This window comes from Anas platyrhynchos, chromosome 1 (assembly GCF_047663525.1).
Source record: "Anas platyrhynchos isolate ZD024472 breed Pekin duck chromosome 1, IASCAAS_PekinDuck_T2T, whole genome shotgun sequence".
Lineage (NCBI taxonomy): Eukaryota > Metazoa > Chordata > Aves > Anseriformes > Anatidae > Anas > Anas platyrhynchos.
Window position 1 is genome coordinate 175,308,338 of NC_092587.1, and position 114,475 is coordinate 175,422,812.

General features: G+C 40.4%; 3 protein-coding genes across 10 annotated transcripts; 2 read left to right on the top strand and 1 right to left on the bottom strand.

Annotated features, from left to right (window-relative positions):
- Positions 1–3,279: 3,279 nt before the first annotated feature.
- On the bottom strand, positions 3,280–21,280 carry MTRF1 (mitochondrial translation release factor 1). 6 transcript variants are annotated; one of them, XM_027472399.3, is made up of 10 exons: positions 21,129–21,280; positions 13,151–13,609; positions 10,419–10,510; positions 9,612–9,693; positions 9,290–9,397; positions 9,026–9,198; positions 7,869–7,986; positions 6,564–6,700; positions 4,836–4,934; positions 3,280–3,496 (listed from the first exon to the last, which is right to left on the bottom strand). In XM_027472399.3, the coding sequence occupies exons 2-10, from the start codon at positions 13,584–13,586 to the stop codon at positions 3,374–3,376; spliced, it is 1,368 nt and encodes a 455-aa protein (XP_027328200.2). In that variant the 5' UTR covers positions 13,587–13,609; positions 21,129–21,280; the 3' UTR covers positions 3,280–3,373. The 6 variants fall into 6 exon arrangements, with proteins under 6 accessions (XP_027328200.2, XP_005018867.3, XP_071888620.1 ...); XM_005018810.5 differs by lacking the exon at positions 21,129–21,280 and adding an exon at positions 20,530–20,752; XM_072032519.1 differs by lacking the exon at positions 21,129–21,280 and adding an exon at positions 16,222–17,161.
- On the top strand, positions 20,878–83,299 carry NAA16 (N-alpha-acetyltransferase 16, NatA auxiliary subunit). 3 transcript variants are annotated; one of them, XM_038173020.2, is made up of 20 exons: positions 20,878–21,183; positions 31,307–31,391; positions 33,533–33,637; positions 37,624–37,781; positions 39,205–39,339; positions 45,381–45,534; positions 46,667–46,786; positions 48,896–48,991; positions 51,958–52,064; positions 71,046–71,118; positions 71,349–71,518; positions 71,897–72,049; positions 73,162–73,290; positions 73,843–74,056; positions 75,809–76,002; positions 76,721–76,829; positions 77,342–77,440; positions 78,469–78,612; positions 81,197–81,294; positions 81,552–83,299. In XM_038173020.2, exons 1-20 carry the CDS (start codon positions 21,130–21,132, stop codon positions 81,750–81,752), a joined length of 2,598 nt encoding a protein of 865 aa, XP_038028948.2. In that variant the 5' UTR covers positions 20,878–21,129; the 3' UTR covers positions 81,753–83,299. The 3 variants fall into 3 exon arrangements, with proteins under 3 accessions (XP_038028948.2, XP_027328163.2, XP_038028954.2); XM_027472362.3 differs by lacking the exon at positions 20,878–21,183 and adding an exon at positions 21,768–21,884; XM_038173026.2 differs by lacking the exons at positions 20,878–21,183; positions 48,896–48,991 and adding an exon at positions 21,768–21,884.
- Positions 83,300–96,030: 12,731 nt separating this feature from the next.
- RGCC (regulator of cell cycle) lies at positions 96,031–109,327 on the top strand. Its single transcript, XM_027472340.3, has 5 exons — positions 96,031–96,190; positions 96,317–96,508; positions 105,813–105,920; positions 107,348–107,410; positions 108,957–109,327. Exons 1-5 carry the CDS (start codon positions 96,154–96,156, stop codon positions 108,962–108,964), a joined length of 408 nt encoding a protein of 135 aa, XP_027328141.1. The 5' UTR covers positions 96,031–96,153; the 3' UTR covers positions 108,965–109,327.
- Positions 109,328–114,475: the final 5,148 nt, after the last annotated feature.

The following is a 114,475-nucleotide window of genomic DNA, read 5'->3' on the forward strand; positions in this document are numbered from 1 at the left end:
AATAAACAGCCCTCTCTGTCAAAGGAATAAATTCATTTCTAGTGCCAGGATTTCTGAGGCGTTCCCTGGTGCATTCCATGGATGATTAATTAGAAGTAATCAAGATAAGACACCGGTGCTGTTCTGCTTAAATAGCGGGTAAAAATCCATTTTTCCACTGTCATAAAGCCACATGTGTTTCTTTGTATAATGTTTTATTTATTCTACAAATATGATTAATAGCATATATATACATAGTATTATGTTTTAATAGCCCTGCCTTTCATCTGGTTTAGAAACATGCTACAAAGGAAGAGTTGTCCTAGGACCAAGAGGAAAATCATAAAGATAGGAGGTAGGGGTACCAGGGAGAGGCAGGATCGGAGCGATAAAATACATGTTTTACTGAGACACAGCCCCTAAGTATGAGCTCTTTGGTTAAAGGAAGCATTTCTGGCTGATCCATCTCCCCCCACACCTCCTATGGGGTCCTCCAGCCCCGGCAGTGGACACGCTCTGCTTGCAAACGCAATAACTTGCATTTCATGGCCAGAGCAAAGAGGTGATGCTATTTACGTAGCTGGTGCTGGAGGTCTCAGGTGCCTGAATTGCAGCTGGTTTTGGAAAGGGATGTCTGAAACGGAACCCCAGGCATGGGGCAGCAAGTGGCAACTATCGTCATTTTCATTTGAAAACTTCTACTTTTTTCCTTATCATTTTGACAGCTGCTATGTTTAAAGGTAAAGATGTTTTCCAGATATCCAAGTGGAACCTACATTAGCAATGCCAAATCAAGCTGAAAAGGTAAAAAACAAACCCAAACGGATCTTCAGCTGATGCCGTTTATTTGTGAATTGTTCGTACCCATCTGCCACGAAGAGTTTCTAAGCAGCAGTCAGTTCTTAACGGCTCCTGATTTAAGGTAAGGCTGTAGGAAAAGGTAGTAAAGCCTGATGTATAAATCCACGCTTAGGGACTAGGGGAATTACAGAAGATGCCTTTGCTGCTTTGGCATTGCCCCTTCATGTTTTGTCTAACAGAGACAGGTGAATTGTGCTAGAGCCTGACTGGAACCAACCTCGTTTCTTAACCTAATGAGAATATGTAATCATATAACAAAAAGTAATGGTAGCACAGCCGTTGTTCCCGTGCGGCATTATTTTTGGGAGTAAAACTGAAATATTTCCTGCTCCAGAAAAGGTAATTTATTTATATTATGCTAGCAGCCAAAAGCAAACAGGCAGGAAAATGAAGGCCTTGCCTTAAAAATCTTACACTGACAAAATGCCAAAACAACAGCAAAAATAGCACCTAGGCTGCAGAGGGGAGGATGACCTTCGGAGAGGAACAGTCCTATGAGGTAGAGCCTATAGAACCGATATGACTTATGCTTCCTTGTAGGCGAGGGGTGGATCAAGGCCCATATACATGGTTCAGTACAGCTCACAGGCTTGTAAGTGCAGAAATACCTTATTAATCGCTCATCTTTGGGTGTGTAAGCAATGCAGGTGAGGTACTTCTGCCGTTTATCTCAGCAGCTTTTACATCCTGCAGAAAAGACCAGGGTGCAAGACGTTGTAGAGTAATGTATGGTTTCAGATATCCTATAAGCTCATCCTATAAACCTGTCCTACTGGAACAGCCTAGGAGAAAAAGTTTAACCGCTGAATTTCAATGCCTCTACTGGGGACATCAAAACTGATTTTAGAGGGGGAACTCCCTTCTGCTTTCCCCTTCCTCTGAGCACAAACCCACCACCACCAAAGAGAGGCTGCAGAAAATGAAGGAGTTTCTAAGATCGTTCAACATATATAATAAAACAAATCGTTTTGCACCATGAAAGTGAGCTAAAGGGGCATGTTAATTGGCTTACCACGTAAACTCTCCTCCTGCAGCTAATCCCATCAGTTAGCACCGGTCTGTCAGCACTGCATAGGTGCCAGCTGAGCTGCCTGCCTTCCTGGGGGTATTTTTCACTCAGCTGCTCACCGCAATGCCAGCATTCAAATGTGCAGATGACTCTAAATCATGGGACACTAGGCTTCTTGATTGATTTACACCGCTATCAATTAAAAAATAAAAAATAAACCTTTTGTAATCGAGTGTTGGAAGCAAGTCAAGAATTCTCAAACCCCCAAGAATTGAATAATAGTTCCATAACTGAGAAACCCAGTACTTTTCCTGCTTTCTTCCTGTCTGAATAAAGTTAAATTTATATATTTTAATATATATATATATATTTATATAGTTTCTATTCTGTCCGAATAAAGTTTAAACTGATGTTTAACTACACAGTTTAGGATTCAGTATTGAAATAATTTATTTTCTTAAAACAACTGCTATTTTCTCAGTCCTGTATCATTCATGATTAGGAAATAAACGTGCAGACAAAAACCAACCACGATGTGCAATTTAAATCATGGCAATTCATGGACTCTTCACATTCACAAGAAAGTGTAGAGCAGTTTCATAGCACAGTTTGGGAAGAGAAGGATAAAGAGCAAATGCATCGATCTAGCAAGTCAGCCCAGCCCAGCAGTGCCCTTGCCTATTTCTGTGTAATGTTAAACATCCGAGTGCTCCTCAGTCTCTGCTTCTGACTGCTGCCTGCCTACGCACAAGTGCGTGTAAGTATATTGCACAATATGTGCTTAGGGGAAAACATGAACACGAGTCCTATTAAAGCTGCGTGCTCTGCAGCTATCTGGCTTGCCCTCAGAGACAGGCACACATTCCCAAAGAAGACATCAAGGCAGAAGCTGAATTCCAGACCTACCTCATTTGCTAAAATCCATCTACACTGTCAGCTCATTTTCTGTCAAGAAGGATGCTGCCTGTTATCGGTGCTAAACTCCTTCCAGAACCTTGTCAACTCAATGTGAAACTGGAACAGGTACTTTTACACTCCACCACAGCACGTGGTCCAGACCCAGCCTCAGCTGACCCAGGAAGGCTGACAGGTACAGCTCTCAGGATCCTGGCCTCTCGTCTAAGATTGCTCCCTTTCCTTTTCTATATTCACCGTAAATAAATAATGTATCATAATAAAGAGTTGTTTAGAAAGGACTACATTTAGGAAGTTCACTCTGTCAGTAGATAAAAACAATAAAAATAAGTATTACTCCGATTCTAGACTATGAGAGGAGCTTTGGATCTTTCACCTAGACAGGAACATCTCCCGTCCCCAGAACAAACAGTGCTCAAAGCCTGTTCTTTTCTGCTAGGGAACCTGTAGTAAATTCAACCCATTAAGTTCATTTATGCCAATATATATATTAAAAAAAGAGTAATAGCACACACTGAAAAAAAGGCATAGATTTTAATCAGTCATCTAACACGTGTCCATTTTATTGTGCTACTGAATGCATTTCAGCTTTAACTCTATACAGTGTCTTCAGCAGCCTCCTCCTTCCACAGACTGCAAATTTTCTAGATACTCAGCGAGAGCCTCCATCTCTGCAAACTCCAGTAGCCTGTTTATCAGCTTATCCAGTTCCTCTTTCCCACTTAGAATTTCCTATGAAAAAACAACAGCAGACAAAAGCATTACTGAGCATACAGCAGTGTTATTCCAAAATAGTGACTACGCAGAAGAGGAGCTCTGGGAATGCCCTCTGCCTGGCGTCTTATCGTAGCACTTCCACTTGCCCAGCTTCATGACTCCCCTGTGTGAGAGCACCATGGTGCACTGGGACTTCGTGTGAAGGCACACTGGCAACAACAGAAGAGGTATTGGTGCCTTCTTGCTGTGCTTTCACATAACCTAAGCATTTACATTAAAAAATCATCCAGCAAGAACAATTAGGAGTAGAAGGACCCAATTTAAATATTTTTTTCATGCCAAGAACGAATTCTTTTTTTTTTTTTTACAAGCAAAGCTTAACTCACTTTTGTTAGACGATTATAGTTCCAATTTTACTAAAAAAAAAAAAAAAAGTAACTATGTGAAAAGCTAGACTAACAAAACTAATATTTATACAGTTGTGGAACTTCTTACCATTCTCTTCAATCTGGATACCTCTATAGCTCTTCCCTACCCCATTAAATATGAACTTAAGAAGGGTTCATATGTCCTGTGTTCTCATTCAGCATGTCCTCTGTTCTCTGAAGTAACCCTGGACATCTGTGGGTACAGGTTAAAAGTGTTGCTCCTTAGGCAACAGCAATTACAGTAAACTGGATGCCTAAGACAACTTAATACAGGGTCATCCTAAATTTTGTCCTAAAGTTCAGAGCATTGCCCATAAATTTATTAGACACAAATGCACTATTAGGTATTTGTTTAAATACCTGTTAACAAAGCAATAAGATTGAAACGTTATGTAGAAATTTATTCAGAAGTAAACCATCAGGTAATCTTGCAATAGAAGTATTCAGCTTCAGTTGCTATTATCTGTGGCTTTCAAGGTAAACAAAGTTGTTGTTTTTTCTTTATTCACTCTAACATTAAAAGGAGGATTAAACTGATTGGCTGACTTAACTTAAAAAAAGTCTGTCTTGTCAGGTTTTTATTTTGGCTACAGTAAGCTTCCAGAATCTCAAGTTTTACTTGCCCAGTTTGGTGGAGGGACTCACAACGTTCGCTAAGGAGCACTCCATACTTGATCTTTTTTTGTTCATATAGTAGGAGAAAAAGGCACAGAGAACTAGGTCAGCTACTTATTTCCTGTGTAAGTCATCTTTAACACTACCCTACACCACTGAGGCAGAAGAGTGTGAGCTTCTATCACATTCCATCAGAGAACAACAGGCCACGTGATTTCCACATATATTCTAAATTGTTTTCACAAGGTTACATTTTTCCTCACAAGATACAGATAAGTCTAAGTTTTAAAACCCCGATGAGCAACCATCACCTTGATATTGCGGGCATCATGAGCGATCCTGTGGTCGGTGACTCTGTCCTGGGTGAAGTTGTAAGTACGAATTCTCTCTGACTGGGCTCTTGTTCCCAACTGTAGCAATAAAATACATAGGTATTGTGGTTTTTAAAAATGAAAAGTCACTCTACAAAAGCATAGCCAGAATAAACATAAATTGATCAGCTTGTTCCACCTACCAGCCTGGTAGTCACTGATTTAGGATATATATTTAAAACATTGTGGAATTACTAAACTGTATTATTTGCTATTCTGTATCAGACCAAGTTTTAACATCCTGCAGTACACCACTTCTGTCCTAGCTGTGTAGCTGTAAGAATGACACCAGTCACGTAAAGCAAAAGGTGTGCCTACACATGGCAGCAGTTCAAAAATGTAATGTGGTATTTTGGGTTTTGAGGGGGTTGTATTCCCACAAAAGATATCGAGTAGGCACCATTAATAACAGTCAACGTTTACTACACAGGGGGGTGGCAAAGCAGTTCCACTAACATCTGGCTGTCAGAAATCAACACCCAGAGAGTAAATTGAGAGTACAGAGAGGAGTCCTCTAGTGGTAACGTGCAGGAGCACAAACAATTCTAAAAGCTTTAAAACTGAACTCAACGTAGCTTTGTTGCATGGTTAAATGCTTTATTGAAATGGAGAATTACACAATAAAAACTGCTCAGGGAGATGAGTACCTGCTTAGGTTTTGTTTGGAAAATTCTACTCGCACCCACATTTATATTTCAAACCAAGAAATTTGTTTGATATATTCTGAATTATTAGGAAAGGTAATTTACTTTCACCTGATTTTCTATAGCATGTAAATATATAATAAACGTAAATCTACAGTCCTACATACAGCTTTGAAAACTCTCAAGCTGAAGTTATTAACAAAAGATAAATGGCTCACTGATTACAATGACTGAGTTAATAATCTGCAGGAACAATACATTTAAATGCAATCAGAAATTAGTGATTAAGTAGCTGGAAACTTTGGAGCACCGAAGAATTCTGTTATTGTGAAGTATTTTCATTCTTTTTGATCGCTGTTGAAGTTTGCACCGCAAACAGCAAAATACTCAAGGAATGGGAAAAGAATGTTAGCACACTTAAGTGAAAAGTACACTTTGCAGCTTAATTTGAGGTAAGTCTTTTACGGAAATCATTTCTTCTTTTAAAGGCTATCTGAAAAATAGCTAATAAACTTTTATGTAACTGCGAATTGGTTGGCCTGTTTATATACTCATTTCTCTCAAAAGCTCTGTATGATCTGCTCAAATATGTTTTAGGAACAGGTTAAAATACAACTCCAAGAACTCCAAGAACTTCTGATCCCCATTTTCACAGAGAATAACTCTGTACTACTGCTCTGATTGTGTAACTGTAGCCTTAAGAGGGGAATTCAGTTCACAGTGTTGAGCGAGTTCGGATCATTCAGATAGTTCCAGCTGCAGTCTTATGATTCCTTTCTCTCCAGCTACAGTCTATGGCTCTTTTTCATTACCTGAGAAGTCTACATTAGGGTTGAACCGGGAGAAGATAAAATCAGAGTTCCAGTTTTAAAGCACTTACCACTTTAACACACAAGATTCTCCTTTGTAAGCACACCCAGCCAGACACACACACACACGTGCTCTGTCACTGCCACTCAAAGAGATCGGAAACAAATCTACAACACGGCACCTTTTCCAAGTTCCATCTATCACATTTCCTCACCTGCAGTTTTCTGGCACTCTGCTCTTGACTTAGTTGTTTTTCAATGATCTGCTGGTACAGCTTAGCTCTCAGCATCTGCAGAGCTATTTCCTTGTTCTTCAGCTGTGATCGCTCCTGCTGGCACTCTACTACCAGTCCTTTACAGAAGAATTCAAGAGAGCACAGATCAAAAGCCCATTATAACAAAGAACAAGCAACCTAAATTAATTCTAACACATTTGGCGATTGAAACCTTCTGCAGTGCTGGTTGTAGGGCCTTTCAGCTGTAGGGTAAAAAGTCATTTTAACACACTGCCCAAAACCTTAAGTAACTTTTTAAATTCTTCACAATTGCACCACGAGCTTCTTTGTTTGGTGCTATAGAAAGGGTAGGGATATTGTAAAATTTCACGAAGCAAACAAGTTTCTGACATTGCCTCCAGAAAACAGATTTTCTCCAGCTAGCTATCCCATGTTAAAAATGTAATTTGCGGAGTCCACAGAAGCACGCTGAGAAAAAATGAAATGCAGGATTTGAAAGTCTTAGTCTGCATAAGCTCTTGGAGGCTGGAAAGTTCATTGTTCTAGCAGCACAGGGTGTCAAAGTCGTACTGGAAAGTCATGAACTGAATTATGAGTAACAAATAAAGATCTTCACAAGAAAACTAGTATTTATTTTTACTTTACATTAGATTTCTGAAGTAAAAAGGCATACACAAAACAGCTGTTTTCAGGTTGCTCCTGGAATTTCTTGTGCATTAAGAGATTCTGCATCTGGATGGATACAAACCCACTGAATTTCAATACAAACAAATCCTAACAAAGACAGAGTGGTTCAGTATATACAGTAACTTCCCATCAGTGTGTGCTTTCTTTCCTATTCAACATCTAACAGCATTAACTAGTATTCAATGAAAATCTTCAACCCTCCTTTTTCTCTCAGTCTTGTAATTACACAGTTTGCAGCAAGGCTGCCAATGACCATTACTCCCGAAGCAGTCAGCACGAATTATTTACATCTCCCATCCCATCCCTGTCACCCTCCATTTGTTCTTTCATCCTTCAAAGACAGTGTATTCATTAAGCAATCCATCTGAAGACAAAACTGGCGTAACAGCAACACGTCGACCATTGTTCCACTAACACACATTCCTTTTCTTACTTGTTTCCTCACTAAAAGGTGGGCAGAACAAGAAAGGGATACTGTATTTTTTGATACAAGGCCCAACCTGGCAAACTCACTGTAAGAAATGATTTGCAGGATCATGAGCTTTCAGTTCAGGATAAAGCTTTAGGGTGATTAGAAGGAAAAGCAGCCAGACTCACCTGTGGGAAGGTGCACGATTCTCACGGCGCTGTCAGTTTTGTTAACGTGTTGCCCTCCTGCTCCTTTGGACCTGAACGTGTCTACACGAAGATCTCTGGGATCCACTTTAACGTCAACCTAGAATCAAAGAAAATTACTACTTTCTGCTCCTGCTAAAATATTTTGAAGATCTTTTCAAGGATACACAGTATTAAAAAAAAAAAAAACACTTCTCCAAAACCTGTTCTTTTATAACTGTTCCTAGGTAACAGCTATAATTATTATACTTAAAACACCCTAACAGCAAGTATCTCTGCAAAGCAACTCTTTAAGTACTCCACTTATTTTTTCCTTCTCTTACTCCAGGTCCTTCAGAAAACCAGGTATGTCTGTGTGGGAAACAAACTACAATCAGCAACTTTTTGTAAAACCACCAGCTTTGGCAGGGAGACCAAGAAACAAGCAAATCATCCAAATTATTTCTAAGTAGCAGCTCAAGGATCTCGTTCACTGAGTCAAGCCTGAATGATTTTTGCAAGGGTGTTTAAAAACATCTAACTGAGGAAAAGGTGGGTGGGTGTACCCAGATCCAGGCAAGGACTGCAGCACTGGAAGTACGAGCCCATGACCTGGACTGAGTTAGAGCTCAGTGGATAGGAAAGGAACATTCCGACCTAATCAACGTTGCGAGGAAAGCGTTACAGGGAAGCAGAACTTGCAGGGAAAGCCTTCAAGATTTGTTTTTGATTATCTTCAGCGTAAATTGCTGGTTTAAGTGAGAACGGCTGGTATAGGTGAAAACTCAAAGACTTACCAACACGCTCATTCAAATTCAGAACATACGGCCCTGGATTTAACAGGGAACGACACCAATAATTTAAATGAACCAAAAAAGAATTAAGGGACTTGCTGAAACTTATTACTATGCAACACTGAATATTTTCTTGGACATATTCCCTGTCTTAATATAAGACATAATTTAAAATTGGCTTACTGCTAAAGAGCCAGATCTGTGAGCACTGGGGCCGGAACAGTCACCGAACTGATCAGCGATCTACTTGCCACTTTAGGCAATAGCAAATATCTGGGAAGTTGCTTCTAGTGAGCTGTTTAAACATGTAAGGTACACAGGAGGAGCAGGGATACCTCTTGCTGCCCTGATCTGCAGTTAGTTTACCTCCTCTGGCTGCGGGAGGACGATGACTGACATCGTCCCGGTGTGAATGCGCTGCATTCTCGACGACAGGCCCGTCTCGGGGATTCGCTGGACCCGATGCGTCCCTCCTTCGTATTTCAGATGCCTGTAGACATCATCTCCCGAAATATGAGCGGCCGCGTGATGCAGCCCACCTGGAGAGGCAAGCACCGTGTGACAAACAGCGCAGAGAAACCCAGCTTTTAATTTAGTTGTCTTGGTGGAGTGCCTGAAGAGCTTCGGTACCTATCTCAGCTGGAGTGTAGTTGAGAACGTCAAAGGTCCAACGTTTATAGTCTGCATAGTTCTGGTACATCTCAAACATCTCCTTGGTGAACTGCTGGCAGATGTCACCTAAAAAAATAAAGGCAGTTCGTTATATGGCAGCCACCAGTTTTTAGATTGAGCTGCCACCGTAATCGTGGTCATTAGACAGATTTAATGCTCCTCTTTAGAGAGTATTACTTTATACCATTAAAGTATAAAAGTGCATTCAGAATAACCCATAAGAGCCTTAAAAATTTGGAGGGAGGTTTGGAGTAATCTTTACTGCGGAGATTTTGCTGACCTCCAGTTGTTCTGCCAGCTGTCACTTCCAATATAACATGACTTTTATCATATTTTTCCTTTGGCACTAGGAGCTGGAAAAGCTGAAAAGAGAAGAAAGAAAAAAAAGAGAGAAAATAAAAAAGAATGTCACTGTCTCTTTCATGACTCTGTATCTCCTTTTAATCCAGTTTACAGCCAGCCTTCACAAAGGCCATGGCTTGAGCCCACCTGACAGGAAAAATAGCTGATCCCACTCGTCCCAGCCCCAGCTACCCACAAACACACAGTTACTAGCTGTAACTCAGCTGGTTTTCACACAAACATTGATCTTATTTTTCAGAAGGTCCCATTTCCCGTTTTCTCAATGTGAACACAGAAGTGAGACCAAACACAGAACCTTCCCCCCAATCTATTCAGCTTCTCTGCTTATAATTAACGTCCCCGCTGACGGGGTGCTGTCAGCTGAAGAGGAAATGAAAGATTGAAAGTTGCAATCAGAAACCTTTTCAAGAATGTAGGCTCTGCTGTCACAAACAGTTATGAGGACGCCACGCCACGTCTCAATAGCACAGCCAGAGCTTTATATCCCCTTCAGCACCTCCAGACAGACAAGCAAGCAAGCAAAACTGACTAAAATAATAAGCTTCTGAGATGCATTTGCCAGAAGCTTACTAATTAATGTTGCCTGTTGTGTTTTCAGGGAAAAGTAAGGAGCTGGACTTCTGTTTCATTACATGCAAGTGTCATAGTTGATGGGTAAGATCACAAAGGAAGATTTTTCGGGTACCTTTATTTACAAAGCTGTATAATTTTACCTTGGGCTCACCTTTCTGCACAGCATGTGGATTTTTTTATCGAGGGTTTCCTTCTCTTCCAAGGCAAGCTCCAGAAGTTGTTTCTCATCCCTGCTGTCTAGCTCTAAATTCCAACGATAGGAACAGATATTAGCCAGTCTCCCTTACCTTAGAGCAAACTGTAGCACAGCTGACAACAGACACACATTACAGCACATAAAAGCTCACAATACAAGCAGTTCCACTTTGCCAGCATGAAATATCAAAAAAGGGCAGCCCAACCCCGGATGCATATTGCTAACTCAACGATTGTATTTTTCAGGGGTGTTGGAAGGAGTAGCAGATATTTTACCTCTGAAGCTCTGGGTTATGGCTCAAAGTCTGCATCAAACAGATGCTAGTCCCAGCTGATGCTTATGTGGCACAGACTGACAGTCCAGGTGTAAATCCACGCACAGATTTGACAAAATACATCAAAAGCATGCCTGGAGACAAAAAGTGCCTCAGTTTCCCGTATTACAATTCCTCATGAAGTAAAAATGTCGGTTTCTAGACTTGCCCAGAAACAGACCTATACTCAGTGATCTGCAGACAACTCATTAAGGTGAGCATAAAACATGTAAGTATGATGATAATAACGAGGTTTCTAACCCTCTGTCTCCTGCTAATCAAGCGATCAGTGAGATGTGAGAGTTGTGGATTCAGGCCACAAGGATGTGGATGACCTCACTTCAATTCCTGGCTTTGCTTAAGGAGATTCCCTTCCCCTCTGCTCAGCAAGTGTGAGTCAAGGGAAAAAAATGACAACGCCAAAACAGGGAGCACCCTCTCCTTTCCATTTTAATTCTCTCTGTTCTACCAGCTGAGAGGTGGCTCTGTCACCTCATCAGAAGGTAAACGTAGAGGTTTCATCAGTATTTTAGTATTAGTATTTTATTTATAGAGGTTTACACACCTCAAGAAAAGAGCAGACAGATGTAGGAGTTGGGGCTCTTCCTCTCTGCATGTCTGGAGCCTTGTTCTTGTTCTTGTTCTCCTGTTCACAGCAGCAGCATTAAGAACTAAATGAGCTGGGAAGTTGGGCCAGCTGGACAAGGACAGCAGCAGCTCCTCTATATCGTGGTTTCTAATTTATATTCCATGTGGGTATTTTTTCTTTAAATAAATGATGGCAGATCAACAGCTGAGCCAGACATCGTTGGCACTTAAGGCAAGAACTACGTAAATTTCTTTACCAGTTTATCACAACTCCAACCAAAAGATGGTACTGAATGAAAAGCTTCTAGCTGGCTCAAAAAATATCCTCGTGGATTAGTTGGATAAACAGGGTCAGCCTAAATATTGTCAGCAGAGATGGAAGCAGGGTCTGGGGGTGACCTACCAGCCTGAGGTTGAAATGATCGGCAACCCATCCCTACCTCCCTGCAAAGCTGGCCTTTAAAAAGTCACTTCATCTGCCCTCTGATGTGCCTCACCAGGGACAGACTGGGCAATAATATTTTCCTGCTTCATTGAGTGTTGCAAAGATACAATCCTACACTAATTGTGAGGAATTTAGGTATGACAGAGCAGAGGATCAGTTATGGAGCTAAAAACAACACAAAGCACAGTCAGCCGAAGGGGCCATCTGTGTTTTAGCTCAGCCACACGACACAGACTGCGTACAGAGTAATTGGGCTCCATTTAAGTAACTTCTTGGCTGTAATTTTCTTTCATTCATTTGGTTTTTCTTCCTTTCAACTCTAACTCACTCCATTCATCCATATCATAATTTATGGAATTAGCAAAATTCTTCATTACATTTATTTGATGCAAAAACAGCCTTGCTAAGTCGGAGTTTTCCACTTTTTTAAATACTCTGTCATTCTGCCAAGTATATTTCTTTTTCAGGTATCAATTTTTGTCCCTCATCTTCACTCCTTTTCCTCTTTATCCACTGAAGAGGAGTGAAAGGGGTTGGGATTAAAATACTGTCTCTTATCTTAGTGTCTCTGGGGGTAGCAGAATGGTCCACATTTTTCTTTTCTACTGAACACACTGCTTCACATTTCCAACTTTTTTTTTTTTTTGTCAAAATTTGTACCACTGCTTATTTTGTAAATTCTCCCCATACTTTCTTTCTCCTGAATGGCATCAAAACCAGTGTCAATATTTTTTTTCCTGTTTTTTACCCCAACCTTTACTGTAGAATAGTTTTGAGAAGCAGCAGCTTCTTAGATAATCATCAATTTTTATTCTTTGTAGGACTCCTCAAATATCTTCAAAGACATTAACTCCTGCTGCTTATGTTGGAAGCTGAATTCAGGGCCTGAAGATGAAATTTCACAGAATTTGCTTAATAAGCATCAATGCACTGGCTGGTTGGAATCCCATTTTAAATGACACAGGTGAAGTCTGTGTCTATCAAATATGCTTGACGTGAAGGTTTTTTCCCCTTCAGTTCATACTGTCTGTTCTATCAAAAAAAGAACTTCAAAAAAAATATTTCCAAACTATTTCTGCTAGACAAAGCCCTCAGAGTTCAGATGGTTCCTACTTTCCCAGGTTGGCTGTATTAAGACTTCCGACCAAAGAGAGATGAGATAAAAATAAAAGGAAATGGATGAAAGCCGTAGAAACAAGAAAGCTTCCAGGAACAGACATGACCAGAGTGTTCCAGGGCTGCCTTAACTTATGTAAATGCTTTCCTTGAAGGCCAGGCAATTAAGTTCATCACAAGCAAAGCCACTCTTTTGAAATGACTAAGAGGATGTCTTCTCCTTACCTCTGCACATGGTTTCTAACTCCTGCACTTCTCTTTCAGCCTCTTTGATTTCCTGAAACGCAGTTACAACACGGGACAGATCGGCACGTCTTCTCCTCAGGGTTCGTTGCTCAAAGTCATTCTTTGAGTCAGCATCGAGCAGGTGACTGACCTCCTGGTATTCTTTGCTTAGAGTCTCCAGGTACTTCTGCACAGCCTCGTGCTTCCATAACGCTCGGGAATCCTGATGCTTTTTCCTAAGCCGACCATTGCACGACAGAGTCAATCTAGCTGGGTCCAACAAAGATTTTGGCCTCCCAAATCCCCAGCTGTGCAGCCCCATCACATAACCTATCTTCTTTGCAACAGAAGGAAGAGGGGAACTGTGAAGCTGACCATGACAGTAGCAACTGGAAAGCAAGCTCTTGAAAAGCCAGACACTTTGGAGAGGTTTCATCTTGTTCCTTATTCTTCCACTGCCTGAAATGAGAAGTAGACGATATACGGGTGTCAATATACAATACACAATTGTCTAGAAAGTGTTTTCTTAAAAAAAATAAATAAAAATAAAAAATCCAACCTGTATCAGGCCCAAATCCTGTTCTGGATTACACCAACACAAATTTAGTCACCCTGGACAAAACTATTCCTGTTTCAATCCCAGTGTAAGCTAGAAATTCTTACCAGCACCATTCTACTAGCTGAGAGTTGGCAAAAGTATCTTCTGTCACCTCCTCAAACAGTTTGTTTCTGCTGTGAGGATCTGCTCTAGGTGCTGCTTTACAGACAACAGCTTTGTTTGCTACACATCTCACTGGAAAAATCCAACTATTTCATGCCTTACTGGCAAAACAAAAATGTTGCTGTGACAAGACAAAGCTATACTGAAAGTACACAACTGTATAGAGAGAACAGAACATATAAAATGTGCAGAATTTTGTGCAAAACCATAGCTACTGCCATTACAGGATATACCTGGAAGGGTGGGAATTAGTAATATTGGGGTGACCTTGCAAAAGGTCAGTCAGTGGGACTGCAATATGTAAAAATCCATATGAAGAAATTATTCATCTCTTTATGTATTATGTCAAAGATGGGAGCAGTGCTTAATGTTCCCCGTGTACTCCTTCCCGTGCTACTCTCACATGTAAGTGACACAAATATCCTCTATCAAAAAAAGCGAGTAGGAAGCTGGTACTCTGAAATCCCATCCCTCTATTTTTCATAGACTTGGTGTTGTTTTATAGGACACGGGATCACTGCTGCTCCAGGAAAGATCTTTTTTCTTCACTGTACATCATCACATCACAAACCAGGAATTGAATTATTATTGTGTTCTAAAAATTGGTGTGCAAGGGTCTACCAAGAGGACTGCATTTAAATCTTTATTGTCCTAGGACTACACACACAGAAAAAGTTTAACAAATATTTCCTTAATATTTCTGCCACAACCACAGCCCTCTATGTCTACCAACTTCTACAAAACAAGTTGATTCTGAGAATCCAGCCCATGAAACTTTTACAACAGGATCTCCTTGAAAGAGCACGCTGCAGTTTCCCTAATCCAATCATTTTTTACTTATTACTGACAAGAGCTTCTGTACGCCTTCAGGGGTTTTATGAACAAATTACCCCAACATTAAGTACTCAGCTCACCACTTTTCCTTACCTGCTTACCCATTTGTCCTATAACAAAGGAACAGCAACACACAGTAAAAACAGAGGCATTGTTTTTCCAATAAAAAACCCAGATGTCTGTTTTATTGCCTGGGGGAACTGGAAGAGCTGGAGAGGGAGGGAAGAGCCTTTATTCTACTTCTGCACCTTCCCCAGGCTGGCAGGCACTACCAAACTCACTGCAGCTATTTTAAGGACTGCTTTAATTTATAGAAAGCCAACAATAGCCCTCGTGGATTGTTCCAGTGACTAAAAACAGCTGTAGCAGAGGCATCAGGAACAAGGCAGAAGGCCCGAGGTCCGCACTCCTGGACTTAATTCCTCGAGGGCATGTGCTGGAATTAATTCCCAAAGGCCTGATTTTGCTGATGTCAGTGGAGTTGTTCCTCCTTATTCCAAGACACCATGCTCATCATCACCCAGCCAGGTGGTAAATGTCATTAATAGAGTTAACTGGTGAAGTCAAAAATCAATATAATCAAATCATTAATTCATAATATAGCTCTGCCTCAGCTGTCAGAAGTAAAATCCTTGTTTTTAAATGCCTGAACACCTAAAAAACTGCACGACTCCAACCTTTGAGAAAGAAATTTCAGAATAATTTTGTTTTGTTGTTGAAAGAATAAAGCTATCTCCTCCTCCGAGAGATGTCGTCGCACTGCTTTTGTGCAGAAATAAGCCCACATAAAACTTTTTCAGAGCACCGTGCAGTACCTACCAGCTGCTTCTCGAACTAGTTTTTAGTAACTTCTTCTAATGGGACAAAATTATCCTGTGGGCAGCACAAACACATCAGAAATCAGAACCGGCATGCCAAAACGACAAGTGTAATTGTCTCATTACAAGCACAAAAAGCCCAGCTCAGCCCCAGCCGAGCAGCAGCTATCAACATGACTGTTTTGGGAGCTTTAAGAAGCCACTTTTAATAATCAAAGCGCCCTCAGCTCCATGCAAATGCATTTGTAGAGCTGAGTATGAATATTGATGGGTACAGGAGCAGCACAAGAGCCTCAGAGACACGTTTCCAAGGCCTCAGGGGCCCACGGTGGCATTGAGGACCCCTCTGCCCCCCCAAAGCCAGGCACAAGCCCCCCTTGCCCAGCGCAGGATTTGTGTGCTCCCCAACTCACCGTCCGCAAGGACAAGCAGCAGGCAGACCCGGCCTCAGCGCACGAGGGCATTGCGGAGGGGAAGGAAAGCGGAAAAAACTCTCGCTCCCAGCATGCCTGCTCCGAAACACAGCTCCCAGAGGGCAGCAGCCTGCCTTGGCCGCCTCTCCTCCGGCCCACGGCATCGCGGGATTTGGGAGCGCAGGTTTGGCAGCATCGCTTTAGCAACTCGGCGAGGGCATGCTGGCGGCTCTTTGCCTCGTGAAATACCAGCCCCCAGATTAAAGAAAGAAAAAAAAAACAGACCTTAAAAACACGTCTGTATTTTCATTTTCGGTATCTTCTTCACAGTCGCGTGGTAACGCGCTCTGATTTGAGCAAACGCTGGCTGGAACGGCGAGCACGAGGAACGGGGAGGGCTCTGCTCCCCGGCTCTGGGCTCTTACATAAAGTGGGCTTTTCCGTGCCTTTTCCCAAAACACGGCTTCCAATCTGGTTTATTCAAAGAGCGATTTCAGAAAAGTCTGCATAAAACAACGTGAAGTCCCACTTTCTGGCGGAGCTTGCTGTTAATTGCACTGAAAATGAATTATTGCTGCTCTACAGGAGACAAACATCGGTCCCGAAATGTTCATAAACATAAAACCACCCCGGTTTGTGTCCAGCTAACAGGCTGCAGCTTCCTAATACGGCAAGTTTCCAAACACAGTATGCATATGCACATCTTCACAGTTGCATAATCTGTTTAATATTATCTATATCCCTAATTATAGTCAAAAGTGTTTACATAACCTGTTTTTTTTGTTTTTTTTTATACCTATAATCACCCAAAAGGCCAATTTACCTACCTGCTGCTACACACGGTACAGGAGAAAAACATACTCAAGCCTCAGAGGAAGAATTCTGCTGCCTGATCCTTTTAGGTTTTCCTTAGGTGTACAGCTTGCACTGAGAAGTTTGCTTTTTTTCAGTAACTTTCCCCATCTTTTTTAGATTTCAGCAAACCTAGCTCTGCTGTAAATGCTTTAAGGAACGCTATGTTCTAAGTTTCTTTCTTTCCAGCTACTGTCATTCAACAAGATTTAAAAAAAAAAAAAATAAAATCTGGTATTTGGCACATATAACATCAACAAGGTTTGGCAAGGTAAGCGCTCCAAAAGACTGAAAATGAGCTGATCGGGGGATTTGGAGCAAATCTCATCAGCACTCGAATGACAACTAACCTCTTGTTTAGGTCTGAGGGCTGCTTCTGGCTCTGCTCGATCCCCTGGGACTGGAGGCAAAGCAGACATGAAAAGGCTGCCCCAGAAAACAGGAGCCATCCCCAGCTGACCAAGTTACCAAAGAGCCTCAGCAAACAGCACCCTGCAATCTCCAAGGAGCTCCCCCAGGCCTGGGGGACACAGCACAGGTCTCTGTTCCCACTCCTCAGCTATACCTTAGGCCTCAGTGAAGATAAATAATAAAATTATCCTTGCGTTGGGACTCCAAATATCCAATCTGATGCTTAAAAACCTTGGAAAGGTGGTCCATGGGAGAGCAACCAAGAAGCTAATAAGAACATGCAAGTTATAAGCAGAGCATGCACTCAGAATTACAAAACAGATTTAAAAAGGAAAGGGATAGGCCAAGAAAAATCACATCAGCCTCTACTGCAGCCAGGAATGGCTATTATATTAAGCCCTCTGATTAAAAGCGATCACGATTCAGTTTTTATTGCACTTGCTGGGCAAGTTTCACACTCTGAGTGTGAAAGTACAGACTAACAAAATCTCAGCACCCCCACCAGCCAGCAGCTAAGACACAGGTTGGTCTCATCCATCATTTTAAATGAAATATAGGAATTGAGCACAAAGGATGGGAAATCCCACTGCTGCCTGTGCATCCACCTCCCTTACGGTTTGCTTGGATGCCCCAAAGCCTGCATGGCCACAGCAGCTGCCCACAGAGCTGGTGAGGACTGTAGCTTATGGGGTGGAAAGTGCTTGGGGCGAGGTGCTGCTGCCCTCAGACACCATGGCAGAAGGGAGGAGGACAGCAGTAGGGCAGCAGGGAACGGGACACGGGGGTCCTGTACTTTTAAATCTAAAATCTGGCAACCCCGAGCTGCCAATTGCTTTAGAAACGAGAGGCAAAGAAATGGTTCATCAGACAAAACAGGCTCCAGGCCTTACAACGTGCTTGGCTTGAAGGCAGGTCTATGTCCATGCGGAGGCCCCTTTTTTTTGCTCAGGGGCCCTAACTGGGTTTAGCAATCTGCCAGCACTGTGCCACGACTTCTACAGACACCGTGCCATGGGGTAGAGAGAGAGATGCAGAAAAATCCCAAGCTTGCTATCATGTACATATCGCTTTAATACTGCTCCCCCCTTTCGACCCAAATAATTTGTCGACAGACTCCTGAATTCTTTCTGTTTGTAGGAAAAACTGGTGACAGAATCATACGCGTCTTGAATACAGTCCTGTTTATTAACAAAGCCCGTCGAAAGAGCTTTGTTTGGCCCAGCACAGTAGGATTAAATGACAAGAAGTTTTCTTGACTGCACTCCCAAACCTCACTTTCAACCAGCACTGTGCCCCCCCCCCAAGCTCATTTCTGTGTTTATGCTCTCTCAGCTAGTCTAAAAATGTTTCTTTCCTTTTCTTTTTTCTTTTCTTTCTCATTTGCTTTCCTTTTCTTGCTGCTTTTAACACAGATTTTTAATACAGACGCGTGTCTAAACGCAAATCAAGCCCTTGCCTCTTATTTGCAGTTTGTCCTTTTGCAGACAGCATTCTTTCTAGTTCTTGGATGAGCAGAAAACAGAGACATTTAGCTCCTAAGAACAGCCTTACTGCTTCAGACCAAAGGTTCACCCAGCCCTGTATTTGCCTGACCATCTCGGAGATGGATCTGTTTATCACCGAACCCAGCAGAAGGCGTAACATACCTTTTGGTAAGACAGGAAACCAGAGGTCGTAACGCCAAGGCTAGCATTAACAAGAGCTAACTACGTGCTGTGGTGCAGACTCTGAAAATGAGGCAGAAGGGCTGACTTTGTCAGTATTACTAATGTTTTGAAAAAAAAATCAGATACTGAGTAACAGCAGTACTGCATCATATGCCAAAAAGACCAGTGAATGGAGTACAGCATGTGGAAAATACTACATAGTTGCACACATTGGTTACCATTGATCCAGGTGACTGACATCCTTAGAAACATGCCAGAACGAAACCAGCGAGAAATAAACACAGTAAAGATAACCTTTCTACAAATAAGCTTAACTACAGACAGCATAACTACAGACCACACAACAGATAACCAAAACAAAACCTAAAACAACCACCATCCACAAAAAGTGGCCATAAATTGACACTCAACAGGAAGTACGAAAACATACGCTGTACTTCTCTAATACCTCCTCACATTTACTATCTTCTCAGGAAACTACCTAAGCCTTTAGACATGTAAATATATATTTTTTCTATCTTGTAGTTCGCAAGTTAGATTGCCTTCCAGGTTACCCTCTTTCAAGAAGTCGTTCCACTCTCCTGTTGCCTCCTTTAGCCTGAAAGGAAGGCAGCTATGATGTCCATCAACTTCAGCAAGGCTTGTGACAGGTCAAAGACACATTGACTATTTTCTGTCACAGTCAGCTACCCACTTTACATGTAACCAAAGAAAACTTGTTCAGCAGACAGCTTTTCTAATTGCTTTTAATTGTTTTTTCCACACGCTTGCTTTACTGTGCCTGTCTACTACGTTCGCCACCTGGGACAGTAGGTGGATAACCATATTATGACGGAATTAATATCCTTTTATAACATACCTTTTAAAATATAACTACTGTTTTTAAAGAGTAATTACACAAACAGATGCTAATTGAAGCTGCCTAATTTCCCCCCTCATAAAATGCTCTTTTTAATTGGTTGCAACTTTTGACAGTTCAACCAGTTTTCCTTCTAAGTAAATCCCCTAGGCCACGTGGCCTCAGCGTTGCTGCTTTGTTTTCCCTTTCTGCAAAGACCCATTTACGAACTATTTCTGGGAATAACAAGGAGGAGAATTTCTTTTCAAGAGACCTTAAAACCTCCCCTCAGCGAAGGAGCCAAGCCACGAATAAACACTTGGTGCTCTAAGCGTGCACGGATGGTGCATGGGGAAACTTTACATAATCAACTGCTGCAAAAAAAAAAAAAAAAAAAAAAAGAAGAAAGAAAGAAAGAAAAAACAAACAGGAATTAATGCAGGAGATGACATCCCTGCCCGCCCGGAGCAAGCTGCCAGCTTGCTGCTGTTTCCCTCAATGCCAGCCAGCGCACAGCGAGCGCTTGGCCCCTCGCAGCTCCGCTCTGATGGAGACTTTCCAGCAAAAACAGGAGCTGGACTTGATGATCCTGAGGGGTCCCCTCCAGCTCGGGATGCTGTACGATCCCCTAACACCTCCCAGGTTTTTGGGGCAGCGGTTTAATCTGCTCCTCCACAGAGCTGCCACGCCAAGCGGGCTGCGAGGGCCCGAGCGGCAGGGGAGGGAGGGCGGCGCGGCGCGCAGACAAAGGAGGTTTTTCTGCCTTATCCCCGCACAGCCAAACGCTGAAAGAAAATAAAATAAAAATTAAGAATGAAAAATCACCCAAGTTTCGACGGCTTGGGGACAGCCGTGACGCAGGAGCGGGGCCAGCCGGAGTTATTTTTACCCCCGCGGAGGGCGGCAGCCCCCTTCCCCCTCCTCCCCTCGGGGCGGCTCCGAGCAGCTCCTCGCCTCAGGTAGCCAAGCACCGAGCGCACCCCCTTTCCTTCCACTTCCTCAGGACGGAGAAAAGAGGATTACAAAAAAAATAAAAACAAAATGAAATAAAATGAGCCCCCCAGCACGGCGGGGAGCCGCACGGGGGGGGGGAATCCAGCGGGGGGCCCCTCAGCCGCCTCCCCCGCTGCGGGGCGCGCAGGCGCGGCGGGCCGGCGGCCGCCATTTTGCAGCGTCAGGCAGCTGCGCACGGGGGCCGCGCTCCGCGCCCGAGGGGAGCCGGCGGGGCGGGCGGTGCAAGGCCAATGAGTTGAGGAGCAGCCGCCGCTATCGCTGCTGCTGCCGCCGCCGCCCGGGTTGGGGCTACGCCGAGCTGGGGCTCTCCTCTTGCTAGATAGACAGACAGACAGACGGGGCTTTCTCTCTATTAGCGACAGCCGCCCGGCCGCCTCCCCCCCCCCCCCTCCGCCGCGCCGTGCCCGCACCATGCCGTCCGTGCCGCTGCCGCCCAAGGAGAGCAACCTCTTCAAGCGCATCCTGGTGAGCCCCCCGTCCTCACCGCCTCCTCCTCCTCCTTGCCCTGCTTCCTTCCTTTGTCTGGGGCCCTGCGGGATGGGAAGGGGCTGGCTCGGAGGAGGGAGCCCCGGGGGGTTGCGGCCACCCCCCTGCGGGAGGCTCTGGGGGGGGACCCCCTCCTGGTGTCGCCTTCACCCTGAGGGGGGTTTTGGGGAGCCTCGGGGCCGGCCGGCAGCGGTGTGGTGAATTTGGGGGGTAACTGGGGAAATTTGGAGGCGGCTCGGTGGCTCGGAGCATCCTGGCTCGTCCTCGGGAAGAGCCCGAAGTTTGAGGCGCGGTGGCGCAGGGGACGCGCGGTGTCCCTGAGGCAGCCGTGGGGAAAGAAACGCCGCGGCTGAGCCCCGGCCGTCTCCTCAGCCCCTCCTGTGGAAGGAGAGGAGCAAGGAGCCCGCTCCCTTGCTCCTGAGCTTCTCGGGGTGGTCACAGGAGACTTCCAGCCCCGCCAAAGTTGGGGATTCAGTGCCGCCCGGCCTGCCTGCGGGCAGAGACCCACACACCGCAGCTCTAACCCGCTGGAGCCCCCCGTTTATTTCGCTATAACGCAATTTGTTAGGCTGGTTTCAATGGTTCTGCAGGTGAGGAATGAACGCTTTATCCCCCAGGAAGCTGGGCTCACAGCAAGCACCGTGTGTAAGCCCCTGCGTGCAGCCAGCGCCTTTCAGCAGGTATTTCCCAGCTGCCTTTCCCCTCCTTTGGGGGGGGTAGCATGGGATTTTTTTTAAAAAAAAGACTTAATGGTTCTTAATGGTGATTTGTTGCTTACTGCATGCTCATGGCATGCATCTTAGTAAGTCATTCTAGCACTCCTCTCTGCTAAAAATAAGCGACTAATATTAGAACAGTTAAGTGATTATTCTTACTAGTAGCAAACAAGTTCACGGTAGCAGTCGCTTCTCAACTTTTTAAAATGAAATACGAAAAAGCTCTATGGTCACCTGCCTTTTGTGTATTAAGCAGCAAAACAGAACGTGGGTTCTTAGGCAAGGAAATCACAAACTTTCACTTGTTAGCCTATCAGTTTGTATATTGATACTTCTTGAAACTTAATTTCTTACTGTTTTTTGTAGGTAGCTTGGACTTTTTCTTGGTGTTTTCTTCTTGGAGCAGTAATACCTATGTAATCAAAGTTGAACCTTTTGGTTTCTTGACATATTCTGGACTATTTTAGTACAGTTATACTACAGCTTTCAGTGCTAAATGTAAATGCTCTTCTGTAATTCAAGTAGCTTCTGCCTACTTCAGCACTGCTAGAGTTCTTGAAATCACTAGGGCTGCTGTGGACATCTTAGAAATCAAAAAAGACTTATATATTGCTGATGTGGGAGGCTGTATAATAAGACCATACAAGCGTGTTGCAATTTAACCACTTGGAACAGATTTGTGGTAACTGTAGTCATACATTAAGACTAATTTTACAAAGGCTACAGAGAATTATCAGCTATGAAACGGGAAATTCATCTGGAGAGCCTGATAATTACTGAAGAGTCAGTCACTTTGTGTATGTAACGTGTGAGACAGGTTATCAGCAATGTGAACGAGGTGCCCCTAAGAGCAAACCTAGCTGACACAGAGCTGCCCAAACTAGCCTGGCCTCAGGGAGTTCAACGTAAGGTGTGAAATCTCCTCAAGAAGCTGAGTAAGTAGTCTTTAAGGCACATGGCTTTGTATGCCAGCGTGCTTGATGGTACTTGAACAAGCTCACTTTTAAAACTAGATATGATGTGATTCTGTAACTGATAGCAATTGCAGCGTAGGTAAAATCCTAGCGGGTAGGTAATTGCTCTAATTTCTCGGTGTTACTGTAAGAGGTAGTGCTAGAGTTCATTTCTCCTGCTATCCTGACTTCCAGTTCTGCTTGGTTTCTTAAGCCTTGCATCTGCCTCTTCTGCAGAGGCTTTTCCTCAGACTCCGTCTGCTGGAAGCCACACTCGTGCTTACAGGTGTGACATTGCTTGGGAGGGAGGGGCTGTGCTGCTGGAAACTCCTCGGGCTGGCTTCTCAGCCTCACAGAAGGCGTGGAGGGCACGTTCGAAAGCTTCCTGGCTCTCCCTTTTATGGGAAGAGAGAGGCGTCCATAAAGAAGACTTAATGCGGGAGTGCTGGTGTGTTTCTTGCCACTTAAAAATCAGCCTTCAGCTCCTGTGACATGTAAATAGGGCAGATGCGACCTAAAATAAACACTATGTGTGGTAACTTGAAAGTGCTTCTTGTTAACATCGCCGTTTAGTCATGTGCATTTGAAGTTTATTTCTAGTAAGCTTAGGAAACTTTTTTGTATCATCTATTTAAAACCAAGTTTTAAGCTCGCTTTCCAAGTGCGTTTTAGTGTAAGCAACTTGGAGTCCCGCACCCCAATGCACAATTTAGTACCAGATTATAAATTAAAGAACCCAGATTATAAACTAAATCTGAAAACTAGGATTAAGGTTTGCCGTTATGGGATTGAATCAGCTCTGTCTGGGCAGAGCACTGGTCCTTAGCAGTAGTTTAGAGGAAAGCAGAGGGGTCGTGATACCTTCATGGCTTACTTGCTAAACTGGTAAGTGTTCCATAATAATTGTTGGTGTCCACCTGTATTGGACAACATAAGATACTGCCTGCTGTTTGTCTCATGCCTCATGTAACTGTGTAAAGTGTCATGCATTTAAGTAATCCTTTGATTTCCTATTGACTGCAACATTTTGTTACATGAAATAAGGCTTGCTGCTTGAATTGCAAATATGTTTCCCTTGGAGAAGGGCTCACCTGTTAATACCTGATCCTGTAAGGATGGGGCTAACCCTCTTATTAGGAACAGATTCGCCACCTACTTGTTTGATTTCAAGTAATTAAATAGAAGAAGTTTAATTTTAACTTGATGGCAGTGACTTGTTACTGCTTAGTTCATTCCTGTACACACTTTCCTTTCTCCTTTTTTGTGAACAAATCTTAGAAACTATCTAACGCGCCAGCGTCTGAGGAATTGCTCAACTATGAGTTGTCTTTTGTTCCCCGAGCTCTACAGTGGTCTTAGGACATTCCTTCTGTGATAAAAGATAAATATTAGAGTGTTTGTAGGTGTTAAATTAATTCTTATTCATTAAACTCGAAGACTTCTTTTCTGTTTGTGTAGTAGTAATGGGTTATAGACATGCAAATAGTCAGTTTCTTAGTAGCGATGTGGGGGAGTTGCCACAAACTAATTCAATAATTAGGAGGCTATGGTGGTATGTTAATTAATGCCTCCTAAACTGGCTAACAGTGTAGCTGAGGTGGCCGTTGTCATCCCCTTATGGAGCAGGGGATGCTTGGGGTGGCTGCTGGAGGCTGGTTCCTTGGTTCCTTTACAGAGGAGAGCATGGAGCTGCCAGCAAAAGCCCCCTGGTGTGACTGGGATGCCTGGTTTGTGGCGCAGCTCTGGGGAGACAGCGTAGAAAGAAGGCTGCTCCCTTGCTCTTAACTTTCCAGACAGGTGGTGAGGATCCCTGGTCTCAGCAGGCTGCTGAAACGCTAGGATTGCAGAGGACGGCTGGTAAGTGTCAGTGGGGCTTCTGTGAGGGAAAACCGTGCTTCACGCTTGTTAGGGACTCGAGGCGGAATAAATCAGAGAAGCCTGGATCCCAAATGCATATTCCTGTTTTAATTTTCCGGAGGAGTTTATGAGTGCTGTCGTGATAAGGCTCATAAACTAGGCTTCTGAGGAATGGTGCTGGCTGTTTCTTCACCATGGGATTTCTTGAAGGGTTCCTGTATGGATAAGGAAGTGTTCAGAGTCGAGTCCCACTGTGTTTTGTGCTGCGACTTCCTTAACTGTTCTTCACTGCATTGAGCAGAGCAGCTGATGAGCAGTGGCAGCAGTTGTATGAAGCTACACCTGGCAGAAAACCTGAGGGCTGTCTGAAAGCACACAGGAGTAAATCGGGTCATAGCAGGTAAAGCTGCTCGTGTGGATGAACACGTTATGCTCGGAAACCCTAATTTAACGTGGACATAGTGCTGGCTGTGAGCTGGCTTACCCTAAGAGCTGAGATTTTTAGGAATTTGGGGGGTCTGATAAAAACAGTTTCCTTGTACAGCAGCAGGAAGCCAGTGAGTCCTGAGTTGTGCCTTCCACTCTGGGCTGAATGCAAATTGTTATGCCACCACTGAGGGCTGCATCTTCAACTCTGCTATCGGCCTCCTCCAAAGAAAGCAGGTATTAAAACCGAGCTTTGCACCTTTTCCAGCTTATGTCTATTTCACATTTTAGTAGAAACGGCAGCTACAAAGTAGCAGTTGCCAAACACAAAGTTCCTAGCAAAAAAGTAGTTCAGCTGCTGCAAAGATGTTTGTGCTGCTGGAGGTCTTGAGGCTCTGGGTAGGTTCATGGGGAGCAAGTCCTTTACATAACTTCTTATTTTTTAAAGCCTGACATTTGTGTGTGTATCAGGTCCCGCAAAACACCCTGTGGTTTTAATCCCAGGAGACGTGGCAGGTTGGTCTCCTCAGTGCTTCTGCCCAAAGTGCAGATGAAAAATGAGCATAAAATGTGTGGCTGGGCTGGCGCTCATCTCATTCCTAGCGTGTAGTTGTGGTTCCTGTTCTGCAGAGGCATACCCGTGCTCGTAAACTAAAGAAGCTCTAGCAACTCAAATTGTGGTGAAGTTACAGGTGCTGAGTGCCTCTAAAGAAGAGCTCTTCCTACTGAATGTTCTCTTGTTTCTGTATTTTATTTATTCATTTATTGCAGCAAAGGGAGTCCCAGTGGTTCAAGCTGTACTGAGCATTTGTGCACAGCACTGACTGAGACTTGATCTTACTTTAATTTTTTTTTAATCTATATTTTTTGCCATCTGTAGATCTGAGCTCCTAGTGGGAAAAGCTGGTTTAAGGATAAAACACTGCTGCTTGTGGAGAATCGTGGTAGTAAAAACTTAAATATTACGGTGACTTGAGCACCTTGGTGTTAGTGCTGGATCTGATGCTGGCCGCTCATTCCACTGGGGCCTGACTGTGTTGGTGCCAGAGAGGGCTTGTCCCAGGACTAGAGACTAGGAGGCTGTGAGGATGGGAGTTGTACTGAACCTTCTCCTTGCCCTCTGTGAGCTGAAGCCTCCTCATGTGTGACCCCACTTTCCCAGTTCAATTTTTTTCCTGTTTTTTTTTGTCAACATTGCAAAGAAGTCGAGCTTTGCATGATACAAGGGGAATTTCCAACTCAAATGCTGAACTCTTTCACGGCTTAGCCGGATATCATTCGAACGAGATAGTGTGGGACTGGTCAATAACTTAGTAATTAGTTGGTAGCAGAGGAGCAGTGTATGCAGAGTGCTGCCCCACATCCCAGTAAGGTGCTTAGGTGACTTCATCAGCTGCAGTGGGAAGCATCAGATGGCCCCTCAGATGCTGAGGACACTTTTATAGAGGTATGATAAAACAGTAAAGGCTTCAGAAGGTCCAAGTATTAAGTCTTATGTCAATTAAGAAGAGCACTGGCAGTGAGCCGATCGTGCTGTGTTTGGGTCAGAAATGGGAACTGGTAACTTGAGCAGCCACTAAATACCTGTCAGCTCCCCAGAAAGGGTGCTGCTGTAATCAGTCAGTGCTAACTTTGTGTTTTCTATTGCTGAATTTAATTCCCATTGTGGCAGGGGCAGGAGGCTGCCAGTGCAACTGGCCTCCAGCATCCTCTCCATAGGTTTGGATGTCCACGCCTCATCCTTTTCTCTTGCCTCTGCTGTTGCATGTTTAGCTCTTGGGTTCCTTCCTTCTGCATTCCTCCCCCATCCATGTAACACAGCGGGCATGGACTGTTTAAAAAGCTGGGGATGTAGACACTGAAGCATTAAGAATATAAGATTCAAATGTTGCTTGAGTGAATCCTCGAGTTTTGTAGCAAAACCCTAGCAACAAGAGAAGATTCTGCCTGGCAAGAAGAAGGCCGAAACTTTCTTCAGATTGTGAAGGGGTTTGCAAGTGGGATGTACGGATCTGCTGGAGAGCACTTCATCAGTACTAGGGAAGGCTAATTAACTTAAAAGGTGCTCTTCTAAGTGCGAGGCTGTCCGGATTCAGCTACTTACGAAGAGATAAACCGTGCTTAAAGAAAACTTCAAATGCTCGCCATGGGACTGGTTCATTGGGATTGAGCAGAAACTTGCAGCTTGATTACAGCCACAGTCCGTCTTAAACAACTTCAGACTTAAAACATTTATATCGACCAAAGAGGTATGGTTGCTGTGCTTAACACTTTACCACCCTCTGAGTGAAGAATTTCTTCCTTATGTCTAGTGTAAATCTCCTCTCTTATGGTTTAAAGCCATTCCCCCTCATCCTGTCATTGTCTGCCTGAGCAAAATGTTGCTATCCATCTTTTTCATAAGCCCCCTTTAGGTATTGAAAAAGGAGCTCTCCTCAGAGCCTTCTGTTCCCCAGGCCACACACCCCCAGCCCCCTCAGCCTTCCCAGGAGAGGTGCTCCAGCCCCTGCCCACCCTCATGGCCCTCCTCTGGCCTTGCTCTCCCAGCACCACACCCTCCCTGGACGCAGGACTTCAGGTGGGGCCTCACAAGGGCAGAGCAGAGGGGCACAATCCCCTCCCTGCCCTGCTGCCCACCCCTCTGGGGGTGCAGCCCGGGACGCAGTTGACCTGCTGGGCTGCAGGCACACACTGCTGGCTGCTGCCCGGCTTTTTGGCCACCACAACCCCAAATTCGTCTCTGCAGGGCTGCTCTCAGTGAGCTCTTCTCCCAGTCTGTGCTCATGGCTGGGATTGCCCCAACCCAATTCCTTACCCACTGAATGGCCCATCATCACATCCCTCTCTCTCCAATTTGGAGACCAGGATGTCACATGGGACCATGCTGAAGGCCTTACAGAAGTCCAGGTAGATGACATCAGTCGGTCTTCCCTTGTCAGCTGCTGCAGCCACCCCATCACAGACAGCCACCAGGCTGGTCAGGCATGATTCACCCTTGGTGATATTTTGCCCTTTATTTGGTTGTCACTTGAAAACGGCATCTGAAATAATACCACATCTCTTCGGGGTGTTTGGGGCCCTTGGGACACAGAGTAAGGAGGGGAATCAGAGCAACTGCAGTCTCTCTTTGATTATCCAGTTGAGGTTTTATTTCTGATAGATGGCTCTCAGGAGCATGTGCTAGTGTCTGAGGAGCAGAACGAGATGTTCTTCAGCTGTGAAATTGCTGATCTGTGTATTAAACTCCAGGATGTTAAAAACCGATCTGTTTTCCCAATACAAGACTGTTTTTTTTTCTTTTTCCCAATACTTTTTTTTTTAATTGTGGTTACCTCCAGGGTGCTGTGCCATTTGACCTGCTGTCAGAGGCACCCGTACGTAGCTGGAAGCATCTGGAGCGATGTCTGGTGTGGTTGTGTAGCAAACCCTGCAAGTGGATTACATCTCTGAGGTAGTGTTGAAGAAGAGAATAATCCAGGATGAGATGTTCTTGGAAGGATGTTACCTTCTCTGGCAAACATCTGGTAGCAGAAGCTCTGGATAGTGTTTTGGCCTTGCCAGAACCTCCCTTTGAGGTTTCAGGGGATCACACATTTGTGATCTGGCTTTAGTTTTTAGCAGGAAATAATGGCTGTGGAAGGGTGATGGGAAGCCTCACGTTAAGCGCAGCAGATCAGGCTCTTTCTAAAAACAAGTGAAAAAACAAACCCACAGCATATTCACTTGAGCTTTTGATGTACTGAAGGACTTAATTCAGTGGGAGGGATCCTAATGAACACAGCTGTATTTGTCCTGACAAGCACAGAACTAGAATCCTCATGGAGACATCAGGTTTCTCACCTATGGACCCCACCAGGTGAGACGGCACCAAACAGCATCGCCCTCAGGTCCTGCCTCCTGTAAGTGAGCTGCAGGTGGAGCCCCGTGTGATCGCTTGTGCTGTGAGAGGAGGGGGTTCAAAAGCAATCCTTGGGGTGCTGCAACACCCTGGGCTTGTCGATGTGACCAAGCCTCCAAGCGTTTTGGTGATGAGTGCTAATAACCTGCATTGCTGAGTGAGGTCCTTTCTGTTATTGGCATGAATCTACACATAGCCATCTATAGCCATCAATTTATAGCTTATTTACAAACACATACGTGTATTTATTTAGGGGTGAGGGTGCTGGGAAGTCACTGTCTGGCTAACCAGCAAGGCCCATACCATAAGCAGGCTGGGATTATGTAGCTTCAGCTCTTGTTCTAGACCCAAGACTGAACTTGAGGGAAAAAAATATCAGAACAAGGATAGTTGATATGATTTCTTCAGGCAGTTCATCTGTCTTAAGAGCACCCTTGACTCAAATGTGTATTGGTCATTATGATATATTTGAAGTTTTACTCAGTGTTTTACAAGTTGTAGAGTCGTGGATGAGCGCTCACTGTTCTGTTACTTCTTCAGGAACATGTGAATAAACCTAGAAAGCATACCTAAAGCATTGTTAGTATTTTCTTATGGCTCTTTAAAAATGATACTAAACATATTATGTTGAGAAAAGAAAACAGATTAATGGGGGGATTCCCCAGTCCCTGAGATGGGACTCCAAGGCTTGTTGCAACCTGGGTGATTTCAGATAAGGGCATGGAAACTAGTTCTTTGTTGAGAAAAATCTCCAAGCCTTTTTGCTCTTGGTGTTTAAGTGTTAATTGCCCCATTATAATTACTTGCCCCTGACGGAACCCCTTGACCATCCTGCCAGCAGTCAGCCAGGCAGAGCAGCCTGATCCAATGTCAAGGCTGGCCCTTTTTGTCTTGAGGGGTGATTTAGGTGACCTCCAAAGGTTCCTGCCAACCAAAATTATTCTGTGATTTAGTCTCCAGTTAATCATGGTTAACTACACATGTCCTGAGTTTCAGACAAGTAACTAAAAGCCGTCTGCAGCTAAGCCTTTTCCCATGGGCTTGGGGAGGACTTGTGCTTTGCCACCGTAGCTAATAACCCCGAAGTGAGCACGGGCATGTTTCCATGTTGCCTGTGCCCTGAGTAGCAACGTGATGCATTGCAGCTGTAAAGGAGTCACCACACACCACGTTTCCTTAATAGAGATTTTTACCCCTGTCCTCAAAGATTGATGGAGTGGAAGAGATCTGTTAGAGACAGTCTAAGATCAAAGTATATGACCGGAACTGCATCGTTTCTCCTTGAAATAACCATCTGAATTGGAGCAGGACAACACACCTTGTGAGCTGAATGGTGCCAAGTTAAGCTGTTTCCTTAATTAAAAAAAAAAAAAAGGAACATATTTAGCTGACCATAAATCACTTTCATGCTTACAGATAAAAGCGTGCCTTAACTGGCTTATGTACTTTGTTTTAAAGTGATCAGCTGTAATGATCCAGATGACTACAATCTAACTGGCTTATTAGCATGAACTAATGTCTTGCAAAGAAGAGGAGGGAATAAAGTTCACTTGTACTTTTTTTTTTTTTCTTAATTTTTCCCCAGTGGAGCAGCATTATTTGTCAATTCACATGATCATTAGGTAAATGGTATCTGAAATAAATTTAAAAGTAGCTTTTAGCTGTACTGTTCCAGCTACTGGTTAGTTTTTTAATGCCCACGTAAATTATCTGTATATGTATTTCTTTTGAGGCTACAACAGGTCTATCCTACTTGAAGGTTTCTCTTTCTCTCCCCAAAGCCTACATCCGTGACAACCAAAGTCTTCTCTTCAAGTTGTTAATCTGGAGGCTGCTAGCGAAAATGGGATGTTGAAAGAAGCATTTGTTGTTTTTTTTTCATGGTGACTCTTCTCAGAAGTTCTGTGGAGTCAAGTTATCTAACTTGGCTTGCCTTTTTTATACTTCAGTGCAAAAGTTCTGAAAACATTGCTACCTGCCTTTCCTGTTTCTGTTGAAAAGGAGTGGCCAACTTGGTCCCAACAGTTCAGCTTCAGTGGAGACCATGAGGCAAAGCACCGGCTGCATGTGAATGAAGGCAGATACTGAGCTGAATGCTGGAGGAAAAGGCAATGTAATGTGAACAGTCATATTCAGCTGCAGCTTGCTACTGACCTGATTACGGAAATTACTACTGCGTTTCTACTACCATGTTAAGATACTGTTTTAAAATGCATTTTGGTAATTGAAATTCTTTTTTTTTTCTTTTTCAGAAATGCTATGAACAGAAACAGTACAAAAATGGACTCAAGTTCTGCAAGATGATACTCTCTAATCCCAAATTTGCTGAACATGGAGGTAACTGTGGAGCTCAACATTTTCTTTTTTGTCATGAGTTTAAATGGATTGTCAGTCTATTCTATACTATTGAGAAAGAATGGAGCCTGTCAGTGAGCATAATTCTGTCCTTGTGGCTGAATAACACTCTGCATCTTCAGTTGTAGTGCATTCACACCAAATGTCCCCACTAGCTCTTAGTCAGAAACACTTTTTGTGGTGGGAAGATCAAATGGTATAGTAGAAGCACGCTTCATTGAAGTTTCCAATTAAAGTTTCCTTTCTAGTTTTCCAGGTCAGAGTGCTAGCGTGGTTTTTAATAGCAAGCCATCCCTTCTTTTGAACATTACATGAAGGTATTCTGCCAGAGAATTAAAAATCTTGCCTTTTTTTGTCAAATGGATATCTTATACATTGCTACTTGGTGCTAGGACTGGCCTGTTCTGATAAATATCCCAGGAAACTTGGCAGGAAAATGTTGGTTGTATTTACATCTCTCAGAACTGAACCATCAATAGGACACCCTAGTCCCAGTGCGTTACAGCATTTCTGTTGCACGGCTCAGGGAATACTTCTTTTGATTCAGTGCATTTTTTTTGGTCTGCTCGTCAGGCAGCCTAACGTTCTGAGTGTGCATGTACTGTGTCAAAACTATTTTGCTTTCTGACTTCATCAAATCTTGGCAAAATGTTTGACTAATCTTCCTTTCATCAGTGCCTGCTCCTTCTTGGTTGTCTTCATTACTTTCCTAGATCTAGAAGTACAGTTTTTTTTTTTTAATTGCTTCAAAATTACAGAGTGGCCTGTGCCATAATCACTTACCTCTACTAACACTTGTGTTTTTATAACCTCTCACTACACGTTTCCATGTCTTTTCTGCTCTAGCTGTCTTAAACTTTTCCAGGACAGCTAGCTGCCTTGGCAGTCCGCATACTACTTGGGCTCTGAGCCACTAGTGGCTTTGAAGCTTGGGAGCAGAGCCTGGAATGAACAGCTGAAGCAGAACTAAGCCAGTGAAATGATCTGATGGGAAGCTGCACTGTTGTCACACTTAGCTTCAGAGATAAAGAATTAGAAAAATTTAGTGAGAAGGTGACAAACAGATGGATCGCTAGGGCTGGACGGTTACGTCCCTGGTGTGGGAAGGTAAGAGTAGCTTGCCCTCCTTCACGCAGTGGGGATATTCTCTTTCAAGCTTCTTGGTGTGCTGTGAGGGTATCATTCTGGCTTTGTGTTCTCACAGTGTGGATGTAGGGTGGCTTAAAAACAAAACGAAAGGGCTTATTTGGGGTTGTCATTCACTTTAGGTGTACTCTTAAAGAAAACTGTTAGAGACAGGTCTACCAATTAAAGTTCAAGCAGGCATTGTAACAGACCTTGAGGTCATGGGCCCTTTCCATTAACACAGGGGGAAAAGGTTGTAGTTAGAGGACAAACTGAATACAATGTTGAAAATGAGACTAATAATCTTCTGGCAGTGGGTAAAAATAAACAGTCTCTTATTCAGCAGGCAAAACAACAACAAAAAAGAACCCACCCATGAATCTGGATGAGCTTTCAGGCACAGTGCATGCTTACATGCAGCTTGTTTCCCACAGTGTTACTTGAATTCAGGAAGAACAGAAGCAATAGTCATGCAAGCACATTATTTGGAATCTTCTGCCTCTCAAAATCCTACTACTTTGAGGTCTTTTACCCCCAAAGTACTGTAGCAGGAAATATGGTCCTCTTAACTAACGTTTTGAAAGCAACCCTCAATAAAGGAACTGACTGTGACAGATTTTTTTTCTTATGGTGTGATACAACCTAATAAATTTCTTTCATGTTCTGCCTACCTGGAACTTTAATACATAAAGCTGAGCCCTCTAAAATTGTTTCAGCTTATTGAGAACTCACTTATGAACGAAAAAATAGATTTAACCAAAGCTTGTGTTGTCCATGTTCATCCCATCTGTATGATGCTCTGCGAAGGTCTTTTAAGACCAGTTTCAAGAAAGGAAATGCCTCCGTATAACAATCTTCAGCTGTGTTAGGCAGCTATTCTGATCTAAATTTATCATTTAATGGGGAACTTTTACTATGTAACAACTTCAAAGGATATCTGCATTGTGAAAACTGGCATATGGGAAGTGAGAAACATAAGTATATGATATTTCTTACAGAAACGCTCGCTATGAAAGGACTGACCTTGAACTGTTTAGGGAAGAAGGAAGAAGCATATGAGTTTGTTCGTAAAGGACTTCGTAATGATGTAAAGAGTCACGTCTGTATCCTTTGTAATATAAAACCTGATCTTTTTTTGATGTGTTCTCATTTGTGTGTATGTGTATCATCTTATTGCTGCATCAACCCATACTTTTGAAATACATAACGTGGTCTGTATATAGAAATCTGAAAGGAAGCGCGTATCATGAATATTAATTTGTAATCACATACTTGAAAAAAAATACTTTTTTTACTTTCTACAGTTTTATAGAATCTTTAAGAAAAGTAAAATGCTTTTCACATTTAAGTCTCTTACAAAAAGACCATTTGTGATGCTTACTTTCCGCAGAAAATAAGCACAGCGTGTGAAATCTGGCCCTTTCCTAAAGTTTTCCTTTTTGTTACTTGGGTATAAGAAATGCTGCCTGGAGGTGCTATGAAAATATCTATTTTGCTACTAAATTTTAAATAGTTGTTTAGGTCATTGGTGATTACCATTGTCTTCTAAGCTTGTCTCCCAAAAGTCTATACCTGTGAAATATGTCAGCTACCCAAGAGCTTTTGTTTGTTGTGCCACAGGTAGGAACCTACTTTAAATTTGCCTTATGTGTTCTATGTGCACGTCAAGTCTATTCAGGGGCAAGTTTCCCATTAAATCTTGTTTTGTTTTATTTTTTTTACCATCCAAAAAAAAATCTTCCAGGGTATCATGGTTGAAAGAAACACTTTTTGATTGCTATCTGGCTAACACAAAGGGATTTCTGTTTATGCCTATGGTAAACCTCCAGGGAGCTTGTGGTTGCAGATCAAAAAACCCCCCATCACAAAAAATAAAAAAGGCAAACAAAAAGACAACAAACAAAAAGACTCTAAGCATATGGAGGACATTAGAGTTTCTAGTGAGATAGTGTTGAAGAATCAAATGTAACTTGCTCCTTCCTGATCTAAAGGCTAAATAGGTAAGAAATACCAAAGCAATTTTGATTTGTGTAAGAAGTCTTACAGCTTAAATAGAGGAGTGAAAGAATCTGGGCAAGTTTGGATAGACTAATCTCTACCCTTAAATCCCACTCCGGAATGATATATTTATCAGCAACCCTAATTCTTGTTTGTGGGACTCTTAAAATTGTCTAGAATCCTTCCTCTCCAATGCTGGAGGGCTCACTAGAAGAGTTGGTATTTTTTCCAGTCTAGTTTGGGTTGCATGGGGTGGTCAAAGAGATGCTTCCCAGATAAGTTTAAAAAAATGTTTGTTTTGTAGTGAATTTTACTGGATTTCTCACTGTTTAACTGACTCATCTTACTGTAAGGCGACTACAAGGATTATTTTTTGTATTCTGCATTCAGATAAAAGTGTAAACTTACCTGAGTCCTCCTAGGCACAGAAGTCCTTTTCTTTTTTTTGCTGCATCCCTAAAACCAGCACTGACAAAGCAAGAAGTTGCCACTTCTTGCATTTAAGTGTGTTGTTGTAGCTCTCGGTGAATCCTCTCATAAGCCTCGAGCAAGTCATCTGTCTGCAGAATTACTTTTCTACTGAGCAGAGGTTTGCTGCATAATGAATTCAGACCAGGCATCGAAGGTTTGTCATGGTATTTTGGTTGTCATCTTTTGATGTTCTTAAGGAATAGCAAACATCTTTTTATTACCACGCTGTGAGAGCAGCTGACGATCACAATGTCACTGCCCAAATAGCTGATTCTCCTGCTGGTGGGGCTCTGGTGTGTGTGGGGAGTGTCAGGAGAAAAAGATGTACTCTTGCCCTTGGGGAACTTGGATCTGAGGCTGAGTTCCTTAACAAAGGTTTCTTTTACCCAAGGAAGTGGTTGAGTCACCACCCCTGGAGGTCTTTAAAAGACGTTTGGATGTAGAGCTTAGGGATGTGGTTTAGTGGTGGACTTGTTAGAGCTAGGTCAGAGGTTGGACGAGGTGATCTTGGAGGTCTCTACCAACCTAGATGAGTTGCAATACATCTGTGTATTGTTTTCTTGCAGTAAGGGGTAAAAGTTGTCTGTGCCTTTAAAATAGCATGCAATAGAGGATGATTGAAGTACAGCCGGTCACCTTAATGTCCTCGTTTGTTTAAGGATGAAGAGAAGAAAACTTTAATTCTTCTGCAGGTTCAAGTAGTTTCTCCACTGAGGTTTGGGGAAAAATGGCAACTAAAACTACTCAGAAATGTAGATGTTTTCTTGTTGATGTACACATAAGCTCTGAGCCTTTTAAAATGTAATTTAAATCAAGGCTCTGCACTTATTTCAGTGTGCAGTTTCAGTAGGTGGCACGTTAGGCTTTCAGGACACTTCAGGAACACGTTCAAGACCGGCCAGAGCTGTGTGCTGTATAATGAAGTGGTAGTGTTGTGCTTTATTGGCTTGTACCAGCTGTCATACTGTGTTTGGAGTCTGCTGTTGTACAGACTTGGTTCCCAAGGAGCTGTGCCTTGCTTTCTGTGATTGCTTGATGAAGAACGTGATTTATGAGGGATTAAAACAGATTACCAGTTGGATCTGGGAACAGTAACGATGCACAATAAATTGCTCGAAGCATCGTATCTTAGTCCAAGTAAGAACAAATTATTTTGGACTCAACAGTCTTGCTGTAGGCAGGGATCAAAATTATCAGCGCTTCATGAGGCTACGATTTGAAGGTGCTGCATTTAACTCTGATTCATGTCCCCAGTACTTGAACACAAATAGGCAAAGCAGGATTTACAGAAAGCAGCAGCCGAGTCAGACCGACTTCAGGAACTGTTTCCAAATCCCATCCCCCTCGGTGGAGTCTGACATCCTTATGGCAGCAGCAGCAGCTCTGCTAGCAGTCTCAGAGCGGTATGGGAAGTTCTTGTACCATTCATCTGAAGTGACTGGTGTTCCAGAAGAAACATAAACCAGGGGCTCTTGTGTAATCGAAGCTTCCCTCAGACTCTGAATTCTTACCATATTTTTCTTTCAGTTGAAGTCTTCCCCTTTGTTCTTCCAACCTGCTTTGTGTCTTGTTGTCTAGAACCCACACCAGCACTTGAGGCTTTCTAAGAAAGGAGGAAGTTCTCTTTCAATTTCTTTTATTAATTTGAGCAGGTTAAAGCACCTTTTTTTTTTTTTTTTTTTCCTATGCCTTCTCCACTTAGCTGTTTCAAAATGCTTGTAACTTTGGAGGGAACATTTGCTTCTGTTTCAATTCAGCAGAATAAGAACTGATAATTTTTTTTTTGCTGTTGGCACAGATAGCTCACAAGGCCGGAACTGCAAGCGGGGGAAGGATGCATATACCTTTTCCCAGGATTTGTTGGGCTTAGCTGCTTCAGAGGCACACGGGAGAGCCTCAGGACAGAACTTTTGAGTCACCTTTGATTTGAAAATCAAGTAGTGCAGAATTACTGCTGTGGAAGATACTGCCTCAGCGAGCTGCTGGTAACCTGAAGTAGCAAATAGAAATATGACTTGACACAATATACTTTTAATATAGCTCCAGGAGACAGATGTAAACACACAGTGTGATGTGTTGCTATGACACCTGTTGGTTTCATGCTTTGAATTCAAAATCTTTTCACAGTTCAGAAAAAAAAAAAAAGATGCTTGGCAGAGAAATCTATTGAAATGTGCACACACTATGATGGGAGTCTGAGATGCTGAGAATCCAACAAAGGCATTTAGTGCCCAGAAATGTTAAGATTTCCTTTTATCAATAAATGAAAAGTAGCTCTATTTGTCCCTTCCTGTAAAATCTGGAGACTACTTGAGGTTGCAGATAGGCAGGTGGGGTAAAGTAGAACTCATACACCAATTGTATTGTTTAGAATGAGTCACTTCTAGGGATAAAAATTCTTATTGTAGTCACAGCAGTGTACTTTAAGCAATGCATCTCTAGGAATAACTCTACTGCATCATTCAGTCTTTAAATCATTTATTTTGTAAAGTTTTTAGTCTGGGAAGGGTGATGGTCTTCAAGGACACCATCAAATTATTTGGTCTGTAACACAAATGCCCTGCAACACAAAAAATTACTCTGTGAAAATCGTGGATGTGTCTTCCTTAACTTGTATTAGGTTGGCACGTCTATGGTCTCTTGCAGCGTTCTGATAAGAAGTATGATGAAGCCATCAAGTGTTACCGGAATGCGCTCAAGCTAGATAAGGATAATCTACAGATCTTGAGAGATCTCTCTCTGTTGCAGATCCAGATGAGGGATTTAGAAGGATATAGAGTAAGTATTCTATTTAAACTCCTCTTTACTACTGTTAGTATTCTCTTGTTACGTTCTGCTATTATTTCTTTTATTGGTAGTAATTTGGTTACTACTTGGTTTTGACATTTCAAACTAGAAAGTGTTTTGGACCATTGTTTTGGAAAGTATGAAAATGAATTGCAGCAGAGCTCCATATAATATTGGGAGCAGATCCCAGAAGTAAGATTATTCTATTAAAATTTGATTAGTGAATCACCTTTTTAAAATTCTAGCTGTGAATTGATTTTTCATTAAAATACTGAATATAAAAAGGATAAGGCTTAAAGCTTAGCAAGTGAGAGTACTTGCGTTATTGTGTAGTATTGCAAACAAGGTTTTGGTTGCATGTACTGAGGGCGTTCTTTGTTAGAAATACATTCTCATAAAACTGAGCGTTGTTAGATTGTGTCGTAAAAGCGAGCAAAGAAACAAAATAGCTCTTCTGGTTTTGTGAGGAATTTCTTCTTTGTTATGACTTGCAGGGGTTTAGTAGGGCTTATTGTATTAGAGATGTCTATCCTATAAGAAGTGCTTTTGCAACCACCAAAAAAAATAATCCAAGTTTCCTCTGAAAGTCTATAGAAATTAGTACTACTTACATTGTCTCAAGAACAATTTCAAATATGGATAATGGCGTGTTATATGACATGTTTTTATGGAAATTTGTGAGATGCGTCACTGCTGGAAGTGCTTTGAATATATCCTGAGGGCTTTATTAAATAGTGATTGCTCCCTCCACCAAAAGTAACAAAAACAACCAACCAAAAAAAAAAAGCCCAAACCCAAAACATCTCCACACCCTAGGTTTTACTGAGGATATGGGAAACTTTTGCCCCATGCAGATTGCTTTCTTGAGTCCCAGTAGAGATTTTATCACAAATAAAAACTTCAAATTTGTGTAAGAACTGAGTCAGTGGTTTCGAAATAGCAGAACTGATTTGGCTGCCAAAGGGAGAAGTGTTGCTTTTTTTCGTCCTCTTCCATCTGAAGGAGAGGGCTGGGTTGTGGGTTTCCACATCAGTTGATCTACTTGACCGAACGTGTAGAATTTGCTCAGGGAAGAGAAACAGATAACCGAGATGTGGTTTGGCTGAGGAAGGGAGGTCAGAGAAGCACTGCAGCAGTGTAAGTATCCAGACCTTGTGCCTGGGCATGAGTGGAGTAGCACTGCTCTTTTAGATTTTTGTGCATTGTACCATAACTCCTATATTTAGACTCTAAACTTCTATGACAGAAACATGCTTCTTTTCCATATGCTGCTAGAATTTAAAAAATAGTCTAGTTCAGAGCTTTTCAAAGATCTTTTAAATTGTTAGCTGTAGTGGTGATAGACCATGGTAATGATGTAGTAACTCTTAACATCCTTTTTTTTTTTTTTTAAATGGCTTTCCTTTTACTCAAGGAGACAAGATACCAGCTACTTCAGCTGCGCCCCACACAACGGGCTTCCTGGATTGGATATGCAATTGCATACCATTTACTTAAAGATTATGATATGGCCTTAAAACTACTTGAAGAGTTTAGGAAAACCCAACAGGTAAGACATCCTATTCTAAAAAAAACACTTTAGGTATAAGAGACAGTCTGAAGAATTAGTTCTTCATAATTAGGAAGAACTAATGAGGAAGACATTTCTGTTATTTGTGGAGTTTTCTTCTATGAACATTTAGCTCCTGGAAATCTCTTCCAGGAGCTAGCAGCTGATGCAAATCATGCAGGATCACTTGTTCCCTGGCAATAAGGTGTTAGGGTTGAAGAAGTAAGGGTAGACCGATGTGGAATAACTGAGTAACTTGAAGTCTGTGAGACTTTTAGCTAAGAGAAAACCGGTGATGATGCTTTCCCTTTACAGTAGTTAAAACTTCAGAAAATACTGTTTAATATTGGATTTGTGCATATATGCCCTCTTACCATCTCCTACCATAATATGGGTATCATTACACCTCTACAAAGAACATGAAAATAAACTTAGTTTTGTATGCATCTATATATTATTCACTTAAAATCAGTGCTTGGTGTCAGAGCTGCATGAAAGCAGAGTTAGAAATTCTTACATTTGAGAAGATCTGGAGTTACTGAAACTTGGTGGAATAAATCAAATGATACCATACTAAAATCCCCAAGTATAACATTTTTTAAAAGAGATACCATTCACTTCTGTTATTGGTAACTTGGAGTTATGAAGTCTGAATTAACATAACGGTGGATGAATTAAATATTCTCTAACATAGGAAGAAAAAACATGTTTACAGGGGTCTTCAACTCGGTAGATGTGCTGGAAATATCATGCGCAGGTACTAAAATATTGCCTGATCTACAGATTGTGATTATTTTTGTGTTTTTTTTTTTTGAACAAAGATGTTGCATCTTGTCTAAGATAATTGCATTTGAGATTGTATCATGCTGCCAGAAGTGGAATAACTTGGGAAAAGCAAGTTAGTAGTTGCTAAGAGTGTTTGTCTTGATTGTGTATAACGCGGTCAAATATAAGACAATATAAGACATTGTAAGCCAGGGATGTGTAGCTTGAAAGCCAAAACCAATAAACTGGGTCATCTCTTATGAGTCTTTGATAGCCAAAGTTATGGTTCTTGCATGAATCAGCAGAGCCCTATCTGAGTTTGATGGTGTAATTAAAAATTATATATAATAGATGGGATGCTGCAAATGATGGACTGTAAGAAAATGAGGCTCTCTTAAGGACCTGGAGGGCTTAACAGTTGTGTTGGCTCGTTGGAGAGAACGGAAGCGATACTGCTCTTGTTGTTGTCTTCTCTAAAAGATTGTGTGTGAATATGCTTGTCTGGGGGCAGTCATGGTGATACACTCTTCAGTCTAGTGAGACGGATTCAAATACCATCTGCTGTAGATAAATGTTAAATCAGTTGAGTCTGTTGAAGTTACCACAGTCTTTAAAAATAAATAAATAAATTCTGAGAAGTTCTCTGGCTCTGATGCCATTTTTTAGTAAGACTGGAAACATTTGGGAAATTTCCGTAAGACAAGGGTTTGTACTTGAATGATACAAACAAGGTGAACTGTTCAGCTGTTGCTCAGCATTATACTGATCACAGGGAAACAACAGAAAAGCTGTTTAAGCACTTGAGGAGAGAAATATACCATGAGTGTTGAACAACATGAATGTGTAGAAAAACAGGTCAAGCCTTTCCTATTTTCTGAAATTGGTAGGTGAAGTTATGTAAGGTATTGTGACTTCCCCCAAAAAACATTAAAAATAAAGGTGACCACATGAGTTTCCACTTCTCTTTCAAATAAAGTTGTGTGCCTTGTGCTTTTGTGCTTTGCTCTACGAGCTCACTGAGGTGTGCGGGCTCACACAGAGTGCAGCTGCTGGAAGTGAAAATTGTTTTGGGTCCAGAACAGTCGGGATAGCATGAGGAAAATCACAGTTCAATTTTGCCGTGTTTTGACTCTTCCACAGTAGTTCCTAAACGTGCTGTTTGTGCAGTCCCTGGATGTTTAACAGTCTCGTGCTTAAAACGGTTGAGCCCAGTCTATTCCTGAATCTGAGGAGCTGTACTTCTTGCTTGCTTTACTTGCTGGATCTCCCTTCTTGACCTGTAGTTTGTATTCACTCAAACTTAATAGATGAACTCTTATGACTTGATGGAATATTGCACGTCACTTTGATAAAAATGGTGTTGGTATTCAGTGTTTAAAAGGAAGGGCTGAAAAACTCAAGGGTTTCCAAGTCACTAGTAAACGGGAATCCTGAGCAAGCTGATGCTTTGGGGGAGTTTTATGGTAACTTGTATTAGGCTTCAAAGCGTTTACCCTTTTTGATTAATGAACAAAGAAGTATAAAATGTTACGTAAAATGCTGCTGTCATAATAAGTGGTAAATAATGGCACTGTAGGGTGATCACTCTCATTCACTTGGATTACTCAGGCAGCTCTGTCCATTCAGATGTGAATTAACACAGCCAAAACCAAGCGGTAAAAACTAAGAAAAAGATCAAGGAGCTGACATTTTAGTGATTGTAGGTGAGTATGTTAAGGTGCAGTATTACACAATAACCGAGCTAACCCAACTAGAGCTGTTGCCAGAAGCAGCAATGTGATGTTCTGTGGGCTCCCGGAGGGCTGGCTCAGGAAGCCCAAGTGACAGAAATATAATCACTATTTTGGAGGATTGATTGGCTGAACTGAACAACTGTGAGGTGAGAGGGGAAAGGAAGGGGAATAATAGAGGGAAGTGAGCTGCCTCTGATCCAGGCTGTGGTTAGATGGGTTTAGCTTACTGTGAAATTGTCCCTCGGGGCAGGCTTCTGGGTGAAAAGCAGAAAAGACCCCTATTTCTGAGAAGAAACGGGCAATTTTCTCTATAGAGCACTGATTACTGAGAGATGAAGATTTTCTGATTATCCTTTTTAAAAAAAAAATAGAAAAAAACAACATGGAAAGAATACAGGACTGGAGAAAATGCTGTTTAGTGAAAGGTGGAGATTCCATTTGTTTCCTGCAAGCAGGAAAAGAAAAAGTGATTCTAGTACAGTTTAAATACTTATTTTGGGGAAGAATGATAGCTAAGAAGATTGCTTAGAAAGGAGAAACAAGGACAAGTAATAGCTGGAAACTGAACAACAAATTGAAATGCTACATCACTTTTTGCCACTGACAGTTTTATTCTAATGGTTGAGTTATCGTTGGGAATGGTGAATTTTCTGTCTCCTAGTCTTTCAAGATCTAGATCAATGCTGCCTGCCATCTGGAAGCTGTAAATTAGCCAGATGCACAATATTTCAGTCAGAAACAGGTTATGAGGTTGAATGCAGAAATCACTGCAGGAAATATGACAGCCTGTGCTGTACAAATTAAATCAGATGATTTAAGAGTCAGCTCAGAATCGGAGTTTTAGGAACCGAGGTGTAAAACAATTACGCAATTTGTTTTACTGTTGCATGTCCCATTTTTCCTTTCTTCTTTTCCAGAGCAAAATTTTTATTCTTAATTTTTATTTTATTCCTAATTTCTGCATCAGGCCCACAATTACAGATATGGACAGAAAGCCTCTGGAGTTTTGGGGTTCTGCTCTTAGGTATGTTTTGGCTGCATCTTGTCACATTCTTCCAGTGACAATTATGCCAGGGCATCTACACTTGTAAAATTGATTCTTCTTCTGGTCCAGGAAAAGAAATTTCTTCTGAAACAGCTGTACTGAGTTGAAGAGAAAGTTGGACATCTCGTGTACAAGACATAAAAACGCTTCTGGGGGGAGGGAAGAGTAAAGATGTGCAGCAATTACAATGGTGTGTGGGGAGGCTTTTTATGGAGTCTGTTATTTTTAAGACAACCTAATTATTCCGATCAGGTACTGTTTGAACACAAGCTGTTTGTCTTCTGATGAATTGCATGTGTAAGTGATCATTAACCTGATTAGATTTCTAAATTCTCTCTAGAAAGGAGCTTTTCCAAAAGTACTTTTAAAATTGCTCCAAGAGTGACAGCAAGCACAGCATCTTGGATTTGCCCTATATGCAAGAGAGAGTTCGTATGACTCTTTGGCATTTCACCATTTCTTTTATGTCAGTCCTGCCAGGCCAAAAAAGGTTAACTGGCATCTGCTTCTTGTCCTCAGTTATTTTTTAAGGTTGTTGGGGTAATTTCTGTGTATTTTGAAGGCCTACAAATAATTCATGAGATGTCAAAAAGCTGTCCTACTTGAGAAACTTAAGCATAAGTGCATTGCATAGAAAGGGATAATATTTATAGAAAGAAAATGAAGGAAAAAGAGGAATTGAAATGGTGCTCAGCAGCTTCGGTTCTGTGGTGTTGCAGTAATGCGAAGCAGGAAGGCACGCTTGAGGGCTTAACTCCTGTTGCATGTGTCAGGTCTGTGAAGCAGTTAATGCTTTCCAGGGAACAACATTTTTGTTAGCAATTTCCGATGTTTAATATGGATAAAATTGAGCCAAGGTAGCAACAGAAATGGAAATGCAGATGGAGGAAATACCCTACTCTTCTCTTAATCGAGTATATCTTGCTAGCTGCTGACTTGAGGATGTACATGGTCTGATCTTGTTTGTTCCATTAGCCATCATTTGCTTCTTCAACAATAATAAATAAATAAATAAATAAAACAGCATTTGAGTGCTGTTACTTTCAGCCCCCAAACTGATGTTTGTTGTCAAATATACACTTCTTTACGTGTTATTTACTTACGGTGTGTTTCAGAGTATTTCTTTCAACAAGGGAATCTTCCTTCTTAAAAATATACAATACTGTAAAAGCTGCCTCTGAAAATTCAAGTAGTATGTAAACAGGAATGTCAAACCTCAAAATGGATCTGTACTTAGAGAAGAGCTGGACATAGTAATTTAGGACAATATTCTTTTAATATGAATGTTAATTTTAACTAGTTAAATGTCTTTGTTATTGTTTTTTATGCGACTTGGTTCTTTCAAGAAGACAGTGGAAGAGCTTTACCCAGGGAACAGCAAAGTAATAGTCAACCATTTGGTGACCAGTGTGACTTACAAGTGTTGCTTGCTCAGGAAGAAACAGAGTATGTAGTGTCATGGGAAAGAAAATCAGTAACCATTTATCAAGCTCAGCTGCCTCTTTTCTATTTTTATTACAGAAAAAAAAACACACATTTAGACTGTAACTGTCCTGTCTTCTACAATTTCATTATCGTCAACTGTTGTATAGATCTACTGGGCCTTGTCCATAGCTCCTGTATTTGGTCTCTGCAATTTTTGCAGTTTATTTGTGATTCAAGTGGCTTCTGTGTATAGTAGTGAAGAGCCCTTGCAATGAAATGATCGTGATGACTCTGGGAAGACTTTTCACTGCCTGAGTACGCTTGAAGGAGTTTTCCCTAGAAGGGAACGCGTTTCAATATGTCATCCTATTTCAGTGGCCGATGTATCAGTGGAAAGTTGGATGGCATACTAGTTCTACCATAGCCTGCTGATAATTTTCCATGCTACTGGCAGCAGACCTCAAGAATTATCTGTTGTTTGAAAACACTCTTTGCATTGCTTGTGCACTGTACTTTCAAGGGGATTGGAGTCTAGTACAGAGAGTATTTGGTTAGAGAGAAATAGTGCAGATTTTCTGGCTGGAAAAATCCCAGTTGTCAAGCTGTGGCCAGTGTTTAGGCAGTTTGTTGCTCTTTGGAAAGAGTTTGATCCTGAATTTTTGGTGTATTGAAATGCAGTATTGTGATATCCCAGCAGCCTGCTACCACAATTAGGTCAAAATGATTGTGGAATACCTGAGTCCTTCAGAAAGAATGAGATTACGGACATCTCTGCAAACCTAATTGAATTGTACGAGGGAAGGCAAGGATTCTGTTTTTAATTACCTGGCCACAGTGATAGAGAAAAGTGAAATACAGGAATTTCTGAAACTGTTCTCTAACATTGGATATCCTGAGTGAATTCAATTTGATTGGGAATATTGGGAGCTTTACAATTTTGGATGCTTGGGTGGGTATGTGAATAGACTTGCTACTTTCCATTTACTCAATCCTGTATTCTATAATGTTGTATAAAGCTGAAGTATAGGTAGATGGCATAAGTTCACTAATCTATTGCTTTTTTTCCCCCCTAGATTCCTCCAAATAAAATAGATTATGAATATAGTGAACTGATTCTATATCAAAATCAAGTGATGAGAGAGGCAGATCTATTTCAAGAGTCTTTAGAACATATAGAAACATATGAAAAGCAAATATGTGATAAATTAATAGTAGAAGAAATCAAAGGTAAGTCATCCTTCTTTCCTCAGCCAATTTTGTTCTAAACTTTTGCTACAGGCTCTCAGATGTGGTAAAGTGCTAAAAGAAGAAATGTGAAATCTTTAAATGATTTGAGACAATGAATGTAGGGGAATTGGTAACACAATATTTACGATTTTGGGCTCAATAACTTGTGCCGCTAAAGTGGATAGTGGATGTGGGTAGCTTAACTTGGGTTGACAGAGGAACAGAGGAGATCTCAGAGGTGATTATGTTAGTGTATACAACATTAGCTTTTCATAAATAAAAACTAATATAACCCAGTTTTAATCTAATGAAGAACATGGTGTTTGTAGTACAAACACTGATTCCAGGTATCAAATTGTTGTTTCCTTCTTAAGCTTTCTAGTCCATTTATCTGTATTACCTGCCCTCAGTGAGTACTGAAGTTGACTTTTTTCATTAAAAACAACCCACAGTGCTCTCTGGGTTTGAAGGACTGAGTTCTGAATACACAGTCATGTAGTGTAACATAGCATGTATTCTTCAGCTGCTCTTTGCTTGTGCAGTTGCGCTGGGTTGACCCTGCTCAGCAGCTCAGTACCATACAGCTGCTCGTTCACCCCCTTGCCTTGCAGCCCCCCATATCAGGCAGGAGAGAATATATATAGGTAGAGAAAAAGTGGAAAAACTTATGGGTTGAGATAAAGACAACTTAAGGGAAGAGGAAGAAATAATAATACAAAAGGCAAACACTCACTGCTTCCCAGAAACAGACTGATACCCAGCAAGTCTCCAAGCAATGACCATTTGCCCCCAAAGCCTTCCCCACAGTTTTTATTGCTGAGCACAATATTACACAGCTCTGGAAGGAAGTGTTCGTTGTTTCTTTGCAATAATCCCAATAGCTGGTTTAAATATGCATGCAAAGACGTACAAATAATACTATTTTTCCCAGGTACTGAGTGCTCCAAATTGTGTTGAGCTATGGTAACTTCAAGTAGCAATTATAATATACAGTAAATGCCTTTGTAAAAAGTCTCTTTTTCAATAATCTGTGTATGACTGAACCCAATTTTATATATCTTTTCTGTGAACTTCACTGCCCAGTTACGTGTTTTCTCATATAATTCATAGTTCTTCATTACATTGTTTTTAGGCGAAATGTTGTTGAAGTTGGGAAGACTAAAAGAAGCTGGTGAAGTATACAAAGAGTTAATTGAGCGCAATGCAGAAAACTGGTATTATTATGAAGGCTTGGAAAAGTCCCTACAACCTAGTAAGTTAAGATATGCATTGGAAATAAGTATGATACAGGATATGCTTAAAACCACTGTTTGGTATATTACAGTTTTAGATGAAAATTTACTCAGCATAAAATTACGTACTGTCCAATCTTGAATACAATATAGATATAGTTGTGTTTATCCATTTTTAAATTGTCCACTGAAAAACTTGTATGTGTGAAGCATCAGCAGCAAGTGTTTTTATTATTGGAGCTAAAGCTGGTATTTGTTGGTGTGTGTGCTTGCTTGAAGAACCTTTCCTTTCAATGCATGAACTTGGAAACCAAACTGCAATTTGTTCCTATCAACCTGATTGACAGAGTATTATTATACACCAGAAAACAGAATTGTCATTCTGAAACTTGTTTAGGCGGCACCTCTTTCCATGGTCATGTAGGGAAATAAACGTCTAATTCAGACTTACTTGTAAAGATATGTAACTTTTTTTAGAAGCTGACTGTTCTTTGGAGGAAAGGCTGATAAATGTGATGAAACGTTTGTTTTTTTTTCCGATGCTAGGTCATGTTACTGCTGTTCTATCTTTCCAGAAAAATACCACAATTGGATTTAAAACAAACAAACAAAAAAAACCCACAAACAGCCCTACAACATTGCAAACATGTTTATTATACCAAATACTTTGCAATAGCAACTTCACTAAGTGTCTACTTGAACACTGGAATACATTCCTTGTATTTCACAGTTCGCTAATTAGTGGAAGCTTTATTGGAGTAATTCTGATGACATCATAAATCATAAGCCCACCAGGATATTATTTGTAGATACAGATCTGAATTATATTTCTCAACCAGCTTCTAGAAAGTTTTACAGTTTGGGTTTAATGTCTGGAAATACGCCTTGTGATTGGGGAATTAAGATGATTCTGTTTGCATTTATACAGAGACTAACGTTGCCATTTGAATGTTTTTCTTGGTATATCTGTAGAGTTAAAGATCATGATTAGTATCTCAACATAAATTGTCCAAGATTTTGATTATTCTGCTTGAAAAAATGTGTTCATATAAATGTATATTTCTTAACAAGGAACCAATACAGTAGATTATTTGACATATTAAAATTCTGTGAAGAGAAAACTGTACTAATTTATAAAACTAATAATGCTACTTTATTTTTTAGGTGTTCTTAGGACTATTTCCTCCCCCATGGTAAGTTCTGGAGCTCCAACTTGTGACTTCAATTAGGCTTTTTATATGCTTTAGTTCCAATCAAACATTATTTTAGTGTAACTATTAGAACTGCACATCTCTTGGAGCCACTGGGTAACATTTCCCCCCCCTTCCCCAATATCAGAGCTCAGAGACAAGATAAATTATTTTTCTTAGAAAAGAAACTAGAAATATTTATTGAAAATATGTTGTGCTGTAGGCTTGATCTGTACATTCAGTTTGATTTAAATTGCTTGATGAATTTGAAAATACATAAGCAAAATCAATCCTAGTTACATGAAAATGGCATTTCAAAACAACAGATTACTTCTATTTAAATTCTAACCACATTGGAGCTCCAAAGCATATTATGGGGGAAAGGGGAGGAGTGGGAAGAAAATCTTTAACAAAAATAAAGCTATTTAAATGTTAAGGTATCAACAACTCTTGTGCCACTGGCAGTGTTGTGCCCTAAGTTTGCTGTCACCAAGGACTTAAAATAAAGGCATACTTGTATAGTTTGCCATTTGTATACCTACAATTTAGAAATACTTTTTTTCTGATTTATAGATGTCTGAAACAGTTGCATAGCGAAAAACAGTTATTTGAAGCTATCAGTGTCAAACTACTGTATGAATGGGTCTGCACAGAATTAAATTAAAAGAAAACAAATGCTAGTACTTTTCCATTGAACTTGAAAGATAATTTTCTTTTAGAAGTTCACCTTTACAGTGATTAATATTGGTACTTACATCTTAGTGTTTTCAATACACTGTTTCACAATGTTTGTGATGAATTGGAAAAAATTAACTTGAAATGTTAAAATTGTTCGAAGTCCAAACTGTGTAAGAAATTTAACAATTCTCAACATTTTAAAACCTTTAGAAGAATAGATTTTTATCTGTTACTTATATCTATTATATTTACTGATAATAGGCACTTTAGAAGAGAGGCTTCAGATTTATGAAGAAGTTAGTAAAAGGCATCCCAGAGCAGTTTCACCTAGAAGATTACCTTTAAACTTTGTTTCAGGTAACAAGTTGCATATCTGTTCCATAATAGCTCTTTTTTTCTCAATTTTTTATCAGGCTGCTAAATGTGCTTTTAATAGCTATTTGTACATGTACACAAATTAGACAAATCTATTTTTCCTGGAATAGATGAAATTATTGATGTTTTAGGATTTGATAGACAAGTTCATGCACTCTAATATGGTGGTACCAACTGTATAATGGTGTCTTCATTGATAAAACTACACTACAGAATGGTGTCCAAACTTGGGGGGAAATTATTGTCCATGTTTCTTTGTCATCATGCTGGTTAAAAGTCATCAGTTTTAAGGGAGGGAATATAGTACACTGAAGGTAGGCGGGGTATATGTCCATGTATACATGCATATACATATGAAATATCCTATACTCTAATTTATAACCACTAAAACCAGTTGTAAAATGTGCTTATAACAATTGGATAGCATAGGGCCGAAGAATTTCCTAACAGTTTGTATACTGGTGATGTATCAGAAAAGACCATTTTTTTATGAATCTGTTTATAAACTGGTGTGCAGCATTTTTATCTAGAACTGTTAAAGCCAAAATCCATGGATTTAGCACTGAAAATTTAATAATAGAAACAAAAAGCAGGTGTGCAGCATGAGTTGTTTTATTTCTAATTTTATGACTAAGTTCTTTTCAGCGACTTTGTCCTTTTAACAAGTTGTACTGAAGTACAGTGCACAAACATCCTCAAATATGGAGGGAATATACGTATTTTTAAAACAGAAAACTGCTTTTCCAAAATACAAGAGACGAAAGTTTACAAAATAGTAAAAGCCTTAAAAATGTACGCTCACAATATAGCTATTTAAGTGCCATAACTCCAGTAGAAAACTACACTACTTGGGTTTTAGCTGCCATGATATTTGTAAATTCAGCTGTAAATTACCATGGTATCTGCTGATGTTTTCAATTTCTTAAGGTTAGCTTTTAGTTTGGTTCATTTACTGAGCATCGCCTATGTCATACCTTCTAAATACTACAGAACATGACTAGTACACTTGTACTTGTCTGTTGCTGCTCAGGGGTCTGAATGTGCATACACTTCTGTGTACCATCACAAGACTAATGACTTCATAAGAAATTTAGCCTTTAAATTAGCATTTGTGCCTTACTTAATCCCAGGTATTTTATTTTTTTGAAGACACAGACAAATTTTTAAGACCATTAAGCTAGGTTTAAAAAGCTACGTGACAAGTAATTGTTTTTCTTCTGTTATAAAGTAATAGCACTAATACATAGCAAACAAGTCCCCTGCAAAATGATTTTGCATATCTTTATTAATAGTGTTCTGTTGTTGACCTTTTTTATTGTATGTTTTGCTCTGAGTTATCTTCACATCTGACAGTGTAGTCTTACAGCTAATGGTCATTTAAATAGAAATAACTTTGGTAGTAAGGATTAGTTGTTCCTGCAATACCGAACTTTAAATGAAAGCAAAATAATTCATTTTTAAATCAGTTGAGTAAAATCTCCCTGTAAATTACCTTCAGCAGGTTTCATAAATAAGAATTTCCTTGATTTAAAACTTATGTTTCTGTTAATCCAGTAAGCTTGTATCAGTCAGGATGAATAAGACATCCTGTGGAAAATCATCTGATAGATTGGTTTCCCAAATGACTCATGTTTATAAATTGAGCAGGTGAGAAATCTCGTTGGCTAAAGTTAATAATGAGAATGTTGAGATGTAGAAACAAACTGTTGTAGAATTACATTTGCAAATTTCAAGAGGGTAGAATTTTTGGTTAAATGAGGTTGCTGTCCCTGAGTGGCCAGTGACCAGTTGCTTGCAGCCAGCACTTGTTCATCCAGAATTGGTGTGGAGTGCTCAAAACTGCAGGCTCTCATTAATTGGACAGTCCTTTCCAGACCTTGCCAGGCACTCCAACGCAGTAACCCTTTAATTGATACAGACCAGGTCCTTCATCTTCCTGGAAACCACCTTTTTGGAGGCTGGGTAGGATAGTTAATTTTCAGTCTGATCAGGGAATAAAGTCTGGCAATCAAGTTTCAGATTTGTTGACGTTGCTATAGATTCACTGCTCATGTGGCCAAAACTCTGGCACATCTGTTAGAGGACCCTGAGCTTGGCTTTGTCATAGGTGGGTGCTTCATTGTTTTGTGTGTTTCTAAGGCTTTTTCAAAGCTGTTCTGCTTTCTGTAAATAAGCACATACTTAATAGAAATTGAACCTTCATTGTCTAAGCTTAAAGTTACAATTTTTCCACCAAGAATATAAATTAGAATAATGCAACAGAAGAAACAGATTTTTTTTGTTGGAGGGCAGTTTCCTGTAGTGTGAGAAAACAAGTTTTAATTAAATCACCTGTAATAAAGCATGTGCTTCTAGTTAACTTGTGGACCCCCATGTACACAGGTTGTAGAAGTTGCTGTACAGAGACTAAAAAAAGACTCCAGGAGAGGAAGAGGGTTCAGTTAATCCATCCTTCTTCTTCAAAGCATGGATAACTTTTACATGCACTATTCCTGGCACACATTTATCTAACTATATCATAAAAACTTCCATGATGGAGCTTTTGAAAGATCTCCAAGGTAATCCACTCCTTGGTTAGACTTAACAGTATAATTCTCAGTATAATTTTCTTCAGTGGTTATTTAAATACCCCTTGCTACATCCTGGGTAGCCACCAGATAATCCTTTCCCTCTTTTTGAAGCTTTTGCAGGTTTGAAGACTGTTACCATGTCTTCTAGACAGCAGTCTCCTAAACACTAGAAAGTCAAGCATTTTATTTTCTGATCTTTTTTTTTTTTTTTTAATCCAGGGCATATTTGCAACCTACTCTTAAATAACAGGCAAGATGAAAACCCTTAACTGCAGTTTTTCAGTTACTCTGTTATCCAGAATTGTACACCAATTAGTGCTTATATTTATATGACACTTGCAATCACTGACATATAACCAAATACACTTTTGTTTCTAGGTGAAAAATTTAGAGAACTAATGGATAAGTTCCTGAGGGTTAACTTCAGTAAAGGCTGCCCACCCTTGTTTACCACTTTGAAATCTTTATATTACAATCCAGAAAAGGTAAAATTTAGTACTTGTTTGGTTTTAATGAAATCTTCTGTATTGAATTTTTAAAAGATTACCTAAATGTTTATTTATAGTTTTCACTGTAACTTTCAAATAACTGTTGCATAACATTTTTCTTTGGTATGCTATTTTGTCATATGCATATTCACCATTTGATGATAATTAATCTGTGAAATGAAACTTCTGTAGACAGTTGACGTCAAAATGCTTGAAATCTGATTGATGCAGGATGCACTGATTTATCTAGTTTTTTTTTTTTTTTTTTTGAAAAATCAGAGATAACCAGCAAATGTATTTATGTACTCCAAATGCAATTGTGTCGAGATTCTTTCAACTTATGGTTTATGATGTCACCAGAAGTCATGATTTTAAAGTAGCACACACGTGGCTATTCTACATGTATTTCTGAATTGCATCAACACATTAGTATTTACCACGAAGGCTTGTTTCCTGTTTCAGTGTCTGGATAAATCTTAGTGTTGAATTTTTGCTCTTCCAAGTTCTCCCAGTTTTGGCAAAATTGTATCATAACAGTTATTTCAGTTTTAGTTCTTTGTTCCAAGCTCTTGTAATGTACAGTAAAATACTAATCTTCAAACTAAAGCAAGCTAATAAACTGTGCAGCAAATAAAAGTAAAGGTCAGTCTATTCAGATGTTCCATTTTTGCTACAAGCAATACAAACGCTTGGTATTCTAATCAGTTCGTGACTGGTTAAGCGCAGCTTTTGCAGCTGGAAGAAAAACCTTAATACATGATCCAGCTTTTCAACCAGCAGTGGCTATTCCTTTAATTGAACTTAAATTCATGAGATGATCAGAGTGAATAATACTTTTTTCAAAACACTTTTGGGATTTGTAATCTGTACTCTGTGTGTCTCCTGGGTTGACATAATTCTAATAAATTCTGGTATCGTGTATAGCACAAGCCTTTCTACAGTGCATATTGCTAATGCATATTTTTCCATGTAAACTTCTGAAACTGCATCAAGATTTTCTTAAATAAAAAGCACTGAATAGCTAGACAGAAGGAGAAACATTGCTGCAAAACTTTTCTCTCTGATATTTGAAGTATGAAAATGTAGAAGTAAAAGACAAACTCATTTGGCTTGGAAGAATATTTTAGCACCTGTTTTAGACATGATGAGTGAAAAGATTACCAACATGTTTTGGGACAGATTTGCCAGGAAAGGCGCGTTGCTGCTAGTCATCTTCAGTGTATCAAATCAGTACTTCCCAAACTAGTACATTGATTCTAAAAAACTAACTAATAAGCAAAATCAAAAGCCTCAGTTGCCAAATTTATTTGGATTTGTCTGCAGTGCTGACTTCTGCAAAAGAGTTTTCTCTACTTTCTCTTCCTTCTCTTCCCCAAAAGGGGTCTGTTTGCATTTCACTTAGTTCACTATGGTTCATGTAACCATAACACAATAGGAATCTCTTTTTTTTTGTCTGACTAATTTTTGCCTCTAACAGTTTTAGCAATTCTGAAATTTAGTGACTAGGAGAAAGAAAAGTGTGACAAGCAATGCATGCTGCACCTTCTAGGAAAACCTTCTAACACAAATACTGTTATGTTTTGACTGAAAACCGAAAGAATTGTAGTCTGGATTATGTTGTGCCTGTTAGAAAATATCTAGGAAATGAATACATTTCCTGCAAGTGTTGGGGATGAACAGTTTTGACTTTTGGAAGCAGTTTTAATCGGTGTAGTCAACTGCAGTTGCATTTTGAAATGGTATAGATACGAGGATTTTATCAAAGAGTTGGCATGTAAGACTAGAAAGCTTTTTTTCTAGAACTACAGGGGTGTCCAGGATCTTCTATAAAGCGTGCTTTCAGGGAAAAGGTACAATAAGTAATACTTATACTAATAGAAGCTTCTATTAGTATATACTTAACTCAGACAAAATTAAGTGCTATAATGTTACATGAGAGAAAGGGAAATGTAAATTGCTTAATTCAGTGCCTGCAAGAATATAGAAGAATAATGGGGAAAATGTAACTTCATTTGCTCAACCAAGATGAGGATTAGGTTTCTCAGTAAGTATCTTTTAACATTTTGGAGTTAAGTTTTGGAGTTAACATCTTAGTCTCCTCACTCAGGTATGAAACTCCAAAATGTAAATTATAGTCAGTTCTAGAGGAAAAATACTGATGTCTGTGTCCTTCTGTTTGGAGGGGGTTAGAGAAAAAAGACATTATGTGGAAAGTAAATGTTTGCTAAGCTGTTGAGAAAACTGTTTGGTATCTAATTGCTCTAAGCTGGTACTTAACACTAAATGTTTTTACATAAAAACTACTGGTATATCTTGATTTCAAAACATTATGTTCTGCTAGCTCTGGTTAGAAGATTAGGGTGAAACAGCTTCAGTTTGGGGTGAAATCTACCTTCAGCTACACTGAGCTGCAAATCTGTAGGATTTGTCAGGCTCAACGTGAAGCCTAATCAGGGAGGTTTTAGAAACTATTCAGTACTTACTCTGCTTGGACTCCAAATAGTGATGTTACAGGTTGGAAGATACGCTTTAGATTCCAGCAGACATGACATGGTTGTGATAGAGATCTAAGACAGACTTGCTGTACTTGGGGCAGTTGTGGAAGAAACCACAGAAATAAAGTGGGAAAAATTGTTTTTTATCTACTTAGAGAACTAAAGTTCAACTGTTCTTTTATGATTGTCTGATCAGCGAGCAATGTTTGGTATATTAGTATTGACTTGATCAAAAATCCTTTAAATAATTAAAGAGTTAAAGGTAAATTGCTCAATAAATGTGTAATAAAATCCACTAGAGTAATTTTTAATTTACGAGTTCACCAGAGACTAGAAGCATATCCAATTCGAGGATGCTTACTCTGTTGGAAGAGTGGGTAGTATGAGGTTAAGAACTAAATCTTGAGTTAGCGCTCAGCAGATTGCTCAAAGCACAGGTGCTAAATGCTGCTCTTTCTTCAAGCTGTAACAATTTAAGGGATGTAGTGTGGAAGGCAGCCTGGAGGATGCAGGTTAAAATGCATAGTAAGCCAGGCCTTATTCTGTTATATACAGAACAATTTCTTTAAAAGAAGGAAAAAAAATGTTTAGCTTTTTTTTTGTTCATTTTTGTTTTCTTTCTGAGGGATCAAGGTGGGGTGGGCTGTCATGACACTTTGTTCCAACATAGAAACTTGCGTCAAATTTGGCACACATCAAAAATGTGTCCCAGTTCACATGCTTCAGAAATGTAAAATCTTGGTGTCTGTGTGCAGTAAAGGGTTCTTGACTTCATTTGCCAGTTATCTTAAAATAAAAAATTACGGATATATCACTATAAGATATTAAGATATTAGATATAAGATATTAAAGATGGAAAAAGCATAGCCAAGCTGTGTTTTTTTTTTTTTTTTGTGAAGTAATGGTACCTTGCATACCTTCATGGTTGTTAACAACCATATCTGAATAATAAACGTCATTTTACAGCTGCTTGCTAGACTTCCCCTTCTGTCATTCAATTTCTCTTCTTTTCACCTCAGCACAAACTCTCATGCAGCTGCTCGCTGAGCTGCTTTAGGGTTAATCCATCTGCAATCAAATCCCTTCCATCAGTCTTCAGCCGGATCATTTTTCTGGATCTTATCACTAGCTTCATGGAATACTGTGAATACTGCAAATGAGTTCAGAAGTAGTATGCCAGAGATGTTGAATCAAGATGGAGGGATCACAGCAACTCAGACTTGAACTGGTTTAAATTGACAAAGCCACCAGGTCTTTGTATGCTTAATGCCAGCTAAGATAACCATACTACCATTTATACCAGGAAAGTGAGGAGGCAACTCAGGTTACTGCCAATTGTATAGCCATAGTCGTTGCAATGGTATAGGTCACACTATTTCAAAGATTTGGTGTAAGAGAAGTACGTGAGACCCATGTAGAAAATTTAGGCTGAGATATTTTTTATCTCAAGGGATGGTAAGTTGCTGCCTTTGATTTTTTTCTTTTCCAACTCTTACGGACTTTGAAATCTGCTTCTTGATGACACTGGAATCTTGACCATATAACTCAATTTAAAAAAAATAATCAATAGGGTAAGTATGTACATGGCTTAAGAGTATTTTAGGATCATGCTTTATGTGTCTAAATCAAGATCATTTGATTTGCATACTAAGATTCAGAAACATTAATTTTCACACTTACACTTGTAAATTGTCCAAAGATCACTTACAGAAGATCTATAAAGCAGTAACTTTATAGCTTTCAGTGGACAATAGATAATAGTAATGTAAGTGTGATCGGATGAAATTGGCAAAGCTAACTAATAATTTTAAGTTTTCCTTTTTCTCCAGTTGTAGCTTTCTCAGCTTGCTGACACTATCTTTTTTTTCTTTTTTATCTTATTTTATCGTATTACAGGATTTTGCTCTCTTTTTGAACAGACTGTGACAGTGTTGGGGATTTAGCTTTAAGTTCTTTGCTTTGGTGGAAATTGGAGATGCAGTCAAATTTCAGTCTAACTAAACAAAGTAGTTTGGACTTTTCTTTTCAAGTAGTTTCTGGCTTAGCACTGGCTGTCTGATGTTGACTTAATCTCTATGTGGAGATGAATGAAATGCTTTCTAATGCATTTGAGTCAATAAATGCAAATACTTTAAAAATGTTTCACTATCATAGAGCAGCAATAAGAAAAATCTAGATTATTTTTTATGGTTTTGCTATTCAGTTGTCTTTTCAGGAAGACTGATAAGGATGCAGTGCTTATGTTTATGTTCAACTTAGGCAGGCTAATGCCGCATAGTTTTGTCCTCATTCAGATATTTAATTTAATTTCTTGTTTGAACTGCTGTTGGAAATGCTACAGTCCGATCGGGGATCAACAAGCTGCATCTAAACAAAGGATCATAGAGGCACAGATTTAAATGTTAAAGTCTTTTTTGCTACTTTAACGTTTCCAAGAATACAAAACAAACAAAAACAAACATAAATTATCTTTGCACAGGTTATAGTAAAGGATATATTGCATTCCTTTATTTAAGTAGTCTATTTCTAAGTATTTGATTAAATTAAAAAAAAAAAAAAGTATAGTTCTCGTGTGCTTGACATGCAATAAAGATAACTGACATTGTTTTTCCACAGCTCTTTTCTTGTCCCTCCCCACCTGCCCACACTGGTGAATTGTTTTTAGGCAGGTGTGATTGTGAATGTTCACACTTCTAAAACTTCCAGTTTGTGGTTGGTCTTCGTCTTCCAAATTCAATGCAGTTTCAACAGTCAAGGAATGAAATTAAGTTCTGGATTCAGGCATTTGGTTTTAGGTCAGTGTACGTAAAACTGCTCAGCTCCACTTGGAAGGGTTTCCACTGGAACAGTTATCTAGATACCTGGGAGAAGTGGCTGCTGCTTGTGTTGCCATTCATTCAGAGGGCTGGAGAAATGTGCAGAAAGTGATCTTATGAAGTTCAACAAAGGGAAACGCCAGGTCCTGTACCCGAGGAGAAATAATCCCATGTGCCAATATGGGCCAGCGGCTCACCAGCTGGAAAGCAGCTGATGGGGGTGGTTCAGATAACACAGCAAAAGGAACACTGAGCCATCAGTATGCCCTTGTGACAAAGGACGCCAAAGAAGGCCTTAGGTAGCATATGGGGCTACCTGAGGAAAAGCCCCACCAGGAGGTGAGGTGGAGGGAGGCCATCTTCTCTCCTCAGCCCCATGGTGGGACACATCTGGAGTGCTGGCTCTAGCTCTGGGCTCACCAGTACATGGCACTTGTCAAAGGTGGGAACAGGTTGAGAGAGGTGGCAGAGACTTACCTCTTGGTGACTGACAGAACATGACTGGATGTGGCCTAGAGCAGCCTGCTTCGGCTGACCTGCTTCTGGAAAGGGAGGGCTTGGACTCAGCAGGCTGCAGATCCCTTCTAGCTGTAACAGTTCTGTGACAGTAGGTACTGTGCTTTGGGATTTTTGTTGTTTTACACCTTTTTGGTAGCAAAGCCCCCAGTCAGTTCCTATAATTTCTTGCTTTTGCTTTCTCAGACCTTTCACAACAGGGGAAAGATTTACTTGCCCCAGAACCTGCTTTGTAGAAATGGATTCACTTCAAACAGAGGTGAATAACTGTAGATTTGCGTTCATATTAGGTTAAATGTGAGGACATCGTGGTTCACCACTTGAAGCTGAGCACCTGTAATTGCTGCTTCAGGGTAGCCACTTTCCAAAAGAATAGGTTGTTTGTTCAGGAGTGTAATGGGGTTAGGCTGAGGATGCTGTCTAGATGGAGAGGGATCTAAGCATTGTTTACACACAGTCCTGCATCCATCATGCTGGATTTTGGAGCCCTCAAAGTGGTGTATATGACAACCTTCTTTATTTTTGTGATGTTCCAAAGTGCAAATTCTAGCAGATAATGTAACAGTTGTGCATTTGGTGTTTTGTCAGTGATCTGCTTGTTCTTTCCAATGAAGAGAGAGCTATCTCAAGATTTTATTGTGCTTCTTAGAAATCAGCAGTCACTTAGCCAAGCTGTTGATGTCGATGTTCACTGATACTGAATTTGCCCTCGCTGTGTTGGTGAAGGAAAAGTGGGAGGAGAGATGTCAATAACATTCTAGCAAAGCCAGAACTGTCTGGGTTTATTTTGCGGGTCAGATAGCTCACGCTCACCTTGAATTGCGTGCAGATGGAGACAATTTGGTCTGGCAGACCTGCGGTTTATAATCTTATACAGCAGGGATGGTTGGCACAATGCTATGGGGGGATCAGTGAGTGCTGTGCTACCATTGGCTTCGTGTGTTAACACACAGCAACTGTTGAGGTGCTCAGTGGAGCAACTTTCTTTAATGCTTGACAACTCCAATATGCCAGGCTTTCATCAGTTAAAGGAGGTGCTGTGCTATGGAAATCAGTACTTCAGTCTTCGAAGACTATTGCTAGTACTATCCCAAGCACGTGTTGCCTTCCTGTTCTGCAGTGACTATGGCACACACTTACAGTATGCAATATTTTACGGTACAGTATGCAATGGCATACACTTAAAAAGTAAATAGCCATTTCCCCTGAAACAGCTTGTCCTTTGAGAGGTGGTAACATTAGTCCCATGGTCTGACATCTGAATCCTGGAGTTCTAATTTGTATAAAACCTACAACAAAAGATCACAGTCTCTGTGTGCTCTGTATGCTGACAGTGAAAATTGCAAGCACAGAATTGGTGTGACTCTAGCAGATGCTGCTGCTGAGGGATTTGATTCATGAGTGCATCAAACAGTCCAAAATCCCTAGTGTAAGGGCCTGGACTTTGGGGCAGTTGTCCATACAGAGACAGAGTTGTCCATACCACCCTTGCCCTTCAGTTGGCACTTTTGCTGAAGGAACAACTCAGATGTTTGGGGTACAGCAGCAGCTTTCAATTTGCACTCATTTTTGGTTTTCTGAATGCATTGTGCTGTTCTGCTATAAGCATCTGTGCAACAGAATCGTTTCTGCAGTGGCAGTCTCTAACAGACGGGTGGATTGAAGATGTGAAAATAAACATTAGCCATCCCACTACATGATTTAAAAAAATTCACATGCTATGAGGGAGGCGCTTCTCTGTAGCGGGGCCAGTGTTGTTAGTGTGTTTTGAAGAACTGTAATCATTCCTAGAAAAAATACTTCTACTTTAGAAGAGTATCACTGCAAAGATGTGCTTCTGGAGATTGCCTATTCACTTGGTTTTCTTGAGGTTGCCACAAAATGCTAAATTTCTGCATCATCAGTTCATAAATACATTGTAGAGGTAATTTGCATTTCAACGTGAATTTGTCTTTAATACTTAGTGCATGGTTAAAAGTGAATAGGGATTGTAGGTGACTAACGAAAAAAAAGTCAGTTTTATGCATGGCAGACAGAAGGCTATAATCAAAAAGTAGCTTCATCCTCCATAATGAAACTTATGGTTTTGTGTTTTTTCCTCTAACAAGATATTCTGTTTTCCAGTGCAACTTTGAAATGTATAAACAAAACATGGCTTTAAACATGAGCATCATGGAATTCTTACCTATGGCTCATGTTTCTGAAATAGCATCAAGTTTCATTTCCATGATTTGTGGAGCCTTTTAGAATAACCATCTAAAGCACTGCTATGCGAGTGAGACGTTCTGAAGTGAATGCTTTGTATGCACGGAGCATTTACTAGGAAAATGTTTCAGTAGAACAGTAAGTGTATATACAAAATCATTTGATATCGATATCTTGTCCTGTTCTCTGATATAGCACATTTACTGCCCAATTACTAGGCTCCTTGTTTTATGCCAGAAGCAGTTTTAGTATTTTTGTTTGTTTTGCCTGGTGCTTTAATTTCTGCAGTTTATTAAAAAGAAATTACCAGCACAGTGGCCAATTTTCAAGTTTTCTAAAAACGCTAGGTCTCTAATCTCAGAAGCCTGCTATTTGGTGTGGAGTCGTATTAAACCTGCTGCTATCAGGCTTTTGGTTTTTAAACAACAAATATATTTGGCTACTTCAAGTACATCTATAATGTTGATATCTGAGTACCTGAGTAAAACATACACAGCTGGCAGTGTGTGTGTGTTCTGTCGAGGAAAAAGCTCTAGTTTCTCGTTGGCACACTCGAGAAGCAAAAATTTGTGTTTAGCAGTGCCACTGCATAATTATGAGTTCTGCTGTTCACAGAAAGTTACTGGCTGTGGTGAATGTAGCTGTGGCTCTTGATGGAATGGTTCTGCTGGAAGCTAATAACCCGGTGTGTGTGCAAGACATGGGATGTAGCAACTCCCACATTCTTTAAATTGCTGTCCGGATGGGTTACAAGCAACTATGAACAACTCTATTTTTTACTTACTGTTCCTCACAAGAGATTTTGAAATGCTAACACCCACTGTCCAAACCCACAACAATCATTCTCTTTGTACTGGAGCAATACTCAGAAATACTCTTTAGATCCCCATAGACATTGATTTCTATATCCATGAGGTAAAAGTCCCAAGAGTGAAGATCTTCAATTAGTCAACATCAAGGTTTGCATCGATTGTGTTGCAGGTGCGTTGATTCCATTGAAGGTCGACATTAGTGCACATGTGCCCTTTTTCTGGGTAGCTTTAAACAAGGAGACTGCGAGGAAATACTGGATGAGAGAAAATGCTTGTCTGGAAGAAACGTCAGAAACAAAAGTCTCAAAAAATAAAAGTGTAAGACTCTATGCAGGAAGGTAGGCTGTCTCCAGTGAAGACCTTTCTTTATCCCTTGCAAGACAGATGACGTTTTCCCTCCTTGATATAAAAAGCTAAAGGAATTTAAAGCAAATTAAAACCATTTTCAAAGTTAGATGCCCTCTGTGATTTATTGGTGGCTTATGTAAGAAAGTGAAAAATGTTTCATCTTAAAATGTAGAGAAACTGGAACTAACAACTCTGCAAGATCAACCAAAGAGCTCAGTCTTTTATGTATGCTGACACTGTCAGTTTAGTTTAGAGAAATTAGCCTCTCTGGGATAAAACTCCAGGAGAGGAAATCTGGTAACTGGACTTGTTCAGGATCTGGTTAACATTTGATGCGTTCATAGCAAAAGGTGGTGTTCCTGCTATATAAGTATATATAAAGTAAGGAAATTTTACAGTAAGCAGAGGAAGGAGGAAAGTGGACTGTTTCAGGTACTGCCAGGATAGCATGCTTCCACTCAGTAGCAAGCATGGACAGTGTCAAACATGTTGGTGTTTGATAATTTGGGCCCCAGAGTTGATACGTAAGGTAAGAGTTGACTGACAAGTGTAGCAGCTGATCTATGAACTACTCTATCACTGAGTTTCTTTTAGCCTGAGTGATCTACATTGTGAATAACTGCCCCAAATACCTACTGAAAGGTCCACAAGAAGTAGACACAACATCTTTGCTCACCGCTGCTGCTACTGGTGCTCTGCCCTTTTGAAATGGTTTGATCTTTGGTTTCTGAAGTCCCCAAACTTGTCCAAAAACTTTCAAAAACCAGTTGCTGATGGATTGAGTTGTGTGCTGACTATAGTGACATTTCAAAGCACTGGTTTGTTCTAAGGTTTTATTTCTGAGTGTCTTAACATTTTCAGTGCAAACTTTAATGCTGTTGTTTGTTAAATCCCATTATATAAATGATTTTGTCACTATCATTCAAGGAACATTTGTAAAATTAGGAAGTTAAGTGCTACATAGACCTAAGAATACTAATTTTCTGAAAGTTTTCATATACTGTCCAGATCTTTTGGTGGTTTTCTCGCATGCTGTAGCTTATGTCACATCTCCCAAGTTGTTAATCTTCATACAACGCAATAAAGAAGGGAAGCATTATCCCCATTTTGCACATCTAAAACAGTGAAATGTCAGGACTAACTTTTGTAGGCATTGATCCAGGAGGTCTGGTTCCGGAGATGTTTATCTTCAGAAGCGTTCATTGATCTCAATTGATGTGGAATGCCCAGCACATCAGAAAATCTGGTTCTAGGCAGCATGAAAATGGACATAAATACCCGTTTTGTGCGTGCCACTACCTTCATACGACATTATCCCACCTGGTGGGGTATTACTCGCTCCCTGGTGTGCATTAAATGAGGCAAATGCTTTTCAGGAGGAATGCACAACCAAATACATCATGGTACTTGATAGCTGTGTTTCTGTCACTTGAGATCAGCTCCTTGATACCTTACAACCTGCTGCCTCTAGTGTAATTCAGACAAGTAGCTACTGTTAGGGCTAATAACTCTGAGCCACCCAGTCATCTCTGGCTGATGGTGTTGGCTTTTATTCCTTGCTACTCTCATTGTATCAAGAAAATACAGCAGTCATTTTAACTTACTAGGTCTTTGCGGTTTGCTCTTAAGGGTAGATTAATTTGGAGTGAAGTTGAGTAAATTAAAAAGATGGGTGAACTTCTGCTCCTCAGTCTTCCATATGAAGTGCTCTTAGCAAAGCTTTCCAGTCCATGATTATACAACTGTATGAGTGTTTTATAAGTTTCTTTCACATCTGTAACAGTATGTCTGGGGAGAAATAGCATTCTGTTTATAGTATACTTTTCCTTTTAGACTAATTCCTAGATGAAGCATGTCTAATACATTTAAGTAACGTGGCTTTTTATGAACTCTCTGTTTTAGTACTCGGAAATAGCAGATGAATGGACAGTCTCTCTAAATTACATGTAGCTTTCAGTATTGGACTGGCGTGTTACATTTGTGTAGCTTTGGAAAATCATAGGATGGTTTCGGTTGGAAGGGACCTCAAAGGTATCTAGTTCCAACCTCTCTGCATAGGCAGGGAAAATGCAATGAAAGATCAGTGTTTGGAAGTGTAGAATCAGAAAAGAAACTCAAGAATCAACTTTAAATAGCCTTTATGGCATATGGGGTAGTGTTTCCAGTGCAGGCCTTCAAGATTAGATTAAAAAAAAAAAAGTGGTTAATTCTGTCTTAGATGACTAAAAATGTTGTGTGGGTCAGTCAAAATTGCAAAGCAACTGCAGCGTTTATGGAGTACTAATTATACTATAAATCTTCCAATTTATTTTCCTTGGAAGTGGCATGCCCTATTAAAGAAATAATGCTGTTTCAGCAGAGCAGGTATGCAAAATGCATGAAGTCCACCATGTTACAAGTTAGGCGTTTATCTAAATGAGTTTTAGTTTGTAATTATCAGTGGAGGAAACTTTCTTCAGTGTCTTTATTCTGCTATTTCAAATCAATTGTATTTACAGTGAAGGTATTGATACTAGAAAAAAGTAGCACTTGTTTTTTTTGGTTTTGATTTTTTGTTTCAGGATTAGCTGATATCAGTGCTAGCTGCAGTGGACAGCAACAGAAATCTTTGCTTATGCAACAACCTAACAGTGTTTTCAGAAGTTGTGCAGAATAGGATTTGGTGGTATCAAGCCATGTGTGAAAACGTTATTCCCAAACATACTGTGTTTGCAACTGTTTAAGGAGATACCATGCAGTGTCTCAGCCATGATGCGTGTTGTAAGGCACAGATCCGACCCTAATCCAGGGTAAAGAGGAGCTCTCACCATGCTTTATTTTTAGCAAAGTTGAAATTCTACATGTATCTGACACTTTACTTGGTATGTTTTGTATTTAGAAGTGATAAGTTATTAATGGAGGATTTTGGTTGTAACTAAGAAAAATCTAAAAGCTAGTAAAGCTTTTATATAAAAAAAATATAATTGTATATATATTTTTTCTATGAAAACATACAAAAAAAGTTCTTAAACTTCCTTACAGCGTAGATCAACTCTAAACAAATCAGGAAGGCTACTTCTCTACCACATACAAAACACAGAACTGATTTCTTACATGGATAAGGAACAAGGAACATTGAATTTTCCAGGGCTTCAGGGTGTGTTGTTTCTTCTGTTTTGTTTTGACTTTGCTTGTTTTGTTTTTGCTTTAAATGGAGTACTGCAGAGTTAATGCTGTGTGGCTGGCCAGTCCTAAACTGGTGAAATGCCCGAGTACAGTGTCTGCTTACTCACCAAGCAGTGAGAAATGCTTAAGTTAGTGACTAAACGTGACACTTTGGGATTCGCTTGCTAGAAAGGTAAACAATGAATTTTTATGGAAGCTGGGTCACGATGTCCATTTGCAAGCTGTCTGGAAAGGTGTACGTACAGTTTTTATGACCATGGCTGCAGAGTAGGTAGGTTTCCACTGAAAGCAGCGTGCAAGTTTTTGTGCAGCTGATAGGCAAACAAATGTTAACAGACAAGGGAAAAAAAAAAATCATTCAGATCTGCTTCTTGATCCTAAGTTGACTTAAAGGAAACGTGGAATTTCCCTTGTAGATATGTATTTTTATGCCAGTTAAAGATACTTTTTTTTTGCCCTCTGTGTGTGCGAACATACACATTTAACAATGCTTTCCCTAGGGAAGCAGAAGGGAGTATTGATGGCTTGACTGATTCAATTTACACAACCAAGACACATCTCCATTTGAACTGCTGTTAGTTTAAAACCAACATTTTCACTGGGTTTGATATGAAACTGTAAAGCTGTTTACAGAAACAAGCTTTGAATTAGAATAGGTCCAAGATAAATAAGAAAATTAAAGAAATGTGTTAACTAGTACAATAGATTTGTGTTAAGACTGCTTTTCCTGTGTTTTCCTGTTTTTTACTTTGATGGTGTAGAGAAATAATTTTTAATTGATTGTGATTTTTATTTCCTTCAAACGTTAGTCATGCACTAAAATATTACGTGTGGAGGTCCTACATGTGAGAGGCTGAAAAGCCTTTCATAATTGGAGTAATTTCTTTAAATAGTCCATGTTTATGGACTTACTCTGTGGTTCGTACCTCATCTGGTAGGGTAGATTTGTATCAGTCTTACAACAAGGTGTGGAACAGAAACTTTCCAAGTGAGAGTGTAAGGTAGTTTGTTGGAAGTTAGTGTGTAGGCAGCTGGAAAAAAATTGGAAATCCTTGTTTATTTGCATAACCCCTGCCTTTCTTTTTAGAACGATAAACCTGGAGTGTCCTAATTTTTTATAATATTTCCTTCTAAAGAAATAAAACCAACCAGTGTGAGCTGTGCTGAGGAGGTTTTTTGGGTCTGTGAGCTTATAAATGTTTCTATCTTTGACTTTGATGCTCTTTTAGTTAAATGTAAAGTATAAAGCCGTAGGAAATGGGATTTCTTATTCAGGTGGCTACCTAAATACACCTTCCTGTGTGGATGTGTCGGAAGAGCCTGAACTCGGACCTTTTGTACGGTGCAAGTGTGCCAGCTGGCTCATGTCTGGCATGCTCTGTTCCTCGCTGCCTCAATGAAAAGCACATCTCAGCTCCTGCCAGTCACTTCTTGGCTGTGGATGAAGATTCTTCTTGTCTTTGTTAGCCTTCAGTCAAACCCTTTCTCTGGTGGTAGCTGCCTTTTTTTTTTTTTTTTTCATCCTGGTTTAGTTAATTGAATTTGTGAGCTTTTTTTTTCTTTTAGAGTTGGTTGGTGGCTTCTTTATATGAAACTTCCTTCCCCTCAGTGTGTCCGTCCAGAAAGGTATGTTCAGAGTCTCTGGGGTGGAAATACATTGCTCACGTGACGGGGCTGTGCTAGGTACATTAGGTCCTCAGAAGTGTGCCTGTGTTACCTTGAAATACATCAATTCTTAAATATTTTGGGGGCCCGATTGTTCAGATTTAGGTCTCCACATTTGTAGAGGTGGGACTCCAGGTTGCAAACTTCATGGGCAGAGCCCTTACTGTCTCTGAACCCAGGAGCCTCTTTCTAACAAAGGTTCTGTTTAAAATGCTATGGACAGCATAGCATCTAAAGAAAAGCTAGAAACCAATCTCTCTAGTATTCCCCATCGCTATTTTGTGGGTTCAGCTCCCTGGTTTTCAGCTTTTAGTTTTGTGTGCACATGTAAATAATTACCACCATCCCAAAGAGGGACCAACAATGGGGACAGCTCAAGCAAGGGGTGGTTTAGTTCTGGTCTTATTTGTGGGCCACCACAAGGCCTGTTCAAAGTGTCGTCATCAAAAGCATTCTCCAGAAATATGGTCCAGCAGCTGCTTTCTGCTTTTCTGTCTTAACGTCTTTGGTACTAAGTCATGAAATATTTTTCAGGGTCTGCTGGCATATTGGGAACACTTTTGTGTCTCTCCCTTAGATAACATCTCGCTGTAGACTGCAAGCTTTGATATAGTCCTCCTACAGACTGTTTTTATTGTTTCTCCATTTCCCACAAGGAATTTAGAGTATTGGTTTCAGGGTACACACTGGATACTTGTTTCTGTCTTGTGGAAGATGATGCTAAAAATTCAGCCACATGTTCTTTATCTATTCATGTCAACATGGTTTTCCTCTGGGCCATGGAAAATGCCTTGCCAGGGCTGTGGCTGTAAGTACAGTTTGCTATTTGGTCTTTAGGTATCCCATCTCCAGGTGGTGAGGTCTGTTCTGAAGTCTTGCACTGTAGTAGTTTCCCTTGGGTACTCTGTGGCTAAATGGTTTCCAGATACTTTTTTTTTTTTTTAAAGTGTGCTCCTATTTTTCAGCTTCTCACATAGGTATCAGGATTCATACCAAGTCTAGCAGACACCTCTTCTGCTCCGCTGAAAACGCGGTGTCACAAACTCAACCACACTCCACTCTTTTGAATAGGAGATATTCATACTCAGAAAACCAGAGAACTTTTCAAGTGCTACTAGTGCTGGTAATGGGAAATACGTCCAAAATTCACCTGTACTTTGGGATGAAAACAAGGGATTTTCTTTACTCACCTTCAAGGCATGCTTCTGCTATTAAGATTGCATTTTGACATCTGTAGGAGTTGTTTTGTTGAATAAGTAGCGATCTGATTCAAGAGATGTTTGCTCTGTTGATAGCGAAGTCCTGTGGAGGTTCAGGATCAGTCTCTGTTATGTGCAGGGCCACTGTTGTCACCATGTTACCTGCAAGAAACAAGTTTTCTTCAGGAAGTGTCGTGAAGACCTTTATATTAAGAGGAAAGGTGGTTCAATTCCAAGTTTCCAGGACAGATAACACAGTCTTTCTTTGATAGAACACGAGCACGTGCTCTTTCTTTCCTGTATGCATCCTCTCACCTTAAAAGCAAATGCAGGATGCAGAAATATCGCCTGTACAGGTCAATGCAGCATCCTCCCCATGCAGATCCTCAGAACCAGCTGAGAAAAGCAACCTCCATGGTGGCAGAGACCACCCGTGCTGACGTTTTGAGTCATAAGACAATGCCACTGGTTGATATGAGAGCCAAACTGTGGGGTTCCAGAATTAAGAACATCTGCCTTTGGAAACAGCCAAGTTCATTTCAGGCACAGAAGAGCATCCTGTGGGTGATGAACAATTCCACAGCTGGGCATTCAATGCATTTCTACCTCCTCTTTTCCCTCTTTCGCTGACCATTCTGCAGTAGATGTCTTTTTGCTAAAGCAGAAGTGCTTTATTGGTATTGGGGAAGTTTGTATGAAATTAATCCTGTATTTTATGGGGGAGAGAAGTTTGGCAGCACCTTCCTCAGGAGGGGCTACAGTTGACTTAATTTGTGAGCTGAAGCTCAGAAATCCTGTGTAACTACTTCATCTGTAATCAAGGCAAAGTCCATTTGGAAGTGTGATGCTTGAGCTGGAGTACAGTTACTGTTTGACCTCTCAGGCGGCGAACTATTTGAAAAATGCTCAGTAATACCACGATGGTTCTGATTCCTGGATGTTACAAATCTTTTTCTTGCAACCAAAGTTGTTTTTCTACTACTTCTGGGCTGGGCATCTCAGAGCAAGCTTGTTGGTGTAGAAGGGAACGAGAAGCACACATACTTCTAGTTCTTTGTACCGTTCTGAGCTACTGATACAAGAAGATGATTTCATCTCTTACATTGTAATCTGAGCTTCAGATGCTTCAATTTGATAACTTTTGTTTTAGAAGTTTTAACATAATCTTCATGAAGAATGATGTTTTGCTTCGAAATAGTGAAATACTAATGCCTTTAAGATGACAGTGGTGGCTCTAGCATAACGATAATTGGTAGTAAAACACGTCTCTTGGATTTACTACTTAATTTGCTGTTAATATGGACCTACAAATTGTGGTTCACATTTCTAGACAATTTGTTTTGTGAAGTGGCACGTGAACGAGAAATTGTTACCCTAAATTGCTAGCAAGAGACTGAAGTAAAACAGCATAAGCATAAAAAGGAAGAAAAGGATGCTGTGAGTGGGTCATGAAAAGCAAAGATCATTTCAATTTTTGTCAATATCTGCAATGTTCTAATCACCCGTTTTGCATTTTTGTAGTTGTTAATTCTGCTGACTGCTGGCAGTATTTTCTAAATGTATTGTTCAAAGAAGCTGCTGGCACTAACTCAAGGCAGAGCCCAGCCGTGTGCCTTGGAGGTGGTGGGACCCTTCTTTTGGGTGGAAACTTGGTCCTTGTGCAGTTGGGAAGCTGTACTCCTGGTGTCCTTGCAGTAGTGGAAAACTTGATACAGTCTGGGTTCTCTTATGGAGAAGGAGGGATCTTCTCCCTTTACACACAGTTCACCTGCAATCTAGCAAAGCTGGCTGATCTCAGATGAGTTTGAGTTTTATTAACAGCCACATGACTGATGATAAGTTTGGGAAGACTTTGAAGTTGTGAAAAACATCAGGGAAATAACACTTCCCATTGCACATACAACTGCCAGCCTGCTGCCTGAATCAGATGCTTGCTTCAGCATTTAAATTCATCTTAGAGAAAGCAATCTTCCAAGATTTTCTGAGGGTGCTGAAGGTTTCTTTAAGCAAATAGATGTCTGAGACCGGAGAACGATTTAATGCATTTATCTGCCTCTGTTCATTTGTGACTTCCTAGCATTCCTTTAGCATTTGGTAATTATTTGAAGTCTAGTAATGTTTGATGATATTTGATGAGATTCTTGCTACTAGAAATTTTCTCATGAGATTTGCCCAGAGCTTTTCAAAATGTGCATATCTGTTTATACATTTTATTACATTTTTGAGGCATTTACACTGGCTGCATATGACTTGAGTGTGTCACCTCCTCTGCTCTTTGAAACAAACACCTGCTATTTCTTACCAATTGCACTGACGTAGTAGTACCCTTCAAATTGAAAACTTTGTTTTTCTAAAACTGTGTTGGGTTTACACGGCAAGGTTTTCGTAGCAGGGTGCTACAGGGGTGGCCTCTGTGAGCAGAGCCCAGCAGCTTCCCCGTGTCAGGTCAGAGCCAGCTCCACGTGGCTCACCCACTGCTGGCCAGAGCTGAGCAAGGGAGCGATGTTGGTTGGGCCTCTGGGGGAGCAGATGGAAGAAAGGGGGGAAAAAAAACAACTGCTGGGCAACAGCAGCTGGGAGAGAGGAGTGAGAAGCAGCCCTGCAGACCCCAAGGTCAGTGCAGCAGGAGGGCAGGAGGTGCTCCAGGCAGGCAGCAGCAGTTTCCCTGCGGCCTGTGGAGAGGCCCCTGGTGGAGCAGGCTGTCCCCCTGCAGCCCATGGGTCCCACATGGAGCAGATCTCCACGCTGCAACTCCCCCATGGGTGGAGGAGCCCCCAGTGGAGCAGGTGGATGTGGCCTGGAAGAGGTTTTTATAATCTCCAGGTTTTACCAGATTGGTTAACGTAGCTATTATTCTGCTATGCTTACAGTCAGATGATTTAATTTTTCAGGTCCATTTAGCATTTTGGGTATATATACACGGGTCATGTTTCTCTCTAGTACTATTTTTGTTTCCATAAGAGGCTGATTCTTTGTTAGATATGGCAGGCACATTTACAGTGTAACTATAAAACAGGTTGAAAGTTTTATAAAATGCTTAAAAAGTAATTTATGGCACTTGTAACACATGAACCTGTTACTGGAATAGATCATTGCCATGAGAAGCACAGGTACTAACATTTGTATATATTGTAAACGTCAAACTTCGGTAGTGTGAGCCCAGAACTGGATCAGTGAATTTTGAGTCTTCAGCCATAAAGGGGCAATGATACAGTTGACAAGTCATGAATTCCGGAAATGTTAGCCTTAATCGATGTATAGATTGTATATAAAAGGATGTACTCTGTGTGCTAGGCCACAATGCCTTCTTAACAACAAAATAAGTAAGTAAATTCTTTAGTAGTAGAATACAGAACGAGTCTCCTCTGTATCTTCATTGTGTCTTCATCATGCCCAGTCTTTTCCAAAGCAACTTGTTTCAGTTGTCTCAATTTGGATTCTTGAAAACTAATACCTTAATTTAAAAAAAAAATAAATCAAAAATATAACTTGTGAAGGATAGTAATCAAATATACTCGATTACTTTCCACTGTAAGCTGCTGAAGATTACACCTGCTTCCTGTAGTATCACCAGTTATAACTAATGATCAAAAGTAGCCTTGGAAAGGCAAAGTAAGCCATATGAGGATACCTACAATATTTTTCCAATTAATTATTATAGTATAGCTTCTCAAATTTTGCTCAAGTATTTTTCAGTGTGTTAATTTATTTATCCACAACAGTTAAACAAAATTGAAGTTGATATTTTTGTATGCAGGTGTCTACAATCCAAGAACTTGTTACTGGTTATGAAGCCTCTTTGAAAACTTGTGACCTTTTTGGCCCGTGTGGTAAGCTTCTTTGGATTTGTATTAATTACAGTGTAATTACTAATACTTTTTATGACAGTTACAAAGAACCATTGAAGTGCTGATACTTTTTTGCAAGAAAATAGTTGTAGTACCTTTTTGTAAGTTAGACCATTATAGAAAACACTTGATGAATCTTTTGTGCTTTGTTTTTCGTGTTTATTTTTGAAGTGCAGTCTTACTGTTTACTGTAACTTTCTGTTTTGTTCCAGAAAATGGAGAGAAAGAGCCCCCGACGACGCTACTCTGGGTTCGGTATTTCCTGGCACAGCACTTTGACAAACTTGGCCAATGTTCTTTGGCCTTGGATTACATCAATGCAGCAATTGCAAGCACTCCAACATTAATAGAACTGTTCTATTTAAAAGCAAAAATTTACAAGGTAAAAAGTGAGTTTGGACATGTGGAGAACATAGTTCAAAAACAGACAGCCCCATGAAACTGTTGTGAATGTGTGGATAGTAATGCAGTTTGCAATATTAATGGGTATTGATTTTCATGCATTTTTCTTTTTGTGCACTGTTCTGTCAGTAAGAAAATCAAAACCTTTTTATTTTGTTACTTTTTTGAAGCAAGTCACAACTTAAAACAAATTGTTCTAAAAGAATATACTGTGGAGGGTGAAGGGGGCCAAACAATAATATTTTTTCTTTATTATTTCTGAGGGAGAAATGCCTGTAATTATAGATTTTAAGAACTGGTCAAAATCAAGTTTATACTGAAAGTTGATTGAATTTCTCAACCACTTTCTCCCTAATAGCATGTAGGTAACCTGAAGGAAGCTGCAAAATGGATGGATGAAGCACAATCTTTGGATACTGCGGACAGATTTATCAATTCAAAATGTGCTAAATACATGCTGCGAGCAAATATGGTGAAGGATGCTGAGGAGATGTGTTCTAAATTCACGAGGGTAAGTATATTGCTGTAATGAAGAGAGGTTTAGTTAGCCTCTGGCATCTCAAGTTTCACTGTTTCTTAAATTTCTGATTTTGGTCAAAAATTGTTTATCTTGAAATTATCTTGAAATAGTCTATTTTTAAGATAAGGGTCAAAATAACTTACACTCGGTGATAAATAACTATGTAAATACTAAAAAATTTGACTGAAAAAAGTCAGTCAAACATACTTTTCCAAAGATACTTGTACAGGCTGCCCAGGGAGGTGGTGGAGTCACCATCCCTGGAAGTCTTCAAAAGACGTTTAGATGTAGAGCTTAGGGATATGGTTTAGTGGGGACTGTTAGTGTTAGGTTAGAGGTTGGACTCGATGATCTTGAGGTCTCTTCCAACCTAGAAATTCTGTGATTCTGTGTGATTCTGTATTTTTGTGATGACATACTTGTGAGTACCTCTCTGAAAACACATCTGATAGATAACTTGTTGCAAAACCTGTATTTGTCAGTAATGAGATCTGAGCTAATTGCACAGGAATGTGCAAGCTACTATGTTATGATTTAGCATCATCATAAGTGTAACTTGTACATAAGCATTTCCTTAAAGCTAGTACTACAGACAAAAATTTTATAAAGCCAATCCCATCCCTGAAAGGCAGGGTAAGCTCTATAAATTCTCTTACCTTTTTAATATTGGATTAGATTGTTGAAATTGTTAAATAAATAAATAAATCCTGTGGTTCTTTTTTCTTGAAAAAGTATGAAATCTGAATCCAACTTCCTTTTATTTTAGATTAACTAGTTCTAAAATAATAATAATATTTTTATGTGATAAAGCAGTAAGTATATGGCTGGAATTTGGTAGGTGCTGTGTATGTAAGCATAAGTTAATTTCAAAGATGTTGAGACACTAATCTTTTCCAGATAATTATTTTTAGAAAATCATTTAAATTTATCCCTTTATATCTTGGGAAGTGTTAGGGTATTACAAGTAGTACTATCAGTTGCTGTGAAGTTATATCAATTTTATATGGCGTAGTGTTTCCTACTGACAGGATGAAACTAGTAGCCATGTTTGAAAAAAACTGGGAAACTATAATGGCAAAAAGTGATAATGACACTTATTTCAGGAAGGGACTTCTGCTATGGAAAACCTAAACGAGATGCAGTGTATGTGGTTCCAGACTGAATGTGCTGCAGCTTATCAAAGGCTAGGGAAGTATGGTGATGCCTTGAAAAAATGTCACGAAGTAGAAAGGGTAAGTAGGTACAAACAGTCAATTTCTCTTCTGATGTTTCTCATACACTAATGAAAGATATTTGCTGATGCAAACAGCATGAGCTTCTTTGCATAGAAAGCTTCTAAATTTTTTAAATGGGTTAATTCTTGAAGATTCATTGTAATAGCTAGAGATGACATTTGTTATCCATTATGTGCAAAACTATTATTATTTGAAGCAAAAATGATTCAATATAATATTTCATGTCTCTTACCTACAGCTATTTCTGCATTAACTTTATAATGACTTTGGTGAATTGTTTTTAATAAAAGCAATCACATTTCAGTTGGCTTTTAAAGAGTGCCTAAACCTTTGACTAGTATTATTGTTTTTCGCAAACAAAATGAGATTTTCCTGGGTGTGTTTTTCCTTCTGACAGCTACTCTTGAACAATCAGTATGGGAAGAATAGTTCTATGCTTGCTGAATATTGCCTGTAAATAATATCAGATATAAATTATCTCCATCTATTTAAAAGGGTAAATCATGGAAATGCCTAAGACTTTCTTTTTTTTTTTTTTCCTCCTTGAAGCATTTTTTTGAGATAACAGATGATCAATTTGACTTCCACACATACTGCATGAGAAAGATGACTCTTCGTGCCTATGTAGACCTTTTGAGATTAGAAGATGTGCTCAGGAAACATGTCTTCTACTTCAAGGCTGCTCGATCAGCAATTGAAATCTACTTGAAGCTTCATGATAATCCTCTTACCAATGAAAGCAAAGAACAAGAAGTGAATTCAGGTACGTACACCATAATGGAGACTCATGTGTATGACAAGTAAAAGCTTTTAAGCTAAGTAAGCTATGTACTATAGAATTAATGATTTGTAACATACATTCTGTTTCTGTTTATAATTTGATGAGTAACTGAAAAGAGATCATAGATAATATCCTATAGCTTTCCCTCTGTTCTTTGCTGTCATCATATTTTAAAAAGAGGATGTGAATGAACCTAGTTACAGTTGGAGTACTTGAGGAGGAGCTGTATTTCAGAATCGGAAGAGGAAAAATCAAATTGAATACATCCATTTATCCATTTAAACAAGTTTTTTTTTTTTTTTTTTTCTTAAGAGAATAGTTGCTTCTCCTTTTGTGGAATCACAGCTACTGTCAGCACTGCAGTGATTGTTGACAAAAGGATGAAATTAATGCCTGGCTTTTTGTAAAGGGAGAGAGACTTGACATGGAGGAAAAATGTTGAGCTAAACCAAAAATGCCACTTCATGTTGCTAGTACCGTTTTACCTTTTATTGAGGTGAATGAGGTCTTCCCCCCATCTGTTTATGATGCACATATAAAAGGAGGCACATTTCACAGCATAGTTCAACTTGCATCCTTTTTCTCTCCAATTTTTATTTTGTTCTGTATGTAATGTAAAATAGGTGTGTGACAGAGGACCTTGACAGCAATATGTAACAAATTAAATTGAGGAAGACTAAATCATACAGTTCATTTGCCTGCTGTGAATATGAATTCAGTAAGCTTATGCACAGGGCAAGACAGCATTGCGTGAATGGGGGGAAAAAAGAACATTTGTTTTTCCTTGCTTCCCAGTCTCAACTTTGGCTGTAGAGCCTTGGAAGAGGTTTTGATAGTCACAAAAAGAATGTGTTAGTCCCTCGGAAGCTTCTTTTTCTTTTTTTACATATTATTTGCATAAATCCTGTTCTCTGAAACATGACAGAAGTGGACCAAGTGGAGATTACAGTACATTCCCAGCTAAAGCAGGAAAAAAAAAAGGCAGGAAAGAAAAAAAGGAGTGAATGGGAAAGGTTGGAGACTTCACACTTCTATACGGACCTGTAGAAAACCATGTTTTTTTTCTGTATTCTGCTTTTCACACAACTGTTAAATTTTCTTGGCTTATCTAAAAGTTAATGAAGTCTACAAATTTGAACACAGCCAGCAGAATAAACTCTCATAAGATAGTATTAATACATACTAGAATATCTCACCTCCCAACCCCAAACAATACCGGTTTTTGCTTCCATCCATTTAGCTTGGCATTTGCAGAAAATCAAGGGTATTATCATGACTGTACATGGGTCAGACACTTCAATGAATGATAATAGGCTTGTTTTAAGTTGGAGTATAAATTGGTCAGGATGTCTTTGGTATTAGAAGCTGAGCTGCAGTCAACACAGGCTTAGTATTGCCCTTGAAAATCCATTTTTCTAAGGCAAAATCTGTCACATGGATTTAACAACTTCATGTACTTAATATTTCAAGTAGCTGAGGTTTCTGTAACAGCTATGAAAGAAAATATGCAAGAACAAGCGTTGTGCTGTAATCCAGTGGTAAAAATGGACTTTATTATCACTATATATAGTGATAATAATGTGCTGGCAAGAGCTGGTATTTCTGGAAGTTACTGTAAAAGTACATCACTTCGACATGGTTGGAAGAGCATAATGGAGTGCCTCAGTGTTGTTTGAGACAAACAGGTTTTCTAGTTAAAAAGTTAAAATAAGTTACCTGTTACTTAATCTATAGAAAATCTCTCAGCCAAAGAATTGAAGAAAATGCTTAGCAAGCAGAGAAGAGCACAGAAGAAAGCAAAACTTGAAGAGGAAAGAAAACATGCAGAAAGAGAGCGACAACAAAAGAATCAAAAGAAAAAGCGAGATGAAGAGGAGGAGGAAACTAGTGGACCCAGGGAAGAACTAGTTCCTGAAAAACTGGAAAGGGTTAGCATGGTCTCTACATTAAATTCATGTCATTGTCATAAAAATCTCCTAATATGGGATTGCTATGAGGTTCTTCTAAAATAATCCATCAGTTTATATAAAAACACTTTTGCATGCAAAGACACCTTTTTTTGTAGTCTACCTCTACTTATACTGAAGAGAAGTCATATTTTTTTTACTCTAATAATTTGAAGTTCTGTATTAATATTCTGAATTTATTTAAATTTTGGTTGTTCCAATGGTAGGCCATCTTTCGTTAAGATAGATACTAAACAGAAAGATGGTTCTCGCCCAATGTACTGTGTTGATCTTCATACAGTGAATAGAGAAAAATTAACAGAAATATGATTGCTGTCCACAAAATATAAAGACAGAGACAGTATTTCTCTAAGCACAAAGAACTTCCCCTTATCAGAGTAACTTCAGAAGTTGTCTAAAGTGATCATATTTACTTTTTAAATGCTAACTTACAGCATGACTGTGCTACATGAGCAGTGCCACAGTTAGCAGCAATGTTGCCTTTGTCAATATGAAATCATGAGAACACACTTTTAAGCCTTACCGTTCAAATAAAAATGTTACAGGTCAGTTTAATTCGGATAGCTATCTACAGTTCACTGTTGGCCTCTGATAATTTAAATGCTATGAATAACAATTACTGGTGGGTTTTATCAGACGTTTATTTCAAGTTTTAACTGTCATTGTGTTTTTTTAACAGGTAGAAAATCCATTAGAAGAAGCCATTAAGTTCCTTATACCACTTAAGAATCTTATCGGAGATAACATAGACACGCATTTATTAGCATTTGAAATATACTTTAGAAAAGGTAAAGTATGGCTTGGTTTTATTTTTGCTTTGCAAACTTTTAATTCTTCACTGCGGCCTATGTTATCTGATTATAGTTGAAAATTGTCTGAAATACCTATTTCTTTAATTGACTAAAGCAGGAGCTTACTTGATTTCCAAGAAATCATAGGACAAATAAAATTTTTGTTCAGCCATCCATCAAAAAAAAAAGAAAAGCTCAGAGCAGAGTAGGCTCTAGCATATGCTAATGAATGCTATAGAAAGATATTTGTAGTGTGATTGATAATTACCTAGGGTAACACAAATCCAGACAGTGAAATGATCTATGCTGTTTTGTCAGTTTGAGCTATAGGCATTCCTATATTCTTAAGCAATTTGGGTATGAAAAGTAAATCTTTCTGAATTCTCTGTAGGCCTTGATGTTTCTAATGTGTGTACTAGATTTGCTAAATAAAACAGTAGTTGATACAGAACTTTCTAATTTTTTGTATTCCTCATCTCAATGTTTGTTTTTTTTTTCTCTTCCCACAGGAAAATTTCTGTTAATGTTACAGTCTGTCAAAAGAGCTTTTGCTATCAACAGTAATAACCCATGGCTACATGAGTGCTTGATTAAATTCTCTAAAGCTGGTATGTGTGTAGGAAGTACGTACGTATGCATGTATAAGGATACAGGAAGTACTGTGGACAAAAACATGTTTTTATAATGTATAAATATACTCCTGAAACACAAAATTTAACAAAGACAAAAAAAAAAAAAAGAAAAAACAAACTGCTAGGTAATACCTAGGAAAGCACAGATTGTACTATGTAAGGCAGCATGTACGTATTACGTACTCTTTCCTCCATTAATCCACTAGGTGGACCCTGCAAGTCACTCTGTTTTAAGAAAACAAATGGCAAATAGGGGAGAAATATTCTGACCAAAGCCAAGTATGCATTATGAGTGTTAGGCAGCATTATTATATTAGGCAGCAGCAAGTAGACATGGCAGAGAGCCCTTGTGAATGATTCATCTAGAAATGTATCTATAATGCTTTTATAGAGCTGAAAATGAAATTGAGTAAATGTTTCTGCATTTTAAGTGCAATTAAGTTGACTTAAAAGTCCGTTAAAAAATGGCATATTAAAAAAAGCTTCAAAGAGTAGAAAGTAAACAAAGACACTAGAGCTGATAATTACCTAAATGTATATCCTGTTTACTCTGAAGATGTACTACCAAGTCCAGTGTTTTATTTTGTCATATGAATCTATTTTTCATCTGAAATATACAGTCTTAAATTTCTTAGGCTGATAGCAGAAATTATGCATACGACAGTGTATTGATTGTGTATTTCTTGTTGGCTTCATTCCCAATTAGGTGATTTAAACTAAAATAACTGCAGAAAGCATATGCTACTAGTCAATGTGTATGTTTGCAAAATGAACATTTTTCAAAATTATAATCAGAATCTGACAGATTTGTTTTGTGAATACTAAAGCTTGTGCTTACTTGTAATACTGTTGAACTAGAATTTGTTTGTGTACAAATTTGCAAAGGAAAAAAAAGCAAACAGGGATTTAAACAGTGATGTTTGCGTTTTCACATTGTTTTCTGCAGTTATTTAAAAGTTGTTTTTTTTTTTTCCATATCTTTCTCTTACCCTTTCTCTTTCCAGTATCTGACCATAGTAACCTCCCAGAAATTGTGAGCAAGGTCCTAACTCAAGAAATGCAGAAAATCTTTGTTAATAAAAATTTGGAAAGTTTTAATGAAGAGTTTCTCAAACACAATGCTACCTCCATTCAGCACCAGCTGTCAGGTTTGTTTAACTTCTTAATGTTTTCGAAAATGAGTTGACTTCAGTGATTCAAATCAAGAAAATTTTTCTGCATTAACCATAAATTGGAATGAGCCAGAAGCTTACTGTATGTTTCCTGTTTTCCTCTGCCTTCTTTGACCATTTTAAACAAACAAAAAACCACCAAGTCATTCACTTTATAAGATGCATGATGAACCTGTTCCTTACCTCTAGAAAGTGTAACTAAACTACCAAATCACCATAGGTATTCAAGTGTGGAAGCACTGTCGTCCCTCCTGTTTCAGCTTCTAGTGTTGAAATAACTAGAAAATATAAAACAGTAGTGTTTATCTCATGTAATAATAGTCCTATATATTAGAAACAATGTTTTTCCCCCTCTGGTTTCTAATTAGCTGGGATGTATCTCACACATTCTTACAGCTTTGTCAAGTAGCAACAGCATGAAGAAAATATGATGACAACCTTGTTCCTTTTGTGTTTCTGCTCTGTAGGCAACAATGAAAATGTGCACATGTCACTTTCATACTATTTGCATAGAAAAAGTATGAGTAGCTGCTGGAGCTAAGTGGAAGGAAGTTGAAATAGAAATTTTTCACTTCTCCTGAGTCCAGAAAGTTGTGGAATAAAAATCAATCAATCAGGCGCTTAAAGTACTTAGAACAGTACTGATCTCGCTTAGTAAAAATCTCACTGTAAAAATTACCCAGGCTCTGTCAGGAATCCCTAGAGAAAGTTAGTTCCAGAAGATTGGTTGTCTTGTTTAAAGGAAGGTTAGGCAGATTACCCCAAACTTGGAGCCCATTAAAAGAGCCCAGTTTCAGGACAGTGACTTGAAAGAAATACTTGCACCCTTTCCTTTCCTGTGAGCAAGTTCAAGATTTGGGAAGTCAAGTTACAGGTATTTCAGCAGGTGTTTGCTACAGGTTCTTACAGATATGTTCTTGTGCTTTTGTTACCTTGTTAGGCATCTAACTGGATATTTTCCAGGTTCTGCTTTCTTGTCCTCCATTATTATGGGAATAATACGGTCACTTTGTCCTAACAATCATACAAGCCGAGACTATAACACCCAGACACTTCATATCTGTAGTGTCTTTGAGAAGAAAGCAAGCTAGATCATTGGTGGTGGCACCAATCTTAGAGAGGTGTCAGGGACCCCTTTGAAGGTGAAATCGATAGATATTCAGCAGAGGTGAGGGACTCAAGTGTGTAAAAGCCCCTTTATATCCTTAGAGTCCACTGATCACTGTGATTCAACAGTGGATCAGTTTACAGGCAGCGGCAACAAATGTGGGACTAGGATTAAAAGTGAGCTCTGGAACGAAATAAAATCCTTTGTAGCTTTAGGACTTTGTGTCAGTCTTCTGTTTATGTTGACACAAGTTTAAAATGGTTGATTCATCTGGTGCATAACTTAAAACTTATTTAACTGGCATCTCTAATCCAAGTTTGAAAATACAAAGTTCCAAAGTCTGAGTTTCCAAATGAGTTTTCTTAGTTTAAAGAAGTTTCTAGTAATAATATCATAGGCAGAATTTTAAACACTTTTCAACTTCTAAACCATAAACTCCCTGACTTGAAGCAAATGTAACCAGGTTAAATTTAATGTTTCTTGACGGTGATAACTCAAACCCAAATATATTTGGTCTCGTAATTTCTTTTCTAAACCATTCTGGGTACAGAAAGCTGTTAAGAACTATGAAACTTCTTTAAATTAGGAAAGCAAATTTAATGATTGGGAAATAAGTTAAACAAGAAGAGGCAATACACTTAAAATGTGGGTTTTTAACTTCTCTATTAAAGTGATTTCTTAAGACTTTTGTTCCTTGTAGTAGATTAGATGTAAGATATGTCTGTACTCTGTATTTTGAAAAAGAAAAGTCCGTGGAATGCCCACGTTTTCATCAAACTAAGACTTTATATTATGCCAATACAGAGCAACATGGTATCTTGCAGAGATGCCCAGACCAGTTTTGTTAAAATGTTTGTGGTCCAATAAACTGCATGGTTACATTAATACAACATCATGCTTCTCATCAAGGTTATCTAGCCCAAGCAAAGTACTAAATGTGTGTTAGGCTTTTCTTAAACTTAACCTCAGGTGAGTGAAATAGCTAAGTAGCTCTGCTTCGGATTGCTCTCTGCCATACAAACAGATTTTTATGGCGTTCTTCTGGAATGTGTTCCAAAATTGTTCAGTAACTGGACTGGTCTGTTAATTCATTTATCTCCAATACTTTTTCAAGAAGTATTAATCAGAGTATCTCTGAGAAAACATCTCTTACTCACTGTTATGTTTATAGTATGGATTTCATTTAGCCTGCTGATTTGAACAGCTTAGTCATGATCATTAATGCATTTCATTTTTGGAGAAGCAATCCATGTTACTCACTCCCTATGTTCCTAATGAACTTCAAAATAGCTTTAGTTTCATTGGTTTTAAGTAATTTATAATGGAGGAAAATATAATTTAAAATTAAGCCCTAATTCACATTAAATGTTTTGGATCCTGTGTGTCTGCCTGTGCAGTATTGCATTTAGGAATGATATTACCTAAATGTGTGTTTTTTTTCCTTGTGCTAAGGTGCAAAAATGATGTATTTCCTGGACAAATCAAGACAAGAAAAAGCTATTGCTGTGGCTACTAGGTTGGATAAAAATATGAGAGACAAAAATGTGAAGGTAAAAGATACAGTATTCAGAGACAAAAATATATGGGCTCTTAAATAATGTATAGTTATCATGTATATTATCACACAGTTTTATATTCCATGATAAATATTAAAAAGAATGTTGTTTTTAAACTTGTTTCGAAGTAATTATATCTGAATACCAACAGAGCACCTGTTTGTTCAGATTAGTATTGTTTAACAGCACATCCTTTTAGTAAGTGGGACTTACAGTTGTTTTATTACTAACTGTTAATTTTCTTTCTGTAGACGTTAACAAAGGTTTTCGAGGCACTGCTTGATGGCAGTTTCGGAAGCTGCCACACTCAATGTGAAGAATATCAAGCAGCATGTCATAAACTGTTTCCTTTTACATCTGCCTTTATGCCTGCCACAAATGAGGACGATAGCAGCATTGCATCTGTGAATCATACAGCCATTAACCATGATTTACTGTCTAATGAAATATGAAGTAGCGTGTGCAAGCCCACGTGTGTGTCTAGCTACCTACACACACACAAAACTCTGACTGTCATTACATGCTGGCTGGATATGGATCAGGGTTACTTTTCCAGGTTGTATTTTAATATCTTTAACAGGTATAAAATGAAATATTTGGATAGTTAAATGAAATGGATTATACTATTAGTTATTTTTTTCTCCCAACAAAAACTGCCAATATTTATGTAAACATTATCCTTAATCACCATTTTTCATGTTTATACTTGTACAGTTTTAAGTCTTTTAATAATCCATCAGCCCTCCCTCACAAAAAATTATGGATGTTGAAGACTGCTTTCACATAAGTGTCATTACATATGCATATAAATGTGATCATATCTTGTTAATAAATTCTTTTGAGCATTTTTAGCAGATTAAGACAGAAGTGCTGCTTGAATTGCCCTCTTCATCTTTTACTGTTTTTCTTTTTTCTTTTTTTTTTTTTATTATTTTATCTTTGGTCATCTTGATTTCTTTCGAAGCACAGTGAACATTGGCGGTTTGCATGTTTTTGTAAGGTGTGTGTCTTATGGAACCAGTGTTGATGAATTTGAAGATTAGGTTTGTGTAAAAACTAAGGGTTTATTTTTTTTTGAAAACGGTATTCTATCTACCTTGTGTTCCATAACTATCGTTTTCTTAAGTTTATGGTCGGTTTAATGTTTTATGTTCCAGTATTCTCAAGCAACTCCCTGAAAATACAATTAATCTGATACTGTTGTCTGTCCATTTTACTCTTCTTTCTCTCTTCTGGTTTCTCTCCCCATCTGTTCACTTACTGTCACTTAAATTAAAAAAAAAAAAAATGCTGCTCCAAATTTGGGCAAATGCGTAAGGTACAGGAATGGAGGATATAGTTGTTCTCTACATCATTAAACTCACTGCTAAGTTTACTGTGTTACCTCCATTAAAAGTCTTAGTTGTGGACTTATGGCCAATACTCCAGTACTTCTCATGCCTAAATACTATTGCTTTAGGAGCTGCAAAGCAAATAGTATCCGAGGAGTGTGTTTTATATTTTAAAACTATTTAAGGGAGCACAAAGAGGAAGACTACAAATCACAATGAACCTTTTTCTTACTCTGTATTCTGGTGCAGTAAATATTAAATATACAACACATGAAAATGGAAGTTTGACTCTAATATACCTATTTAAAGCATAATGCTGGACAAAATGGCTACATATGACAGCTTTACATTCTATAAGAACTGCTATCAAAACATTACTATACTGTGGCTTGTACAGGAAATCCATTTTCTGGAAAACTGTAATGGAATCATTCGATCGGTTTTGTTTTTATTTCACTGCAATGTAAATAATTTCAGTAATATTAACTAGCCCCTCTAAGGCAAATATACATTCATGAAGAGGGGATTTTATTAAGACAAATAAACTGTTCTAATTAAAATTCTCCTTTGTGTGTCATCTGTTTAGATTCAAAATTGTTGAATGGAAAACTCACTGTAAAATATTGCCAACATATGTTATGCTGTAATAAATTATTTTGTACACACTTGCCTTTGGTTTGGAATTTTTGTGTTTATAGACATCAAACTGCAGTCCATTCCACATTCATTAGGTTTTTCATTTCACTTGCAGAAGTTAAAATAATCACTGTCTTCAGCATGTTAAGGTATATTTCTTGATAGTAATATATTACTCTTAGAAATGTGGCAAGACATTTTTATCTCAGGTACTTACCATGCTGTTTGGTGATGAACAGCTTGCTCAGAGATGTCTCAGGTAGGGAAAGGTAACTGACCATGATGGAATTGTTTTGGCTCAGTTGTACTCAGAAGTATATTATTAGTCTGCATAAGGTGAAGAAGTTAATTGGTACAGTCTTTTTATGTCTTTCAGCAATGACACCTAAGGTGCTAGAGATTTATTTCAGATCTTCAGAAGAAGGGTGCAGCACTATAGATGGAATGGTAAGACTTCCACCAGCCCTCTGGTATTTGGTGAACTTTATGCTTCAAATCAGACTGGAGCAAAAATACCTGGGGTATCCTTTTAGCATTCTATTATTTGAGGAAGTAGATTTATAGTTTTGACTTCTGGACTTTTGGAATTGTAGAAGCACTTCTGAGAACTCTATTTTAAGAGATACTGATTCTTCTGTCACCCAATGTGTGGCTTATTTTTCCCTTGGAACTGGTAGGGGGTGTAAGCTGCTGAGTTTGCTTCAGGGCTGTCACCACAGGTGTAAGCTGCTTGGGATAACAAATGTTTGGCAATCCTATAAACCATTGCAAAGAAAGGGTAAGGTAGTCTGGGAAAAATAACACACATAAGGATGAGCAACAGGTACTGAGGAAAGGGGTTTTTCTTTAAAATATTGTGAGAAGATTTGCTGTCTCTTCAGTAGGTATGAATTGGAAAAAGCACCAAGCTTAACAAGCCTGTTAAGTCTTCCAAGAGGAAATGTGCTGTAATATATAAATGTTAATAGCGTCTACATGTCAAATCAGTGCTTCACATTACAACTTAATAAACTTTAAAATACATTAAGCTGGCCTAGCTCAATTCTTTGCTCAACTCTTTCATTCTGTCATGTGTTCATCAATTTTTTTCCTCCTTGCCATTTGACCTCATTTGTCATCTCGAAAGTCACTGAATCCACTTTGAAAGTCAGTAGTAATCATTCTTGTTGCATTTCCCCTATCCTTAACCTGCTCTCCTCCTATAGCAAATGTGACATCCCAAGAGGCAGCTTCCCTTTTCTTATGAGTCCATTGACATCAACGTAATTGTGTGGCTGCATCAAGAGCATCAAGAAGTTGTGGACAATCCAAATACTGTCAGCTTGCAGAGGTAAGTTGTGAGCTGAACAGCCTCGGATCTCCTTTAGTCCAGAGGAATCTTACCCTATATCTGATCTGATCAGATCTGACACCAGTTGTTTGTCCTGAAATGAGGCAAGGCAAGAGAATACCAAGGGCTGAGACGTAGGATATTTCTTACTTTCAGCACCACCTGTTCCTGTGACCAACAGAGAGGTGGAAGGAGTGTCAAACACACAGCACGTAGGCTTCCCCCTTGACCTGTATCATGCTACAGCTTTCTTCTGCATCTCTGGCCTGGCATCAATTAATGCATAAAGAGCAAGGTAGCTTGAAGACACTGGCCGTCCATAGGCAGTCCTGTGTAAACTAAGCTATTTATATACTGTGTGTTTTAATTGGAGATGTTCTTTGTGGTAAGGACTGGTCGAGTTTTCCTTGATCAAAGCTTACATGCTGTACGTTTGATGTTCCTTAGTAAGGAAAATCAAATAGTGTGGGCAGGGAATGAAACGCTGATCATCTATGAATGTTGTTATATTAAGGTCTTTGAAACTCATTCCTGATTCAAGCTTGAAATGTCTGGCAGAGTTGTTAAAGACAAAAAAAAAATCTAAAAAAAAAATCTACCTAAAGATGGGATTTGCTGTCTGGACAGAAGGAAAACATGCAAATGCAGTGAAAGTATAGGGCAAGGCTGGCTGCAGAATGCAGGACCTTGCTTATCTGGGCAGGCTGTGCAGCATTAGTTCAGGATTGTTTAGTGAGGGTTTAGTAATTCAGCTTGCTGAACTAAAAAACATTTCCATTTGGTTTTGGTTGGTTCAGTTTCTGGTGGTTAATGAGACAAATGAGCTCCCCAAAGGACGGGATGATCACTGGAACTAGCACAGGGGGAAGCAGTAAGAGAATGAGCCCCGGGGACCAGCCAGCTCCTCTCCAATTGCACTGGGAGCGTGTCACTGGGGAGCACGCAGGCTTCTTCTCGGGCTTCAATGCAGCATGTTGAACCACGAGCTGCTACTGCTCCTTGTTTATCAACACTGGCTAGCTGGGTGTCAAAAATACTGTACCTCCTTCACTGGCACAAAATTTCCTATGGTGCTGGGAATCTCAGTCCAGACCTATTTGGTCTTCTTGGAGGAGCTGAAAAAATGGTGTTAGCAGCAGGGTTTCTGAAGACGTACAAAGACTGTACCTAGAGTATTTAACCAGCAAGGAGGCATGGGCATGGCTGAGACTTGAACTGGGGTTAGGTCTGCTTGCTGCTATCCCCTTTGCTCTCATATGTTTTGATTACGTTACGTGATGACTAAGTTTTCTGCTGTATTATTTAGGTATATAAATACCTATATATATATATATATATATATATGCAAATATATATATAAATGAAACCTAGCTGTATATATAGGTTAGCTGGGCTTCACTTTCTCATTACTGATCTTTACAAAATCTTCAAAGCGTCTTACATAGTCTCTTATATGAAATTAGTGATGGATTAATTTTGATTGCTCTAAATTACAGTAAAAGTGTATGTACTTCTCTCATTCTGTTTTGAAAATCTGTTGTTTTCAGCTGCTTTACTATGAACTTCTTTTGTAAATCCCTGTCGCTTACGCCAGCACAAACCAACTCCCTCTGCAACTCCCTCTGTCAAACAACATAAATGTCCTGAGGACTGACTGAGCTACATCCAGGCTCATGCAGGGACCTGCAGCAGTCCTGCCGTCTCGCCCCTGTAGCCGCCTCTTTCCTTCTCATTCCCACATACAGGCAGGGAGACATACCCCAAAGCTGACAAACTTCATCAGAGGACATAAACCTGTTCCAAAAGCCCAGGCCCTAACAAAAAATAAAATAAAATAATAAAATAATAAAATAATAAAATAATAAAATAAAATAAAATTAAATTAAATTAAATAAAAAAATCAGTATCTTCTTGGCATGTAGGTAACAGCAGTTAGTCTGGAATTAGCCAGAACAGGTTTTTGTTTTTAAATAGTGACAAGTAATTTGGTCCAAATGTAAATAATAAACGAAAATGAAACATTATTTCACCAGCATCATTATATGTACCTTTGACATTTGTTTTTCGTGTCTGAATGGTAAGTTTTAATAAAAAGTGGCCACTACATGGATTTTCCACTAGAGGGAAGTCTGACACCCAGAATATGGTGATGAAAGGCTGGAGCCAGCTGTTTATTTTCAGGTGTTTCCTGATATTGTAGTAGGACAACACAGGAAAATGTCTATTGTCTTTTATTCTTTGAGGTGCTGGAGAGGCCGTTGGTGCTTTGTGTGTACTTTAATGACTGAATTGGACTTGTATTTGTATAGCACAGATGTCTGTGGGCATTGATGTGGAGTTTTGAAGTCGAGAGCAGGGCTGGAGGAGAACAGAGACAGAGAAATGATGTCTGAGCCCCCAGATGGCCAGAATCACCTTTTGGGGGATTTTCATACGCTGAAAGCATCAGTCAACCAAGTTCCTGTCTCACTGCCCTCACGCCTCTGAGGAGAGGCAGATTAATGTTTGCTCTAATTAATTTATCATGGACTAGATACGTTGTCGGTTCACCCCTCAGACTGTATATCTCAAGTCTAGACAAAGCCTTTGAGAGCACTCTGTTCAAGTTTAAGAGGAGGTTGGTGTTTTGAGAGGTTCACAGAAGTGCTTTAGGTATGCAGCGAGGCAGCAGGAGGAAACACATGGCATTTCCAGGACGGATGGCATACAATAAATGGCCCAGCCTAATGCAGGCCAGGAAGCGGGATCAGAGCAGGCGCTGCCTTCCTCTTCTCCCCACAGGAGAACAGAGCGTCCTAGTTCAAGGGTTTACACCACAAGTAATAAACTGCCATAAAACCCATCCGTAATCACAAGCAAACAGAACTGCACGAGACCTGGCCCTGTAAATTGTAGTGCGAAAGACAGAAAAGGATCCACAGAAGGACCAAAGGAGCCTGCTAACTGTTGCTGGAGATATTCAATTAAATTTTAGCTAATCCATGTGGGATTATAGTTCAAACGAGCTCAGAGTATACCTCACACCTCTGATGTGCTGGAAGACGCAGATCCACAGGGCTTCTCGAGCCTCTCTGACAGTTCCTTGCTAAAAGGGAAGCAGCATTTCATCTTCCCTCTGCTGTGCTCTTCCCCCAGTCTCCCCACTTTAGGCTCTGGAACTTGCTGTGAATGGAGCCGAATCAACAGCTTGTCAGGGACCTAATCCAGCAAATGTGGGCTGGTTGTCTAGCAGGAATGTGTAGATAGACAGTGGAAAGATGGTGCTGTCTAATCAAATATTTGAGGAGCAGCCCACACAGAGGTGAACCAGGATATGAATGTTTTCTTCTTCCATTCAGGGAAGGTACAAATTCCTCTCCCTCACCTCCAAACATAGAAAGTGTGCTTTTCTGGAGGAAACCATGCTCCTTCTGGGATCGTTCAGACAGAGTCCTGGCTGTGGCCATGCATGGGTCTACAACCCTGGTCTTCCTGAGGAATGAGGACCGCAGTGCCTGGTAGCCTTACTGGCCATGACCCACCATGACACAAGTTGGCTGAGGAGATCTGGCTACCTTTTTTCTCCTTCTCTTTCCCTCTGTTGTCTCTTTGTATGTGGTGAGGGTTACACATGCTCTACACAATGAGAAATTCATGTCCGTGTCAAGTAGTAAGCCAAATACAACACTATGGAAATGGTACTATGTACTCGAGTTTGATGTGGTGTTGGACGTGTGCTTTAAGGAAGACTCACAGCCTAAGTAATGTAATGCATCCAAGGCACACCATTTTCAATAACATAGCAGGATAAACCTGGATGCACAGAGTTGCGTTTTTATGTGTCTACAGCAGCAAAGCCTGTGTTTTGCCGTGGCATTTTATTTCTGTTACTTCTTGGCATCCTATTTTGTGAATGCTCCGAGTTGAGTTGTGATGCAAATCCTCTGCTGTAGAAATAAAACTAATAAATGGGTGCTGGGCAGCACGGACTAGGCAGTTTTGAAAGCCTGTTATTTATGAAATAAAAGTTGAAAATAGAAAATGAGCATATGGAAGAAGTTGCTGTCACAGATCATCCCCCCGGCTGAGAGAATTAGAGCACGGTTTACTTAACTTTCATTTGTGAGGAAGACAGGATGCTGCTATAGCTTGTCAGAAAAATTATTTGAGGCTGAGAAAAATGGAAAGAACCCAAGGCTTTTAAGAATTATTCTTAAACTGAATCCAGTTGTCTCAGGGGAAAGAGCTGGATGTGGCAGTGGTCACTGCCTGTAACACCGATCCTTTTATTCCCGCCTACACAACCCCCTGTGCACTCCTAACAAGAGAGGCTCCAATGTACTAAAGCATGGTTATTTCCCAACCATAAATATGCAAATCCCTATCCCTTAAAGGGGGGTGATTTACTGGCTAACCAAAGCGCCAGGATTACTGCTTTTGTCCCGCATTTGTATGGTGACTGACTCAATGGGGTCCCGGCCCATGATTGACACTACAGCAAGACAAATAAATGAAGAGCCGCGCTTCTGTTCTAACATATGCAGCCACATGCCTTCAGCAAACAAGTGGTCTTGGCTTCTCCTCCCACCTCCCACTGCCTTAATGCCAGCAGAGCATGGAAGGGGGGTAAAACTTGATTTTTCTCAGCCTGCTTCAGTAGGATAGATGGGAACAACAGCCTACATCCCCTGTTGTTCCTGATTTCCCCAGTTCTTATGACTGTGCTGGTCTGAGTTACCTTGAGTTTGGTTCAATACAAGAGAAAGATGCTTCTGGGCCATGGAAAAGACAAAGCTAGTTGTCTAGTTACACAAGGGCAAATAAGATAGACAAAATAGAAACCCATGTAAATGTAAAAAACAAAACAAAACAAAAACCAACTAAGCACCCAGAGGATATTCATTGCCCCTAGTGAAATCTAAGAAGAATTTCTCTTAGGTAAGGAACATGTTTCTTTCTTTATATATGGCTAGTATCTTTTGGGCCAAGCATTTGACCACAAGTAATTTCATTAATTTATTAGTCAATTCAATCTATAATCTTTGTTTCTTGGGCAGGCTTAAATCTCCAGAAGCACACGGTCCCCAGACTGTTGGATGTGAAGTACAAAATGAATGAGCCAAACACGCTACATGGATGTGACTGTGTAAAATACCCTAATAGGAAAGGTACAAAATGCATAATTTTTGGTCAGTGCAAATAACATTGGTGCAAAACACACCTGCCTGAAAATTTCACTGCCTTTTGTTTTACTTACAGAGGAGATGAATTAGGAGAGATGTCTTATATGAGCTCCCTTATATGTTTCCGTTCACAAGACTTAGAATTTGTTTCCAAAGTGGTTTGTGTGTTAGATATTTTTCATGCAATACAAAACAAGACTTAAAGTTTAAATTCCATTTTGTTTCTAGCATGTAACTATCTGCTGTTGAGTCAACATTCCTTCTTCTCTAGACAAAGCCTTTTTTTTTTTTTTTTTTTGAAGTAGCACAGCATTCAGCAATCCGAACTCCTCAGTTTCTCAACAATTCAGAGCAAAACCACAAGGAAAACAAGACATTCATATTTGAAATTCATATTTGAAATGGTACAAATGTCTTGATGGAGTGATAGTCATGAAAGGTTTCAAAGCAAAACTGGCAGAAAGGTAAAGGACTCAGCTTCTCCATCCAGTTCATGGCCCAGTGCATTAACTTACACAAACTTCTTTGTTTCACTCAGTCTTGTGAACAATTTTGTGTGCAATCTGCCCATGCAGAGGACACACACACAGCCTTGCTTTTCTGAAAATAGGAAGAGTCAAAGGGAGGCGATTCATAGAACCACAGAATGGTTTAGATTGGAAAAGACCTCTGGCGATCATTAATTTCTTCACTTCTAGTTGTTTTCTTGTTTTTTTTGACCACCTTTCTCAGTTTGGTCAGTGGTTGCTCCTTTGAACTGGCAGGGAAAAATCTACCAGACAGCATCCATCCCCCTGCATCAAGATTCAGCAACACTAGCACTGCTTACAAGCAGCTTGGTTTGGTTTGTGCTATCTGAAGCTATCTATTTCTTATATCTCTCCACTGCCACCGTTACCTACTGTCTAGATACTTTGTGGTCTGTTTGCAGGATATTGCTTTTTTTAAAAAAAAAAAAAACAAAAAACTGGCAACTGCTGAGGAAAAGAAGATAAAGACTTGCCGTGCAGCTTAATATTGGAAGTGTTTCTGCAAATATAACCAGGAATTAGGTTGTCACCAGTTGCCTCTTTTGACCCAAGCAAGATAAAATCTATTTTAAAGTTACATCAATCTGAAGAAGAAATAGAGGTGGTGCTAGGAACCTCCAACAGTTCTGTAACATGAACATGCAGAGATTACTTTCCTGGGCACAGAAGAATTAAATAAATGAAAAACATCTCCCAGTTTCCAGGTCCAAGCTTTTGGTTGGGACCTGTATGTTTCCTGTAGAGTTGGATTAAATTTGGGCCAATCTTCTGGTTCAGTTTCCTCTGAAAGAGAAATTTCATGCACAAGAAAAATGTTTAGAAGCTGAAATCACAAGAAGGCCAATCACAAGAAGGCCAATAACAGATGTACATCAAAATGACTATTGCTCCAAGAGGGATTGATAAAAATAATACATTTCATTAAGTGACTCTATTCCTTTCATCTTCTCTCAGAAAGGCAGCAAACTGAATCTGGTCAAGCTATGAAGCTTTCTTATCTCTTTATACTCACTGTTTACTCACTGCCATCCCTCTCCTTACCTGAACTCTTCTCCCTTTTCCATGCAACACTCGGCCAAAGTCCCTTGACCCAGAGCTTTCAAATTCTTGAGCAGTTTTGCATATTTCTTTGCTGCAGGCAGAAGCTTACACTGAACTCTTGCTTCCAGTGATTTCAATATCTGCTGCAATCACACCAATCGGTTTCGGTGACTTTTAACCCAACAGGAACAATAGCGACTGCTTAAATGGTGACACTTAAACTGCCATAAATGTGTTTCAGAGTAAATAACTTATTTAAATATGTCCACTCAAAACTCCTCGAGCTACTGCCTCAAGTTCCTGAAAGGCAGAGGGAGAGAAAACTGGTTATATTGTGTTCCTATTTAGGAGGTTAATTTCACAAGCAGAAAGTTTAGAAGCATGATGGGTCGGACAAAGTAAGTTTAGGTTTTGTCAGTATTTAGCAGCTTTGGCCAAGGTTGTAGGTGTCAGTGAAGTGATCCATGAGTTTGCATCCACTGTGTATTAATCTGAGCAAGAGAGAAACAGGTAAGGAGTTGTGTCAGTTTGTGGTCCAGGTTCAGGTATAAAGCCTACAAAAAAGGTTGGGGGAAGAGGATTTTTTTTTTTCCAGTTTCTCAAAATCATTTATATTGCTGTGAGTCACACACACTTTCTTCTGATGTTGTCGATTGAGCTACAGGTCACAGATTTGTGTTTAGCCCAGCTGGTGGCACATGTAGATTGTCGTGCGTCTGATGGCAGTGAGGCAGCCTATGTAAAAATGCATGGATGGTCTCAGCCAAGTTTTAATTAGGCAGCTGTCCTCATTATGGAACAAGTTTAGCAATTTGCTATAACAGGCAATTCCAGTTGCAGCGTGAAGGATAAAATAGACTGGTGTGTTAACTGCTGGCTCACCCTACAAAAGAGCACCCCACGGGCAGGGCTGTGATGAATGGAGCTTGGGGACGAGTTGTACTGATGATGCTCAGGTCTATTCTTGCTTTGTGGCCCAAGGAGTTTGGTTTCCCCGAGCTCTGGTCCATCTGGCAACTAAGCTTCTTGTCCTGTGATAGTTTTCATCTTTCTCCTCCACAACTGCCTAATTTTGGGTTCCCTACCTTTCCTTCAGCTACAGTTTTGGCACCGATGGGCTTCTGTTTGTCTTTCCTGGGTTTTAAACACCGTATCTACTTTAACCACTTAGTAATATTTCTTTTTTGAAGAACTGTTATTTCAACAGGCTGAAACATATTTGAAGACTCCTGGATATTACATGTTAAAAGCTATAGATTGCTTCCATGGGCAGGGATCTGACACTCTAGCTTTTGTCTAAGACCAGTACCAGTGAGAATGCAGGATGAAATTTCATAAAACATCTGCTTTTAATTATGAACACGTGGCACTTATTCAACAGGATCGATATTTTGGGGTACTCCTGATCTTGGAGGTGGTGAAAGGCAATGATTGATTAGACCAGAAGTCTTCAACCATTTTTAACTTGCAAATCTCCCCCTTTTACAGCTCCAGTTACCAGTGGGGCTGCATATGTCCTGTGAATTTTATCCTACTTGCAGTAAATTTGTCTTTCTTTCCTGTCTTACATGAATGCCACAGAAGTTATCCATGGGTGTGTAGGTATTGCTGGGCTATGGTTTGAAAACCATGAGATTACTCAAGCTGCAGCACCCATGCCTGTGTAAATCAGTCCTAGGATGCTCTTCTGCACAGCAAGACAAGGTTTTGTGTCCCAAATCAGTCCATATTTCACTTAGAGAAGTAGTGCCTTGTAAGCCTTGCAGCCTGGCAGCACCAGAGTACCTGCCAATGTTTTAAAAGTCTTTCCATGAAGAATATTTGCAGAATGGGTTTATTGGTTTAAATAGCTGTGTGGCCTGCAAGTTTGTCAGGTTAAAAATGCAATAGGAAACCACCGTCAACACTGCACCACCAGCTGAGGAGGATCTGGAGACACTCCGTCGAACGGTCAAGAAGAAATTCACTTTAAATACACCTTGGACTGCTGCCTAGAAGGAGGGAGGGATGCAGTAGCTGAGGTTTACATTACAAGCTCTGTTTCTACCAATAAACCAGAGCGGACAGACGTGTCCATCTGCACTGTTTCAGGGCACTGCACTTAAAAGTGACTTTTTCCTTTTGCTAGATGTTGGCTGCTCCTCTTGGCATCGGTGGCAAAAATGCCTCTAATTCAGCTGGAGCATGCTGGGGCCCTTGGAGAATACTTATGGCAATGCATGCATGTATGGTCTGCAATAGAATCGAAAGACACAAAAATCAGTCTTTATTTCCTCATGTATAAGCTAATGGCTCACGTGGAAGATTAAAATCCACCAACTGAACCTCAGCTGCATTCAGTGGAATCACAAGTTGCTTAGGAGAAAGATGGAGCTGCAGGATGAAACGTAAATATTTAGCAGAAGCAATGACACAACACATGTCTAAACATGACCAACAATTTTAAAGTTCAGGATTTAAGGAAAGAAGATTTCCAAACATATGACTATAAAGACGGGAATTTTAGGGAGCCATTTCTTCAGCATGCCTAGCAATTATGATAAAAACAGTAATTCTGACCGTAAAGCAGTCATTTAAATAGAAGTCCAGGGATAAACTCTTGTATCTCTACAGGAAAGCAGTCCTCTCTTCAACCCTCATCCCCATGTCCTCTGTGCTGTTACCAACTCTGGAACTCACCTGACTCAGCTGAGACAATTCAACTCAGTACAGTAAAAAAATATTCACTTTCTGATGGATTTCTTTCTTACGTTGTAATGTGTTGAATTGGATCAGCATAAGGGCTGAACAATAATATGGGTAGGTTCTTGGAAAAGAGAGAATCGACATTAGCTATGGGACCAGGTCCTTGTATTTTGGAGCTGTGAGTTCTACCTAGTCCAAGCCAACAGCTCTTCTTTCTCCCTTGTGTCTATTATCTTTAATCCCTCTTTTGCTCTTGGCATCATGCCCTTATATCTTCTTGTTCTCTACTTTTTAACCTTGCTTTCCCTCTATGTCACTACGGTCTTCAAAAAGGATTGTTCGTCACCACTTTTATTAGCAGAAAGAAAAACAGAGGAAGACCACAAGAATGGAGGAAACCACAGAATAAATATCAATTGAACTTCACCATGAGCACTCCTTTTGATCCACAGCAAAAATAAATAAATGCTTCCATATCAGCTGGTAAGGAGAGGTGAACAATTCTGCTAAGTACTGATGATTTGTTGTCTAGAATATTGTTCTTTTCATTTTATGTCTTGCAGAAGCAATGACAACATGTCTGAAAATGTCATTACTACTAAACATTAAAGAAGATTCAGAGATTTTTTCTTCCCTCTCCTCAACTCATTTATTTTAATTGTAGATATTCTCATCAACACGCAAATATAATCGTAGCTCCTGACACATATGCGTGGAATAGCACCTGATGTCTGTTCTCAGTATTACTGGTTGTAACTAAACGTGACAGAGCCTTGCCCAATGGGTATTTCACAGAACTGATAGTTTAGCTGCTCAGCCAGCTTTGTTTAAAAGCAACGAGAGGCAGTGCAAAATCAACATTTGGTAGCTATGGTATGTATAAACATCATGTTGACCTGACTTCAGGACAAGTGCTCATTTTTTTCTCCTATGATTAAGGAAACCTCTTCACTGGAGAACACCCTGGCCGGTGCAGATCGGGCTGCAAGTCCACGTGTTTGAGCAGCTCCCTGCATCTCCCCCACCATCTGCTCCTGTCCTCAGATCACCCTCTTTGACGTACTGGCCCAGCTGCCCTGTGGCCGCGTTCACAGCTCACTAATTGCTCTAGCTGAGAAATAACCACGGGACAGCACAGACAGATGCCAGCACAGCGCGGGGCGGCAGGCGGGAAGTGCAGCGATGGGGAACGGGCTCTTGATGGTGGCTGAAGCGAAGCCACGGGCTCGCAGCATGCCGCACAGCAAGTGTAAATCAAGCAAAACACAGGTTGCTGCCTCTTCATCCTGCTTGGCAGGGGACTAGCAGCCCTGGGACCAGGTTGTCGGCTGGGTGAGGATGATCCAGACTCGATTTTATTTGTGAGGTTCCCTCCTCTCTTTGCATCTGGCTCTGATGCCCGTTGTGTCCTCCATCGGCAGCCCAGCAGAGAGCCAGTGCAGGCGTCTCCCCCTCCTCAATGTGAAATAGTTTAGATTAGCAAACTGAATCAGCCAGGGCTGGTCAAGCTATTGGGATAGTGACCAGGGGAAGAGGGGCAATATGTGGAAGCAGTGAAATCTGGACTGTAAAGCTTTCCTGAAACCCCAGACTCAGACCAGGCACCCTGGGTAGCTTGTAGGGGGGTGATAAAAACCTTGTGAAATCGTGATGTCTGCGCTACGTGAACTACTGGAGCGAGTTTAGAGGAGGGCTAGTGAGATGATGAGAGGACTGGAGCACCTGTCATACGAGCATAGGCTGAAAGAACCTGGCCTGTTTAGCCTGGAAATGAGGAGACCGAGGGGAGACTTCATCAATGTGTATAAGCATCTGCGGGGAAGGTATCGAGAGGATGGAGCCGGTCTCCTTTCACTTGTGCCCAGTGACAGGATGAGAAGCAACGGGCACAAAGTGAAGCACGGGAGGTTCCAGCTCAGTATGAGGGGACACTTTGCTGTGAGGGTGACAGAGCAGGCTCTGAGGAGCACCTCCACACCGAGCCGAGGAGCTGCGCACCTGCAGCGCCCGCCTCGCCCCCTCAGCGGGCAGGGCCGGCCGGTGGCCGCCGCCTCCCTCCCGCCCCCTCAGCCCCCAGCCCCAGCGGCCATAAGAGGCGGCGGCGGCGGGGCCGGGCCGGCAGCGGCGGGGCGGCCGCCATGAAGTCGCCTCAGGCGCAGCGCCCGGCGAGCCACGGTAGGGTGGCGGGGGGCCGCCAGGTCTACCCTCGCGGCACGGGGGGCCGCCAGGTCTACCCTCGCAGCGCGGGGGTGCTCGGTGGCTCCTTCACCCGCTTCTTTCTGTCTTTCTCCCTTCCTTCAGGCTCCGGCCGTCGCCCCGCGGAGCTGCCGGAGGAGGAGGAGGGCGACTTGGCGGAGGCGCTGGGCGAGTTCGAGGCGGTGCTGGAGGATTTCGCCTGCCCCGCCGGCCGGCGCCGCTTCCATTACGGCGAGCACCTGGAGCGCATGAAGCGGCGGAGCAGCGCCAGCACCAGCGACCTCAGCGACTCGGAGAGTGAGTGACGGGGACGGGGAGACCCCGAGGGTGGCTGCCTGACCCTGCCCGGGCATCCCCACTTCTGGGGGGCATGGGGGTTTATCCCTTGTGGCTTGTTTTAGGGGAGGAGCGCAGGGTGTTGGTGAGCCCAGGGTTGCCTCCCCCAGTGTCGCAGGGATCTGTTTGTTGCATGTCAGGTAAAGGAAAAAAGTGGTTCTAGAGGAAATAAGGCTGGAAAACTTGGTGTCTTCACACCAAGTCAAGCTGCCAGCTGGTAAAACATTGAGGTATCTTCTAGCCTTACGATAGAAAAAAGGTGTTCCTAAGTAAAATAGGAACCAATGGGGCTGTTCAGTTGCATCTTAGTAGCCTGAACATCAGTGGGATGAGCAGGAACTGAAGTACGCTTTCCAGAAGAGACTGAAACAAATCCAGGCTTCTGGCTTGGTGAGCAGAGCTGTTCTCACTCTTCTGGACGTGATAAACTCAGGCAACTCACATCTGAGCATACTTGGCATGCACAAACAGCATGCAGAGAGCTTGGAACAGGAAAGGTGGGAAGAGGGTATTGACTGGTGACCTTCTCTGAGCAAGAAAAATCTACAGTGGGAGCTAAGTTCTTATTCTAGCAAACTAGAAAAGTCTTACCCCTCTCAAATTCACTAGTCAGGGAGAGAATATCTTCCCTGTGCTCCTTGGCAGTGATAGAATCAAGTGCTGCTCTGTCAGAGGTAAGTTCTGTTTAAAAACAAGCTATCCCCACTTTTTTTTAGTTCCTAAACTGTTTCATTCATGCTTATCTTCATCAGACTTCCTTTGTTTGTCAGTTACTTGCAATAAAATTGTTCCTTTCTGCTGTGCATCTTTTCAGTGCGCATCTTTGACTTCCTAGAGGATAAACTCTGACAGCACAGCTTCTCAAACTTATCAGAGCTGTTTATTTCATCAAGGGGTAGGACTGATTTCATTTCAGTCACGGGCAGTTTTTTAACTGCCCTGAACTTGGATTCCTTGCCTAGCCATGTCTTTGGATTTTGTTTGTAGTCAGTGGAGACGTGTGGATCAGGATGTTAATCCATTGCTGCTTCATAATGGAGCGGGTGAATTATTCCTTGCAAGTAAGTATTCTTCTCTCCTGCTGAGGGAGATTTAGGAATGTATGCCTGATCTAGGTCAAACACCATCCTTTTATATGGCTGAGGGTGTATAAGCTGAGGCCTGCCTTCAGTGAATCAAACTGGAGTATGGGAGCATTTCTGTAAATTCAGGTCTGTTATTAATAGCAATAGTACAGCCCTAGTATTACAATTTCTTGTGCAGTCTTTCAGTGTTATAATTTCTTATCCTCTTGTATACTCTTATGGAAAATAAGAAGCACATAAATCAATAGCCATTATCCAGTGTTGGGAAAGTGAAGAAAGAAAACAAAACAGTATCAAGAACTTAAGCTCTATCCATGCAAAAAGGGTGCTTGTAGTTGCTTGGCATATCTGCTGTGGTTCTGTAAACTTGCATCTTGAACAGTGCTTAAAATTGCTGTTAGGATTGGAAGGAAGGGCGTTTTAGGGAAGGTATTCGTCTGACAGGGCAGAAGACCTCATGAGAGACCACATACTCATGCAAATTGGCAGACAAGATCTTCAGGAAGGTCTGGAAAATGGTGTCATAAAGCTTAATTGATTTAGACAGAATAACATTAATGGGGTAGCCTGATAGATGGGGTTGAGGACTTGGTGCAGAGCCATCAGGGATCCTGAGTTAGAAACATGTCAAGCATCCCAGTGACAACCTGTACTGGGGTTCCTCCCTTACTCATGTGTGATGTGGAGGGTGGTTCTGCACAAACTGGAAGTCACTGACTTGTTGATGCTGGCATACACTGAGCCAGGAGGTGCACTAAGAGACCTGTTGGGGTCCAGCTGTCTCCAGCATATGAGGATATGTTTAAGGGGAAAAAACAAAACAAAAAAGCCATTCTTTTTCTTTTCTCGGAAAAGGCCCAGTAAGACGCTTTTTTTCCTAAAGGCATCATTCCATGCAGACAACTTGTTTTGGAGCTGTAGTAGGATCGGAGAGGGAATGCAGACTTATGAAGAGCTCCTTTTATAAAACAGGCTCCAGTGGCTGATGTAATCCAGCTACACTCCCTATGTCCATTTTAAGAATAGGTATAGGGAGTTTTCTATTTATCTTTCTGTTCAAACTCAAGTTTTTTTCCTTTGGTCTCTATCCTTTAGGGCAAGTAGTGCTGAATAGCTGACCTCACTATTCCCGTGGTAACACTTGAGTTAAACTTCACTATAGGATCAAGGGAAAAACTGGGCTGAAAGATCAAGCTATTGAAACACAAATCTGCAACAACACAGAAGTGCCAACAATATTCTCTGTAGGTAGTTTGAGTTATGATCTTGTTCATGGAGGCTCTTTCGATCTTTGCAGAACTCTGTTATCTGACACTGTAAGCTATTCCAAGTACACTTTGTAATGTATTTACAGAACAGTTCAGACTGTCATATTTTAGTACTATACCTTGTTAGAGTAATCTAATCATCTTAACTGATGTATGCCTAGCATTCAACCACTCCACGTATCTTTCTGCCACTCCTGTGGTGATACCTTTGATTCTAGGGTGGGACTGTAAGGGGAGGTAATGTTTAAACTCTCTATTTCAGGGCATCTGAATCAATCTTAAATTTAACTTTCCTGGAAGCTAGTGGCTGATATAAAACAGCATTATGACCATTTGATAGTAGGGTAAGGAAAGCATTTCCTGAGGCTTACACTGTGAGGATGTCTATTTGATTTAAACAGAAGTATTTATAAAAGGTCTTTATTATTACAGCTAAGTTTGCAAATACTATGCAGCTTTTGTTCTTTTTGTTAGAACCTTATGTTCTTCTTAAGGAAGCTGGCACCAAAAATACTAATTGAAATTCTTACATTACGTATTTCAGCATCTTAAGGACAGGAAAAAAAAATTGAAGACTACGTTGGAAAATGGACTTGATAGGATGAGATGTGGGAGAGCCAAGCACTGTTAACTTGACTGAATGATCTCTGGATGAGGTTTGCCTTGGCTGTGGTTAAGTATTGTACATAACACAACAGACTCTAGATCTTACAGTAATAAGTGTTAGCATGTGCAGATGTTCACGATGAGCTTAGTGCTTGGCCCACAAGCATTACATTAACCACAACAGCTGATGGGGTCAGTGCTGGAAATCATGATGCAATTGGGGATTTAGTCCAATGCTCATTCTTGAGTGAATACCAATTCTGTTTCAACTTGATGTATTCAACTGAATCAAAGTGTAACAGCTTCATGCTTTGGGTTGTTGATTATGCTGAAACTTCTGAGCTAAAGGACACCTTTTGCTATTTACTGCCTGTGTTGGTTGTGATAAAATAGGATTTGTGTTAGAGAGTGCTGTTTTGTCAAAAATCCACTAGTGTAAATGCAACAACACTGTCAAATTTACAGAGAATTTGCTACTCGTGTGTTGGAATAAGCCTAGGACTCGGAGGAATGGCATGAAGCTGCTTCAGGGGGAGGTCAGGCTGCATATTAGAAGGTTTTTCACTGAGAGGGTGGTTGGGCATGGGACCGTCTCCCTAGGGCAGTGGTCACAGCACCAAGCTGCTGGAGTTCAAGAAGTGTTTGGACAACTCTCAGACACATGGTCTGATTTTTACTGCATGTCTGCTCAACTCATTTTGCTTAACAAAACACAGCAGTGTCAGGACACTCAAGTTTAGGCTTGGGATAATGAACCAAAAGTGAGACTTGATGAGAGGCTAAGAAGGGAAGCACTCTAGCATTTCTTGCACCAAAGTTATAATAATACCTAGAGGCTAAACCGTAATTTGGTGTTGTACACTCTGAAATGGTTTGATCTTTAGCTACAGATGCATCTTCTTTCTGAAACAGGTTCAGTTTCCAGTCTGCCTATTAAAAAGCATCACAAAATAAAATGCATCAATTCTTTTCTTTTGCTGATAAAGCCTGCAGCACATCTTCTTAGTCACTTGTAGGAGAATGCAAATGCTTTCTGACAAACACCTCCTGGCTTTTAAACTCCTCAACTGACCATGAGGACAGCTACAACTCTGTGTGCTGGAACAATGCCTCTGCTATCTAGAGCAGAAGCATCAGCCACTGTTAATACTGCAGCACTCACCCTCAAAAGCAAGCTTATATCTGCACCTTTTCTACATCTTGTAATACAAAGACATCAGAAATGACTAAAGAGATGAAATAGTTTCCAAATGACTCACTAGACTGAAGTGTCAGCCTAGAGATGACTCGGCTTGGGTGGGGACAAGCTTGTCTTCCAGAACACCATGAGTGACAGTAGGAAAGTGGCTGCTACCTCGCCCAGTCTGAAAAAAAAATAAAAATCAAAGCAGCACGCTTCATATAAGAGCTCTTTCTTTGCATGGTGTATAGTTAAACTATAAACTATATGCCTTAAGGTATCGTGGATGTTAAAAGCTTACATACTCAAAATAACTAGATAAATACACGGGATGGGGGAGGTACATCCTCAAGGGACTATTTTATGCTAAGAAGTTACTGGTCACTTAGAAACTATGTTGATTTGTACATCGTTAGAACCTGGTGGAGTTGCTTTAAATTATCTGTTTGCACCTGCTCCACTCAAACTCTTGTAGGCATCTGCTGTGAGAAACAGGAAGCAGAGTAGACAAGCCTTTGGTTGTGGTGACCAGTCCCAATCTTGCACGATCAAGAGGAGAACATTTCTAGGAGTTGGATTGCCTGTGCAGATTCCTAATGGCCTGTCTCTAAGATGAATGTGATACAATATTTATAAAGGGGAAAAAAAAGAGAAGACTTCATTTTATGAGAACTTTTTATTAATTCACCTGAAAAATACTGTTTTATTAAATTACTAAGACATTTAAGGAGAAGAAAACCCAGGGGTCTCAGGTATGTAAGCTTCTTCAATGTAAGAAGTGTGCTTTTTGGTAAGATTTTCATTTTTTTTCATTTTTGCCTCTCCAGCATGCTTGTTGCTCTACTGCCTCGTGAGTAGTAAGCATGATGGGTGTGTGGGGTGGCAAATTCTCTGTATAATGAGGCTGTACTTGCACATCTGAATTTGTCTTCCTAGATTGCTTCCTCATAACTTGTAAACATGTGACTTGAAGTCTTTTAAATCATTAAGCCTAGACATGTAAATAATAAGTGTGAGATTTTTTGGGGTCACCATTGGAACAGATGGCTAGGCAAAAGACAGTGAACAATGCTGTGAAATGTGACTGTGATTGTGATCAAAATAAACCCAATCCTTGAGGGCTGCAGCATATGGACCACAGAGCTCGTTTCGCAATGCATGTTCCTCACTCCAGCTAGTGGCATTAGAAATTCCAGACTTTATTTTTATTTTCTTAGCAAGTAGCCTCTGTTCTGCCTGGCACTGAGTCATGCACTCTGTTCATTAAATGCTGACTATCAGTACACAGTGAACTCACGATCTGTGAACACTTAAGTGGAATTGTAAAACTCCTCTGAAAACTTGAGGGGAGTTTTCTTAAACTCTCCTTAGTGAAAATTACAGCAAAAATCTTACTGACTTGGTGTTTCTTAAAACTGTATCCCGATCTATGGTACTAGAAAGAACATACCATTAGGTCAGACAGCTGAACTTTTCCATTGTCTGTTTTAAAATGAAAAGTTTGAGGTTTTCCTCCTTCAGTTAATTACTGTCCAGAACCTTTCAATTGTTCGCTTTCTGTAAATATAGCATGTTCCCATGGTATTGCAGTGTTGTTTTTTGTGGTTTATCTATATATTGGAACAGCAAAGGGCAATACTAACTACATATTGCACTGCCAAAGTAAAACACACCCGTATTTATTTCAAACCCATAATTTTGCAGCTATTGGCTTAGTTGAACTCGTGTAAATCAGCTCAGTAGCTTAGCTATCAGAATTTAAGGTCTCTTCTTAAAGAGACAATGTTATAGCACTGGTTTTTCTTAGAAACTGCCCCCTTTGGCTTTTTTTATGTGCACACAGGCATGAGAACCAAAATGCAAAACCCCAGGAAAAGAAGCAATGACTGCAGGAAACCCACATCGCAGTGGGAGAGCAGGGGCTGGATGAGGAAGGACAGCAGCAAGAGATCCTTGGCATCAGCCTCCAGCTATTAGGTTGCAGGGGAGGTTGTATCTGCATGGCAGTGGAAATCTTCCAAAGCCCCTTTTTTGAAGGCAAATGAACTAGTCTTGGCTGTGGTAGCTGGTAGAGAACAAGGACTGAAATACCCTTTTCCCAGAGCTTTCTGCCCTGGAGCCACGCTTGCCAGACTTGGTATTTTTGCGCAGTGAATACTGTAAGAACTCTTTAACAGCGCATTGCTTCCAGGTTTTTATAATAAACCTGATGGTTGGGCTTTATTCCTCCCATCACCAAAACTTCTGCTGCTTGTTGGCAAGTGTAAGCTAAAGTCAGTACCTAAAATCTTTGGTTTTTGAGAGATATAGGGATTTTTTTTTTCTTGAAACAACAGATAATATTAAAACCCATCAAAAGGTAGCTCTGTCTTGTAAAAACCTTTCATCTCTTGTAATTTTTCCAGCACTGGAAGGAAGACACTTAAATATTTAAAGCAATGCTTCTGTCTTCTTTACGACAAGGCAAAGAGAAAATATTTCCCAGGTTTGCGGAAACAAGCATGAAATAATATTTCCTGGTTTGATGTGTTGTTGTGAAGTGGGTGGTCAGTACTTTCAAGTAGAAGGGCTGTGGAGAAAGCTACAAAAAGAATCAAGGGTGACTGCTAATTCAGGTGTGTGAATGGATGTGAGTAAGATTTGTATCACAGAATCATCTAGGTTGGAAGAGCCCTCCAAGATCACCGAGTCCAACCTCTGACCTAACACTAACAGTCCCCACTAAACCATATCACTGAGCTCTACATCTAAACGTCTTTTAAAGACCTCGAGGGTTGGTGACTCCACCACTTCCCTGGGCAGCCCATTCCAATGCCGCACAACCCTATCAGTAAAGAAGCTCTTCCTAATTTCCAACCTAAACCTCCCCTGGCGCAACTTTAAGTGGCTGATTAACCTTTTTTAAGGTGAATTGCCTTCAAGTATTCACAAAACGAATGCTTTTATTCCAGCTATATGTAAGAACAACTGGAGCTTTGGATGGGGTGCATGAGGTTTGTGATACAGATTCCCAGGATCACTACATCTGGTGTCTGGATGCTAGCAGCACAGGCTGCACATTAAAAGCATACTCAGCTTTCTAGCCAGTGTTCTCTGGATTATTTCTTATTAATTCATGTAACTCTAAAGCCTTTAAAGTACTAAATTACTTGAAAGCTCATGTTCTGCTTTTCCCAACTGTGCTACCTCAGACATATGTTTCAACTTCTGTCTGTTCTTTCAGTGTGGTGTTCTCTTGGCTTCTGCCCTGTTTATGTGAGGTGTTATTTGGCTTTTTCATAATGGTAGGGGTTTTGTCCTGATCAGTTAAAACTTTCCATTCTCAGTCCCTTGTTCACTGGGGTTTGCATCTTGGCTACAAAGATGTGGTTTTAGTTGAAAGCTGCTCCATGAGCTGAGTTCAGGAATAAATTTGTCATACCTTTAACTATTACTTTAAGACCACTAATATGCTAGGATTTGTGTTCATTGTATGGTGCTGGTCAGATAATGTTGCAGAGCAGTGTTGGCTCTTCTCTCCTCCCTTAGATTTGTTAGGTTTTGATCTTTTTAGGAGCTGCTTCTAAAAGATACTTCTTTAAATTCCTGTTTTCAAAACCTTCTTGTAGTTCTGCTTTGTATTCCCCAAATCTGTCTGAAATTTCTGAGTAGGCTGGGTTTGATCTGCTCAGGCTTAGAGAGGCCAACAAACACTTAAGAGTGAAGATATTTCACAATGAAAACCCAGTGTGAAGAAGCACCCTGCTTGTTCTGAGCAAGAAATACCAGCCAACAGCTGATCTGGCCAAGCAGAGTTCCCAGGCATCAATGTCACCTCACTGCTCAGTTTGCATGTGGGTAGCATGGGCATTTACTGGAGCAGGAGCTGAGCTGATTGCAGAGGGCACTGCTCAAGGTCTGGTACTGCGATGGGTCAGCATACATGAAAGAGGGAAATCCTCCAGGGTGAAGCTTCTCACAGACCTTGGCAAGGAGAGCTCTGGTCCTGCTGCGTCTCGCTAACTCAGTGTGGCTATCTTCATTTAACCAGGGCAGTCATCTCCTGGCATAGCAAACGGGACAGATGTCCAAAAAATGTGACAATTCACACTTGGATGGCCCTGGTGGTGCAGTGTAACCGCCTCTTGGCCAGGGCTCTAAAGACAAATGCGACAAGTGCTGCAGGTAGGCAAATCACTGGCTTCAGTGGCAATCATCACCCTGTGTAATGACATAAATTTATGCTAGGAAATGTGCCAAATAGAGACCACTGCCACAGTCACATCACAATGATTTGTTCTTTTGGTAGAGCTACAATTTTCAGATCAATTTTCAGCTCAAAACTGCAGTAACTACCAGTTCTGGTCTCTAACACAAAGGCAATTCCTCCTTCCAGTGAAAACACGACTAATACTTTGCGTGAGCTGCACGCATCAAGAGGGAAGATAGCAATTGGTATTTGTGAAGCTTTAGGACTGCCTTGAAATCCAGGAACATCAGAATGATGTTGGAACCTTTCCCATTGCTTTCCCATTGCACATAAAGCTTCATTTAAAAGACCAGCTAAAATAAGATTGCAGACATCTTGTGTATAGATTAGCTGCTTCATGAACTCAAGAGTCGAGCAGGAAGGCATTTCTGTTCTGAACTGGGCACTGCTTTTGCTGTGTGTCATTGCCACAGCAATGGCAAGCTGTGTAATTATGCTTTATGTAACAGTACTTCTGAGGGACTCTTCTTGTCATAGAGCTCTTAATTTAGATTTTTAAATAGCTTTCGAAAACTTCAAGTAACTGAAATCTCCCAAGATATTGTAAATCCTACAGGCTGTACTGTGTTTAACTTGGTGGATGTGGGATAACTGCAGTTCCTGTAATATTTCCTGGCTGATGCTGACTGCAGGGAAAGCTGACGGTTTGTTCTAGGAGGTGAAATTGGGCCTGGGACTATGAGCTGTTTAACAGTAGGTGTGGGAGCCACAACTTTCAAACAATACATAATTGATTCATCTCTCTGGCATTAAAGTCTGTAGACTTCAGTTTTACAGACTCTGGAGCCTGTATCAGAAACATCCAATTTCTCTCTTTAATTCTATTGCAAAATTTAAGCAGGTGGTGTTCTTAACTTGCATTGTTGCTTTTTAACAGGTGCAGACTCGCTCTACAGGAACAGTCTTAGCCTCAGCGATGAAAAGCTTAACTCTCCAACTGCGTCTACTCCAAGTTTACCATCTCCATCAGTAACTCCATGTAAAGGTAAGCTTAATACTAATTGTTGACACTTCTGAATTCTCAGCTTATATAGGGTTCTTCCTTTGGGCAAGCATTTGCACAAATGCATGGACTCTTGGTTTTGAATGACCACAGAACTAAGGATTATGGTTAAGCACACCATGGGTGCAAGTATTATTCTGCTTTTGATCATCAGTTCATCCACACTTCTTCACGTGTTATCCAGCAACTCTTCTGGTCTTGAAACCTAATGAAAGTTAGTTCTTTTGGTTGATCAGAATCTGTGGCACTATTCAAAGAATACTCGCGTCAGAATTAACTGAAGTCTAAATGTTCCAGCTAGGTAGAGAAATACTTAGCCAGAATGGAGGGGTGCAGTGTGTGACTTCATAAACCTTTCAAGTTAAAATGATTATTCAGATCCATGTAGACCCTACACTGCTGATTCAACCCAAGCACTAGTAATTCCTTCCTCCTTTGTAGCTGTAGAGTTTAAGAACAGTTTGTCTTGCAGCTGATCTAACTCACCAGAAGGCTTTTCATACAGGAACTTAAATTAAGCCTGGACTAGAAATACCAATAAATGTAACAAACATGCATGCACTAAACGGTGCTGTTCTAACTGGTGTTCTCATGCATGCTCAAGTGTTTTTCACTTTCATGTGTTTCATGTGTTGACCAGTCACAAATAAAATGTTCTCTTACTGTTTACCATGATACCAGAGAGAAATGAGTCATAGTTAATAAGAAGCAGGGGGTTAAAAAATGTCTCAGTTAAACTGGTACTATTGAGTTAATGCTTTGCCAAGAGTTGCACTAAAGGTCAAGATCTTCCTGATGAGAAGATAGAAATAGGTAGAACCAGCTTGGAATAGACCCCAGAAGTGAAGTACGGAAGCCACTTGACATAAAACTAGATTGGATGGAGCCAGTGGCATTCTCAAGAGTGGGAACTTAAGTGCATGTTTGAATTTTAAATTTATAACGTGGATCAAGATCGAAGGATATAACACCTCAGCCACTGATACTGATGGGACTTAAGAGGCTTAGATTTGGGCAGGGCTGGGAGCAGTTGTGTAGGGTTTGGCTAGGGCCACGAAGGCAGTATCTGAAAATACAGAGTAAGGAAAAATGGAAGAATCCTACAGTAGTGGACATGGCTGAGTTGACCTACAACTTTTTTCCCCCACTTCCTTTTCTCCTTCTAAAGGAAGCTAAAATTTTTTATCTATATATTTGGCAAAAGCAAAGTAAACCCCTGTTTAGCTATCTCCCCTGTTTTCTAAGAATATATCTGGACTGCAGCAACCCAGTTGAACTTATCTGAAAATAATCTGGAGCAGGTTTGATACTGCTGAAAACAATTTTGGGAGTTGTGTGGTTCCACTCATTTATTTTTGGTCAGACAAGTGTCATCTCTCTAACACTGGCTGTCTCTTTCTAATTTGCAGCAAAGCTTGGAGACACAAAGGAACTGGAAGAATTCATTGCTGATCTTGACAGAACACTAGCAAGTAAGTAGATTTTGAAGACTACTTCTTGCTTGTTGCTGTTGCTGCATGATGAAAGCCAATGTATTGGTGGGTGGGGGAAAGACTAGAAATAGTTTTATATAATGTAGCTGTGTTTTAGTTTGCTGGTTTGCATCATTGTGGTTAAGAAGGTAAAATAGACTGAGCTCTGGTCTCTGCCTAAATGTTCAAGGCATGCAGTTTAGCTCATGTGACAAAGGCTGCACTCCCATCTGCCTCTGTCCCTATCTAAGGCAGCTGCAGTTCGTATCTTCTTGTCAGACACTGCTTTAAGTCCTTAAAAATGCTAAGATATGAGTTTGTGCTTCTTAGTTATAAGGCTAACTGACTGGAGGAATATCTGTAGGTGAGGAATGCTTCTTATATCACACCTTGCTTTGTGGAAAAAGTTGATATCCCCATTTATTGCCTTAGATTAAATATTAAGCTCCTGTTTGATCTTGTTTTTACCAGGAATGGAATTTAGCAATCATTTCCTGTGTCACTGTCTGGAAATTGTATTTTCCAGTTATTCTACTGGGTTCTCCATTATGATTCGGGGTGGGGAACAAAATCCCCAACACATTCCCCATCCTATATTCTGCCTATTTCTGCCTATTCTTCTACTTCCTGCCCTATTTGTCTGGGGCATGAAAATGTTTTTGTTTTGTGGAACCGACTGTAGAACCCAAAACAACAAAACTTCATAGGACTAAACTGAAACAGAAGTATGTTTAAAAAAAAAAAAAAAACACACAACAAACAAAAACCTATGAACTGAGTTTCTTGTATTCATTAGGTAATTTCCCTTCCCTGTAATTCTTGAAGCTGTGGCCATCTGCCTTGGATTTAACTCAAGACATCTGCCCTTCTGAGCTTCCTACTTCCCTGTTTTCTTACTCTTATCTTGAATAAGAGAAGTGAAACCAGGATTAAGATATTTCTGGTTTCCTGACTTGTGTCCTGGATGCTAACTGTCCTTACCACTTGAACTTAATTGACTGATTGCTTTTCTGTAAAACTTGGATTTGAAGGTTTACATAGAACAAAGAAAAATCCCCAAATCAGCAAGTACTTACTCTGCTGTACCTCACAGAGCAGTGGTGCAGCAATTCTTAAGGGGCTGCTTGTAGTATATTGGTTTCATTGTCCCCTTGAAAGGCATATCTAAAGCGAGGCCAGGTTTTGCTACCTGCTGTGGTATTTTTACCAGCTAATCAAACCTTTGGTTATCTCAGCAGAGTCTCATTTATAGTGACACTTGTTTTAGTGATATGCTGTCATATGCTGAAGTTCTAGGAAAAGTCTAATTTCCATCTGCTATTTAATGCCACATTTTTGAGTATTATTGTACTTGGATGCTTGAGGTTGCACAGACCTTTGTGCAGATGCCTTTAGAAGCATAAAATTGTTGCCTTAAATTGTTGTATGTTAACCTTTTAGTTCATGTTTTTATTTAAAAAAAAAAAAAAAGGCATAGTTGCTGCCTGTCAGGCAGCTAGCAATCTTATTTAATACAGATTTTACAGCTCTTGTTTTGTATTTCCAGGTATGTGAGATGAATCTCTGGCATTGTTTGCCTATGAATGTCATCTGAAGGATAAGTGACATCAGTCGCTGAAAACTGCTGCCCTCGTCTGATAAATTTGTTACCCAAGATACTCATCGTCTGAACATAACCTTTGTAAACTCGTACAAGTATTTAACTGGCAAACATCAGTGTTGTCACTTTGCAGCAGGTGGAATCATGTAACTTAAGTGTTACAGCTATATTTTGCTTTAAAATATAGCTTAAATTTTAATTTAAAGTTGCTTTTATGAAAATATATTTGTAATTTTATATAGTTGAGAACTTTTAATGCTTTTTTTTTCCATTTATAATATATTTTTGTATACAAATAAACCCTAAACTGGAATCCAGATGTCTGAAACTTTCCTGTGAACTATGAAATGAACAAAAATTAAGCTCTTACTGAAAACAAAATCAAGCTTTAAAATATCTGAGGCTGTATTTCTTGTTAGGTGAAATGTATTTAAGTGGTCTTCATATGGGACTTCATGATGTTCTCTTCAAATTGATTAAGAGTATTTTGTACTATGTAAAATTAACTCAGTCTGGAAAATAAAATCAGTCAACCTTTTATATTAAGGCAAATCTGAAATAACACTTAGTACAGATTTGAACAATAGCACCTCTTTGAAACCCCATCTAAAAGCTATCTTTAAAATCACACTTCATTTAGTAGTAGGTACTAATGGGGAGGTTAGATATTCAGGCCCAAAAGCTTATGGAGATGCTGTAGCATAAAGAAAAGACTTAATGTCTGGATGTCTTTGAAACCAGACCCTTGGGTCCAAAACAGTCTTCATCCCTTTAAAAGGACCGTCTGGCCATCAATGTGCTGGAAGAGCGGAAGGTAAAGCTGTGGATTTTTTTGGTGAGGAACCTGATTCTTTCCATATGCATTAAGCACTGGAGATGTCATTGTGAGCTCTCCCCCAGCTGCTGCAGGCATTACGTGCAGCTCTGCTGTCTAAGCTGCTCATGCGATTGCCCTCTAATCCATTCAGGCAAAGTGAGCTGGACTTGTTTAAGCTGCAGGTCTTATTTTGACCCAAGCAGGTTAGCGAGCAGTCACAGAAGTGGTTCAAATATTGTGCTTATTGGATATGTTATCTTTGTGTGTGGCTGTGCCTGGAGAAGGATGTCTGCACTCATGGCACTGTGACCAGCCCATTGCTCGGGGAGCTGGGAGGATGGATTTGGACTTACCTTTTGCAGCCTGGAGAAAGCATAATCTGCTGCACATTTGAAAACTGGAGCATCACAAGCAGATTCATCTCTGCTTTGTTTTCAAAAACAAATAATAATCAAACTTGGATTATGCTAAATGCTGTATGTGTTCTCCAGTTTTCTTCGCTAAATAAGCAAATGAAATTCTGAACTGGATGCCAATCAGTTTGAAACAAGCTTAAGGTGGTTGGTTGTGCTTTTCCTTCTGTCAGACAGCAGGGCCATGTAAGATGATGCAGTATCTTCCTGAAGAAGAGAAACTTCCTTCGTGTTTCCTATGGCAAATTCAGGTGATAAATCCTCCCTTGGAATAAAAGGGGAGTGAAATTAGTTTCTGTTGGAAGCTTCAAATGGCAGTTGAGAGTATAAATACAGAAAGCTGGTGATATAATTCAAAAAAAAACAGTGGGGCTTCTTGTTCTAGAAGAACTGTAAAATGTGGGATGCTCTGAGATGGTGAGGAGCTTCTGAATGCTTTGGGCTTTACTCAGAAGCCCCTGCATGGTAGGAAAACCACGCTGAGCAGATAGATAGGCTTGCTCTGGCAAAGTGAGAGCACTGTGGGCGTACAGTGCTACTGCACTATAAACACGGAGCAGCAAATCCTCCCTTTGGCTGCCTCTGTGAAACTGAGAGGGGAATCTGGCCCTTCTTGCTGGTCCCAGATGTAGAGGGATGTTTTGCTGTGCAAAGCCAGGGAGGGGGATTCTGTGGGCTGCTGTGGGGCTTCCTGAGACCTGGAGAGGGAGAGGCACTGTGCCTTCAAACAAGGCAATGCCTGGGAGAGGAGACAAATACATGCTTTTCAGAAATAATATTAGCATAAGGCATGTTTTTTAAAACTACTTGAGTAGCAGCTGAGGTTTCTCTTTCTCCATTTTTACATTGTTTGGTAGGGTGAGAGCTGGAGTGGTTGTGAGCTGTGAATGCTGCTGTTCTGGAGGCAGGACACCCAAAGTAAGCACGTGTAGGTAGGCCCCGTGTTTCAGAGGAGGACAGCTCAAATGACTGTGGGGTGTGGGAGGGAGATGACTGCTGTTTTTCCTCATTCCTCAAATCATATTGTTTGAGGGCACGAGTGTTCAGGGGCACGAGTGTTCAGCTTTTCCTGTGCACGTTCAGTTGTTGCTTGATGCAGCTCAATGCCTGACTGTAGTCAGTATTGGAAGTTGGATGTTTCCCTTTTTATAAACTGATATTACTGAGCTAGCACAGCACGTCGGAACAGCACTATTTTATCCTTGTAGATGTAGACACTCAATTTTGAAGATGTATCCTGTGTAAGCAAAGGTTTAAAGCAAGGTATGTTCCTCATCTTGTGTAACATGAAGTCATTTGGGGATGGAGTTGAGGATTAAGTCACCATCTGCTTGTTTTTCTAATCTTATTTATGTGTATACAGGTAGAGAGACTCCTGCTCACTTGTACAGCAGCTCTAGAGGTCACCAGCTATGAAATCTGGGAGTGTCTTCTGCCAAGCTGTTGGTTTGAGTTCCCTGCAGTTTATTATGCTCTGTTTTGAATGCCTTTGTGTCAAAAAGACAGCGGTAATGTAGATTGGAGTAAACTTATGATTGAAGTTGATCATCTAATTACATACATCACTGAAAAATGCACTGTTGAGAAGTTCTTGTGATGATCAGTCCCCAGTGAGTATTGCTGGAGGCCATCCTGCCTACGTGGGCCAGCCTGACTTCAATCCGTGTTTTGACCTTCTTGAGCTGTGATGCTCAATCTGGACTCAGGAAAAGACTCCAAGCCCTGTCCTGCCAACACCACTCCTCCTGAAACTGAGCTGAGGGCAGGCACCTTGGCAGAGCTTAACATGTGTAAGGTGAGCTGCAGCAACTATTTGCACGTATGCTCTTTACCTGCTGCAAATTCAAGGTTAAATGGATTAGTTTAACCCCCCATCGCTCAGGCTTGAGCTAATGTGCCTTATCTTGAGTTTGCCATTGTGTCCTGGGTGCAGTCACCCAGGCTCAGCTGATACCTGGTAACTCATTAAGCTTGGTGCTCCTTTTCCTGAGCCCTTAATGGGGGGAGAGAAGAGCCAAAGGAGGGATTTTTTTTTTTGTTTTCCCCAATGGTCTTTAACCATTGATGCACCCACAGCCAGGTGAGTTCTTGTGAGGGAGGAGAACAGCCCTGTTGGCTGTGTAGAAGGAAAAGCAGGCTCTGCCTTACAGGGATTGCTTGTAGGGGAAGGGCTCAACCACTGCCTTCTCCTCACCTACTAAGCAGATATCAGTGGTGGAGCACACACTGGGTGTAGGACTGATTTTCAGCAGGGTTGCCCCAGATGAAGGGTCAGAGGGACTGAGAACCCATCTTCACAGATTCAGCTTTATTTAAGCCCATTGTCCGGGAGTTGTTCATTCCTCACCGGAGCCTGTCTTGTGCGAGAAGGTGCATGAATGTGTGAGGCATCACAGCCGCCGGGCTGTTGGAGAGAAACTCCCAACCTCATGGCTTGCCGAGTCTGGAAGCAAAATGAAAATCTTACAGCCAATGTGACAGCAGCAACTCCTGAACCCAGTCCAGCTCTGCAAGCTAACAGCCCAAACTCTGTATCCTCAGTGGGGAAAACTCCTGTTTTCTGTGTTACTTTTACAGCCTTTCTACGTTACTGACTTCATTGCAGCTTGGCCAGCAGTTCTGGCTGTCTAAATAACTTTGCATTAATGTAAGAGGATCCTGGCTGCTATCTCTCACTGGCTTAGAGTTGTAAAACAGATCTTGTCAAGGCCCTTTTCTTACAGATTCTGAGTTATCAGTTAAGTGCTGTTGGGATTAAAGCAGGCCACTTGGTGCAAAGGGCTTTTAGTGCTTCAGTTGGGTTTGCTCTTACATTGATGTTTTGGGAACTAAAGTATCGATCGCTTTCCCTTAAACTGATCAAGCTCTTCTGTTTTCCAACAGCATGCAGAGCTTGCTGGCTCCTCGGGGCAGCCTGGGGATGCTTGAAGTGGGTTGACATTAATTCATGATTAAGCTTAAAGTGAATGTTACCTTCTCCATAGCATGTGGCTGCAGTACAGAGTGCCTTCCTCCAGTTCTGTTTATCATTAATTTCAGATCATAATAAAGAGCCTCACCCTTGTCTCAAAAAAACACAAATGGGTCTTTTGGTGTGCGTGCAGTCTTGGCGTTTCTGAAAAATAAATTTTGCTGGTAATGTGAAATGGGGTCAGGACTTAGGCACTTACTGATCGAGGTGTATCACCCCAAAAGTAGCACGATGGCTTGCTTCATGACCTGGGGCACCTGTCCCCTTGGGTGTGCTGGGCAGGAGAACACCTGCAGGTGCAGCACCACGGGACAGCCACGGTGGACAAATCCTGGGGCTGTGGTGTGGGAGCAAAACCCCCGTGAGATGCTGCAGGATGAACCTAGGCGTGCATGTACCTGGGATATGGTTTGGCACGTTCAGTTTCCTGGGCTCTCCTGCAGCATCAAGCACCGATCTTGGCAGTTGTGTTGGGCCTGTCCATGCTCACAGATGACTCCTTAAAGCTGTGTATATTTTAATAGCTGTATGCACTTGGGAAACTGATGTGTGAGCAGTAGCTTTGTTTGCCTATGAATTTATAACGTGAAACAGAATGCAGGTTTTTTCTTAGGGGGTTCAGTTCTCATTCTCTAAATGGCATCCCAGCTCATTTATTTCGTTGGCAGCTGGTACAACGTGCTGCTAATACACCGTTGGTTTATTAGGCATTAGCAGCTACACATCAGCTGTCTCAAAGCTCATCAGCAAGCTAAATTAAATGCTACCTTATAGCACAAAGCAAACTTCCCCAGTATGCCTCAGCTCGAACCTAGAGGAAGACGGTGAGAGCTTGGCTCTGGTCCTGTCCAAAGGGAGCTGGTGGCGTTGGGCTGAACTAACATTGACATCGGGTTTAAGGACTCTGAGACCTCATCTCAGAGCTGTCTGCCTGTGCTGCTCGCAGCTCTTCTGCACCTCAAATAATCTCGAAGGAAAGGTCTTGCCCTGGCAAGTGTCCCTGGTACTCCCGAGCCTTCAGCAAACAACATTAAAAGAGTCTGCAAGGTACCTCGTAACACAAAACGCTTCCTATGAGCTCTTCTCTAGCCTCTGCTTTATTTCGTAGGCAGCTGATAATCTTTCCTCCAGCGTCCCCTTCTCAAATCGAGCCAAACAGTGAGCATCACAACCCACCCAGCGGCCGGTGCCTCTACAGAAAGGCAGGAGAAAAGGAGCGAGAGTCAAAGGCTGCAGACTGCCCCCCCACCTCCTTCAGCTCCTC

Excerpts from the sequence above, each read along its gene's own strand:
- NAA16 (XM_027472362.3), top strand. The coding sequence starts at position 21,783 with ATGGTTCTGCAGGTGAGGAATGAACGCTTTATCCCCCAGGAAGCTGGG. Across the intron at positions 72,050-73,161 it reads TGTGTTCTAAATTCACGAGG|GAAGGGACTTCTGCTATGGA; the intron begins GTAAGTATATTG and ends CACTTATTTCAG. Across the intron at positions 81,295-81,551 it reads TGAGAGACAAAAATGTGAAG|ACGTTAACAAAGGTTTTCGA; the intron begins GTAAAAGATACA and ends TTCTTTCTGTAG.
- RGCC (XM_027472340.3), top strand. The coding sequence starts at position 96,154 with ATGAAGTCGCCTCAGGCGCAGCGCCCGGCGAGCCACG. Across the intron at positions 96,191-96,316 it reads GCAGCGCCCGGCGAGCCACG|GCTCCGGCCGTCGCCCCGCG; the intron begins GTAGGGTGGCGG and ends CCCTTCCTTCAG. Across the intron at positions 105,921-107,347 it reads ATCAGTAACTCCATGTAAAG|CAAAGCTTGGAGACACAAAG; the intron begins GTAAGCTTAATA and ends TCTAATTTGCAG.
- MTRF1 (XM_027472399.3), bottom strand. The coding sequence starts at position 13,586 with ATGAAACCTCTCCAAAGTGTCTGGCTTTTCAAGAGCTTGCTTTCCAGT. Across the intron at positions 9,398-9,611 it reads AGCTGGCAGAACAACTGGAG|GTGACATCTGCCAGCAGTTC; the intron begins GTCAGCAAAATC and ends TTATTTTTTTAG. Across the intron at positions 4,935-6,563 it reads AGAGTGCCAGAAAACTGCAG|TTGGGAACAAGAGCCCAGTC; the intron begins GTGAGGAAATGT and ends TTATTGCTACAG.